Source organism: Marmota monax, unplaced genomic scaffold, assembly GCF_021218885.2.
Source record: "Marmota monax isolate L192 unplaced genomic scaffold, Marmota_monax_Labrador192_F-V1.1 WCK01_AAM20220418_F8-fsc00116, whole genome shotgun sequence".
In the NCBI taxonomy this organism is placed as follows: domain Eukaryota; kingdom Metazoa; phylum Chordata; class Mammalia; order Rodentia; family Sciuridae; genus Marmota; species Marmota monax.
This window is the reverse complement of record NW_026695220.1, coordinates 3,469,004-3,613,182: the sequence shown is the minus strand read 5'-3', so window position 1 is coordinate 3,613,182 and position 144,179 is coordinate 3,469,004.

Genomic DNA, 144,179 nt, shown 5'->3' with positions numbered 1-144,179 from the left:
TGGTTAATATCAGCATGGTTCAGTCCCGAACTTGTTGTGGGATCTGACCATAGAAATGACAAAAGTGAAGTAGACCTTCAGGTTTCTGTTACCCATGCAGTATAGGCAGAAGACTCATAAGCTGCCACAACTCCCCGTGAGGAGGATTATAGGAGAATAAGCATGCTACATGTTCTGATGCTTTAAGAATCTTTAACATTTTTATTTTCTATGGTGATCTGGTATTTTATATATGGCAGTTTACACAATTTCTCTTCCTGTTTAAATATTCAGTGTATTCAAAGTTTTTGATTCCAATTGAATTATCTATTAGAACTGGGTTTATTCTTTAAGATTGCTCATTTCTTTAGGTAATTGCTTATTCTTTTTTTTCTTACTTTGATGATTTTTTTAATTTGCTTATTCTTTTAAAAAATATATATATTTTTTGTATATCAGAGTCTGGAATCTATGAGGGGCAAATTTGTCCTTTAGTTGGAAGGGCAAGGGGAAGGCTTCTGATCTTGGCCTGGTAATTAGACACTCAGCAGTTTCTGCAAAAGTTTCTGGTTGATTTGGTTCTGCTTTTTGTACTGGTGAACACTGAGGTGTGACTCATATGAGTGATGACTTTGGGATTTTGGGAGAGGCTATTGGCACCCATATGGAAACTCTTCCCTTGAGCAGTAAATTCTCTCATTTGGTAGCCACTTGTCTTGATGGACATAAGGCCTCTGCTAATTCTCCTGTAATCCTCCTCACTGGTAGTTGTGACAGTTTATGGGTCTTCTGCTGACACTGCATGGCTGATGGAAACCTGAGGGGCTACTTCATTTGCGTCATTTCTATAGACATATCCCACAACCAGTACAGGACTGTACCATATTGATATTAACCACATAAGTATGTAAGGAGCTTTTCCCAGAGGATCTAAGCTGCCTAAGCATGACAGGAAGAGGACACCAGCAGTATCTGTCTTCTTCCCAATGCTTCTGGTCTCTCTAAACCTAATTTAATATATTTTATTATACTTTTGTTTTTAGAGCTCCAGTAGTAGATGAAACCAGGATATGTATTATACCTTGTCCCTTTTACATCCTTTTTTCTTTTTGTTTTTATTGATGTGTTTTAATTATACTGAGCAGTGAGTTTCATGTGGTCTTTTTATATGTACCCATAACATAATTTAATCAGTTTCATTCCCCAAACATCCCCTATCCCTCCCCTCCCCAATCCTGCTTATCTTAACCCTTCTCTACCCCAATATTCTCCTTCTAAGTTCATTATATATATATATATATATATATATATATATATATATTCTTTATTCCTTTTTTTCTCTCTGTCTTCCACATGTAAGAGAAAACACATAACACTTGTCTTTCTGAATCTGGCTTATTTTGTTCAATATGATGCTCTCCAAATTTATCCATTTACTGCAAATAGCATAATTTTATTCTTCTTTATGGCTAAATAAATTCCATTGTGTGTATATACCAAATTTTCTTTAGCCATTCATCTGGTGAAAAATACTCATTTGATTCCCTATCTTGACTATTGTGGATTGTGCTGTAATAACATGAGTATGCATGTATCTCTAAAGCATGCTGATTTTAATTCCTTATTAAAACTTATAGTGGTGTCATTTGGCCAAAGTTTTCGTATGTCCATCGGACCTGACTTATTGATTATATTCTGTAGCTATCTTCAATAGTATCAGTGCTCTATGGGAATTTGAAAAAGAAGGTGTATTCCTGTTTTTAGTTACCAAAATTATGTATTTCGATCAGATTAATCTTATTGATTATATTATTTGTTTTATAGATATATATTTTTCTCCAATTTAACATATAATGGAATAAAATCTTCTTCTTATTAACACTACCCTCTTATAGTTTTTTGCTCTTATTTGACAGTTACAACATTTGTAAGTGTACTAAGTTCATTGTAATGGGAACTTTCAATGTTTGAGAGTGTGCTTTTTTTTTTTTTTGTCTCCTTTAATACTTTTGGGTAGAAATCCATGTAGTTTAATAGTAAGATTGTGACATTAATTTTTTGTTTTTGTTTTCAATTGCCCATGCTTTTATTTCAAACCTTAAAGCATCACTTTATGTATGTGTCTGGTAAACATCCTAAGTTGGTATTTGCTTTATGATATAATCTAAATATTATTTTCATTAACAGGTGAATTAAACTCATTATATTAATGCTATGATGGAGATGTGGGGTTTAATTCTGTCATATGTGATATTTTCTCTTTATATGACTTTTAAAGGTGTTTTACTTGATGGTATATTTTTATTTATTTTTTATTTTTGTGATTATTTTGTTATTAAGTTTTCTATTTTTTTCTACCTCTCTCCTCTTTTTCTTCCATTATTCAATGGAAGACTATTTTAGTCATTGGTATGCTTTTCTTTAAAATATACTTTTTTTCTTTTTAACATGCTAATATCCTTATTACTTGACTTTATTTTAAGTGATGTTTTATTACCTTCGTCTGTTAAAAAGGTATTAAATAACAATCTTATTCTTTCCAAGTCTTTTCCTTTAAGTTTCAAAATTTTTTTAAAATATAATTTTTCCATAATATTGCTACAATATAATTTATCACTGCAATTTTTTCTCCCTATCAGTTGTGGCCTTACTTTTACAGTTCAATATTTTAAATGCTTTTTTTTGAGTCTTTTTGGTAAACTTCTATTAAATTAAATCAAGTTTAATTGGCTGATCTATCAATTAAAAAAAAGCCGTGAGAACAATATTACCAAAGTTATTATATGTTTAAAACTGGTTTTCTGTAGTGTTTATGACAGAGGTAAAATCTGGCTGGATATAATCTACTAGGTGCATACTTTTTAGTTTGGGTACCTTGTAAATGTTTTTCAATCGCCTTTTGATACTAAATGTTGCTACAGAGACTATGAAGTTCCCTTTACTTTTCCTTTCATGAATAGGACAATTTCATAGTATATCTTTTTGAATGAGACATTTTGTTAGGAAATAGAACAATAACTGCTTAGGACACTGAGACAATAGGTGTCTTCCAGGACTTGTCATGGCAAATAAGGCTGCCTGGATTTGTGGCTTGTTAGTGGCTTTCATTTAGGTCTGGCTAGCTTACTTTTCTCAGGGACCCAAACTGTCTGAGTGTTGGCTATCCCTTGACCATATGTATTTGATTATTTTATCACAAGCACTTTAAACATTTTTAAAATTTCGATTTTATATCCTTTTAATTATCTCTGTATCTTTCAGTACGTTTTACACATTCAGTTTTGTCTTGGTTTCTTATATGTGTCTGTGGTTTTTTGTTGTTGTGTATTTGTGCGTATGTGTGTGAGATCTGACAACTCATGTTTTATGTACACTTTTTGTCTTACTACTTCTTTGCCATTTTAAAAAAAAACAGCTAAAAACATGTCTTTATATTGCTTAAAAAATAAAAAGAAAAAGAAACCTTACTGAAAATAACACCATAGAGCTTAAATAAACATTGTATGAACTACTGGAGATATACAAACCAACTCGTAAAGACATACATACAGCAACCACATATCCATACATACATGGTAATAATCTGTTTTCTACTGGCAGAACTATGTTTAGTTTTAAGTTTCCACTCACTAAAGTTTACCATGTAATATAAAAGAGGAAAAGTTCAATAAGAACAATATACAGAATGATCCAGATATTTTTTGCTGACAATAATATAATAAACCAGAAATTAATAACTAAGCACAAAGTCTTGGCAATTAAAAACCTCTTGCCTAAATGACTCTTGGGTATAATAAAAAATTAAAATTGCCACTAAAAAATAAAGAATAACAATAATTAAAACATTCTATCAAAATTCATGTATGCTTCATGAATTTTAATTAACTGCTCATATAAAAATTTATAATCTTATTAACTCATATTATTAAATGAAAATAACCAGCAAAAATTTTATCACAAGAAGTTAGAAAAAGAGGAAGAAACTTATCTAAGGAGAGACCATAAAAGAAATAAATACACAAAATCAGAATCAGTATATTGGAATAGTAAAAGAAGAGAGTTGGTGAAATGCTAAGTTAATTCTTTAGAGAACTAAATAATTATCAAATAAATATTTGATAAGTTTTTTGTAAGTTGTGAGGTTTGGCCTCCAACTTGTGATCTTCCTGCCTCAGCCTCCTGAGTCACTGGGATTATAGGAGTATGTCATGATGCCTGGCCAGAATACATTCTTTTCAAAGGAAAGAAAATTCCTAGTCTTTAAAAATTGTTCTAGAACATCTCAAAATTGAAAGTGTCCCATTTTAAAAATATGATCAACTCATTTTTGTTTAATAATGAGACCTACCATAAATTCCCTTCTAAATACAAAGTCATTTTCCCAGGATTTTCTTTTTTTAAAATTAAATTTAGTATTTAATAATTTTTAAAATCAATGTAATAATTATACATATTAATGTGGTACAATATGCTATCTCAACACATGCACACAATAAGCTAATTAATAATTAGATTAATTAGCATTTCTTTAGGTTTGGAGCCCTCAAGCTCCTGTAGACCTTCATAATGTACATAACACATTGCTGTGAATTGTAGTCACTTCAGTGTTCTGCGGAATACCAGAACTTACTCCTTCTCTCTGTGTTTTAGAACACATTTTCCAAACTCCCTGTCAACTTTCAATTTTCTGCACATGGATATACTTTGCAGTTTCTAATAATCATTATTTCTACATTCAGATCAATATTTTAAGCCTCTGCATAAGAAAGAACATGTGATACTTTCCTTTCTGTTTCTGGCTTATTTAACTTAACATAATGTCCTCCAGTTCTACCCAGTTTGCTGCATATGGCAGGATGCCATTCTTCTTTGTGACTGAATAATACTGCATTGTGTTTGTACCACATTTACTTTATCCACCCATCCATCCATGGGTACCTGGATTGATTCCATATCTCAGCTATTGTGAAAAATGCTGCAATAACATGGACATGCACATATCTCTTTGATATGGTGATTTCATTTCCTTTGGGTACGTACCCAGGAGTGTGAAACCTGGATCCTATGGGACATCTATTTTTAGTTTTTTGAGGAACCTCCATACTGATTTCCATAATAGCTGTACTAATTTACATTCCCATCAACAGGGTGTAAGAGTCCATTTTCTCCACATCCTCACCAGTATCTGTTATTTTTTGTTGTTCTTGTCTTTTTTCTAATAGCCATTCTGACTAAGGTAAGATGATATCTCATTGTGGTTTTGAATTGCATTTCCCTGATAGCTGCTGATATTGAGCATATTTTTAATATTTTTTTTGCCCATTTGTATTTCTTTTTTTGAGAAATGTCTTCTCAGATCATTTGTCCATTTTTAAATAGGATTGCTTCTTTGTTGTTGTGTTTATTTATTATTTTTTTTGAGTTCCTCATATATTCTGTATATTCATCCTTTGTCAGGAAGATACTTTGAAAATGTTTTCTCCCATTCTGTAGGCTCTCTTTACTATGTTGATTGCTTCTTTTGTTGTACAGAAGCTTCTCAGTTTGATTAAGTCCCATTTGTCTATTTTTGCTTTTGTTTCCTGTGCTTTGGGAGTTATATCCAAAAAGTCATTTTTTATACCAACATTTTTCAATGTTTTCTTCCAGCAGTTTTATAGTTTTAGGTTTTACATTTAGGCCCATAATCCTTGGGAGCTGACTCTTGTTCAGGGTGTCAGATATAGCTCAACTTTTGATTTTCTGCATATGGATATCTATTTTCTCAGTACCATGTATTTGAGAAGATGTCTTTTCTCCATTGTATGTTTTTGAGAATAAAGTCACTCTATAGATGTGTGGGTTTTATTTCTGGGATCTCTATGCTATTATATAGGTCTATGTATCTGTTCTTATGTCACTGTCATGCTGTTTGGATATTATAGCTCTATACTATATCTTAAAATCAGGTACTACTATATTTTCAAAGTTGTTTGAAAATAAAAATAAAAAAATATAAAAAATCTTTTTGCTCAAGATTGCTTTGACAATTTTGGTTTTTTTGTGCTTTCATATGAATTTGGGGATTGTTTTTCTAGTTCTATGAATAATGTCATTGGAATTAAATGCATAGATTGCTTTGTATAGTATGGACATATTAGCAAAATTTATTCTTCCAATCGGTGAACATAAGCGTCTTTCCATTTCCCAAATTTTCATGTTCTCTTCAATTTATTTCATTAGTGTTTTGTAATTTTCATTGTAGACACTTTTCACTTCCTTAGGTAATTTTTTTCTGTTTTTTTAAGGTATTGTGAATGGAATTGCTTTAATGATTTCTTTATCAGCAAGTTTGTTATTAGTGTATAAAATCTACTGATATTTGAATGCTGATATTATATCCTGCTACTTTACTAAATTCATTTATCAGTTCTAATAGTCTCTTGATGGAGTCTTCAGATTTTTCCATATGTAGAATCTATAAACAAAGATAGTTTGACTTCCTTTCTTTGGATTTATGTCTTTTATTTCTTTCTCTTGCTTAATTACTCTGGCTAAACATCTTAATACTATACAGAATAAGAGCAGTCAGGTGGGCATCCTTGTCTTGTTTCAGATTTTAGAGGAAACACTTCCAGCTTTTCCCCATTTAGAATCATGTTGTCTTGTGGATTCATCATGCATAACCTTTCCTATGTTGAGGCACAATCCTTCTGTACCTAATTAGCTCAGAGTTTTCATTATGAAGAGGTGCTGAATTTTACCAAATGCTTTTTCTGTATCTATTGAGGAAATCAGTTATTTTAATCCTTCATTCTGTTGATGTGATATGTTGTTTATTGATTTGCATATGTTGAATCATCCTTGCATCCCTGGAATAAATCCAACTTGATCATGGTGAATGATCTTTGTGATGTTCTATTATATACAATTTGCTAATATTTGCTTAAGAATTTTTCTATGTTCACAGTTTTCTTTTTCAGTTGTGTCCTTATCTAGTTTTGGAATCAGGGTAATTCTGGCCTTATAAAATGAGTTTGGAAGGATTCTTTTTACTTTGAGAATCTTTGGCATTCAGCAGTGAAGCCATAAGGTCCCGGGCTTTCCGTTGTTAGGAGATTTTCTTTTTTTAATTACTGATTCATTCTCCTTGCTTGTAATTGGCCTGATAAAATTTTCTGTCTTCTTGGTCAATTTTGGTAGGTTATGTGTATTCAGAAATTTATCTACTTCTTTCAGGCCTACCAATTTTTTAGTATATTGTGATTCATAACAGAATACTCAAGCTTTTCTTGTTTCCCTTACTCTACTCTGTTTCCATAATACTTATCCACTTTTAATATATTATGTATTTATTTATAATTTTCACCATGTATTTTCCTTCTCTAACCCTTATGAAAACATAAAGTCTATGATAGCAGAGAATTTGTCTGGTTCACCAGAACAGTTCATGACATAGAGTAGGTACTAATTAAATACTAGCTGAATGAAAAATAGTAGTATTATTATAGTAACAATAATAGCAAAACAAATTTCACAGAAGGGAACAAAAATAAACTCTGTTATTTTTATTTCTTCATAATTTACAAGAAAACAGAGACAAGGAAGTAAAGTGGTTTCTTTAGCATTTCAGAGTCACACAAAGGATAAGAATTACAAATTTTTCTGCTCCTGGTCTACTTTTTGTTTCACTATATGGCCTTTTGTGTTCCAAAGCCAAATGATTGATCTCTAATTTTCATCACATTGGCACATCAGAGCCCAACTTTGTTCAAACGTAAGATAAAGATTCCTAAGCATAGGGAAGTCAGTATGTTAAAACACCATTTCACAGCCAGTTAGGGGTAGGACTACTGAACCCAATCGGAGTCACATCTCGGCCTCCTACTCTCATCATCCTCATAAAAGTATAACCAGAAAAGGAATTAACTAATTCTGGCTCATCTAGAGTTGTTTATACATTGGACTTTTAACATTTTAACTATAAAATATTTTTAAGGTACTAAGTGATAAATTCTTTCTCTAAATTTTCATCTCTAGCTTGGCCATTCACCTTCTAGGAGGTTTTCTCAGAAAGGCTCAAGTAAACAGTATTTCTGCACCTTGCTGTTCAAAATGGTTCATTGTGTTCTCCTTAAAGGACAGGAAAAATTACACTTTGTTTTTATGAATATTCTTGTGTTGCTTCTCTGTCTTCTGGCATCGAACATGTAATAAAAGTCTGATGCCAAACTGATTTTCATTTTCTTTATTTAATGAAAATTTCTTTGCATATACGAACAATAAGTTATTTATCCTTAAAATTCATTAAATTTATAGGAGGTGTGTTAGTGCTGCCTTGTGGGTGAATTTTCCCCTATAGATGGTGAGCCATTTACGTGAAACCAAGATTTCTTTTGTTTCAGGGATGTTTTCTTGAACCGGGTTTATTATTTCAATTTCAGTGTTTTTAATTTATTTTCAGAAGTCTCCACTTCCACTATGTTGGGCTGCCTGTAACATTCATGCATTTTTATTCTCCCACAGTTCTCTCAAGCTCTATTAAAATCTGCATTTCTTCTGTCTCTCACTGGAGGCTCTATAGGTTCTAATCTCTATTGAGTTACTTATCATTTTTATTTCCACTTCTGAAATGATTTTCATGTCTGTGTCTGTTTTGTCCCCAAATTATTGTGTCAGTTCCTCTTTGATAGCCTTTTGTGTGTGTGTGTGTGTGGAGATCATCCTATTAACTTGCACCATCATTTTAAAAAATTCTTTTTTCTGCACTACAATCTCCACTTATACCTATGATCTTTCACTAAAAGTATTGGGTTGCAATTTTCATCTGCTTTGTGGTAATAATTTCTTGTGAGTTTTTCTCATTCTTGGAAAGGTTTTGTCTCTTTTCCATACCTTTTCTTTTCGCATCATTTCATGGATGTGTGTTTATTTATTTGTTGTTGCTTATATTGAAATAAGTTACTTTTCCTGGACTATGAGTCACAGTTCACCCTAGGATGTAAAATGGGGCCAGAGCTCCCTATTCAAATGCTGCAGAGTTGGCATATTTCCTCTGATTCTGGATTCTTCTGCCTTCATTGCTGGACATTCTATGATGGTTCTGTATTTGGGATTAGCATCTCTCATGACTGCTAGGAAAGTTTCTGTGCAAAGGTACAGAATGCCTAGCTGCTATAGCAATGCCCTGCACAAGGATGCTCTGTGTTAGAGTCTTATCAGCCTAGAACTTGATCTCAGGCACATAGTTCCTGGCAATAGACAACCACAATGTTTCATTAAGCTCCACTTTGCTTGAACTTGTCCACATAACAGTAACTTTAAACAATGAACTTTCTTGAGAGCTACTCAAAACTCCTAACATTGCACATTGCAACTACAGTGTGTAACTGAAGAATAAGCTGCATATGTTGCTAACTGTGTAACCTGCCTAATGACACAATAATGTACTACTGATGCCAGTGACCTAATGTAACCTATTGATATAAATAAAGTTGGCAGCTTGGGCAAGAGGCTATTCTGCCTTCCTGCCATCCTGCCATTCTGAACCTTGCTTCTGTTTCCTTTTGATTTCTTTACACATTCCTAGTTTTTTTTTTTTCCAGCAGAGATGTTGGTCCTATTTTCTATTCAAAGGTTCATCTTCCTTCCTTGATTTGCCACCTATGTCCACACTCTCCTTCCATGCCTGCAAACTCTGCTTCTCCCAGCACTTAGGAACCATTCAAGGAAGCCTGCACAGAGACCTTCCTGTTCACTAGTAGAGGTATTGGGTATTTTGAGGCATGTGCGGGATGTGCCAATACCAGATACTTCATGATGTCTTCTTCACTAGAGTCTCCTAAGCATCTTCTCTGCTTCTCTCATTGGTTTAAATTGCCAATGGCTTATTTCATATGTAATTTGGAGCTTGTGAATTTTCTCATCTTCTGTGATTTAGTAAGAATATACTTCAGAAATTTATGTTTTTGTTTGTCTTCCCTATACATTTTCCAGTAGGACAATTCAAAATTAATCTGCTACCATTTTCCTAGTAAATGAAAATATCTCTTCCCAAAGTTTTATGTTTCTGTATTGTAGTACTCTTTCATATTAACTATAATCTACATATTAACTGAAATGTCATAGTCTATATTAATCATGCATGTGGAATGTTTGTAACAATTCCTATCTACTAGGCATCTAAGGGCATGTTTTACATATCTTCTACATCCCACTGCCAAAATAACCGTCCTCACGTTTTATTGATGGTATGTTGTCTTTTTATTTCTTGCAGTGGAAATGTTGTGTCTTTGTGGGAGAGCCATTTTCAGGACATTATTTTAGCTGGGGTGAAAAAGGTAGTTTTCAGACTTTGGAATTTCCTCTTTGCAACAAAGATATACTCTTCTTAGATATGGTGCCTGTCTGTATTTCTCTGGGCCACTTGGCCTCCTATATTTCTTCAAAACAAACTGCATCCAGAAGGCTCTCTGCTGCCAGTTGTCCTCAACATTCTCTCACTGGTGCCTGAAATGAATGCCCATGGTCTCTGTTCCAAGACAGGCTCCTCACTGTCAACAAGCAAATATTTGCCAGTGAATTCTAAGATATGCTGCTGCTGGCATCCATCCCCACCTTACCCCGAGGTCTCTGCTCAGCTTAATCTCAGCTCTTTTTGAACTCAGCCTTGCTCACAATAGATGCCACACTGTGATTGTAGTAGACACAAAGTATATTGTGCTTCATGTTTTGAATGAAACTGCAGCTGCCCAGGACCCTTGGCACTCCTGATGGCATTTATATATGGCTTTTGTCAGTTTCAGATTGCTCTGGGAGCTGTGTATGTATATTAGATTTGGTATATTTTTCTATTAATTTCCTTGAAAATGGTATTTGTGTGTGTGTACTCTTCTTTTTCCATGTTGCTTCGCATGATTTTTTCAGGAAGAGAAGGAAAAAAGTCTGGTACAAGTGGCCAGTAAGTCCATCTCAAATTGCAATCTTATATTCAATTTGTTCAAATCTCCTAGAATTCACATCTCTTCCTAGTTATTTTCTTGGTGATAAAAAAATGATTATGTTTTCAAAGCTGTTTCATTTAGGGCCTCTGCTAATATTTGCTATTATTCATATACAGAATAAATTTTCTTCCATTACAAAACACTTATTCTTGCTTATCTTTATATGCTTTATAATTAAGCTAACTCAATATTTATGCTTTCTCTGTAGAAGAAATCAGAGGCACCCCTGCATATCTGTTGTTTCCAATTAAACATTACATCTATAAAATATTGTGTTTCTAAGCTCAATTAATGGGAAAAAAGATATTTCATAGAATATATGTTGATGTGCTGTTCCTTACAGGCTTACTTATGTTGTGAAAGGGAATTGACTTTAGAAAGGCATTTGAATCTCATTTTTTTTTTTCTTCTTTTTAACAGAAAAATATCAAATTGGCCGAAATCATGAGTCCTTCATGGTGATCAGGATCTTTACATCAGACAGAGGTGTTCCTGTCAAGACAGGAAATTTAAAGAGACCCCTTGGGACTTACTCTAGTTTAGCAATTACACTTTCATCAGCAAGAGGCACCAGATTTTTGACTAAACCCCATCACTTTATAAAATCCCAAAGGTGGTGTCATGCTAGGTAGGAAAATTTTCCTAGTTGTCTGGTTTGGGGAGAAGTTATTTAATATTTTGGTTTTACTCTCCACATCTATAAAACAGGATTAATAACAATATGCCACATAGTATAATTTTTAAGATTAAAAAATAAACTATGCCTGTTGCAATATACATAGTAGATTTTTCAAAATCATAAATAGTATGTATCCTCTCTTGTCCCCATAGGAGTGGCCATATGAAGTGTATGCTGCAGTGTGCTGCCCAGATTCCCTTCCTATGCCTGACATACTCATTTCCCTGGCTGCCAGGGCTTTGGGCTGCTGAAGGATCACAGGTAAGATCAATGCTGGGTTGATGAGGGTTCATAGGCCCAGCCCCCTTGCCTCATTGTGGCATCTCTGAGAGGCTGTCCTGTTCTAGAGTTCCTATGGGTTGGCTGAGGGCTCAAGTTCTCCCTCTGCCCAACCCTGTCCTCTTCACTCTCTCAGAGAGGTGCTGCTTCTGAGAGTACTCCCTAATCAACTTCTTCAAACAGATCTGTCTCTGGGTTTGTCTTTAGGGCACACAGTCCAAGAGAGTGCAACTTGAGGACTGTTGAAATTTTCCCACACTAGCCTACTTGAAATACCAAGTGTTAGTGTTGATCACAAATTTTTTCAACATTGCTGTGATTTGAATGTTTGTTCCTTAGGATTGATGTGTTGGAAATTTAGTTTGAATGTGGGTCCTTTAGGAGCTGGTTGGGTCATGGGGCCTCTGCTTTCATGAATGGATCAATTCATTCAGAGATTAATGGAGTAATGCATTATCCAAGAAGTGGCTTGGTTACATGTCTTATCATGTGATGAGCTCTGCCATTCTATGATGCAGCAAAAAGGCCCTCACTAGATATCAACCAAATGCCAGTACGATCCTTTTGGACTTTCCAGCTTCTAAAAACATAAGAAATAAGTGACTTTTCTTTATAAATTATCTAGTCTCAGATATTACAGAAAATAGACAAAGACAAACACCTTTTTCTCTTTGCTGAGGATCTGTCACATGTCAAGCACCATGCATTATTTATCAGAGTTTTCTTAAATGTGTCTTTTCTAATAAGCATGAGCCATGGTCTTAAACAGAGGAAGGCATTCCTACATGTTGGTAGCACTATGATTTTCTGATTGCCTATTACCAATCTGTGCCAGTAAGTAGGGAACTTTCTGTCAGGTTGGCTAGAAAACATTCACTATGTAAAAGAAATATACATTTGATTTATATTGGGAAAGATAATGTAACAGCATGAATAAATTATGAAAATGTGCTATTATAACACAGGCGGTACATTAGAACAACAGATGCAAACTTGTTTTGTGAATTATGAGGTTATTCTCAAGTTTATGCGTGATTTTATTCTCAAGCTGTTCATTGCATCTTTTTTTCCTATTTCATTTGATTTGAAAGCATGTTTTTCTAAATGAGGACTGGTTTATGCTCTAAAATTAGAGGCAGCAGGGTGAATTGAAAAAGAACATGGGTTTCAGTGTAAAAATAATTTGGGGCCAAATTTCTTTGCCACTTTATAATTGTGACCTTGGGGAAATTACCTTGTTCTTTAAGGTTTGACTTTCTTGTAAGTTAGATGAGGATACTAATACCTATTCTGTAGAATTTTTAAAGGTATAAATGAGATAATAGATGTAAAAGGCACAAGTCACTTAAAACTCAATAAATGGTGAAAATTATTGCCATTATTATAGGATCTTGACCATATAAGACACATATCATTTGATGAACCTCATAATATAGTTACATTCATTACTAATACATAGGAATTCAGGATTTCCTAAGGTTGGTATTTGATCTGAGAGGTCAGATAACAGAAAACTGTTATCTAGAAACCCTACTTCAAGATTGTGAAGATTAAATAAGTTGATATAAGATCATTTTAAACAATCATCTTTTTGTAGTAGTTAATGAGCACATTCTTTAAATAATACTTTATTACACATGTGGGCAATAGATTTTTTGTTGAACTGAGTACGCATTTTGTTTCATTGTTAAAATTACGTATCTGTCTTAAGTTTCAATAGAATGAACCTTGCAAGTTTTATCCATTAGAAAGGAAAGCAAACTATTCTGAGAAATGTTCTAACCTGGTCACAGATAAGTGGAGCTATGAATGTGTCTGTATCTTGAATAGTTAAACTTCATAAAAATAAAGTAGAAAAATTATTGAGCATATCTTCTATAGAAATAAAACTTTAACAGAAATGTAGTTCATACATTTTTTTCCCTGACCTCTATGGCAACTGAGATTTTTGTTGAACTTTTACAGATAGAGAAAAGCTATCTTGAACTAAATTAGGTCCAGATCAAGTTCTTCAGCACAGACCAAAAATAGATATAGCTCATTTTGTATGCCAGATGAAAAAAATTATATATGTTTTTTTCTAGTGGTCTACCTTGGGTGTTTTAAGATATTTCTTAGAACATTGTTTCTAGCAAATATAGTCAGAACGAGACCTTGGCATATTCAATGTAGCCTATTTAGTCACAGATCTAAGTGAAGGATTTAAATATGGCTTCTTGCCAAAAGGGCCATCTTGAAAGATATAACAAATGCATTAGCTGGGAGCAACAAAGATTTCTATATCTTTATTTTCTAACTCTAACATTCTGCTATGGCTGTGAGTGATGTGGAAAGTAATGATTTGGTAGTGATTATAAATAAGAATGTATCACTTTATACGAATCACATTTGAAACAGTTCCCAAAGAAGAAAAACACCTTTATTGTTTATGCATAAATATGATGATGGCTTTATTTTCCATCCTTGAGAAATCACAATTTAGCTTAGGTTACAACAAAGCAGCAGCACCCTTAGTGGAGAAGATGTCCCACTCTACACTGTCTTAAGGGATGGAGGCATCTTATGGCAGTCAAGGGGCCTAAAAATGCCAGGGTTCTTGACATGAAATCCTAGGTACAAAATGACAGGGAGGCCCCCAACAGGAGTCCCTGGAAGTCACAGGATTTTCTCCCTGCGGCAATGGTTTCCTCCAGTTAGGTAAAATTCACAAAGAAGGAAAGCACACATGAATCTTGAAGGTTGTTATAAAGGCTGTATACTAGTTAGCTATGCTGAGAAAACTCCAAGAAACTCTGAAAAAATCTCGGAAACTCTGAAAAACTCTGAAAAAACTCTGAAAAAGCTGAGAAAACTCTGCTCCTCAGGGACAAAATATAAACCCCCAAACGTATACCCCCAGTGACCTACCTCCTCTAGCCACACTACCAGCCAACAGTTACCATTCAGTTAATCCATATCAGTGGATTAATTCACTGTTTAAGTTACAACTTTCATAATTTAATCATTTCACCTTGGAATGTTCTTGCATTGTCTCAACAATAGCTTTTGGGGGACACCACTTATCGAATCCATAATGGTGTTGAAAACCACAAAGTGCTACATAAACATAAGCTCTGACTATTATAGTTTAATTCATTTAGTAGCATTTAAATGTGAAAATATTGAAATATTTAAGTTTCATCTTCTACACTAACACAGTATTGAAAATACTCTTCCAAATATCAAGGACAGATGAGGATTCCTGTTTCCTTGCCTTTTTTTTTTTTTTTTTAAGAATAGCTTATGGAGATGCTGTCAGAGGGGTTATATGATTGTTTCAAAAGTTGTTTTCACAAAACTTTTCTAAGGAGACTGTTTTGGCAGTTGGAGAATGACCAAAATTCTACTTTAAAAAAATATTATTTTGCTTTCAAAGAGACATTCATAGAGCACAGACCTTTATTTATAGATATACTAGGGAGAAAAAAAATTTTTTCCCTCTCTTTGTTTGAAAAGGTCCATCAATGAAGTTGCGTTCTGTTTCACAGATTAATGGTGACTCATTTCACAGGTCTATCTTTTCCTTTCCTAAGGCAAGTGAGAGAATTTAGTCTCATGACTGCAAGCATATTGTTGAAATAAAATCATGCTGATAAAACACAAGATTAATTCAAAGTACTTCCAAAATCATGATCACTCCTTGGTCCTCTGTTCTGGGCTGCAGGAAGAAAGAACATTTCTGAGGTGGATATGTAGTGCTATTCTATGAGTATTAGTCCTCTCCAGTTTTGCTTAATTGAGCATGCTGAGGTTTGGAGAAAAAAGATCTTCTCTTTTCCCTCTAACAAAACTGCTAATTACATAGGAAATTGAAGATGTATTAATGGCACATGTAGCACATGCTGTTGCTTGCCTCACCATTCTCCAAATCCCTACTTACTGGCTGGCCAAAGAAAGCTCCAATCTCAGACTGAAAACAATCACTCTTTCATGGACTGCTTAAAATTAAGACATGAACATAGATTGAAACGTAATTATGTGAGCTGAAGCTAAGTTTCCTGGAATTTTCTAGGAAGCATTCCCTTCCTTAAAATAAAGAAGAATGTCCAAGGAGAAGTCTCTCTTTTCTTGTGTGGAACTATGTCAGATAGGACCCAAATGCTTGAAGCTTCTGCAGCCATCCTGTGATCATGAGGATAAAGCAAGAGAATCACTGGGAAGCTAAACCAAAGATTTACTTTGACAGAACAAATACCAGAATCACCTAGAATATTATTTCTGAGAAAGTATGTAACAAAGGATTGTTTGAATGCAAAAAGGGGGAAGAAGTTGATGATGGTCACACATTTTGTTGAAAGTTAGATAATTGGGAAAATGGTGAAGTTATTTGCAGAATGGCATTTTGCCTAGGTGAAGCCTAGGAGAAATAATAGGCAGAAGGTTGAAAATAATGAGTATTTTAGAGACCTCATGTACTGTGCTGAAAATAAGTGACTTGAGTAAGGACATGTGTGATGAATGTGTGCGCTTTTGCATTTTTCTCCTATGTAGCTCCAAGTATTAGAGTCCCATTGCCACCACCTTTTTAACACAGGGAATAAATTAGAAAATTCTTTCTAAATGAAACTGACTAGATTTAGAGTAATGACTTTTAAGGATATACCTACAAAAAGATAAGATTCCTTCTTTTGCTTTCCAATGTGTAGTGTACTACAAACACACACACACACACACACACACACACACACACAAGACCATTTAAGCTTCCAATGAACTTTAGCATTAATGTTCTCCTAAATATCACATTGTGACTAAAGATCACCTTGCATTTGGTCAAGTGTCTAACAACAACAAAACCAGAGGCAAAGCAGGCAACAAAAGGCATCATAGAATATAGGTCGAATGGATACAAGTATTAGAAGGAAATAAAAAAGACACTTATAATTAATGTCCTCTGAGTGAAAAAGTAGATATATTGTATTCAGGACATGAGAATAGGATACTGTTAAAATAAATAGTAACCAAGAAATATTTCATTTTAGAAGTAAAATTCTTAGGAACATTATGTCTAATAGTAAGAGCTATAATAAACGAAAAATTCATTGGAAAAACTTCCCCAAAGTAGAAAGGGATAAAATAAATAGCAAATAGGAGTGAGAAAAGATTAGAAAATTCTAGAATTAATGAAAGAAGTTTAAAATACAAGTGGTAAGATTACCAGAAAAACAACAGAAAATGAATGGGAGAGACTAATAAATGAAAAAAAAATTCAAAATTTTAAACAAACTCCTCAGAATGGCAGAACAGGAAGTTCTAGACTGAAATTCCAGGGAAATTCAGACCAATGAGTAAGAAAGAGCCAATGGCAAGTAGACTCCTATTACGAACTTACCTTGTGCTACCTCACATCACCTAAAGGCAGGGAATTCCTGTGCCATCCATCCCAAGATGACCATCAATCCAAATGATGGATTTAAGTGATATTAATAAATGTAAAAATTAGATTGCCATGTCATATTCCTTTATTTATTCCTCCTATTATTTTTGCAGAAGTAATAATTTTCTTCCTAGGCAAATGACAACACTTTTAAAAAAATCTCTGGAGAAACTATTTTCTATTTAATTTGACTTATATGCAACAGAAAATAGTTGGTATCAGAGCTACTTCTAACCTGTGATTGTTGAACTGACAATTTTGTGTTTGTTGTATCACAATCTGATAATTTATTGACATTTTTAGTTTAGCCCCACCATAGAAAAACATGTCTAGGCCTCAGTCCACTTATTTGAGTTCTTTTTTCTTTTTCTTTTCTTTTTTTTTTTATATAGTGTAAGGAAATTAGGGCATTCAATGAGTAGAGGCAGTCTAAGGGTGGTTAAAAATTTAGATGTGGATTTTTACTTATCTGAATTACAGTCTTGGCTCACCAAGATTCTACTGTGTATGGCCTCAAGAAAGTCTCTCAGTCTGTCCATTCTGTTTTCTTACTGCAAAATGAAGATAATTAAGGAGTAGCAACTATAGACACAACAATATTTTATTGCTTTGAGGATTGAATAAAATAAGCTATGCAAAAATACTTAGCCCAGAGTGTAGAGCATCCAAATACTCAAAAATATTATTATTGATAGAAGGATTTTTTTCTTTCATGTCAGTTGATTCTTCTCAATAGCTAGGTTTGAATATAATTTATAATATTTTTTGATGTAAGATATGTAAGCAAATAATTTCAATTATAATAAATTTAAAAATATATATTTATATTAGTATTATTTTTGTTACTTTATTAATATTCTGAATCAGATATTATTTTCTTTTTTCTCAAGCTTATAATTATATTACAAGTATAATCTATAACAACTCTGCACATTTGTCCTTACAACTCATAATTGTCACTGAGTTTCTAATCAATTTTCCTTCATACTTCATTAATATGTATCATAATTGATTAGTTGCCTTTGGGAAAGAAATGACATGTAATCCTATTGTGTTTGGCAATTTAACACATCCTTTCTGGTATGGGGGTGCTTTTGATTCCAATGTGGATGAGACAGTATTTGGAATAAAATTGTGTAACATCTTTCAAACCCTGAACCATCAATTTGAAGAGTGGTTGGCTCACACATTCGCATGACAGGCACTACTGGTTGACATCCTCCACTGCCATCCTCCTCCCTTTCCTTCTCAGTTACTTTCTAATGACTGTTTTAAAGTATTGATGCTAGCAAAAAATAAATAAGTTAAAGTGGACAGGAGTCTCTCCAGACAATTCCTGAGAAAAACTAGACAAGCTAAACTAGACAAGCTCCTTTAGCATGACCCTTTGGACTTTGTCTTTTTATTTTCTGTCTACCTATAAAATACTACAAAATGCCTAGTGGACAAAAGGACAAAATCTATATCACAAAGAGAATGAGTTGGGGTACTACAGTGGTACTAGTTCTGTGTTGTTTGCCTTATGAACTTCTTAAGTGAGAAAAAAAAACATGAAAGAAAGCAAACAAAGATCTTCTAGTGGACTCAAGTCTTTGTTAGGATCTTCATTGTTTGCTGCAGAGTACTGCCTAATACAACTAGACTGAATTTATAGTAATGTTTGGATTACTATGGTCCAAATATATTTTATTGAATGGACTAAACCACTAAAATCTGCTGTTTTCCTAGGGGGTTCATAAGAAGGGAAGGCAGTAAAGACTGAATTTGAAAGTGACTCTGTTTTAGGAAAGGGTGAGCTCATCCCAGCTGCTGAACCTTTAGGGCACTTGAAGCTCCAAGTTCATGCATAGTAGCTATGGGACACTTTATTTGTTAATTAATTCAAAATATATTCATACATAAGTTTTAAAATTTGTTTATTTGGATTTTAGAGACCAGGGATAACAATGGTTTAAACAAGGTTTTTAGTACTCTAACACAGAACAAGTACAGATGTAGGCCTTTGGAAGTTGAAGAGGCAGGGACTCTACCTCCTTCAGGATTTCTGGTTTCATATAATTAGAATATAATTTCAACCTGAAGTTGCTTCATAACTCAAAATACTTTCTAAAAATTCAGCCATCACAACTGAGTTCAAGAGAGAAAGAACAAAGAAGAGGGAGGGCAAAAGGGAGACCTCATCTCATAAATTCCCCTTACATTTCTTTGGCCATCAATATTTACAAGGGCAGCTGGGAAATGTAATTTTCCAGCCAAACACATTACTCAAACTCTGTTAGTAATAAAGGGAAAGATGGTAATTGAGTAGGCAATTCTCAGAGATCTCACTAAATATGCAGAAATTTTGTGTAGGTATTGTCACATAGTCTAAGGAGAAATCTTTTGGAAAAAAGATTCAAAATATTTTACTTCTTGTTCTTTAATTTGAAAAAAAAAATTAAGCATGTCCAAGAGTGAATAACAAAAGTTTATTCTGCTGAACACTATTAGAACATTCCAGCACAATTAAAGTGGCAATTGTAGTTTGGAAACCAAAATGTTATTCTATTTCTTTTGTTTTTTATAGCTAGCAATAAAAATTTGATATTTTTCTTTATTACAGAGATGGCTATATCTTAGTCTTTGTTGTTTATTTCCAGCTGTGCATTCTCTACATGATGATTTCATTTTTCTTGTAAATGTTAAGAAAAAATTGAAGTTCCATTAGCAATACCAATACAAGATCTCAGGGCAAGGAAGTGAAATATGGTTATCCTATGCTGATTGAAATAAAATATCATAAAGTAAAATTAAGTAATTAGAAATATTTATCAATGTGCAGTTGCTATGTTTCTAATCAACTGGTAGATTGATGCTACTGAATATAATTTATAATATTTTATGCTACTGAATATAATATTATATACACATACACAGAGGCCAAATTCTTAATTCATTTTTATAAAATCAAGTAATATAGATTAGACAAATTCTTATTGAAACTAAACCTTATCCTGTGTCTCCCTTGAATAGTCTGTAGCACTGTGCCAAAGCATTTTATTCTCCATGAGACAAGAGCAAGATGAAGAGTATCTTGTTATGGTTTCTTAAACCGACTAAGTAAATATACTTACCATAATTGTTCTAAGTGGTCTTAAAAATTTTTCTAATACATTTTGTTAGACAGCTTTCTGTCACTGTGATAAAATACTTGAGAAAATCAACTTATAAGGAAGAAGGATTTATTTTGGCCAGAGGTTTCAGTTCATGGTCACTTGGCCCCATTGCTTTGGACCTATGATGAGGCTGAGCATCACTGTGGGGAGCACATGACAGTGTAAATCTGCTCACCTACTGGAAGCCAGGAAGTAAAAAGAGAGGAGGGGGCCTGGGTCCCACTAGCCTCTGAGTTCATGCCTCCAATGACCTGCTTCCTCCAGCTAGACCTCACCTCCTAAAGTTTCCACAACTTCCCAACTGTGCCATCAGCTGGAGACAAGTCTTCAACAAGTGAGATTTTGGGGGACATTTAAGATCTAAATCATAACATGTATTTATGCTGAAAATTCCTTATATCCAGTGTTATTTTATTTATTTTCTTTCTTTTAAAAAATTTATTTCTTACATACATGACAAAAGTGGAATGCATTACATTCATAATTATCTATTCACAGCACAATTTTTTGTAACTCTGTATATAAAGTATGTTCACACCAAATTATGCCATTATACATGAGCTCTCTTATTTTTTTTGCATACAATTCTTAATACGCCTTTATACCACCATTTATCATATCTCTGTATATAAGGTATGTTGATACCAAATTCACATCTTCATACATGTATTTTATATAATGATGATCCCCCCTTCCACCATCCTAGCTATTCCCCTTCTCCTTCCCTTTTCTTCCCACCCCTATTCCCTATCTAGAGGTAATTTTCCTCCCATGCTCTCCCTCCCTACCCCATTTTGAGTCAACCCCCTTAAATCAGAGAAAACATTTGGCATTTGTTTTTTGGGGATTGGCTAACTTCACTTAGCATAATCTTCTCTAATGCCATCCATTTCCCTGCAAATGCCATGATCTTATTCTTTTTTAGTGCCGAGTAATATTTTATTGTGTATAAATGCCACATTTTTTTTTTTTATCCATTCATCCACTGAAGGACATCTAGGTTGGCTCCACAGTTTAGCTATTGTGAATTGTGCTGCTATAAACATTGATGTGGCTGTGTCCCTGTAGTATGCTGTTTTTAGGTCCTTTGAGTATAGTCCGAGAAGAGGAATAGCTGGGTCAAATGGTGGTTCCATTCCCAGCTTTCCAAGGAATCTCCATACTGCTTTCCAAATTGGCTGTACTAATTTGCAGTCCTACCAGCAGTGTATGAGTGTACCTTATACTCTGGTTTCTCTTCAGATTGTATAAATCTTTCCAGTGTTATTTTAAATATGTTCTAAAACACAATTTTAACCTTGTGATTTAAGCATATTTCTATAATGAATTTCTTATATTATCTATAGCAATTTATGGTATCACACACATGCACATAGATACATATTGCATGAATATTTTTTCATTCTGTTTCTGTCAATTAATAGCTGTTCATCTTTCAGTAATCTCTGTAGCTCTGCTATTGCATTGCTAAAGTAAATACAATATAGTTCCGAACTTTGGAGTCTATGATAAATAAACACCTTCTGAAAATGTCTGGTTTACAGTAAATGAGTTTTTTGCCATTATTCCAATGATTAATATGATGACTATCACACATATTGATTTAATCCTTAACTCATGATGGTATGTAGGAGTCTAAATTTGTATTTAATTCTTGTACCATATCTCCACCAAGTAGATAATTAACATAGGATAATATCACCAACATTTCCTGTGTTTTATTTTATCATCTCTAAAGTGAGACTAGACTGCTGTAAGTATTTGTAGTATGATAGAACTTTCCAAAACTATGGATCCATTCCATGCCTGCATGTCTATGCACATTTACCAGTAATATGAGGAACTGAATTTTAAATCTAATTGCTCTGGTGGCTGAAGGCTGCTGTGTCAGTACATATTTATCGCATTCAAGGACTTTAAATTTTCCTATATTCATTAATGTAACAGGACTGTAACTGAAAAAATTAGTCATTAGACCCACAATACTTGTTTGTCCCAGAAATGGTCTGCTTTTAGGGGCTTTGCAAGGTGCTGAGTTTGTGTTGAGATAGTCTTACTTCTTTTCACTTATACATAAGTCAACTTATTTTTCCCTTATAATTGCATATTTTCATGATTAGTAGCCACTTTTGTAGTAAGATCTATGTTTGTGGTTTTACTTTAGATATTTAAGGTATTTTAAAATCTGGTTATTACACCTGTTTACTCACAAAAGTTCAGAGAAAGAATAAGCCTGTTAGTAGTGAACAAAAACGTAGACTTAAATTTTCTACACTGCATACACATTAAAATAACTGGGGGTGAGGGTAGGGGAGGGGTGGGGCAGCATCTAAAAATTTTAATATTTGAATTCCATTCCCAAAGATTCTAATGAACTTGGTCTAAGATATGGCCATGCATTGGTATGTTTGTAGGTGATTCAAATAGGCATCCAGGGTGAGGACAATTTGCTAAAGCATTTGGGGAAGAATAAAATGACATTAATTCTCACTGCATTCTAGGAATTAGGGACATGTATTGTTGTTCACATTTCAGAGTCATATTTGTCAAATTTCACTATGCATAGAATTCCCTTAGGGGTTTAGAGAATCTTCATTTTGACAGGCACACCAGTAATTTTGATGCAGAAATAGCGTGGATTTCATGTTGAGAAACACTGCTTTGGAGAACAGTCAGAATTTATGCCAAATTGTTAAGCTCATGATGAGACATGAAATAAATATATGGAAAAAAACCCTTTATTATAAAATGCTATTAAAATGTGAAATATCTCATATTTGTTAGATTTTAAATTCTTGGGTGAGTAGATTTGAATTGAGTGAGGTGTCAGATGAGATGATAGTGATAATGTAGTTTGGAGGAGCAGGGGTAGCACACTTAAACAGATGTGCTCAGAGGGAAATAATGGGCCTCATTTATTTGCCTCTTTTGTATTAATGGATGGTGATATTATCACTTTTTCAGCCATTTCTATAGAAATTTAGACAAAAAAAGGAAGCTTTAGTTTATAGCCCACAGCAGTGTAGAATTTGGCTGTCAGTTATCTCCTGAAAGATATTCTTGAGTGCCACTTATTTTCATGGTAAATTTAAAATGGCCCCATTGTGGTTCCCAGTGTTTGAAGACCTGGAAATCCATTTTGTGTAAAATCATATGAAATCATAAAGTGTTATGTTTTTATTAATAAAATTAGCTCAACTGATATAAACAAAATATGCCAATTTATCAATTCATAATGAGAAATCATTACAATATGCAGCATAGTATATCTCATTGATTAATGCGTTTTACTTCTATAGATTCATGTATATGAATCTATAATAATAGATTATATTATATATTACATATTATATAACAAACAGAAACATAATCTAAGGTTGCTCATTAACATGAAATAAGAATAAATAGAGTATTAAGATTATTGAACTGTAATGCCATTAGAGTTAGGCATCCATACCACATGGAGATGGTCTTAAAATGGCCCAAAACATTTGCAGTGCATGAGCTAGTTTCCCTCTCACCTGGGCAGTCTAGGATGCACACTGTCAACATTTCCTTAGTAATATTTTCCCATTATGTTTTCATGACTAAATAGCATTCCCCCTTTATAGGCAAAATATTTTTCTAGATATGACAATGCATTCATTGGGTTTTAGTCTTCTGTTGGTGCCGGCTCATTGAGATTGCAAAAAACAGGCATTCTCAGATTTACAGAGGTGATAACAAATGCAGGTAAATTATAAGCATTCAAGGAAAGAATAATTTTGTAGCTGATATCAATCAACTGTTAGGAATTTGAATATTTTGGAATAACAGCAATAGAGACCTTCTGTGGCACAAGGAGTCTAGCAGTGACACTGATGACTAGTTAATTATGTGAATGGTTCCTCACAAGTGGTCTGAGAACTTCTAAATGCAGTTGTAAGCCAGCTTTTCTTCATATTTCTTGTTTTTGCCTTCATTTCTCTGAGTGTCTTACAACCAGCATACCTTAGAGAGGGTATGATTTTCCTACATTTTTTAGCAACAGCAAACACCCATATTGGGTAGGATTCCCAGGCCATCACTCTACAAACTATTTGTCTCCTCTTTGTTCAGTTTATTGATGGCTGCCTTTCTTAGAAATCTGTGTGGACTCAATACAAGAGGCATGGACATTTAGGACCAGATTTCTCTGCCTTCCTTGAAGAACCTATGGACCATCAGGCCCTCTGTCCTCACTCCCTTCTCAGTGATGATGCTTCATGGTGCTTTTCTCTGATTAATTATGTATTAATTTTAAAGTTCAAATCTTGGAGAGAAATTTTATTTTCTTTATTAATAAGTTCTTGAGGGAATGTCTTCTCAATACTGCAGCAGAGATTAAATTAGACCAGCTTGTTTTAAACAGAATTGATAGATCTAGCAAGAAAGATCAGATTTAAAATCAGCTCAAAGTAATTAGGACTGAGATAATGAAAATGTGTCCAACTGTATTTTACATTACTGTTATTATTTAGATGAGTTTCTTATGAAAATAATGTAAGCCAGGTTTATATATCACAGAACAAAGAATTACTATTTGTAAAATAGGAAAATATGCCATATTATTCATTAAAAGAAATTAATAGATTTCTATTATGAGATAAATTATCCTTCCTGTTGTTTATTAAAATATATAAATTGTAAGTAAACTAGGATATAAACGTAAAATTGGTATATGTTCTATATTTCATAATTACTAAATTCTGAATGTAATATCAGTGCTACATGTAATAATAATGGAATGTATGTAAATTAATTTTAAGGGAGATAATACTAATATCATAATATTAATATCATGTATTCACTACCATTTAAATGTTTCTCAAATCACTTATTAATTATCCTTTCTTATAGATTTAATTTTTATGCAGTGTGTCTTATAAAACTTATATCATGTTGGACAGAAAAATATATTTACGTTTAAAGGTAGATGGTCCCAGATATTTGTAACTTTGATATTGTCATAATTGAAAGGAATTCCAGTAGCTTATTTTATTATTAGAAATATCAAAGGGGAAATAAGAAATAAATTCCAAGTTAAACTTAATTGGCAATGCTTTGTGCTATTCTATTATGCAGGTATAAAAGTCAGTACAGGTAAATACTCAAGAATGTGGATCTAAATTTGGTTTCTATTTGAAAAATAGGAAAATTATGGAGGCTATGAAGGCATTGAAATAAATGACTTAAAAATAGGAACAAAAGAGTTTTTTCTTTCTAGAAAGGAACAGCAACAACAAAATTTCTGTCAATGATTTACTGATTTCTCTTTTTATCAAGAAAACTAAAAATGAGCAAGATCTATAACTTTTACAATGATTTGGTATTTACAACATTATGCAAAATACTCTGCTACATAAGTACATTAAGTATACTATTTTGTGTAAGGATATTTTACTGTTCTCTATTTATATCTATAAGACAACTCTTTAAAGTAAGGAGTAAGGAAAACCTTGACCCACATACCTTGTATCTTGCACGTTAGAGTTAAAGGAAATGAAATTTAGAGGATCTTCAAAGTCTTGGTCAAAGTCACATATTTGATGAGTAGATGAACCAGGAAAGCTTATAATACTGCAAATCAAGGGTTCTTTCCCTTACCCTGAAGCTGTCACACTGTTGAATTAAAAATAATATTTTATATGGGTTTCTATAGAAGTCTAATTCTAAGGTTGTTTCTTTATCTAGAGAAGTCAATTTCTTAACATTTACTAAAGCATGTATAAATTACTTTCCCCAGACCCTTGGGTGTTGAAGAAAAGAAGGACAGGGAGGTGAGTCTATGCTTTAAGAGTCTGACCTCTATTCTACACGGGTGGGTGGAGGATTTGAAATGCTCAATATCATCCCAGAAGTCTTTTCGAAGTGTAAAAGAGGGAGTTACAAAACCTTTCTTTAAAATGCCCTTGTGGCTGGGGATTTAGGTAGACTATTAGCAAAAATATTGAATTCACCTGGTTGATCTTTAATGTGAAAGGATTTTAAAATCTCACCCATATGATTCCAAAACTTTTTCACAAATATCTCAGTGGTTTAGCTTAATGAATGTGAAATAGAGAAAGGAGTAAGGCAGTTTCAATTTTCACAACTTCAAACACACATGACTTGATACTTCAGTTATTTGAAACTCTGTTATTAGAAGCATACATATTTATAATTATTAGGTTTTTCTAATTTGATGAAATTTTATCCCTATGAAATATACTTGTTTGTTTGTGATTGTACTCTGTGACTTGAAGTCTACTTGATTTGATATAAATATAGCTTCTCCAGTTTTTAGTAAAGTTTTATGGTAAAGGTAAAACAGCATGGAACATCTCTTTTCATCACTTTACTTGCAACCTATTTTTGTTTCTTTGTTTTAAATCCATTTTGATAATCTGTGTTTTTTAAATTGGAATGCTTAGTCAATTAGAACTTAATTATTGATTTGGTTATATATTTTCTATAAACTAGAACACATTCAATGCTGTTTCAAAGAGACCCTGGTTAGGCATACTATTTTGTTTATATTTTCTCACTTTAAACATAATGTTTGCAATGAAAAATAGTCTAAAGAATGAGAAAATAACATTTCTATATATACTTAATTTAAAAAGTAAGTCCCAAAGTCAATTTTTGGACACATCTCTATAGCAATTTGTAATTACGCATCTTTAAAAATAAATCACAGGATCTTTTTTTTTATCTTAACTTACAAATGCAGAGTAACTTCACCTTTTTGTAAATGATAAAATAAAATTAGTCAAAGTATCACCTAATAAGTTTAATGCACTTCAAAATTGCAAATGCTTTCTCTCCTTACTCTTCATCTTCTATTTTTTTCTGTAGTTTTCTTTTGATGCTGTTAAATTTCATTTAAATTATTCATTCATTTGTCTTAACTTATTCTTTTTGTGGCCTCTTTTGAAAGCTCTGAAAAAGGATTCATGTCTGACTGATCTACGCATCCTTGTAGCTACTTCACCACCTAAAAATTCCATGAATTTAGAAAGCGTCAGCATTTTTTTATTTTTTGATGTGTAAGGGAGTTATTCTTTCATATATTTTTTTTTTAATGAGGAAAGAACAAGTTATCATCCTGCTTATACTGAGGTATAAATACAGGATATCATTATGGTCTCCTTTTGGTAAGAGAGACAGTATTCATGTGAAATGTATTTAAGTGTAGATACAATGTATGTTTGGACATAGATATATCCTTGTGAGGAAGTGCATTAGAGCCCATCTGGTACAATTTAGTGAGACTTGGTCATGAAGATATTTTAATTCAGTAGTTGTTTGAAGCAAAATGAAAGCAGTCAAGCTGATAAATTCTTATCAATAAATTAACTAATGGAAGATAATCTCATATTATTGATAGGAGATTGAATTATGAAGCAGTGAAGGTGAGATAGGATTTTGATTTAAAGATGAATAGAAACAGACACCTTGGGCATCATGAAGGCTGGAGGTGAGGGGAGATCTTATGTGAATAATAGAATTCTGAGATCCAGTATTGTTGCCAAGACCTTGGAGAGGATCTGGAAGTCAATTAGCTGGTTCAAAAAGAGACATTAATGCCACTTCAGTGGGCATTGACATCTACATTAAGTGGACAATGACCCACAGTGAGAATGTCCTGCCCTGGGAGAGTGTTATTGGGAACTTGGTGCCATTTGTACTTTTGCCGTAGCTAGTATGAAGTGCTCAGGTTGGTCATGTCACTGGGGACTAAAATAGGTAATTCTTACCTGGTTAATGTACAAGTTGTCTGCTGTTTTAAAATGAACAGATGCACAGATAAATGTAAATTTTAACATTAAATAATTTCTGCAAATCATGATATAAAGATAAATTTAAGAAGTTGTATTACTTATGATTCTTTGGACTAAAAGGAAAAGCAATATTTACTTTTGACTAAAAGTAATAGAAATATTTATTTCACATATTTTGGGATCTGCTTTTCAGCAATGCTAGTAAGAAAAAAATGATAACTTAAAAAAAAGAATTAGCTGTTCAGTTGAACAAAAATATGTTCAAAGAACAAATGACTTTTTAAAAATGCCATGGAAATTAATCACTATGTTTTTTAAAGTATGTCATAAAAAACTAAAAGTTTGACAATCTTTATTTTGACAATTTTCCTACAATTATTCTTTTAAGATGTATAGCACATATGTCCAGATTCAGAAAATTTGCAATAAGAAAATATATACCAAGTCAAATGTATAACTTATCCAAGAAGATTGATATATTTCAAATAATACTTTTAAAAATGGAACTATTTTAAGTAGCTTACTTTGTTGGGAACTCTTAAATTACCATAGAGCTCCCTCTGGGGTGAAAAAATATTGGAATTTTTTATAATTAGCACTTTCACCTTAAGTGCCTTTTTATGAGTTAGGGGCTGTAAAACACTTAAACTAAATTGGCTCTTCTGTCCCACTCCTTTTGGTACATCACAGTTCAAAATTTGCACCTTATACATTTGCAGGTATAAATATGGCAAAATATATTTAGCTGTTTTTAGTACTCTTGTAGAAGTTGTTACTGATTTGTCTTAACCAGTCAGCAACCCAGGCAATTGACCAGGCAGTTTTCTGTGTTTCTGGTAGGAGAAATGCAGCACAAATCTGCCTGACCGTCTTAGAAAAAGTATGGATAATTTTCCTTAAAAATATTATAGAAAGTTTTCTTAAAGTAAACATGACCTGATTTAATGTTTAATTCTTGCTTGAACTAGGAACTTATTCTAAGTTGCAAACCACTGTCTATGGTAGTGACTTACAGTTACTAGAAAGCTGGAGGTAAAATTGACTCTCAAAAGGGAGCAAGGATTTTATTTCATCATTTAGTAAACATTCATCTGATGTTTGTTAAGAAATTTAATATATAGCAGGTGTGCAGCAATGATTCTATGATAATCTCCATTTTTTGAAATGCCTCTAAAACATCTGTAGCTTCTAATACTCAAAGGGAAATGAGTTGATCAATAATGGATAACAACAGACAATCTTAAATATGTCTTTTTAGGCTCACATAGCATTTTAGAAAGGTTAGTAACAAAAATTTACTCATAAGGATGTCAAAGAATACTTATTTATTTGAGTATCAAGGAATTTGAAACTGAACTAGAGTAATTGAAGTTAAATTAATGGTTATTTTTCTTGTACTATGAACTAAAATTATTAAGGAATTAAAGTGGGCAGCAATTTATTTTGTACTGGGGACTTCATAAGAAATACTTTATAAACATGAAGTTTGAGAAAGATGAATAACAAAAGGCTAGTTGAATTTATACGATTTAAATAAGTTAGCAAAACAGATTGTCCTCATTGACATAAGTCAGATATTTTATAGTAGTGAAAATAGATCCTATCAACTACCTATAAGTAGTTGACATATGAGGAGGCCTTTAAACTAATGGGATTTGTTTTTAGCAGAATAATTGGTGTTTCATATTTTAAAGACATAGTTTTATTTAATTCTAAAACTTAGAGATAAAATGGGAAATATTTTAACTACTTTGTGAAAAGCATACCCCATTATAACTTCATCAACTACTTTATTAGTCTTATTCATTATTGAAAAAAGAATAATTTATTATGTTATCTAGAAAGCTTTACTGTTTTGGTTTACAAGTTAGTTGGACGAAGAGTCTGATTTTTTAATTTTAAGTATGTTAAAAAAATTAAAAAGTTAAAATCTAAATTAAACTAAACAGCAAACAGAAATCCTTGTAGAATAATTTGTGGGTCTTTCTCATGAAACTTATTAGAAAAGAAGGTGGCATGGTCAGTATACTTCTTTCCATATAAATATACATGGATCTAATGTTTGTATATTTAACATGTACACAATTTTAATATGTTAAGTACAATCATATGCTGTATGTATTTCTCTCAATGACAGACTACATAGAGGAGGGTGGTTCCTAAGATCATACCTCTAGAGAAACTGTAGCTATGTTAGTATATAAGTACACTGTATGATTTTTTTCACAATGAGAAATTGCCTAACCATACATTTCTCAGAGTTTATACTCATTGCTAATGGACATATGATTATACTATACTAATATACAGTTTTAATAATAAATTATATATTATACTTAATATATATTTTAAACTATTTCTTCAAATTGAACAACTATATATTTTTTCATATTCTAGAGATTCAAAAGTTATGAATAAACAAACAAAACCAATCCTGCTGAAATTTTCTCAATAATCAGCACCCAATGCAAATGTTTTTTGAAAGATTAATTTGGAAAAGTAAATGTCTGTTTCTGAATTTGTAGGTGTTATTTCCTGTGATATAAAAACAAATACAAATATTTAAAATAAGTTCTTTAAAACCAGATTTATACTCAATGTTCTTTTGGGTGGAAATTCTATTGATAATTGGAATAGAAAATATGTAACTTCTTTCTTAAAGAGATTTTTTTCCTTTTGTCCCAAAATATATGTAATACTAATCTGCTTGACTTATAAGATGTTGAGTTTTCAATATACATAGGTGAATAAAAATTCCTAGGAGTATTGATGTGCTTATAGTAAAAAAAGAAAAAGTCACAACTAATTGCAAAAAGAACAAGTAAAGGGAAAAAAAAAAACATATCCAGCAGAACTTCAGCAAAAACAATGGTATAATGTTCTTCAGGTGACCTTTGGAGTTCTTTATGCTGGTCCTGGGCAGCATTCACAATGCCTCTGTAAAGGGAATGATGGTAACATGTAACAAGTACTCATATGTACAAGTGTTTTCTATATTCTACACTGAAAATAGATATGGCTAGAGATACAGCTTTTGCCAAATTCAGAATATACAAGATGTCATTGGATATAGTTTACCTTTAAGAAAAAATATGAGATTGGAACTTCTGATTTAATTTGAAAATTATTTCTTGGTTTTGATCAGTAAGTTACATGAGATAATTTTTTTGAGAATGTGAGGATGACGTGGGAAAAATATATTTAAAAATGTTTTGTGGTTAATATTATTGAGCAAAAACTGAACACAAAGTATTGTATTATTGGAAAACCTCAACTTTTGTGACTCCCTGAAAGTCTTGCTACATTCTGTTTCCACCACTTAATCACAAAGAGAAAGCAGATCTACATTATAAGGCTACTTCTTCATTCAGTAAACATTTATGGATCACATATACAGAATGCCTGTCGTATGCTTACCATTGTGCAAACAATTTACAATGTAACTTGGAATCAAACACACACAGATGAATCTAAAATGTCCTTCCCTGGAAATGATAATTGGAATTGTTAAAAATAAGTTTTCTTTTGTCAAAACTTCCTTGTGGCTTTTTTTTTTTTAACTACTGGTGATGTTTAGTAGCCTTCATTTCCTTAGTGAGTAGACAAGAGTTATACAATTTAAATCAGGTAAGCCAGATATAGTGGCTTTACCTGAAGTCCTAGCTACTCCAGAGGCTAAGACAGAAGGTTCAATTAAGCTCAGGAGTTCAGAGCTAGCCTAGGCAACACAGCAAGACCCTGTATCTGAAATAAAACAAAACAGAACACCAAAAACAAAAACAAAGAAAACCTAAATTAATTCAGATGAAGAGCTATATCACAGTTATTTGTCCCTCCTAACATGGTAACAGTGGTGTTTTCTTAAGGACCTAAGCAACATCTGAACCCTACTCAGATTATTTTGGATCTTCTCCAAAGCTTGCTACTTTGTTAAGGGAAAGTTGTTGTTGTTTTTCTTAAACTTTGGACTATTGCATATACAAAATGAGCTGGCTTCATACTTTTCTACATGCTCTGATTAAAGAAATTCATAATCATTCATTATTCCAGGCTGCAACCCTGCTGTTGCTGTGGCCGAGGAATGAGGAAGAGTCTTTGGACCAGTAAGAAAACTGGAGTTGAGAAAAGAGGACTTTTGAGATAAAAATCCTTAAATATTTTTCCATTGAATAAAATTGAAAATCTCTCTTTCCCATCTTTAGTTTTTCTTGCTGATTAGAAACACTTGGATATGGAGCTGAAGTAGGCTTTGGAAGAATATTCAAGTATGGACATAAAATACGGTAAAGTGAATCATTTGGATTAGAAAATAAGAATTTCCTAGATTCTGGCTCTTTGATGAAAATGCAGAGCTGCTCTAACTGGACATTTTGCTTTATAGCTGAGAGGCTGAAACTCAGGCTGGCTACGGGAAACACAGATAAGGGGCGTCTACATTGAACTAAAGTTAGTTTCCCTGACATTCCTTCCTTTAATACATAATCCTCCAATTTCACATGAAGAAACTGAGAGAATGAATAATAAGCTGATTTTACTCTCTTCCCGTTCTCCATTTGTCTTTGGGGCTCCCTATTGGCCGAATGCAACGAGGAGGGCAGTGAAGCTTTTAAGATGCAGTCCACATAGTTCAGAAACAGGAAGGGGGTGAGAGTGGAGATTAAAGCTGGAAGGGAAGCAGACAGCCAGCATGCCAGTTTTTTCTTTGATCCTAGAAGGTCTTCATGTGAGTTGAATGTGATTAAAAACATTTTTTTTCAATGTTGTATTTTGATCACTCTTTTCTTTTACATTTGTGTCACATTTTAAGATACAGGGAGAACAGATATGTATTTCCTTAGAAAACCAGTATAACTAGTTTTCCCCACTATGATTCTTATCTAATTTAAATGGTGTAAGACAAGGATCTTAGAAATAACTGAGATAGGGTGACAGCAATGAAGTAGAGAAGAGGCAGGTTTAACTCACCACGCTGATGAAAGCGACCTTACATCTAATTTAGTTCATTTACAGTGTGTACAAAGTAATTCTATGAGTTCATATCAGAGTCATGGCACCATTTTAAAGATCCTGATTGAATATTGGCAAAAAGTACACTTTATTTTCCCAATATGAGTGTCTCCTCCATATTCTGTAATGCACCACTTGTGTTATCTATAGAGTTTTCATGCTTGGAAAAATGTAGCCCTTCCACATCACATACACAAAAATCAAATGCAGACTACAAAGGCAAAAGAAAACTGCTTCTGACCCATGTAGGTGAGTGGTTTGCATATTGGATATAATGTTTTATTGCCCATATCATTGCCCCAGGTTAAAAATACTTATAGATGGTAATAAAATGATCTCTCTTTTAAAATTTTCAACCTGTGGCATATATGTTGCTGACATCCAGAAGAAGGTTTTACCCTGGTTGACTATTCAAATAATGAATGACTTCTTATTGGCTTGAAATTTACCTCATTCTAGTTTTACTAAATTTTTCACAATTTCATATCACAAAAAAATTTGAGACTTCAACCAATATTCAATGTATCCTTCAAAATAATTCCCAATCAAATGTATTTTTTCTTTTTCAGACAACTAAACTTAATGGATGTACCATTTATACACAGAAAAACAGAAAAACTAATGTCTAAGTGTTAGTTAATATCAGATTAATTTTACCACTTGGCATCTTTACCCTTTCTAGAAAAAAAAAATCTTCAAGTAAGATCTTATCATCAAATTGAAATAACAGACTATGTCTGAAAAATTATAATAAAACTATTTGGCAGTCTAAATTTTTTTTAGGTTCATAATCTCATGAAGGTGAAAAGTCTATATAGTAAAAAGAATACAAACACTACTGTGTTTAATTTGTACATATGTACTATTTTAGCCTTCATCTTTTAGAAATCAAAGCATGAGGCAAGGATTGAACTGTGGCTATTCTATGGGAAGTGCAAGTCCAGGTTGTTGAAAGTGAAGGAAAAGGAAGAGAAATAATGAAAGCAACAATTCGCAATTAGCAAAGTAAATGACTTTTCTCAGCAGGTTCAGTTTTTTTTTTCCATGTTGGACTTTCTTTTGTAATAACTACAAGAAGAAATCACACTATAGAGTATTAAGAAAATAAAAAGAGAAAGAATTGCATTTGTCTCTGTTGCTTACAAGCATCTCATTTCTCATTGATGAAGGAACATGGAATGAAATTTCTTGAATTCTGGATTGTGTCTTCTTTCCACTTGAAAACCCCTAAGGAAGCTACTGGCCATGCTCAGAAAAGTAGCATTTCCTCTAAGTGTGGAAATGGCAGGCAATGAGGGACCCAGTGATTACAAAGCTCCAAGGTGGGACCTGACGACCAGATAGGCTGAAATATAAAGGATACCAGCTAGCTAGATGAACTTGTGAAAGGGAAGCTTCCATGCAAAGGAGTTAAAGGAAAGACTGAGAGGGCACAAGAAGTTTGTACACAGGAAAAATAAATTAGCCAAAATGGTTTGAATTTGATAATGGCTTATGAGGATACATTTGAGAAATAATCAATATTTATTGATTATCATTTCATATTAGGCTTACATTCATTCTTGCTTCTCATATTGTATTGTGATATTGTGAATATTTGGACAGGATTTTGAACAATGTATTTTTATAATCATCCTATGCTTAAGCTTTATAATTGAAACACACACACACACACACACACACACACTTTAGTTACCAAGTTATTTCAAATAGCAGAACACATCTGCAAGTGAGCATCTGTAGTCCTTACCTACTTGGAGGCTGAGGCAGGAGGATACCTTGACCCAAGGATTTAAGACAATCTGGGAAACATGGGAAGAACCCATCTCAAAAATACCTGGGAACTTATATGAGTGTGTGATCTTTAAAAATCATACTTTAGGGGTGATACAATGATGTTGTTTGGTTAAAAGTTTAGTTTAAATATGTAAAAAACTTCCTCAGAATAGAAATTGAAAATTAAAGGTAGTAAATAAAAGAGAAGAGGTACCATTAATTATCTCATTTTAAAGATCTTGGTTGAATATTGGAAAAAGTATACTTTATTTTATTCATTAAAAATTTACTCCACAATGCTCAGGAAATATCTTCTATATTTTATATCCTGTACGGGCACTCAAGACTTTAAAATGAGGAAGACTATTATTTTTTCCAGTAACTTATATACTACTGAAGGAGAGAGACATGTTAACAAGTCATTATTCATTACACCAGAATTTAAGAAGTGCTTTAACACGTAAATAATGAACAAAAAAATTGCATAAGCCAGTTTTTTACAGCTTCATAATTGCTCTGGACCAACACCTAAAATTGAACAGTGGCAAAGTGAGAGTCAAAATGATCCAGAACATTTTACAGCACCTCCAATATACATATTGAAATAAGCAGAATGAAAATATTGGGAAAGATATGATGTGTAATGTTAGTGTTGCATAATTATAATTTAACACACAGATCTTCTATCCTATTCTATTGGAAAAATATAAAATTTCCAACCTTGGTAGAACTACAAATGTTAGTAGGTTATTCATTAAAGGAAAAATAAACTTTTATTTTTATAAGTTTTAATATCATGAGGTCTGAAGTTTCTTGAAAGATTATTTCTTCCTATATATTTTCGTGACTTTTAAAATTTGTTCTTTTTAGATATACAGGATAGTAGAGTGTATTTTGACATATTATACATATATGGAGTATAACTTATTCTAATTAGGATCCCATACATACATGGAGTATAACTTCCCATTCTTGTGATTGTACTTGATGTAGTAACAGGGTCTGTCTCATTGGGGGGTTCTTCTTCCTGCCAAGGAGGGTGTAAGCCACCTGGAAACTTAAAGTCTCAAATAATTAGTGAAGAAAAAACACAAATAGTCAGAAATATATTTACAAAAAGCAGAGCCCCTGATAGATCTAGTCCACATGGGTGCTGGAACTAGACAAAGGAAAGATGGCTCCTGTGGTTTATTTAACGGGGTACATCAAAGGCAGGGATAAGGTTTCAAGGTTGGAGTCTTGCTTTGTGATGTCTTGCAGTAAGCAAGTTCATGGGCATCTTGGCATGTCACACCTATCTCAGGTGCTGTGTGGGATCTTTGGCAGAACTTGAGGGGGAAGTTCACCTGTATCAGATGGTCAGTCCCTGTGGGGGCGGCATGGGAGGTTCCCAATGCCAGAATTAACCCCTCATTAGGCTACGATGCACCATACACAGCCCATGGATGGCTCTCAACAAGGTGGAGTTTCACTGGTCATTTATTCATATATGAACGTAAGAAAGCTACATCCTATCCATTCTATTGTCTTTCTTATTCCTATCCCCCTACTCTTCGCTTTATTCTACTTTGTCTAATTTAATGAACTTCTATTCCCCCTCATTTTTGTATGTTATTATCTACACATGAGAGAGAATATTCAGCCTTTGGTGTTTTTGGATTGGCTTATTTCACATAGCATGATAGTTTCCAGTTCCATCCATTTACTGGCAAATGCCATAATTTCATTCTTCTTTATGGTTGAGTAATATTCCATTATCTATGTACCACATTTTCTTTATCCATTCATTTATTGAAGGGCACCTAGATTGTTTCAATTTTAGGTATTGTTAATTTAACTATTGTAAACATTTGATGTGGCTATGTCACGATAGTATACTGACTTTTAAGTCCATTGGGTATATACTGAGGAGTGGAATAACTGGGTCCAATGGTGTTTCCATTCCAAGTTTTCTGAGGAATCTCCATATTGTTTTCCAGAGTGGTTGCACCAATTTGCAGTTCCACCAGCAGTGTATGTGTGTACCTTTTCCCCCACATTCTTGCCAACATTTACTGTTACTTGTATTCTTGATAATTGCCATTCTGACTCAAGTGAGATGGAATCTCAATTTGCATTTCTCTAATTGATAGATAAGTTGAATTTTTAAAATATATTTGTTGATCGTTCATATTTCTTCTTCTGTAAAGTACCTGTTCATTTTCTTTGCCCATTTATTGATTGGGCTATTTGCTTTTCTGGTGGTTTTTTTTTTTTTTTTTTTTGAGTTCTTTATATATCCTGGAAATTAATGCTCTGAGGTGCAGGTAGCAAAGATTTTGTAGGTTCTATCTTCACATTCTTGTTGTTTCCTTTGCTATGAGGAAGCTTTTTAATTTGATACCATCCTATTTACTGATTCTTGATTTTACTTCTTGCACTTTAGGTGTCTTGTTAAGGAACTCAGTTCCTATGCTGACATGCTAGAGAGTTGGGCCTACATTTTCTTCAAGTAGATGCAGGCTCTCTGTTCTAGTGTCTAAATCTGATACACTTTGAGTTGAGTTTTGTGCAGGGTGAAAGAGGCCTAATTTTAGTTTGCTACATATGGATTTCCAGTTTTCCCAGCACCATTTGTTGAAATGGCTATCTTCTCTCCAATATATTCTTATGGCAACTTTGGTATGAAATCACTGTATACATGAGGGTTTGTTTCTGTATCTTCTATTCTGTTCCATTGTCTTCAGGTCTGTTTTTGTGCCAATACCATGCTGTTTTTGTTACTAGAGCTCTGTAGTTTAATTTAAAGTCTGGTATTGTGATACCTCCTGCTTCACTGTTCTTGCTGATAATTGTTTTGTTTTGTTTTGTTTGGCTATTCTGGGCCATTTATTTTTCCAAATGAATTTCACGGCTGCTTTTCCTATTTCTATGAAGAACACCATCAGAATCTTAATGAGAATTGCATTAAATTGGTATAGTGCTTTTGGTAGTATGGGCATTTTGACAATATTAATTCTGCCTATCGAAAAACACAGGAGATCTTGGCATCTTCTAAGATCTCCTTCAATTTCTTACTTTAGTTTTCATTGTAGAGTTCTTTCACCTTTTTTGTTAGATTGATTTCCAAGTATTTTTTGAGGCTATTGTAAATGCTTTTTCATATTGTTTGTATGTCTACCCATCTATCTGGATGGATCTGAAGCTGTGGAGTTTCTACCGTAAGAGTTTATAGTGTTCCTCTATGTTACTTTTACCTCACAGATTGGGTGTGGGGAGCCTAATGTTAGCAGTAATCTATGCAAACAATATATAGCAGTAGACCAGGTACTTCGTTCCTATTTCGATATCTACAGTATTATTTGGTACATTATATAGAAATAGTAGAATCAGCAATTTTCATCAGTAAAAATAATAAATATTTACGAATTGTGTTTAGCTTAAAATCGAACTATAGGTTTTTTCTATCACTTCCACCGTATTAATTATTGCTGTGACATTGTTGGTAGGGCCAGATATTGGATACATCAGTTTGCACTAAGGGGTGTTAAGGAGAGAGTTTAGAATGAGGAAAGAAGAACAGATAGATGGGTAGAAAAGTCCTTGCAATTTCAAAGGATGAATAAGGCATATGCAGTGGTAACTTAGGAGATATTATTAATGAGAGAGGGGAAGAAAAAATAGAAGAATAGAAAGGAGGAGAGAGAGAGAATGGAATTTGGCTCTCAGCAATAAAGAGAAAGGGAGATAAGGGAGATATGGTGGCAAAGACTATATAAAACAAAGTCAAAATGTGCTGATCAAATATACTAACCCTCAAAATATACAGCAGGGGAAAATAAATAACACCTTCAGAAAAAAAAAGATAGAAGAACTGCTAGAAATGAGGAGAAAGAAACAAATATGTACCTGCATAGGAGTCCTTGAATCAATCAGTACACATTGAAATAAAGCAAAAACCCAATATAGAAAACCAAAAACAACACAACAGCAATAAATAAATAAAAGGGAAAATCTTGGTGAAATGTTAAGAAATTAAGAAGTTGTTTCCACTAGGGTGGACATAATAGTCAGTGAGCACACATGTTCACTGTCTGTGACTGACTCATTCTCTTTTCATTTCTTCTGGAAGTATGAACTAAGCATGGAAGTATGGGCAGTGGGCTGTTGGATCCTTCCCTTTTATTGTGTTGCTTACCAATTTGAAGGTTGGGGTTTAACACTTCCCAGTTTTCCTTCTTGGAAGATTAGTGTAGTGAAGCAACTGGCTGGAGCAAGTGGTACAGGGGCCTGACAGGTGGCCCAGTTGGCCAGAGCCAGGCAGGCCAAGCATTGAGCTGGGCAGGTTGGGTGGTGAAGTAGCTGGCTGGGTCAGATGGGCCTGGTGGCAACTGGTATCCTAAACCAGCTGGCCTGTGGCTGGGTGGCAAAGCAGATGATGACTTCTGGCGGGCCTAGTTGGCCTGAGCCAGGTGGATCAGGATGGGGTGATGAGTCCTGTCAGCGGCAACAAAACTGTGTCAGTCCCATCAGGCCAGGCAGTGAAGCATTGGCCTGGCAGACTGGTGTATGGGCAGGTGGTGAAGTTGCAGGCCTAGTAGGCAGAGCAGTGGGCCAGGCACAGTCACAGGGGGTGGGGATTGGGGAGCTGGAGAATAGGGGCTGCTGGGCTACTGCTGCATCCAACAGGCTCTGGGGACCTAGGAACCGGTGGGTGAAAGACTAAGGAGGGAGTTGGAGACCAGGCTGGGGCTACACCCAGTCAGTGCCAGTCTAGGTGGGCTCTGGGAACATTATAGGTGCCAGACTGGCTGGTTGGGCAAGCTTAGAGCCAACTGCCCTCACACCCACCCTTCCAACCTCCCAACCTGGTATAGCCAGCACTGTCAGCCCCCAGGAGCCAGCAGGGCTCACAGGGGTGGGCATTGCTGGGCTCTCTCCAGCCTCTCCAACCTGTGTTACCCCAGTGAGGGAATGTCCCAGATTCCTGACTTTCCATGGGTTTTCTAGGTCCAGCCATACAGGCTCAGACAGACCCATGTGGACCTAACTGCTAAGGCACAAATCTGGATTTCTAGTTCCCATTGGCTCTACTGCACTGCAGTCCCAAGGTGGCTCCTGGATTGTCTCTCCATGGACAATTGATAAATTCAGGGAATTTTTTTTTTTTTTTGGATCCATTTAATGAGTCAAACAGTCTCTGGTTGGGCTAGCGCAGACTGCCCCAACCAGTTTCAGGATTTTTTACTTTAAGCCTGGGAGAAATAGTATTCCCACTGCTTGAGTTCTGGGTAGCTAAGCTAGGAGAAATGCTGTCTCACTTTAACCTGCCATCTTTCTCCCCTTTATTCTATATTTTGATTCTTATGTCTGAGAGCAAGCGCAGGCCCTGGAGCATGGAGAAATTATAATTTGGATAATGTGAGTTTAAAATATTAATGTAGAATATAATTATATTTCTTCTTTGTTTTATAAACAAAGTTTTAAAGCATATTATAAACTAAGAAGAACAAAAGTAATAGGACTCAGGTATGTGGCTCGCTGATGATCTATCTTTTTCTGGGATAGATTTTGAATGATCTAAAGAATGAATAAATTGCAAATCCTTCCTGCTATATTGCTGGAATAACGAATTGAATATCCATTAACTCCGTTTCTCTCTACTGAGCTTTTGAAAGCTTTCTATTTAGTGACAGAGCTTTTGAAGTTATATCCTTGACAGGTAGTTGGAGTTCTTATATTCTTTATAAAATAAGTACACCACTGTGTGTTTTTAATAGTCAACCTTGACTGCATCTGGCACCAGCCTGGTCTCCAACTCCCTCCTTAGTCTGGCACCCACCAGGTTCCCAGGTCCCCAGAGCCTGCTGGCTCTAGCAGTAGTCAGCAACCCCCAGCCCCCAGTCCCTCAATCCCCTGACTCTGCCTGGCCCACTGTTCTGCCTACTAGGCCCACAACTTCACTGTCTGCCCATAGGGTGTATGTGTGTGTTGGTGGGGGTTGGGGGATAAGATAAAAATTGAAGACTCCAATAAAAATGGGAGGAGACAGTATTTCTAGTGGCTTCCAAGACCTTCTGGAATTGAGCACAAAGAGTTCCACTTGGAGATACATTTTTGTGTTGGGTAGTTTTTGTTTTAATGGATTTCCAAAGCAGATAGAGAAACAGTTATTTTAATCATAATAATAAAAAAGCCAAGACAAACACCTGCTTATACATGCAGTCACAAACATGTACTCACATTACAGTAAAACATTCAGGGAACACTGAGGTTTGTACATGGGATGATTAATTGAAGTGATTTTCATAATTATCTAGTATTTTATTAGTTTCATTTGCTACATTTAAAAAACAGATTTTAAATGTGCTTACTCAAATAGCTTTGATAATATGTAATCAATAATTTCAGTAATATTTCTGTAGTTTTAGTTTTGGGTAATAAGTAGAAGAAAGCAGTTACATACTTACTATAATGTGCCTAATTTATGGTAATAACCCTGTTTTATTTCTATAAACCATGAAAAATATAATATACATAATATAATACACATAAAAATATAATACACAGAAAGGGCAAAGAGTTTACATCTGATTGGCTGACCTGGAATCAAAATAAAAGAAGCAAATTTCAAAGTATGACTCAGTCTCTATTCCTTTCTTCAGTATAATAATGTGACAGTATTTTTGAAATATTGAATTTTTAAAGAAAAATTTGTTTATTGAAGTTGAGGCATTCTTTGTTTTGGGAAAAAAGGATATAACCATAGGAAGGGAACAAAGGAGTTATAGGTTGTTTGGTTTTCAAATACAGTTCTTAATATCCATAAACAAAAGTAGTTTGAAGGTGAAGATTTCTTTTTCAAAAGTTAGAATTTTGAAAGAATAAAAGTTTGTGGTCCTTTAAGCCAGAGTAAGGAGAATGGAGAAAATTACCTAAGGAAAATTTCCTGGCATGTAGCAAAGATGATGGCTTCTTTTTAAGTGGCAGGAGATGAACTGAAAGAAATGAGCCATGGAGAGAGAAGACACAGATCTAGGGGGTGGGGGGAGACAGAGCTCATTCCATCCTGGAATTGGAAATCAGACTTTGCCTATTTTCTGAAGTCCTTAATAGAGGAGTTCTACATAATGATTTAATGTTGGCCTGTGGGCCATGGAATGAAGGCATCAGCCACTGGGAAAGGGGATTATACAGCACAGCAACATCCAAATCAGAGCATGGATAAGAATAGCATGGATTCCAGAATAGCGCTGCCTACAGAGAAAACAACTGAGATGGAAAGTATGCCTGTTTGAGGGCCTGGGTTAGGTCAGGGATGGGGGTGGCTGGCAACATGAATGCTATATGGTGCATTTGATTGTTCTGAAGGTATATGCCACTTACATCACCTACCACAATAGCTAAATAGCAGGCGCTGTGAGGACAGATTCTATTGACAATGTAAAGCATCATATAGTTATCCCTTATTAGAAATTATCAGATTCAAGTGAATCTATCACATTGACTTGTTGTAAATTTATTGCAGGTTCAGTATGAGCATGTGTAGCCACAGATCTATAATGAGCTCATAGAGGTTAGGACATAACTGATTTCTGTCTACAGTGTCAGAAAAAGAAAAAAAGGAAGTCAATGAGAGCTGCTAACAATTCTACATTATTCACAGCAGATTTCTTTAAAAGGCTATAATGTAATATAAGAGTGACCTTTAGTATTTACATTTAAGGACCTGCTACTACTCCTGTAATCCATTGGTTTGAAAGATTGGCATTTTAATAAAAGCAAACATTTCTATATTTTACCATTTACTTCAATATTCTTATTTGCCTAATTTTTGAATAGAGGATACAGACACAAACTTTAAAAAGTTAAGTCATTTGGCTTTTCTCTCCAAAGACAGTACTATTCCCAAGTTTGTGTCTCTTTCTAAGTATTTGCCTTTTAAACCCAATTTAATATAATTTTTTGGCTCCATCACTCTATAGAAAAAAAATCTTGCTTTTATCACTAAGTCACTAACTCCAATACATGTTTAAAATATTATTCTTCCTGGATTTTTTTCAATAGCAATAAATCATCTTGATTCTTGGTGGTTTTGGCAAACTCATTTTTCCTCTCTTTGGATAAGATTCAAAATCTTGAAGTCTCAGTCTTAGAACTTTTTTCTCAGGTAAAATCATTGATATCTGCAATTTAGTCACCACCAGGCAAGTGATTTACATTTTTAACTCATGCCCAGATTCTCTGGTCACTTATCTTCACTGGTCACTGGATATTCTCTTGAGTAGTATAAGAGAAATTATGTTATCTTTAAATTGTCATGCACAAAACTGAACACACTTTCTCCTCTAAACTTTTTCCATTCTTCCTACCTCAGTAACAGCATCACATTTTAAAATTGTTAGGGGAATCTTTGATCCTCATTTGCCTTCTCCTTATCTCTTTATATCCAGTGACCTTTCTTCTGTATTCCTTAATAATGGTATGTCTACTTTTCTACATTCAATTACAATTACACTGTCCATATGCCTTCCTCTTCCACCTGGATTACAACAGTACATTAAGTGCTCTATTCATACATACAATTAACTCTGCATATATTTGATACACGTTTCAAGGTGTTAATTTTTTTGAATTACAAACCTGATCATGTCACCCACTTCATTAAAAATTTCAGGTATTGCCTTTGTCATTAGGATGAAGTCAACAATCCCTAAGATGGTTTATGAGGCTCTACATGATCTAGTTCCTGTGTTCAAAAACATTTCCAAGTTTACTGAGGATTCTCCACACCGTTTTCTATAATGGTTGCACCAATTTGCAGTCCCACTAGCAATGTATGAATGTACCCTTTCTCCCACATTCTTGTCAACATTTATTGTTGCTTATATTCTTGATAATTGCCATTCTGACTCAAGTGAGATGAAATCTTAGAGTAGTTTTGATTTGTATTTCTCTCATTGCTAGAGATGTTGAACATTTTTTCACATATTTGTTGACTGTATATCATCTTCTGAGAAGTATCTGTTCAATTCATGTCATGTATAACTAATTAGAACAAATTTTTTAAAAGATGTAAAAACAAAAATCAAAAAAAACTTATTTCCTGCCAATATAGGAAGTTTGTGAAGATCAGAGCGCTGTACCTCTTCTAGAAGATACACACCTCTGAGATCTTCTAAGGTTCAAGATAGAATTTTTGCTTGTTTCTTATTCACTGTTAACATACTATTGAGCAACATCTGAAGCAGAGAACTCTCTTCCATTACTGGCTTTATGCAAAAATGTCTGTGGATTCAATTCATTCCCAAGGGGAAACAAAATCCCAGAATCTCATGTATGTATAGAATTGCAATTTACTTATGATTACTAAGGTAAAGATTTGACTTATGCTTCAAATTTGGATGCCCTCTTATTTTTGATACTTGGAAGTTTAATGTAATTTTCCTTCAAGAAATCAGCTACATGTTTAAAATATTTATTAACGTTTACATGACATTCATACAATATGCTTCCTTTGTCTTGTCAGTTAGCACTGCATTGATAGATTTTAATGGGGGAACTTTCATGCTTTTTTGAATTAATCCAGCTTGGACGTGATTTATTATTTACTTAATACATGTTTGGACTTAGTTTTGAAGCATTTCATTTAATATATTTGCACCTAAATAAAGAGTTGTGATTGGTCATTATATTTAGTCTTTTTTAATACATTTTATGGATCCATAGTATGTTTATGTTTTGTGTGGGGTATGTTTCTCTTGTAGAATTGGTTACTCAGGTTCTTTTTTATTTCCATGCTTAAGCATAATTTGTTTAAGTTAGAGTATTGTTTCTTGAGCTGAAGAATGTTTTGTGTAATTATGAGGTGGATATCTTTTTTTTCCAAAATTTTAGTAAAGCAATTTAGGTTTTCACATTTAGTTTATATAGATATTTGACTCCTGTTTCAATATATGCTGAGGTTATGATTTATTAATGTTACTTTCATGTTCAGAGGAAGTATTAAGGGCTGGATTTCGTCTTCAGCCTGAAACCATTAAAAAACTTAAAATAGGCAAAGTAGTGGATTTTAGGTATCAATCAGGCTATGAAGGACAATGATCATAAGAGATGAGACATAAATGAAGAAAACTTGCCACAATTTTCTACCTGGAGTAGATTTCCTGGACCTGGAACATTGAGAGGGAGCCCAAGGAGGGTGGAGGGGTCAATCTGAATTGAGGAGACAGGATTCAGGGCCCAGGGAGACAAGGGTGGCTGAAGTTCACAGCAGAGAGTCCTAGAGAGGAGAGAGTGGCAGAGAGAGGTGGCATCACTACAGATTCTACATAAGTATAGTGTGAGAATATCATGAATGATTTTAGACCATCATATACAACGGAGATAAAATGGGCATATTCCCTAAGCAACAAAATATAGAATCACACTTAAAAAAAGAGGTACTCTGATTGGCCCTGTAGCTATAAATGAAATTTAATTTATAACTTTAAAAGTTCCCATAAAAATCCTAGCCATATATGATTTCATTATAGAAACATTATTTCTTATATTTATTTTTTAGTTATAGTTGGACACAATACCTTTATTTCACTTATTTCTTTTTATGTGGTGCTGAGGATCGAACCCAGAGTCTCGCATGTGTGAGGCAAGCACTCTACTGCTCAGTCACAACCCCAGCCCAGAAATATTATTTTTAAAAGACTCAAGAATGTCACTTGAAAAATATACTTAACTTTATATACAAGTAATTGCTTTTAGAAACTTATGTTACAACTCCATTTTTTTCTAAATGTGCAACATTTTAAAAGTTAAATTTTTTTTTCTGGAAGAAAATTCTGTTGCCTAAAATTATTTATAGCCTGTACTTTGGGTTGAAATATTAATTGAGATTTCCAAAAATGAGTTATGAAGAAGGAAAAACAAAAAGAAATACAAACAGAAAGCTATTTAGAGTATGAAAGTCATGATATTGCAAAATTTAAATGCTTTAGAAATTATAAGTGGATTTTCTCAAGAAAATAAAAAAAATAATGAAGTACAGATAAATGGCTATGTTTTAATTATAATTCTAGTGTTCTATCTATATATCAACAAAGTAACGTTGATTAAAATTTAGATAAATAATTTCAATAAAAGTTACATATCTAGTCGAACACAAGGCTGAGGCAGAAAGATTGCAGATTTGATGCCAGCCTCAGCAACTTAGCAAGCCCCTATGTCAAAATAAAATATATAAATGAAAAGGTCTGGGGATGTAGTAGAGTGGGAAAGTATACCTTGGTTCATTTCCCAGTACAACAATAAATAAGTAGATAAATAAATAAATAAATACTACTACTATTACTAAAAATTAAAAAAAATAAAAATTATATAATTACTTTTATACAATGGGTAAATACAATTAAAATTGACTATTTGCATTGTAAAATTATTAGTACTCATATAAATCTGAAGAAAAATACAACATAAAATGTCTAAAATATCTGATTATCATGATGCTATGAGGTAAATTGGATAAATCAAAACCTTATCTTAAAATATTATTTTAAAAACTGCCAATCATTAAAAATGTAACAAGTTATATATCATCTTTTCTTTCTCCCATTTAAAATAATTGTAAATAAAAATGTTATGTATTTGTGGTGTACAATATAATGATTAAATCAAGATAATTAACATATGCATTAACTCACATACTTATCATTTTTTGGTGGTGAGAACATTTAAAATCTACTTTCTTAATTTTGAAGTAGCCAATACATTGTTTTCAACTTAGTTACTATGTTGTATAGTAAGATGCTTGAATTTGTTTTTTTCAATCTGAAATTTCATATCTTTTATTTATTTTTTTAATTTTTTATTGTTGGTTGTTCAAAACATTACATAGTTCTTGACATATCATATTTCACACTTTGATTCAAGTGGGTTATGAACTCCCATTTTTACCCCGTATACAGATTGCAGAATCATATCAGTTACACATCCATTGATTTACATGTTTGCCATACTAGTGTCTGTTGTATTCTGCTGCCTTTCCTATCCTCTACTATCCCCCCTCCCCTCCCCTCCCCTCCCCTCTTCTCTCTCTCTACCCCCTCTACTGTCATTCATTTCTCCCCCTTGTATTATTTTTCCCTTTCCCCTCACTTCCTCTTGTATGTAATTTTGTATAACCCTGAGGGTCTCCTTCCATTTCCATGCAATTTCCCTTCTCTCTCCCTTTCCCTCCCACCTCTCATCCCTGTTTAATGTTAATCTTCTTCTCATGCTCTTCCTCCCTACTCTGTTCCCAGTTACTCTCCTTATATCAAAGAAGACATTTGGCATTTGTTTTTTAGGGATTGGCTAGCTTCACTTAGCATAATCTGCTCTAATGCCATCCATTTCCCTGCAAATTCTATGATTTTGTCATTTTTTAATGCAGAGTAATACTCCATTGTGTATAAATGCCACATTTTTTTTATCCATTCGTCTATTGAAGGGCACCTAGGTTGGTACCACAGTCTTGCTATTGTGAACTGTGCTGCTATGAACATCGATGTAGCAGTGTCCCTGTAGCATGCTCTTATTAGGTCTTTAGGGAATAGACCAAGAAGGGGAATAGCTGGGTCAAATGGTGGTTCCACTCCCAGCTTTCCAAGAAATCTCCATACTGCTTTCCAAATTGGCTGCACCAATTTGCAGTCCTACTAGCAATGTACAAGTGTACCCTTTTCCTCACATCCTCGCCAGCACTTGTTGTTGTTTGACTTCATAATGGCTGCCAATCTTACTGGAGTGAGATGGTATCTTAGGGTGGTTTTGATTTGCATTTCTCTGACTGCTAGAGATGGTGAGCATTTTTTCATGTACTTGTTGATTGATTGTATGTCCTCCTCTGAGAAGTGTCTGTTCAGGTCCTTGGCCCATTTGTTGATTGGGTTATTTGTTATCTTACTGTCTAATTTTTTGAGTTCTTTGTATACTCTGGATATTAGGGCTCTATCTGAAGTGTGAGGAGTAAAGATTTGTTCCCAGGATGTAGGCTCCCTATTTACCTCTCTTATTGTTTCTTTTGCTGAGAAAAAAACTTTTTAGTTTGAGTAAGTCCCATTTGTTGATTCTAGTTATTAACTTTTGTGCTATGGGTGTCCTATTGAGGAATTTGGAGCCCGACCCACAGTATGTAGATCGTAGCCAACTTTTTCTTCTATCAGACGGCGTGTCTCTGATTTGATATCAAGCTTCTTGATCCATTTTGAATTAACTTTTGTGCATGGTGAGAGAAAGGGATTCAGTTTCATTTTGTTGCATATGGATTTCCAGTTTTCCCAGCACCATTGTTGAAGATGCTATCCTTCCTCCATTGCATGCTTTTAGCCCCTTTATCAAATATAAGATAGTTGTAGTTTTGTGGATTGGTTTCTGTGTCCTCTATTCTGTACTATTGGTCCACCCGCCTGTTTTGGTACCAGTACCATGCTGTTTTTGTTACTATTGCTCTGTAGTATAGTTCGAAATCTGGTATCGCTATACCGCCTGACTCACACTTCCTGCTTAGAATTGCTTTTGCTATTCTGGGACTTTTGTTTTTCCATATGAATTTCATTATTGCTTTATCTATTTCTACAAGAAATGCCTTTGGGATTTTGATTGGCACTGCATTAAACCTATAGAGAACTTTTGGTAATATCGCCATTTTGATGATGTTATTTCTGCCTATCCATGAACAGGGTATATTTTTCCATCTTCTAAGATCTTCTTCTATTTCTCTCTTTAGGGTTCTGTAGTTTTCATTGTATAAGTCTTTCACCTCTTTTGTTAGGTTGATTCCCAAGTATTTTATTTTTTTTTGAGGATATTGTGAATGGAGTGGTTGTCCTCATTTCCATTTCAGAGGATTTGTCGCTGATATACAGGAATGCCTTTGATTTATGCATGTTGATTTTATATCCTGCCACTTTGCTGAATTCATTTATTAGCTCTAATAGTTTCTTTGTAGACCCTTTTGGGTCTTCTAGGTATAGAATCATCTGAAGCATGTATATCCTGAATTCTTTATCTGACATTCCATCTGCTGCAGCTGTTACCTCTTGTAAAGTTGAGTTCACCTGCATTGCTTGTGGTCCTTTCTTTCCTTGTCTTTTCGTATTGCTTGCGTTTCTTTCTGCTTGGTGAAACTGTTGTGTTTTTGAAAACTTTTTCCCCCTATATATTTATATTGCTCTTGTATAGTTGAAAAGTCTCCCTTGCAGGGTCGGACGGCGGTCTGCCTACCTTGCAGGCACGGGCGGCAGCTCTGCTCTGCCCCTCCTCCAATTGGTGTGATGTGTCTACCACGCCCGCGGAACCCTGGGCCTGTTCTGCCGGTCGGTCGCAGGTCTGCCTACCTTGCAGGTGTGGGCAGCGGCTCTGCTCTTCCCTTACTCCAATTGGGGTGACGTGACTACCGCGCCGTCGGGCCGCTGGGCCTGTCCCGGGTGCGGGCGAAAGCTCTGCTCTGCCTGTACTCCAATTGGGGTGATGTGTGTACCATGCTGGCAGGCCACCGGGCCTGATCCGCTGGTAGGTTGCAGGTCTGCCTACCTTGCAGGCGTGGGCGGCGGCTCTGCTCTGCCCCTCCTCCAATTGGTGTGACTTGTCTACCACACCCGCGGACCCCTGGGCCTGTTCCGGGCATGGGCGAAGGCTCTGCTCTGCTCCTACTCCAATTGGGGTGACGTGCCTACCACCCCGGCAGGCCGCTGGGCCTGTTCCACCGGTCGGTCGCAGGTCTGCCTACCTTGCGGGAATGGGCAGCGGCTCTGCTCTGCCCTTTCTCCAAATGGGGTGATATGTCTGTCGTGCCGGCAGGCCACTAGGCCTGTTCCGCTGGTCGGTCACAGATCTGCCTACATTTCGGGCGCGAGTGGCGGCTCTGTTCTGCCCCTACTCCAATTGGGGTGTCATGACTACCACGCCAGCAGGTCGCTGGGCCTGTTCCGGGCACGGGCGGCGGCTCTGCTCTGCCCCTACTCCAATTGGGGTGACGTGTGTACTACACTGGCAGGCCCCTGGGCCTGATCCGCGGGTCTGTCGCAGGCCTGCCTACCTTGCAGGCGTGGGTGGCAGCTCTTCCCTGCCCCTCCTACCACGCCCGCGGACCACTGGTCCTCTTCTGCCAGTCGGTCGCAGGTCTGCCTACCTTGCGGGCGCGGGTGGCGGCTCTGCTCTGCCCATACTCCAATTGGGGTCACGCTGGCGGGCCGCTGGTCCTGTTCCGGGCGCGGGCGGCAGCTCTGCTCTGCCCCTCTGGCTTGATGATAAAGTGAGAGAGACTCGGGTATTTGTGACTCACTTTCTTTACCAGGAGACCAACTGTTTCTGTCGCCGCTGGTATCGATGAAGTTCGTTCCTCCGCTGCTTTCTGATGACATCAGATCTCTGCCATGTTGGTATCCCATGCGAATGGCAGCATTTCGTTCCCTCCACAGTATTCAGCAGGACCCGGTCCGAGAAGCAGTTTCCTCGGATTCTTTAGCCCTGGGCCAGAGCAGTTCCGGGAGCCGGAATTCGGCCGCTCCGTGCTCGGTGTATGTTCTGATAGGAGCAGGCTCCAAGAAGCAGTTTCCGCGGGTTAATTAGCACTGAGCCTGAGTAAGTTGTCTGCGAGCCGCAGGCGAATGGCAGCCTGAAATTACCTTTTCTATGGCTGAATGAGCTGCAATCAGTCGAAAACAGGGATGGTGACGTCAGCTCTCCAAGATGGTGGCCACTGGCTTCCTCTGTGGTCTGACTGGTGTGGAGAACCGAATTGGACCACTTCCTTCCCCCATCTCAAACCCAGAATTCAGCACTTAGTACAGTGATTGCACAGCTAGCAGAAGCCCGCGGAAACTGCAGTGCTGTATCTTTGCGTTGCTATTTCCTCGTTTCCCAGCGCGCGCCGCAGACTCTAGCCACGGGGCGATTTGCTGAATCTGAAATTTTATATCTTTTAACCAATACCTTCCCAATCTCTCCAAACCTACCATTTAATGCTTGGAGGTCATTGTTCTACTCTCTGCTCCTATGAGCACATATTTTTTAGATTCTACACATAAAAGGATCATGCCATATTTGTATTTCTATGCCTGACTTATTTCACTTAATATAATATAGCCCAGGTTCACTCACATTGTTATGAGGGACACAATTTCTTTCTTTTGTTTTTATTTATTTTTTCTTTTTCTTTTTGGTACCAGGGATTGAACCCAGGGCACTTAACCACTGAGCCACATCCCTAGCCCTTTTGTATATTTTATTTAGAGGCAGGGTCTCACTGAGTTGATAAGTGCCTCATTCATCTCCTGAGGCTGGCTTTGAACTCGCAGTTCTCCAACCTCAGCCTCCCAAATTGCTGGGATTACAGGTGTGCACCACCATGTCCAGCTCTTTCTTCTATTTTTAAGGCTGAATAGCATTCTATGGTGTGTGTGTACCATGTTTTCTTTACCCATTCATCCATTGTTGATCATTGAAGTTGATTCCACATCTTGGCTGTTGTGAGTAATTCTGCAATGAAATGAGGATGCAGACATGCTTTGACATATGGATTTCATATCCCTTGGATACATGCTCAGTATTGGAATCCAGTGATCGCAGTATGATCCAATGGTCATATTGTAGTTCTATGTTTAACTATTTTGAAGAACTTTCGTACTATTATTTCTAATGGCTAACTAGTTCACATTTCCATCAATAGCATGAAAAGTTTCCTTTTTCTTCACATCTTCACCAACACTTGTATCTTTATATTTTTTTCCCACATTTTTATTATAGTTTTACATAATTATGGGAATTATTGTTACAAATTTGTACATGCACAGAAGATAACAATATAATTTGGCCAGTATTCTTTTGTCTTTTTGATAAATGCTATTATTACTGAAGTGAGCTGACATTTCATATCTCATTGTGTTTTTAATTTGCATTTCCCTGATAATTAGTGATGAGAAATTTTTTTTCATATCTCTGTTGGTCATTTATTTTTCTCCTTTCCTTTCTTTCTTTCTTTCCTTCTCTTCTCTGTCTTTCTTTTTTCTTTCCTTCTATTTTTGATACCAGGGATTGAACCCAGAGGCACTTTACCATTGAGCTCCATCCCTAGCAATTTAATTTTAATTTTTTAAAAAATTTGAGACAGGGTCTCACTAAATTTCTTACGGCCTCAATAAATCGCTGAGGCTGGCTTTGAATTTGCAGTCCTCCTGGCTCAGCCTCCTGAGTCTTTGGTATTACAGGTATGTGCCACCATGCCCAGTTATATATCTTATTTTGATACCTCATTATCTCACTCATGTGAAATCTAAACAAGATGATCTCATATAATTAGGTTGTATAATGGTGGTTACCAGAAGCTGGAGTAGTTAGAGGACAGGGGAGGATGGGGATACATTAGTCAAACTATATATGATTATAGGTTGATAGGAGGAATAAATTTCACAAGATCTATTATAGCTGGATGACAATAGTTGATGTATTATATTCTTGCAAAAAGGAAAGTGGATGTTGTCTGCTCTCACTACAAAAATATACTACAAAAATGATAATTATGTGAAATAATGCATCTGTAAATTAAATAGATTTACCCACTCCACATAATGTATACATAGTTCTAAACATCGTTCTGTACATGATAAAAGCATGTACTGCTATCTATCAATTAGAAAAAAAAATCAGTGTTTCAGTGGGAAACTGGCATTACTAGATAGATAATGACAGCTCCCAAAAGGGGCCATTTGTATGTGAAGTGGATCAATATAGATTAATTGCATTTTGAAACTAAAATAAATGAAATGGCAGATTAACAAATGTAAGTATAACATTTTGAAAATGAAAAAGTTTATTTTAATGACTGAGTCAGAAGATTTCATTAACAAAATGCACATTTAATTATGTATTTTCAAACAGTATTATGCATAAAATGGAAAAATTGTAAGACTCATTACTAGTCTACAGATGTTTTGTGTAATTTTTAAACTGTACACAGAAATTGATGATGCTTCTTTGTGTATAAGCCATCTGTTATAGTTTATTAAGACATCTGTCAATTCTTTTAAGAAAAATATAGTGAAGTTAGAATGTATTTAACCTACATACAAATTATAAAAATTGAGTTTTTAGTTATTCAAAGAAAAAACAATAAAATATATACATTTTCTCTATTGTCAATGTACCTCAGGAACAGCACAAAAAAATGTAAATTTTCAACCTGGAATACAATTCTTCTTATTCATCTTACCATAACTTTTCTTGCTCTGATCCTAGCTTGTTTTTAACTGTTTATATTATGTTGTCTCTGAAGAATCAAAGCTATTGAATCACTCTGTTTTTGAATTTTAACATAATCAGCTGGTTAGCAATTCCTAAAAACATGAATGATCTACCTGAAGTTAAAAACTTTTTTAAATATAGTAGCTTATTGAATAGAAGCATTGTATGCTGCTTACAAAAAGACAGCTGGCAGATCCTCCTGTCACTTTCATTTCTCATTAGAGATCTAGAATATGGATCCTCCCATATCCTGGAAGGCATGTGATATTGAAACCCAAGGCTTGTGAGACTCATAGTTGGTTTTCCACTGCCCCAATGGTGGCCTTACCCAGAATGATCTCTGGCTTGATGTCTCAGCTGCTGGCTTTATCCCTTGATAACTTTTGTTGGTTTCTGGGCTGTCCAAGGGATTCCTTTCCACAGCCTCCTAACAATACGTGTCCTTTAGACTCTGAGTCACGGCACACCTTTGCTTTTACCCAGAAAATGGTCAGAACTAAGTCTCTGAGTTAATCACTTCATCACTCTCTCTGTACTGCTGACCTCTTGAATGGTTCATGACATTCTCTAGGCTCCAGTGTCCATCTAAGACCTTTCTTGTGGTATCTGTACAAAAAATTTTTGTATTCCAACTTTTTCTATGATGACCTTGCCAATTGACTCTTGGAAAATTAAATATTGATTTATGTTTGCTATTAATTTGTCTTACCATTAGGCCACTTCCTCACTACTGACTGATTGGCATTATATTGGGCACAGAGCTTCTCTAGGGTACCTTAAAGTTTTCCTAATCTGTGCTGCACAAATACAGAAACAAAATCCTCTGTCCACATGTATTCTAAATATCTATACTTGTTTCTTATATTTTCCTCACCACATTGTAGTTTTGGCTTAGAGTAAAGACAAAAAGTATAGTATTTGACCCTCATCATCCCCTCTCTTTCCTCCAGAAACCTTTGGAAATAAAGGTTTCATGCCTGGTGATGCTTTTCTTCTTTTTCTCTGTGTCCCTTAGAGTGGAAATAAATTGCTTTATCCAGAAGAAAAATATCTCAATGTATAGATAAAAATATTTTCCCTGTTAAAATATAATTATTTTTAAAGCCTGTTTGTGCAATTTGTTTTTCTTTTTTCCCATTTAAATCACCTTTATGAAAAAAATGTATCTGTCTCATCTTCTTCTACTTTCTCAATGCCAACAAAGCTGGTCCCATGGAAGTTTCTTGGGAAGTATTTATGAAGAGTTATGAATGAATACAATAAAATGAAAGAGAAATTAGGCAGCAATCCTGTGGTCTCTAAAATGACTTTCATTGACCTTGCTTCCTGATATTCATGTCCCTATACATTTCACTGCCCTTGTTTGTGGGCTGGACCTACCTACTGGACGGAATCTAACAAATAAAATCTGGCAATCATGATGGGCCATCACTTCCAATATAAGGTTATAAAGGACATTGACTGGCTTGTCTGCTATGTCTCTCTCTCCTCTCCCTCTAGGGGAAGGAAGTTGCCATGTTGCAAGTAGCCTTATGTAGAGGCTTCACTGGCAAGGAAGGAATGTTTCTAGCCAAGAGCTAGGGAAGACCTAATGCCTATTTATAGCCCTATGAGTGAACTTGGAGGTGGATCCTCCTTCAGTCTAGCCTTGAGATTTACGTCCTAGATGGCACCTTAATGACATCTGTGAGAAAAGCTGAGCCAAAGAACCCAGCTAAACATTTATTATCTTACAGTCTAACCCACAGATATGAGATAATAAGTGCTTACTGTTTGAAGTCACTAAATTTTTGTAACTTTTGTGCAGCAATGGATAACTAATACAAATCTGTAAAGTTTTAAGCATTTAGGGATTCTTATCTTCCATACAGGTCCTGTTGCTAATTATATTAGTATATTTTTATTGACTGGGATTATAAGAATTTTAATGGTAAGTACATTCTAGTAATGTGATATATAGTCCCATATATATATATATATATATATATATATATATATATATTCCAACCATTTAATGCAAATAGTGTGCTTGTCCCAAAGTTCTTGCTAGACACACTAGAGGATGTAGCTATCTTGTATGCGTGACAGCAATTAAAGACAGTTTAGATATCTTTGGCAAAATGATGAAACTATATTTGTTTAAAAATATGAGAAACAAATAAAATTCTGAAGATACAAAGCAAATAATATATTGGCTGAGTAATCTGTGTTTGAAGGCAAAAAGCCTGTGCCACAAAAGGCAGGAAATATCTCTGTGGTGAGGACCTTCAGGGCATCTCAAAGGACAAGCAAGGTCTAATTCTGCTATTGAGTTTGTCCTCTGGAAAGAGGCCAGGCCATAGCTGCTTCAGTCCAAGAATAACTCACTGCACATTATCTCAGGAAGTTGCCCTCAGAAGCCCATGTGGTTCTGTTATTAAGAAAGTTTCTCTACCTGTGACTGAGGGTTGTGGGAAGGAAACAGGTAGCTTAGATGTTTTCTATTATTGGCTAACACATATCAAGCAGTAGTTCTATCGTTTAAGAAATTATACTTTAAGTTTATCACTAGTGAGGTTAGGAAAATATAATGATACAGAGAAAAGTAGATTTTTTTGTGATTAGTTATTTTATTAACTTGGAAAGCATTCATTAACTAAAGTGAATTAACTAAAGCAGCTGAAGATGTTGACCCTTCACCAATGGGCCAGTACAGGGGCCGCATTAATGGTCTTTATCCTCATCTAATCAAATAAAAATAAAATTTCAAATAGAATCTTCAAGTAAAAATATCTAGGCATTTATAGAGAAATCATTATCTCAGTTTTGGGATGGATAATTAAGATGGGGGAATGGATGACTGGATCCAGATAGTGTGTCTAAACCTAACCCAAAACATCTGGGATTCAGACTAGAGGTGATATCCTCCATCAGGAAACTGGACTGATGTGAGGAAACTAAGTTCACCTTTATCATCAAGGTGCATAATTGTAGCATTAGGAAAAAAGTATTGCTGATAACTGATAAGGCTGCTGGTTACTGTCCCTATAGGAATAAATTTCACTTCAGAACCCCTTTAATTCATAACACATTTCCAGGTGTGGTCAAACTCTGGTGACAGTGATCCTACAAACATGAGGTCTGGTAATCAGGAAGGACTAGATGATGAAGACTTGATGCCTGACATTTTCTACTGTCTTTGAAAACTTCAATTTTTAAACCCATTTATACTAACATCAAATATAATTTGAGATTGTGAAATGTTCTGATATTCCAAGAGCATTTATAACAACATAAATATTTACTGACATCAGCTTTAGCTTTTTTATTGCTCAAGGATTGTCTGTGACCAAGCTAAATAAATACCTAAAACATTTATAATTTAGTTTTTAGTAAGAATTTAAAAGATAATATCTATATCTATCTCAGGAGTTATTTGATGAGTTTTAATACCTGAGTTGTATATGGACAATACCAGTCCTTTTAAAAGTTTTTCTTCCTGGCTTTCCTATGGATTGTTTCTTGCCATGGGCACTTCTTGTGTTTTGAAACCTGACTGCATGTCTCTCATACTTAATAGTTTTTACTGAAACACACAAAAATTACTGATGTCCTGTGAAGTGGTACTAATGATTGATGTTAAAGGAAAAAATGATTAATGACACTCTTTAACTCTTTAAAGAAATAAGGCAGACTTTATTCAAGCGAGGTCATAGTGATGGTATAAAGAGCATTGTGGTAGGATCTTATAATTGGGGAGAAGGACTAAGCTTGATATGAACTTCACAGAAAAGTGGGGATTTATAACCAAGGAGCAGGTTGGGGTGATTTAATATAAAATTATTAAGAGGAAACATTGATGGTAAGGAAGATTCTTGCTAGAACAACTCAACTGAATTCTTGCTATAAGCAGTTCAAGGTAATAAGATATCCAGAGTGGTTAGATGACAAGGATAAGGAATTTTTGCTAAATTGACTTAGTATTCATATTTAGACTGAATTCTTCAAGGGCAGAGAGAGAAACTCAAGAAAAACACCTAGTCATAAAGGACTCAGAAGAGCTTGATTCCTTTTGGTCAAAGGAGAGAGTCTTTTCAATGGCCAAATGTAGGGTTAGCTTTTCCCAATTCTTTTCTATAACACACACTTTCTTACTACCTACTATGTGTCAGACACGATGTACAATGACAGAAATATAAGTAAATATAAAATAACCACACAATCTAGTAAAAGAACTGGGCAAGCATTCAAGCAGAGTAAAGAGCCTAAACACTCAGGGCAAACATGGTATATTAGGAACGTTCACTGCTCTTTTCCCTGCATTGCCCTTATGTATCTTCGGGAGGAAGTAGGTGTATCTTAAAATGTTCTCCCAAATATATGACATCTAAGCCAAAAGTTAAAACAATGTGTAATTTCTTCAGGTAAGGGAGAGACAGTAGACTGTAAGATCATTTCAAGAGAATAGTACCCATTAGTACCTGCTAGTCTGAAAGCATAGCTTATTTAGGAATTGATGCATATTTCAGTAGGCTGGAAAATAGTATAAGGATACTGGTATAGGGAAGTATAGAGGCCCATTTCAGGATTTGTCAAGTCAAAATATAAAGCACAGCATAGTTGGAACTCCTTATTTATAGTCAGTAGAGGTTGGAGGAGTACTGTTGCCCGCAGAAGGCTTATCTGTAAAATGTGTGGCCCACCTGCCTGATAAACTTCCCACTTCAGTCCTGGTTGCCGCTCTTCTGCTCCTCCGGGAGACACAAACTTTTCCTCACTTCTATTGGGATTGCCTCCCCTTGGACCCCTGGCACCTCCTGATTTTCACATTTCTCTACATTTGTTGGACACTCTTCAGCATTGTTTCTCCTGGACCTCTCTGAGAGTTAATTTACTCCCTCATGATCATCTCAGATAGAGATATATACCGGAGTTAGACTAGAGAAGCCATCACACTTCTTTGTGAGGAATGTGAAAGATGAGTGTCCTATGATCAAATATTCTGGGAAATACTGCATGGGAACAGCTGTGCCAGGATGTCCTGGCAAACTGAGGCAGATCCACACTGACCACCCAGGTGTGGGCTTTTAATTAGTTTTTCTGAGTCTTACCAGAGTTGCCTGTCATCTTCTTAGAAGACGATTGGAGAGGACCACATGGCCAGCCCCTCTCCCCTGGGAAGCTGCCATGAGTCATGTTTCATTAGCTTTCATGTTCCAATGAAATGTGGGACCTGTTTCTCTACCCGCCTCAGAATAGAGTTACAGAATAAAAACCCACTTAGTTGGAGTCTAGACCTTGCTTCCTGGCCAGGGGGCAAATTACAATACTCTGTAGTCATGGTTTTTTTTATTTCAGAGGCTTTTGTTTTGCCTTTCTTTATTTTGTTGATGTTTGAGTCAAAGACTCTGTAGCTGTTTGTATCTTAACCAATAAAATCAGTCAAACCTTGGCCTTGTATCATTTTGCCCTTATGCTTAACCTATTGTACTCAGTTTGTACCTTTTGGAAACTCGTAGGGTAGAGTAACATATCGTTGAATCCAAGCAGTCCAATAGTAAAGACGTTAATTTATCTTTTTGTTTCCCTCTTTACTTAAATTCAAGGTTTTCTTCCTCCTACAAAATCCCTGATGAAACCACATGGAACATACTCTAGGGATCAGTAAACAAAACTATACTTTGAGGTGTGTTATTTCTTCTTTGGAGGGGTTCTTCTGTCCAGCCTGTCTCCTCTACCACCCTTCTGTGGCTTCTGCTAGTCACAACCTCCTTCCAACACAAAGCTCAATCACTTCTCATTTCCTCCCTTCTTCATTTCACCCTGTATCACATACACCTGCTGAACATTAATTTCTTCTTTCATTTAATTATAGGAAGAATTATGTGTTCCCTCATTTCATATCGCTTTCATCATTCAGAGCTTAATTATTTTCACTTCAGAAATTTCCTTTTTCCCTGTTAATTATACATATCAATTTCAGCTTACTTTCTCCCCTGCTCTCTCTTCAAATTCTTAAGCCGAGTTAGTTCAGCTTTTCATCACTGTGACTAAATATCTAAGAAAATCAACTTAGAGTAAATAAATCAACTTTACTTTAGCTCCTGGTTTCAGAGGTTTCAGTCTATGGTCAGCTGGCTCCATTGCTGTTGGGCTGTAGAGAGGCAGAACATCAGGGCAGAAGGGTGTGGCAGAGGAAAGCTGCTTATCTCATGGCAGCCAGAAAACAGCAAGAAAGGGGTTGGGGACAAGATATAGTCCCCAAAGGCATGGCCCCCAAGAACCCATTCCCTCCAATTAGGTTCAACCTCTTGTAGTTGCCCCCACCTACCAATAATCCTTTCAGCTATGAATCCCTCAATAAATAAATTAATTGATTAGGTCATGATTCAATCACTTTCCAAAAGCCCCATCTCTGAACATTGTTGCATTGAGAAACAAAACTTCAACATATGAGTCTTTGGTGGGCAGTCGATATCCAAACCACAACACTTGCTTTTTTTAGCAAGAAAATATTTATGAACTTTCACAGATGAATTTAGATATTATATTAATTAAAAACAATAATTCTAAAAGCAATGGTAGTAGCTCTTCCTCTTTCTTCTCCTCTTCTCTTTCCCTTCCTGAACAGTCAAATCTAAACCCTTCAGAGGAGGCTGAGCAAAACATCTGATTTGGGGGAAATCCTTCTGACCCAGAGAGGATTTTTAGAACTTGACTAGGTTGAACAGGGAATACAAATAGGAAGGGAGATCCTGTAAGAAGAGATAAAGACTGTGCACTGTGAGGAAGATTTTGTGCATGAAGCAGTGTCAGTACCTGGGGAGAGGTAAAAGGCTTTGGTGTTAGACTGTGAGATCTGTGTATTGTCTGGCATGAGACTGGTGGTGTTGGGCTAGAATTGGAAATACTGGGATGAAATCATGGCTCTAACTAATTACTGATGAATAATTGATACAGAGAAAGAGGGAGTTACTTCATTCTTTTCTTTTTTTTTTTAATTTGTTCTTTTTAGATATATGGGACAGTGGAGTGTATTTTGGTATATTATACATACATGGAGTATAACTTATTCTAATTTGGATCCCACTCTTGTGGTTGTACATGATATCGAGTTTCCCTGGTGGTGTATCCATATATAAACATAGGAAAGTTATATCTGATTCATTCTACTGTCTTTCCTATTCCCATTCCCACTCGCTTCCCTTCATTTTCCTTTGTCTAATCCACTGAACTTCTTTTTGTACTCAGTTTGTACCTTTTGGAAATTTATTCTTACCTTCCCTGCCTTGCGATATTTTAAAAATACACATTCTTACAATGAATATCTGAGCATAGTTTCTCAAGCATCTTCACATTCATACAAGTGAAATCTCAAGGATAAGAAGGCAATATCTATGGCCTCTTCTATTCATTCTTTAGGATAGATGGAAATTTCGAAAGGGTACAGTGTGTGAGAATTAACACTGGAAAAATACATATGAAACTTTTTTAACTGGCTGCACTTAGGACAAGGTACAACACAATAAATATAGAACTGCATAATATTTTTAAAAGATTGCTGAAATTTTAACACAGCCTTACTAAAGAAATACTATCAGTGACTAATTTGGAATTCTACAACATGTATGTGAAAAGAATAAAATGGATTTAAATTTTTAAAAAATACACGTTCTTAGGTCTTGATATCACAAGGCATACATGATTCTTGTGTGTAGCTCATGCTATTGGAATTGAGGTACTTGCTCTTTCCACACAAGTAATATTTCTTACAGATAGTCTTACCAAATGGTGCTTTTGTACCCTTTTTGTTATTTTTTAAATGTTAGGCCAGCTCAAGGAAGTAGAACTATTGTTATTATTAAAACATATAGCTTCAAACTTTGACATTTTTCTATTACATAATTTTAAAACAACAATGTGTATTTAATAATCTATATTTTTGAAAAGCAAATTATCTTACTTTTCAACTGGTGGGGGCTCAGTTGCATTTGAGAATTTCAAGGGATAATTTTGGGTAACAAGTGATGTCATAACTAATAATGAAAAACAGTACCTGGAAATATTTTCATTAATTAATATATGCATAAATGAAAGTTAAATATCAAAAGAGAGTCTATAGGATTCACACAGTGACACAAGGAAAACTAAATACTTAATCTCATCATATTAGGTTTGTATGTTGTTTTAGATGAATAATAAAATAGACACAAATAAAATTTCAACAACTGATATAGTCTAGTGAGTGGATTTTTACAAATGGTGCATTGATATTTTACTCACTGACCAGATTACTAAAGACTTCTGATTAGCATCTTACTGGTGTGAGGATATAAGTCAATATAAAGTTATGCATTAATAAACATATAGAATAAAATCAAAGGCACATATTTTAATTAGCTGTTAAATATCTAATAATTTAATCAGTTTATGATTTAACTGATATTGAGGATAAAAGCCTAGGTTTTAAAAGTGGACATATATATCTATATATCTCTCTATATAAATATAGATAGAATATATATCTCCACAGTGTTCATTTTATGCATATATATATTTGTAAAATTTTATATATTCATTATATATACATATATATCTGTCTATTTAGCTATACATATGAGGATTCAAAGTTCTCAATAGCTAATCAAGTTTGATATCAAATGAAGTCTGTAAAGTACTTACTAGGTAAGAAAGTTGTTGAAATAATAGATGATTTTAACATATTGGTAGTTAGTTGTAATAGGTGCTTTTGGGTAGCATAAAACCATTTAAGATTTTAATATAGCCAATAATAAAATGTTTCATATTTCAAAATAGCTAAGAGTAAATTTCAAATGCCTCACCACAAACAAGTAAGGGAGGAAATGGTTATGTTAATCAGCTTGAGGTAATCATTCCACATTGTGTTCTTAATATCAAAACTTCTTGTAACTATTATAAATAAAACATAAGCTAAAAATTTGAGAAATTATAATATTTCTAGTCACTAGTTATCCACCAGCCCCCTCAACAAGAATACATTTTCAAATATAAGCACAAGAACCTTTACAGCTAAACAAATGTGCAAGCTGCCTTAATCAGTAACACAGCCAATTGAAAGTGGAGAAACAACCATGCGTGCACCAGTTCCACTCTAGGGAGGATGCAGCGGGTATGCTTTCCTTAAGTTCCAGGGATATGGTTGACAGGTGTGGAAACAATGAAGGACTGAGTGTAACAGGAACACATACGTATAGGGAGGCAAATCAAATCAGCTGATTTAAGGAAAAACTTATATTGTTGAACAGTTGCAAAAAATGTTGATGAGCTGTGGATAACTTTATATGGAATAAGACATTAGCATTTTAAAGGTTTATTTTACTATAATAGCAAAAGAAAAAAGACAATCTTCTGAAGAGGGCAAAAGCAGTGTGCTTCCAGCAACTTGATAGAGGAGTTAGAAAATACATGTCTTTGAATCTCTAATGTCCAACACACGAATGCTCAATTTGGTGACTTGAAGAAAACTAGTAGCTATTAATTTAAAGGAGCATTATAGAGCATAGAAGTAAATATTCAGAGTCATGGTTTGAGTTTAAATGTGTGTTCACAACTTAGTAACTGTGTGAATTTGTATATTTTTCCCATTTATAGAAAGGAAATGATAGAATTACCAAGATTAAATTAGTTAAATATGTGGTAAGGTGCTTAACACTGTGCTGGCATATCAAGAACTATATTGTTTTATATGTCTTTTGTTTTTGCAAATTAAGTGGTTATTTCTATAAAAATCTAAAAGAACTTAGCAAAGAAAACTAGGAGAGTGATTCATTTTTTTTCTCTTGGAGTATTTCATTAAATCTGATTGAAGTTGGAGTTATCAAGAGCCTAGAGATCAAATATGGAACTTAATGCATAGAAAAATATGTTAATTATTTCTAAAACTTCTTGTGCAGAAGGCCAAAAAGAGCATCCACCATTGACTTAAAGGTGTTCTTATCAGATATATATGGAGAGAGAGAGAGAAGTTATATATAGAAGATATGAATATGTATAGAAGTTGTATGATTATATAACTAATTCTAACCTTCAGTCATAGTTTCATAAACCTAAGAAGTATGAGATTGCTTGATCCTATTACTTCATTTTCCAGACAACAAAATACAGAGTCAATAAAGGCAATCCATATTTCAAGGACAAATAGTCAAAATCTAAGTAAGTTCTGGATCTTAGTTCAATGTGTTTTTTCATGTTGTCATTCAGTCACAAACTCATTGCTTATCTAGCATGTGTCCCTCTTGGAGAAAAACAGGATTTTAATAAACATTCCTGTTTTAAGTCCTGTAAATATTAGTTTCTAACATCTTAATAGACTAATTTCATTAGTCATATAATATTATAATGCATTTTATAATGTTCAAGCAATATAGAAAAGTACAAGAAAATGTCCTTCCATCAATTGAAACACTATACTCAAAAGTAATCACTAATGGAAAATTGATACTCAGATACCATTATTAGAATAAATACATACAGAAAATCCAATAATAACATACAAGACATTGTTTTATATAAATACTATGCTACTTACATATGTTAGTATGTAGTTAATATGTATTTTTAAAGTAAGTTACAAATGTATTTAAATTTAATTTAAATTTAAGTTACAAATTCAACTATTTTTAAAAGTAAAGGAATGATTGAATTGTAGCATTGTTTTTGAAAACTTAAATTCTTAGTTTTGGTTGACTGAATTTTATTATTGCATATTGAGATCTCTTGACTGGAAATATAGAAACTGGGCAACATAGGATAACATAAATTTATTCTAAGTGTATTCAGTGATTCACATAATTTACAGAATTGTCATAGGACCAGATTCAGGTGGGAATCTAGGGAGGCAAGGCATGGACAAGATGCTAATGCACCAGCAGTCTCCTCAGTGTTTAGCCATTTTCCAGTTGGACACTTGCTGTTGTTTTGATCGTTGACATGATTAGACACACCTTGCAATGCTGTTAGACCTTGTTACCCCTTTTTATGGTTTGAATTTGGAATGTTCTTCCTTAAAGCTCATGTGTTGAAATCATTGTTCTCAATGAGCAATGCTCAGAGTTGAGACTTGTAAGCAATGATTGCTCTGGATTCATTGATAGTTAGATGGACTACTGAGAGATGGGACCTTATTGGAGGAAAAAGATGACTGTGGCATGTCTTAGAAGGATTTTTCTTTTGCTTGGTTCCTTCTTCCCTCTCGCTCTCTGTTTCTTCGCTGTCATTAGCTGAGCAGCTTTCCTCTGTCATGCTCTTCTGCCATGATGTTCTGTCTTACCTCTGACCTAGAGAAATAGAGCTGACTGACCATGGACCAAGACCTCTGACACTGAGCCCAAATGAACTTTTCCTCCTCTAAGTTGTTCTTGTCAGATATTTTGGTCACAGCAGTAAAAAACTGACTAAAATGCCCCTGAATATTTATTTCCACACTTCTGCTAATGTATTGCCCGATAACAATACATCTCTCCTACCTTGATATTCATCAAAAAAATTCTAAATGCTCCTCTACCAGACATCACATTCAATACTCATAGTTGCCAATGAGAGCACTTTGGTGTATATGTCCGTGTTCTAGCTGGCAGGGGATGGGGCAAAGGAGTTACTAATATTTTTTATATACTATAGAAGAGACCATGAACAGATCTCACCATCTAAGGTTTCTTTAAGGAGAAAGAGGGTTCAGATGCCAGACATTCAAATTGACTGTTACCCAACAAAATAGTCAATTTCTGAGGTTCTATAATACCTCATTTTAGATGTATAGTAAAACATTGCCCAAGAATTTTGTCTTCCTCCAGTTAAGTTCCTGGGAGGTACGAATAGATTTAAAAGCTTCTACATTCTGTTTCTTTTTAAAAAACACTTCCGTTGTTCATAAGTTAGTATGAAGAAGTTTCATCTATTGTCATATACAGTTCTTGAAGATAAATTTCAAACTTATTTGCTTCTCACTCTCTTTGAATTCCATCAAGTGATTGAAAAGTAAAACTTGTGATTTATTTTCACACTGCTATTTTCATTAGGAATGTAGTTTTTTCAATAATTATATGGAAATAATATTCCATTAAAAATAACAAGTTAAAAAAAAATGAATTGAGTCAGCCATGGTGGTGAGCGCCTATAATCCCAGCGGCTTGGGAGGCTGAGACAGTAGGATCATGAGTTCAATGCCAGCCTCAGCAATTTAGCGAGGTGCTAAGCAATTCAGTGAGACCCTGACTCTAAATAAAATACAAAAAAAAAAAAAAAAAGGGCTTGGTCTGTGGCTCAATGGTTACGTGCCCCTGAGTTCAATCCCCAGTAACAAAACTAAAAAAGAATTGTTTGTGAGCTTGTATGCTGCATTAATTTTAGTATAACAAATATAAATTATTTTTTTTCTATTTTCAATGCTTTATTCACTTAAATCACTCAATACAATTTCACTCTATAGGTAATTTTTTCTTTCAGTATTTAATTATAATTGTACTTTGACACAATACATTTATTGAATTTTATTTTTATGTGGTGCTGAGGATTGCACCCAGTATCTCAAACGTGCTAGGCGAGCCCTCTACCGCTGAGCGACAACTCTTGCCCTTGTACAGGTTCATGATCAAGAAAATGACAATCTTTAATGCTGGGCACTTCAATAGACATAATCAACTCAAAACAAACAATTCCAAGTCAAGTCTAAGCACTGCAAACATACTTAATCATGACAGGCTTATTACAGACATTCCCTCTGGTTGCTAAGCTCAAGTTCCAGATCTAGAGTCTCCAGTCTTGGGCCTTAAGTCCAGCAGATTCACACTTACTCAAACCCTAGTGATCAGGTCAGGAATCGACGGTAAATTAATTTTTATATGCAAAGAGTCTAATATTCATAGTCTTGATAGGGTTAATAACCAGGTCTTGACTTTTTACCATTTTGTAACAGATTACAAGTGTGAAGTTTATATGTAAGTACTGGACTTTCCTTTTGGGACGGTATGCAAAGGAATACTTTTTGGAATGTGTTCTAAAAACCAGGATACCATTTATTACTTTCTCTTGCACATGAAAAATGTAGACCACACACTGTTTTTTGGGCCTATTCTGACCTGGCATATCTTCATAGGTAGATTTGGTATATGTTTAACCATGTTTCCACCATTTGTTGAAGATCCTTAGTATTTATTTAAAAACTTCTTCATTATTGGATTTAAAGAGGATAGGAAGGGCAGCAGAATACAACAGACACTAGTATGGCAGTATGTAAAAAAGTGGATGTGTAACCGATGTGAATCTGCATTATGTATACGGGGTAAAAATGGGAGTTCATAATCTGCTTGAATCAAATGTATGAAATATGATATGTCAAGAGCTTTGTAATGTTTTGAACAACTAATAATAAAAAAATTTTAAAAATAAATAAATAAATAAAATAAAAAAAAATAAAGATGGTCTTAATTGTTGGTTTTTCTTTTTTTCTTTTTTTCTTTTTTTTTTTAGTCTGATTCCCTTTCTATAATCTGAAAATGCTTGCTATCTACTGACTGCTCTAAGAAAGACTTTATCAGCTTGGAACTTCAGCTTTCAGTGAAAACATTCTCTTGCATTCTATTGACCTACAAATTCCCCTGTCAAATGCTTTTTGGACTTTCAACGAACAGTTTTTATGTTAACAGTAGGTCAAAAAAATGTCATCTTGATTATTTATCCTAACAAAGGTTGTGAATGTGAAGGACATTTTAAAACTACTTTACTATGAAAATTAACTGTATTTTGGGGTTTTCAATTTCACTTGTTTGAAAGCTGAATTATATTTATTGTGATGGCTTCTTTGATGTGTTAGCCTGACTAGTTTACAGCCCCCAATTCTTCAATCAAAAATAAATCTAAGGATTTCTGTGACAGGAATTTGCAGATATAATTAAAATTCCTACTTAGTTAACTTTATTTAATGAAGATGGAAGAAAGATTATCCCTGTATGTTCTGGGTGGGTCTGATTAATCAGGTAAATTTTAACAAGATACAAATAGAAGAGAGAGAAAGGAGATAGGGCATCAGGTCTTTGCTGCCTGTGGATAATGCTATGGTCTGTGCCTGAGGTGCTGCATTCTTCTTGTGAAGGGCCTTAACTTTCTGGATGCCTATTTTCTGGGTTTGGATCTGCTTAGCTGACTCCCAACATTTCATTAGCTAATTCTTATCATTAATATCCAGATATCTCTCTTACTAGGTCTGCTTTCATGGTTAATTCCTGGCTATACAATTATGGTTTCTTTTGAGGTTTTGCGATAATGTTTCATGGTCAAGCAAACTATGCACTAATATTCCAGCAAAAAGAAAACACTAAAGTCACAGAATGTTATTTTTAAAGCAGCACTTCAAGAGCTATATGGCCTAATTGTGAAATGAAGTAGTAATTAAAAAAAAACTATTTCCAAAATAATAGTACTGCATATATTTTAAGAATTATAGAACTTAGAGGAAACATCTTGATTACATAATTCACTGATGTAAAGCTATTGGCTGGAAAATCACTCATCTGTTTTAACAACTTCATGTATGTATGTGTATGCTCTGTTTGTGTGTGTGTGTGTGTGTGTGTGGTGTGTGTGTACATGTGCGTGTGTGTATGCAACTTTAGGCTAAAAAAATTTAACTGCCTGACCCAACCATCACATTTAGTAGAAGTAGAATTATAACCATATATCCTGATTATAAGTTAGGAGTACAGTTCATTCATTCTTTAATGCTACTAAAAATTATAAGAATAAATTTCTTAACAACGGATTCATGTGATCTTCTTTATATATGTACATTAGAGATTTTAAATTTGATTATAAAGGATAAAAGAGACATAGATCCAAAATAGTATGTGAATAGTACCATAGATAATGCAGGAAATAGATACTATTAAACTTCAGAAGAAAAAAATGGTATAGGGTGCAAAGTTCCATGGACAAGACTGAATTGTTCTGCGTCTTAAAGTTTTGCTATCATTGTAATATGCAGTAGTTGAGAGAAAATTATTCACAGAGAATATAAGATAGTGGGAGAAAATTAGGGTTTTCCTATAGTAAAGGCTAACTGAACTACTTCTAATTCCAGGTACTATTCATGGCAGGGAGCACACATTGATGATGATTGAAAGAAAAATCCTTGCCATGAGAAGCTTACATTCTGAATATTCTGAAGATGTCATTGTTAACTGTATTGCCAAACTAGTTGATTTGGAAGGTTGGAATTAAGGAATAAAGGGAGTAAAGATAGATAAATGGGGTAGACTTAGGTTGCAAAGGGTCTGTAATGCTGGGTTGTAGCAACTGAAATGTTACCCTGACAATGAGGTGGCAAAAGTAATTTCAGTCTTGTGAAGGGGAAATTATCATTAAACAAGTGGGACAATTGCATATTTGTTTTCTCCTGCTGCTGTAATGAATTTTCATAAACTTAGTGTGTTAAAGCAGCAAAGATTTATTACATCAGAGTTTTGTAGATCATGAGTCACACAGCATAGTAATCAAGAGTTGGGCTGCCTTTCTTTCTGGATATCTTAGGCAAAAATCTGTTTCCTTATCTTTGCTAACTTCTAGAAGACAACCAGGATCAAGGATTTTTCCCCACAGGCATCATCTTTTCCATGCATTTGGAATTTATGCAATTCCCAAGCCAGATGCCCGTACATCAGTGTCATAGAAAGCCAACGATAAGAAATAAGCAGAAAGGGAAGGTCTGATGCAAGGCACTTTGTGATTGCACCTGTGTGAATTTAGTAGCTGCCTATAAGAAACAGGTTGCTAAAGAAGTGACTAGATTAATAGGCAGGGCAAGATAATTGATTTTGAAATGATCATAGATGGTGATACAGGTCATATAGGGTTCCATTCATTTGTGCCCTTGGTTAGATTTAGTCTATTGTATAGAGTCTCATTCCTGGTATGTTATTTGCAATGGTATTTGCAAATACTTAATAAAAGAAGATTAGTAAAAAAAGTGCTGGTATCCATTATTGCAGTTGTTCTGAGACTGTTAACTGCTTTTAATTACCTGCTACTTCCATCACCAATTCTGGATATTCCTTACCTTCACATAGTATGAGGTTTTGCGATAATGTTGCATGGTCAAGCAAACTATGCACTAATATTCAAGCAATAAGAAAATACTAAATAATAAGCTTTTTTTGCTGCCATGACTAAAAAATCTGAACAGAATAATTTTAGAGGACAAAACGTTTATTTAAGGGCTTACAATTTCAGAGGTCTCAGTCCATAGCAGTCCAGCACCATTCCTTAGGGTTCCAGATGAGGCTGAATATCATGGAGGAAGAGTGTGGCAGAGGGAAGCATCTCACATCATCAGGAAGCAGAGAGAGACTCCACTTGCCAGATACAAATATGTACCCCAAAGCCACACACCACTTCCTACCTCCTCTAGCCACACCCTACCATTCCAGTTACCACTCAGTTTATCCCTATCAGGGAATTAACTCACTGATTGGGTTAAGACTCTGAAAACACAATAATTTCTTCTCTGAACCTTCTTGCCTTGTCTCACACATGAGCTTTTGGGAGACACTGAACATCAAACCATGACACCTGAATACTCAACACTTAAGACTATTGTCCAACATAAGAACAGCCTTATGGGACACATCCCTTAAATTTGGAGTCTGTTGTTTACTCTGGGAAATTAGTGTCAGACCTGAGTTGAACAGTGAGAAATCCAGTTGGTAATGGAGAATTGGGGAATTAGTTGTAAACATTTGGTTTCATAAGTATTGTGAGTAAAAATAACTCATATTACTTTTAAATACAAAGTATTGCCTCTTTGACTTCTACCCTTATAGAATTTCATAATTCTTCTTGATACTATGGAGTGTATCATATGGTCATATTTCCCCCAGTTAATCCTGGTTTATGGAAGACAGAAACAACTGATTTTCCAAAAGTTATTTGGCCTCCCTATATTAATGGATATTATATTGTATTAGTTAAGAAGTTATCATACAAATTGCTCTGAAAATCATAAATAGTGAATGGCTCTGTTCTTGTATAATAATAATATCTAATATTTTTACCTATTTGCATCTTCTGCCTTCTTGTCAACACACGATTAATGAGGGTCTAGTATCACCACAACATTTATGATAGGCTATGTCTCAAGAAGCCATTTCAGCCTTGTGTTAGTCTTCTTGGGGTGCTATAAAAGAATATCACAGATTGAGTGTGTTAGTCAGCTTTTCATCACTGTGACCACAAATATTTGACATGAACAACTTAAAAGAAGAAAGATTTATTTTGGTTCACATTTATGGAGTGTTCAATCCATGGTCAACTGTCTGTATTGCTTTGAGCTTATGGTAAGGCAGATATCATGGTGGAAGGGTATGGTGACATCCAAGAAATAGGGAAAGATGGAGAAGGGGCTGGGAACAAGAAATACAAGCCATGCCCCCAGTGACCTACTTCCTCCAAGTAGACCCCACCTCTTAAAGTTTTACTACCTCCCTTTAATACTATCAAATTATTAATACATCAATGGATTAATCTACTTATGAGGTCAGAGCACTCATGATTCAATCACACCCTTAAAACCCACCTCTTGAACATTTTTGCCTTGGGAGACAAGCCTTCAACACATGAGTCTTTGTTGGGTGTATACTTCCCATCCAAACCCTACCACTGGGTGACTTAAATAGCAGAAAATATCATTGTGTGCTCATATGACTTTTTTTCTGTGCAAGTATAGAAAAGAAAGAGAAAATTTATTTAACCTGATTACCTCTCTAAAGACCCTATTTACAAGTTTAGTCACATTGGGGGTTAGGATTTCAACATACAAATTTTGTTGAAATATAATTCAGTCCAAAACAAGTTTTCATATTAGGACTAGATCTAGATGTCCTTTTCAGTACTTTGGATTTCAAGTCAAAGGCAAGTGCCTTAAAGCCAATATATTATCTTCAACTTGACTTTTTATACATTACCCCCACATCCTTCAAAATGAATACTTCAAATATCTATTCCTACCTTTCCCACCCAGTAAATATATCTTGGTAATCAGAGACAGAATAGGTGAAAATAATGCTGAATAATCACAAAAAAACCTCTACCCCCAAAGCAATAAGACAAAAAACTTATAGAACTTTTGTATATTTGGGAGTGATTTTCAAATGATCAATAAGAAGTTTTAGCAATGGTTTTGAGCCGCAATAAAAAATAGTACCAAATAAGACTAAATCCAAGAATGAATGGAAAATAAAAATGAAAACCCAAAATATGCAACATTTGGATTTATTAAGTCCTTTAAGTCTTTTTAAGTTAAAAAAAAGCCAAACAATTGCCATTGTAAAAACCTTACCAACAGAGAGCTTTAAAGAGACTGTTAGAGTTTATACTTCCTTGCCCCTTCCAATCTACTGCTTTGAAAAATTACATTAACATTTTGATTGATAATATCCTTAATCCTTCACTCAATTCATGAAACATTTAAGTAAACACGTGTATTTGTATATACTTAATCAAATCTTCCCTTCTTTTAACAAATAAGAATCAGTGCACAGCAACATAGTTTACCTATTTTACTATGTCACTACTTACACATGTAACTTATGCTTTTAAAAGAGTTCTAAGATATTATAGGTATTTGATGTACTAGATAACTTTTAAGTTGTTATTGTTAAAAATAAACCATAACTCCAGTGAACTTTTTTTTACGTGTATTCTAATACACTGATGCTTTAATTTCTAAGGGGCATATTTCTAGAAGTGGGATTGTTAGCTAAAAGTAATGAACATTTTAAATTTTAATAGAGACTGTCAAATCATATCATTAGAAAGATTATTATAATTTACATTTCTGAGTAACAATAAATAATTATAACAGATAAAATTAATAACTAAAATAAAAATTAAGAAGCAATAAAATTATCTATTTCTACACACCATTGCCTGCCATGTGTACAATCTATGAGTATTGGGTTGACATAAAAATAATCATTTCCAATTTGAATTTCATATTTAAAAATGATTCATAATAAAATGCTTTTCATCCAATCAAAATTTGTTAAAGTTTGGTTTCAGAGTGAAAGAAAGAGGATTAGATTTTGCTAACAGACTTGATATTCTTATATAATGATATTTTCAAAAGACTGTAAAACTAACACATTACTCATCAGAAGTGCCATTTTTATAGCTAAATGTTAGTAAATAAAATTTTTAAACATCAAAAATAAACAACTATGATTTTTTGATTATTCTTTGCATAAAAATTGCTGGGTCTGCATACTATCAAAATGTTTAGTAGAAGCGCTTAAAGTTGTGATATATATCTCATTCCTTAACTATGTATATCAAATGTAGATATATAGATTATGCTTATTGAAAAATATAGTTCAACACATGAACTATTCTGCTCAATTTTACACTTACATTTTTGTACATTTCAAATCATTTTGCTCTATTAAAACATATACTACTTATACATAGATTCGTGATAAATTATATGTCCTGGTAGTGTGATCATTTAAGGTACCAGGAGTTAAAGCTGTGACACAAAAAATCAAATATATGAAAAAAACAATAATTAATAACCCCAAATTAAGTCACAGTTCATAGCCATGGGAAAATATTTTACTGAATGAAATCAGAATGGATAAAGTGTTGCTGAAACTTAGTCAAGGAACTTAGCGTATAAACTTCAGAAGGCATTATTAAAATACAATTGATGTACGAGGAAGACATAATCCAATCCGTGTTATTTTAGCATTTTGAAAAAGAAATAAAAATATGAAAATGAAGGTAGAAGTTTAATATGGAGTCCACAAAAATGATAATAAAAGAGCAAGAATGCATAAAAGTAATTTCAGGGCCATACAAAGAGAAGGACATATCTCTGATGGCTGCCTCAGACTGTCATAACCTGATAACACTAACCATTATGATAATCTTCCTAATTGCCCTTGCTCACCAAGCAATATTCTGACACCTGCCTCCCATAAAGACTTTATTACTGTGATGGGGATGTACTGACCAGCTGACAAGAATATGCCTGACCTTTGAAAGTTCTGTTTCATTTGAATTAATGAATTAGCAATCTGTTTTATAGGTTAGTCTTTCACAAGCCTGATTAATGTGAGGTCGTCATTGAGCCTGATACAATCTAGGTATCCTGAAAAAAATAAATTTCCTTTGAAATTGATAACAGGAACTTAGAACAAGGAGCTATCTCTACAGTCCTGATTTTAGGAATCTTTGTCTCTGTAGCCAGATAGCTATCCATTTAGACTTCTGTCTTCTCTTGAATGTAATACTCTATGGACACAATTTATCTTTCATTCTAGTGCTCATAATGGGAAATAAAAATCTTGGGAACTATGGAGGATGATTACATTTATTTAAGAAAAAAAAATATTGAGCATTACTGCAAATCTGAATGATGCTAGTCATTGGAAGTACAGCAGAAAGAAACGACAATTGTTCCTTTGTCACCAGATCTTGGAACATGACCAATGTTCCAGACTTGAGTTTTATTAAACTTAAAATGTTCATTCAGCACTAGATTAATTCTGTGAATAAATGAAGCATCTATGTGAAGAATCCAGCTTGGTCCCTGGCAGACAGAGTACTCAGTATTGATCAGTTTCCTTCCTTTTCTTTTTTGTATTTCCTTTCCTTACTTTGCAAAAGATAAAATTTGGGGAGTGAAATACAGTTGTTTGTCCATATGAAAGAACATAAAACAATATGTTGCATTCTTATTGTATGACATTTTTTAAAAAATGAATAATTTTGTAGTAATATACAAGATACTATTTAGTATATTTTGGCTAGCATTTTCACTATCTGAGGATAATCTAGATGTGTAATAACAATGAATTTAATTTATCTTCACCTAAATACATAATTACTAATTTTCTCCATATAGTTGTAAATCTATATGAAGGCTGATAATATTTATTAAAATGATAATTCTTTACTTCAAAAATATGTTCAACTTGTTAACTATTTTAAATACAGCAAGAGATCCAAGCAGTAAACCAATAATATTACCATTATGGTACTTGAAAATTATTTTTGATAGCATTAAAATTATTTTTCGTTTTATTATACCTTAGTAATTTATTAGCCACTTGTAACAAAAAAACTAAAAGTTGTTTTTTAGAAAAAAATTAAAATACATTTGGTAAATCAGAGGACATTAAATATTGCTACTATATTTTCTTTGAAAAGTCTTACTGTCTATACGTGGGCGTATTTCTGGACTTCCTTTAATACTCTATCAGTCTCACTATGTATCTGTGCATCCATACCTTATTGTCTTGATTAATAATGCTTAAAATAATCCTTGAAATAAGGGTTAATAATTCTCAAAATGAGGTAATGTGAGTCCTTCAATTTTGTTGTTATTTTCAAAGCTGTTTGGCTATTCAAGGTCTTGTGCACTTCCACAGAAATTTTTAAAAATTCCACTTAGCAGTCATTTTATTGAAGTTAAAGATTCATCTGAAGAAAGTTGACCTGATGAGTATAGTATACTTCTACATTTATTTGTCTTTTGTCAAAATAACTTTGTGATTTTCAGTTTATTAAAAACTGCATATATTTTATCAAATATATACTTAATACATTTAAAATTCTTGAATGCTATTTTAATGGCATTTTTAGTTTAAATATCCAATATTATCATTATTAGCATGACCAAAGTTTGCATATTGCTATTTTCTTAAATGCCTTTATTAATTATTAATGTATGGACTTTTTTTTTGCAGATTCCATAGTCTTTTTTAAATGAACAACCAATGCATTTATGAATAAAGTCAGTTTTCTTTCTTCCTGTCCTATCTGGGCATATTTTAATATTTTGCATTACTCTTTTGCCTCTCATAATTTTTCTGTATAATACTGAGTAAAAATGCTAAGAGTAAATCCTTGACTTGATCTGGATGCCAGGGTGAGAGGTTTTCATCATTAAATATGATGTCTAGTTCAGGGAATTTAAGATGCCCTTTATGAAGTTGAGAACATTTTCTTCTACTCTAGTGTGATTATAGTGCTTATCAGGAATATACATTGAGATTTTTCAGATATACTTTTCTGACTTTATTGAGTTGACCATTTGTTACTATTTGCCATCTGTTAATAGTGTTAACATTGATTTAAGTTTTCAAATCTTAAACTAGTCTTGCATTTCTTGGATAATCTCCCACTTGGTCAGAATATATGATTGTGCTTTCTATATAACATTGAATCAATTTTCAAAAATTTGTTAAAATTATTTTGTTTATATTGGTTGTGGTTTGGATAGAAGGTATCCCCCAAATCTATTAGTACAGAGACACTTAGAGGTAAAATGATTAGACTATGAGAGCTATAACCTAATCCATCTATCCTAGTTGGTGATAACTGTAGACAGTTGGGGTGTGGGTGGAGGAGGTGGGTCACTGGGGTGTGTTCTAGAAGGGTGCCTCAGCCCTGCAAACCCCTCCTGTCCTCACTCTTTGCTTCCTGAGCTGAGTAGCTTTCCTCCACTAGTCCCTTCCTCTGTAATGTGCTGTCTCACCTTGGGCCGGGAGGAATGGAGTCAGCTGACTATGGACTGAGACCTCTGAAACCATGAGCCCTAAATAAACAGTCCCTCCTGTTATGATTTAGATGTGAAGTGTTTCCCAAAAGCTCATGTGTGAGTCAATACAAAGGGGTTTAGAGGTGAAATTATTGGGTTATGAGAGCCTTAACCTAATCAGTGTCTTAGTCTACCGATAGGGATTAACGGGTGGTAATGATAGGCAGAGAGGGCGTGGCTGGAGGAAGTGGGCCCTGGAGATATGCCCTTATCCTTCTTGAGCAGAGCTGTCTTTATCTCTCTGCTTCCTAGATGCCATGCTCCCAGCTGCTTTCCTCAGTCACAATCTTCCTCCATGATGTTCTGCCTCATTTTGCACCCCAAGGAATGAAGCTGGCTGACTTTGGACTGAGACTTCTAAAACCATTAGCCAAATAAATTTTTATTTTTTCTAAATTTGTTATTGTGCAGTCTTTTGGTCACAGCAGTGAAAAAGCTGACTAAAATACCTCCTCTGAATTGTTCTTGTTGGGTATTTGGTCACAGCAACACAAAAGCTGACTGAAACAAAATCTATATGAGGAATTTTGGTCTGCAATTTTCTTTTTTCAAAAGTATTCATATTGGTTTGGTGTTAGTTTAATACTGGCTCATAAAATGATCTGACGATAAAATTACTCCCATCATTTTTTTCTGGAAAAGTTGTGAAGAATTGATGTTATGTCTTTCTGAAATACTTGGTAAATTTTGTAGTGAAGCTATCTGGTCCTCAATAAATAAACTTCAAATTTATTTTTAATAAACTTCAAATTTATTTAAAAAAATAAGAATTGAATTATTCAGATGATCTACTTGAGGGAATTATTTTTTTTTCTTTTGAAAAGCCTATTCATTTCATCTAAGTTGGTCCTGCAGTGTGTGTTTATTTGGCATGTATTTCAAGACAAACTTGGGTTTGTCTGGAGGCTTCCTCAGCTTCAGACCACCACTCTGTGGCTGCAAAACGTTTCTTTCCTTTGTCTTCCACACCTGGGCTGGAGAGATGGCAGCTTCTTTCCTGCAGAAGGATATCGTGTAACACACCTTTCAGTTTGGTTGGGTAATGTTGTTGGATCTCTAAATGCTCCATACCCATATCCATATGCCTCAGGCCTCCTAAAAACACAGGTTCCTTTAATTACGTTATCCCTCTACTTTGCTTGTAGACGGACTACTTTGGGTTGGTACTTCCAGACTGGCTGTGACAGTGGCTATGCCACCAGGGATTTCTTCCTTAATTTATTATATCTAACCTTCTAAGTCCCTGATCTTCTCTGAATGTCCAGTTTCAGATTCCAGTAAAGTTTTTTCCCCCTTTTTCTTGTTCACCCACCTTTCTGAGACGTTGCCTGTCTGCTTTCTTGGTTTTATGCCATGGAGCCTCTAGGAAAACAGCCTCCTCTATTTCAACATCTTGAAAATCCATCCCCTTGCATTAAGGTTTATACTATACATCTTTAACATCCAAGAATACTCTCAAGGGTCCAGGAATAGCTTTGAGATATAAATCTTTCTTTAGTGTACTTATATTTCTTCCTCTTCTGTCATTTTGCTACTTTGTCATATATATTACATAAAAACTTGATATAAAAACCATAATAATGTATTATTACTTTTACTTCAATCATATTTTAAAGGAATATGAAAAATAATAATACTCCTACATTTTAATCACTTTTAATTTTTTTCATCCTTTTATTGAGATGTAGATTTGGTATCATTTAGTATCATTTCCCTTTTCCTTAACAATGTTATTAATGTTTCTTGCAATAAAGGTTGTAGGGTTCTGTGTGAGAAGCCTGTTGTCTTTGTGTCCTTGATCCTGTATATGTAATGTTTCCCCATTCTCTGGATGCTTTTAAGATTTTTCTCTTCATCATTGATTTTGAGAAGTTTTATTATGAGGTCCTTTGGTGTACTTTTCTTCATGTTTCTTTTGCTTAGGTTTTGTTGGGATTCTTGGATTTGTGGGTTTAAGTTGTCATCATATTTGGAAAATATTTTCCACTATTTTTTTCAAACACTTTTTTCTCTTCCCTGTTTCTAATATGTGCGTCATATTTCATTGATGCTCTGTTTGTTATTTATTCAGTCTCTTTTTTTTTCCTTGCTGTATTTCTTTGGATAGTTTCCGTAGCTAAGTCTTCAGATAAATTGACATTATCTTCTGTTGAGCTAAGAAGATAAGTTAACATTATAGTGTAATGTTTTATTATACTAGTAATAAAACATCTCAAAATGTTTAAAATAAACATTTCTATTCTCAAGAATTCAATTTGAGTCTTTTTATATTTTATATATGTCTTCCTAGTCTTAGTCTTTTATTATATTTTAAAATACATGAAGCATAATTATAACTTTTCAATGTCCTTGACATTATCATCTATGTCATTTCAAAATATAATTCTAATGACTGACATATTATTTTTATAGAAAACAGTTCCTTTGCTTTTCTTTGTGTCTGATACTTTTTTATTGGATGCCAAATTTTGTGCATTTTATAGTGCTATTTAATAGTTATTTTTGAATTTTGTATATATTCTTGTGTTGTGTTCTGATATGCTTTTAAAGTTGCTTAGAAATGGTTTGATCAAATTTAATATTTAAAACCTTTTTTTGGAATGGAAAGAAATAGCCTTTAAACTGGAACTAAATTTCCCCTAGTAATGAGGCAATATCTTTTTGAGTACTCTGGATAATGCCCCTAGATTTATGTGGGTTTCCCATTATGCCCTGTGTAAGCTCTGAGGACAGCTTGCAGTCTTAGATAGTTTATTCGAATACCTATGCTGGTTAGTAAGTAGCTAGCTACTATGGTTTGGATATGGTTTGAGTGTGTCTGCCAAAGTTTATGTGTTCCAAGTGTGGTTCTGAGTGCAGCAATGTTGGGAGGTAATAGAACCTTTAAGTGGAACCTAGTAGAAGGTGATTAGATCATTGTGAGTACTTCCCTCAGAAGGAATTGATGCACTTTTTCTGAGATCCCAGTTAGTTTTTGCAAAAAGGTTTCTGTAAAACAGGAAGTCTGGCCCCTGAATTTTCCTCTGGAATCGGTCTTACCCAACCTCAGGTATTTTATTTTAGCAGTTAAAAGCGACTTAATATACCAGCTGAAGTGTCAATGGGTTTACTCACTGGGGAATCTAGTTACCTGAGACTCCCAGGACTTCAAGATTCCTCCCCTCAAATTACAAAGAATCCTGGTCTCCACTTGCATTTCAATGCCTGCATTGTAATTGGAAACTCTCTCCAGGAGTTAGCTGGTGTTACAAGTGTGTGTGTGTGTGTGTGTGTGTGTGTGTGTGTGTGTGTGTGTGTATTCATGATACTTGTTAAAGGAGATAAGGTAGACATCATTCAGGGGAACTATTACAATAGGTATAGGAACCATCAAATGGGATTTTGTAGTAGGAGACAAAGATTGCTCTCAATACTGAATATAAAAGGAAAAGAGGAAATTTAGAACTTAGGAGCAGAGTAGGGGTTCGGAAAATGACTACAATGAAACATCAGGGTAAGGATGATTCTGTGTAAACCAACATAAGAGGATTCTTGCTAAAGACTAGGGTAGTCCAACATCACTTGAAGGATGGTGGCTGATGAAGAACCCAATCAAATACTGAGGATTGGGCATTCTGGCAGAGCTGACTTAGGATTCTTATTAAAACTGGACCATGCAGATACAAATATGGAAGTCCAAATGCCAGAGCTGAATTGAAAATAAAATTCTGAGGAGCTGTGCAGAATTTAGTCAAGGAGAGAAACTTTGCCACTGGAAAGTCATAGGGCTCTTTGTTTTCTATCCCTTGGAAAACACTACCCTGCTCTTCTGGCTATCCAAAGCAGAAACTCATTATTTTGTATATTTTGTTCTGTTTTTTAGTTATTTGAGGTTAAGAGTAAAGTTTTGAATGTAAGACTAAATCTTTGCTTTACTTTTTAAGGAACATAATAAATAAGAAAATAATTGAATTATGGCATAGAATTAAATAAATGCTTATTTTTTTCTAGTTTCAAAACCTGAAGCTAAAGATCAGAATTCTATGCTGATTATTTAAATAAATTTTCTTTGTGCATGATAACCATCAAAAACCAAAATAGTACTTAATAAAAATTTAACTTCATAGTAAAAATAGTACTCAGCAGGTATAATTTTGTGTGACTCTTAGGAAATTAGAAGTAGCTTGAGCATAACTTTAAGTAGTTCTCTCAATAGAAAGTTATTAATTTGCTAATTATTCATTCTTTCTCTTCGAGTTGATGTAAGCAACTTGATACAGACTTCTGTTTCAGAAATATACTATTTCCAGCAAAGCCAGATGGGGGTAGTGATGATTCACATTGAAGAGTCAAGGTGTGTGTGAGAAAAATTCCCCAGTTGGCATAAGCAATTGCCTACTTGAATATTCAAACACAGTCCTTAAGCTTATGCAATTTTTATGATCATGGCTTAAGAAACAACCTTGGAAGTACTGGGCCAATGTTCTTAAAAGAAATTGTATTTGTAAATTCTGGTCAAAGCTGAAAGTAGTAATTACACTGTCTTTGGTGGATATAGCAAGAATCATATGAAAAATGCCCACATTTTCTCTACATATTAGTGTTTTGATATCAATGAAAAATTTCCCTTATTCACATTAACATTTTTTCAATATTATATCTAATGTTTGAAATGAACATTATTATGTGTATTACATTAAATCATTTAGTTCAATTGAATTAAGAAACATTTTTTTATGAAAGTGTTATTGAACTTTAATAATTTGCATTAGTGCTTGGAAGCCATATTTTGTCTAAATTTTTCTTTCCTTTTAATTTTAAAACATGTGCCCAAACTGTCCCTTTTAATATTTTGAGAAAATTTTAAATAAAACATCTTTGATAGACACTGTGGGTTCCTCCTAGCAACCATTTCCTCTTCACTTTTTAAGACAGGCCAGTTGAATCAGTGACTTGTATTTGTCTGTCGAGGCTAAGAGTACACAAGATCAGCACCATGAGTATTGAGAAAGCCTTCTTATCTACACTTCTGAAGCCTTAGGAAGACAAGTTCTCCATTTCCTGGATCAATTAATTTTCATCGTAAGCATGTAGTAGAAAAAAATTATTGTAGGAACTTATTAAATGAAACACAAAATACTGAGCAATATCTTCAGTTGGGTAGAACCCAAGATATTAAATTTCTAATGAGGTATGTTATTGATGATAACAGTCTCAGGACTACATTTTTAGAATTACTGCTCTGATAATTGGTTCTCAACTCTTGTCATCAATTTTGAGATACCTGTGGAATTTGTACAGTCATCTCCCAGTATCTTTGGGGATTGGTGTCAGGATGCTTTCGAGTGGGTAGGTCAAATCCTTTATATAAAATGGCATTATGACATATGCACATCTTCTCAGTTACTTTATATCATATCCATAGTACTTATGAGACCTAACACCATGTAAATGTTAAGAAAATAGTTATTATGCAGAATTTTTCAGAGAATAATGATAAAATGCCTATATGCATTCGGTTCAGATGAAATTTTTAAAAACATTTTTCATCCATTTTTGAATTCATAGATGTGAAAACCATAGATAAAGAGGACTGACCATACTGTTAGTTTGAGTGTTGCATGGTAGTGCAGGATTGCAGAAATGACCATGCAACCTGAAACCATGCAAAATGATCTTAATAATCAATTATTCGGAAAATTTCTATTGCACCTGGCCCTTTATACATTTTGTCAAAATATCTACAATTCTTTTATTATCTTTTTAATGAAAAATTTTAAAGTTGAACTAACAATACTAATTGAAAGCACTACAAATTTTAACAAAACTGTACTTTCTTTTTTAAAATTTTTATTAGTTGCTCAAAACATTACAATGATCTTGACATATCATACATTTGATTCAAATGGGGTATGTAATTTAATCTTATTTTTCCACGTGTACAGATTGCAGGATCACATTGGTTATACAGCCACATTTATACATAGGGCCATACTAGTGTCTATTGTATTGTGTTGCCCTTCTATCCCCCCTCCCCTCCCCTCCCCTCTTTCTACCCAATCTACTGTGACACATTTCTCTCTCTTTTTTCTTTCCCCTCACACCATCTTCTATGTAATTTTGCATAACAATGAGGGTCTCCTACCATCTTCCATGCAATTCCCCTTCTCTCTCCCATTCCCATGCACCTCTCGTCCCTATTTAATGGTAATCTTCTTCTCATGCTCTTCCTCCCTGCTCTGTTTTGAGTCACCCCCCTTATATCAAAGAAGTCATTCTGCATTTGTTTTTTAGGGATTGGCTAGCTTCACTTAGCATAATCTGCTCTAATGCCATCCATTTCCCTGCAAATGCCATGATTTTTTTTTTTTTAGTGCTGAATAATATTCCATTGTGTATAAATGCTACATTTTAAAATCCATTCATTTATTGAAGGGCATCTGGGTTGGTTCCACAGTCTAGCTATTGTGAATTGTGCTGCTATGAACATTGATGCAGCTGTGTCCCTGTTGTATGCTCTTTTTAGGTCTTTTGGGTATAGTCCGAGAAGGGGAATAGCTGGGTCAAATAGTAACAAAAACAGCATGGTACTGGTACCAAAACAGGCAGGTAGACCAATGTTACAGAATAGAGGACACAGAAACCAATCCACAAAATTACAACTACCTTATATTAGACAAAGGTGCCAAAAGCATGCAATGGAGAAAGGATAGCATCTTCAACAAATGGTGCTGGGAGAACTGGAAATCTATATGCAACAAAATGAAATTGAATCCCTTTCTCTCACCTTGCACAAAAGTTAACTCAAAATGGATCAAGGAGCTAGGAATCAAACCAGAAACTTTGTGTCTAATAGAAGAAAAAGTTAGCCCTAATCTCCATCTCGTGGGGTCGGACTCCAAATTCCTTAATAGGACACCTATAGCACAAGATTTAAAATCAAGAATCAACAAATGCGACATACTCAAACTAAAAAGTTTTTTCTCAGCAAGAGAAACAATAAGAGAGGTAAATAGGGAGCCTACATCCTGGGAACAAATATTTACCCCTCACACTTCAGATAGAGCTCTAATCTTGAGTATACAAAGAATGCAAAAAATTAAACAACAAGAAAACACAAATAACCCAATCAACAAATGGGCCAAGGATCTGAACAGACACTTCTCAGAGGAGGATATACAATCAATCAACAAATACACGAAAAAATGCTCACCATCTCTAGCAATCAGAGAAAGGCAAATTAAAACCACTCTAAGATACCATCTCACTCCAGTAAGAATGGCAGCCATTATGAAGTCAAACAATAACAAGTGCTGGCGAGGATGTGGGGAAAAGGGTACACTTGTACATTGCTGGTGGGACTGCAAATTGGTCCAGCCAATTTGGAAAGCAGTATGGAGATTCCTTGGAAAGCTGGGAATGGAACCACCAAAACTGTACTTTCTTTATAGAAAAATTATCAAAAATAATTTGAATAGTGCTTGCCTTCTTTTATAATTTATGATACTGAGGGAGAATCTTTTCTGTTTTGACAAGTTGTCATTTTCCTTTCAGAGTTTGTTAGCTTCTAACATCTGTCCTTTGTGCTTTTAGTGTCATGAAATATCCCAGATTTCCTTAAATGAAATTTTTGCTGATGTCACTTATTCCATGACGTTTTCATCCTTTTCTTCAAAAGCACTTTCCTCTTTTGTGCTGATAACTTCACCTTTACTAAATTGATCTCTTTGTATCTGGAGTTGATCTGATGGAATAGTGAATGTCAAAATTCCCATGGGGAGTTATTTCATATATAATACCATTTGCATTTGATTTTCATTCCCCACCCAGCATTATCATTTTTCCTTCTTTTCTTGCCCTCTTCTCTTTAGGAGCCAATTTCTTTTTTGGTCATTAATGTTTACATGTCACATCTAACAAGAAGAAAAGATATGTACTGACCAATTACAGACATTTAAAAAAAAAGTGATGTAATCGGTCACTAATCTCCATGGGCATGTTATTTCATAGATATTTGGGAACTGAAGAACTAGTAGTGAAGTTTCCACTTTATACTGTTTCTCACAGTTATAGCATTTCAACTGAAATTTTAGTGGTGTTGGAGGAACTGGGGTTACTTAGCTTAAACATGATAACTGAAATCTGCAAAGCAAGGGCTGCCAGTAATAATACTGTCTTATCTCGTCATTATACCAGAAGAGCTAGAATCTCTGAGATAGGACTTAGGCTATGATATTATTTTAAAATCTTCCTCAGGTAATGCTAATGTGCAACCAGGCTTAAAACCACTCTATGAAGCAGTGCTTCTCAAAATTCAAAGTTCATAAAAATCACTTACAGGACTTTATAACATATTTTCTTAGCCTCATCCCAGAAATTCTTATTCAGAGATTTGATACATTAACAAACTACCTGTCCTAAACATCTAAAATTTGTATTTTTCCTGAGCTTCCAGATCATGCTTATATTGCTGTTCCGTGGACCACACTAATGACAGTATTGCATATGAATGTAAAACCTGTAACTGCAGTGACTACTTTTGTTATATTGTAGAGGGCCATTTAATAGATATGTGAAGAAGAACAAACCTCAGAGAATCATTGTGAACTCACTCAAGCTAGAAATTTGATGAATCAGTGAACCTCAGGGTGAAACTACATATAAGTTTTCCCTTCCTTAGATTTTCAGTGACTTTATGTTTTTATTGATTTATTTAATAAATTCTCATGAATTTAAGGCTATTTTCAGTTAGATCTTAATCAAGAACTCTACTTCATAAAAGATATGAATCTCTATTGTGAAAATTTTCCCTTCATTTTATCAGTTCTGTGTTGTCATTAGATAGTTTATAAATTGGTGAAAGATCTTTAGGTAAGTGAAAGTAAGAACTAAAAGGAGACCATTTGTTTTTTTGTTTGTTTGTTTGTTTGTTTCAGTATGATAAACCTCTCACGTTAAGCTTTTATATTTTAGGATATGATATTCAATGTCAAGTATTAAAAAAACTCTCCAAAAATTGGTCCATAATGTCACTGAATTATTTGATTTTGAGTGATAATAATTTATTTTTGTCTGTGAGGTTGATATCAGTACTTTTATTAATAAAAAATTAATGCACATATTAATACAATTCATTGAAAATAGCTAACAGTCAACTCAGCAAAAATAAATAAATAAACATAAAGTTCCACTATTTTTCTTTTTAATTTCATTTAATTTTCTTCCCCCTATAAATTTAATAAGAACTCTTCATTGATGCCTTCTCATAATTAAACACACCAATTAAATGGATACTTAATGATCTTTCCAGTGTGAAGTGTATTAGTTTGGTTGGGTTGACATAACATAGTACCACAGGCTAGGTGTGTTTTAAACAAAAGAAATTAATTTTCTCACAGTTCTGGAGGCTATAAGGCTGAGATCAGAGTGTTAGCAGATTTGGTTTCTTCTGAGACTCCAGACCTTGGCTTGTAGATGGCCATATTCTCCCTTTTGTTTCCATGTGTTCTTTCTCCTATGTGTTTATATATTAACTTTCTTATATGAAAAAAAGTCATATTGAATTAGGGCCCTCTCTAATGACCTCATTTTAATTTGTTTATGACTTTAAAGACCTATTGCCAAATAAAGTTATATTCTTAGTTACTGGTACATATGAATTGGGGAAGGCATAATTTAGCTCAAATACCCAGGTAACTTTAACTTCCTAATCTATCATTTTGGCTCTATTTGAAAAACATCTCTCCCCCTTCCTCTCTCTTATTGCTGCTGCCTTCTTTTCTTTGCACTATAAATTGTCTTTAGTGTCTATGTTGCTTCATAATAGGTGGAAATGGATAATGGGTATGATAGTTTAATGCCCAATGATGAGGATGGTGCTGTGCAAATTATAAGAATATTTACTTTTTTACAAATGGCTCCGGGCTTGGTAAGGTTCCAGTCAAGGTTAAAAATGTATCATGTCATATAATCAGACCTCCAAAATCATTTTCTTTTTCCTCAGAGGAATGACAAATTACCTGTTCATAAAATAAAGGTAAATTTATAACAAGGCTTCTTGCAAAGTTTCCAAAGGTGATGTGGGGATATGCGATTTGACCTTGGCTGAATGTGAACTTATTATAGTAAGGTGTGCTTGTGGTGGACATAAAATGACTTATTTCTGTTCTTGGCAAATAAGTATTTCCTGTGCTTGGTGTTTTATTCTACTTTTAAAATATAGTTCTTGAAAATGAAGTTGTAATATATCACTAAATGATCATTTGGACTGAGTTTGCCAGGTGACAAAAAGTTTAAATTTAGTTAACTCCATATGAACAATATATATAAGGTAATGCATATTAGATTAATTAGTTTATATGCATACTGAAATCCATCATAAGAAAGACACTGACAGTTATTTCCTGATAATGAAAAAATTATAGTTAAGACAATAACAACACCTTGTGCTTTTCTATTTTTATTGAAAAGTAATAGAAAAAACTTTTGATATATACATTTTGCATTTTGAACAAATATATTCATATTTAAACATTTCTCTTTCAAAGGAGATTTCCAATCAGTCTATGTCCTGTGAATTCTTTTTCTTATTTTCCTCTTTTTTTATCACAGAATTTTTATTTTACCTTTAAGCGATTCTTGCAGTAGCAACAATAAAATATTTTGTTCTGACTATTCTCTGATATAAAAACCCAACCAATAAGCAGTTAATACATTTGAAAAGATAGAATTTCAAAACAGTTTGTAACTTTTTTTAAAGGAACAGTTTTCTTGGTACATATGGTCCCTGGAGTCAGTGGTTTCCAAACATTTTAAATAACAGAACTCTTATTAATGGCTCTAAAATGTAAGATATAAAAAGGCACTTACTCTTGGTAAGTCTGGGTTGGAGATCCTCTTGACTGAAGAAACTCTTGAGAAACTGGGTTCTTGATGACATGAGTTTCAGGCCATTAGTTTATGACTGTCACATATCCTAGGATATTTTCTAAGCATTACTTACAATATTTGCTTAATGGGAGATCAAATCTTACTTCAATTCTAATGTAAATTATGGGTAATATTTGATTCATACAAAGTTAAGTAACAACTATAATACATAAAGATTATAGGATATAACTAAAATTCTCACCAGATATTAATCTTACTAGATGAAAATACACAGTTGCACAGAAAAAAGAAAGCTGAGATAGAATTGGTAGGAGAGTCCTGGCACCAAAGCATGTACCCTCAACTGCCTCTTTTCTAACTGAGATCTTCTCTGAATCAAATTCAACTCTGTGGAGCCATTGATATTTCTCCTTTGACTATTATTGCTTTGTATTCTAGTGCAATCATCCTTATAGTGGTAGTAGAGCTCCATTTTCTTTCTGAATATCCACTAGAGTTGCCATCTATGGATAGAAGTTGCTTGCTTTGCCCACCCTGTGTCCTCCCTGAAGTGATTTCCTGAGCTACTCCCTGACAGGCTCATGCACTCTATAGCGGCAGCTGATGCTGAAATTGTCTATTCGTTATTTCATGGTTGTTTACACAGATCTTCTACTTGACACAAATGAAGAAGAAAATAAGCCAAGTTAAAATTTATTCTGATAAACAGATACCTTCCTTGAAACATTATTAACTTTAAACTTATCAGATAATATAACAGTTCAGTCGCTTGTTAAAATCTTAGCAGTTGGATATTTTGAGTTACAGTCAACTAAATAATGATTACTAAATAATGATTCATCTTTAGAAGCCTTATTTATAATGAGAGTTGTGACAGAATCGTTTAAGAAAGGACAGGCAGCACCTACTCTGATGATCATAGAGGATATTTTACTCTATCCAATAATTTTCATTAAGGGATATTTTCATACAGTTTAGGCTATAAATAGTTTAGTCAGTTAGTGGCTTAGTTGATATAAGAGATTGTGCTATTAAAATGGGAAAATTTATGTAGAGTCAGTAACTAGGAATACAGCCATTTTACAGAACATTTATCTATCAATAGGCTGAGACCCAGTGCTTGAATGATCTTTGTGTGAGGGGGAAAAAAGGTTATGGAACTTAAAAATCTAATCAAACATTATTGTAAACATACAATCATGGCAAACTGGATTTTTCACAGTCTACAACAACTGGTTCAGGGAAGCCAACTATAAAGTGTGAACTGCAGTGCAGAGCTCCTGTGACTAGGATTTTAGAGAACTGTGTCACATTTCAGGATGAGATTAATAATTGGATTAGATGAAATTTTGGTTTTATTTCTGTATCAATAAAATATTGGATTAAGGACAAGATAGAGTTCAAATTCAATGTTCAACAATTTCTACACTCTGATCCTTAATAACCTTAATAACCTATAAGTGTTTTAGATAATTCTACTTTTTGGGTCAAATATCTGATTATCTCTGACTGTAGCTCAACTCTCTCCTGTATTATTTACTTTATGTTTTTATGCATTCATTAAGGTTACAATGAAGTGTCAAATAGCTTATGCCAAGCTGTTCTCAGTTATGACCTAGAAATCATCAGTAGCAATCACAACTTGAGCTTGACACAGGACAGAGACCAGTAGACGCCAAATGAAAAGGCTTGGGTTGTGGTCTCTGGATCTACAAATCAAAGGTCATATAACTTAGATTAATCCCTTAATAACAAGTCAATTATTTTATGTGTGTAAAATTGAAACAATAAGTTTATCTGTACCATAGGCATGTGTATTCAAAAATAAATAGAAATATGTTTTATTACATGCTTAGAAAAGCAAAGGATTATTATTTATACCTATAGTCTATTTTGACTTAATTTAGACATTTGAAGCAGGAACTTACCAAATAATTCTTCATGTAATAAACACAACTTTCAGAGAACCAAGTTTATATTTTGCTATTAAGAAAATGAAATATTTTAATGTGTCCTATAGAAAGAAGGAGAATAGTCACCATTTATCTCTTTTGGATGTCTGAGATGAGAAATTCAATGCCAAGTTCTTGTGACATAATTGACTCTTGATAAATATTATAATAAAATAGTAATAATTAATTTAGAGAATAGAAAGTAGCTAATTATAAAACTTCCAAGAATGCAAGCATAATACAATGGAAGTGAGAAAAATGAATTCAGAGTGTGTTCAGTGAGCTATTCTAAACATTTTTAAAAATGCATATTAACATACATGACAGCTGAAGTTCTCTCCATCTGTATTCCACAGGATTCAAAATATACTGATTTGCTAAATGTCATGTTGGTCTCACTTTAGAATCATTTATGGAGATATTTGGATCTAATTGGAGGATAGACACAAGCTGAAAATTTTGTAAAAAGAGAAAAATCCTTTTTTTCCTTATACATCTGCAGTTTAGTGCATTTTCAAGTGGATACTTGAGAAAATATACCAAAAACATGTTGGAATTGAACATAGCTTCATAGCTAAAATGCTGTTTTCATCCTCTTATGCCATTAAGATAATGAAAAGAAATTGACACCTCACTGCATGAAAGGCAGCTATCCCATTGCTTGTTTTAGGCAGAGACCACTAAACACATTTAATATGCAATTTTATTAAGAACATTAGTCACTTCCTTACGTTCTAAGATTTGCCAGATGTCATCTTCACCTCTGGACCATTCAGCTTGCATGATTTCTCAAAAATGATTTCTTATAATCCATCATGATTTCTTACAATCAATCCTCATGTTCATTTTATAAACTTTTTAAAAAATTTTGTTTTCATCATTTTTTTTTCTAGATAGAATTTGAGGTGAGCTATTTCAGTAGTCATCTGTTATGGAAAGCCTAGTTAATTGCCATCAAACATCAGGTGCATGCATAATGTGTGCAAGCTTGTTAAAATGCAGATTTCTGTCCCTATTCCCAAAGATCTTTCCATAATTGGAGCTCATGAATCTGTTTTCTTCACCAACAGATTGAGGCAGATGATCTCTAGATACATTGAAAAACTGTGAACTTGATGCATATGAACACAGGTGAGAGGAATTTGGGATTTGGTATCTCTGAGAAACTTAAAAACTTGTCTCAAGGGAAGGAAGAAAGGAGTGTTTTGTTAATTGGGTGTGGGCAGTCTTCCTGCTGAGTGCTTTAGGTATGATGTTTTAATTAATCTTACCAACATCTTCTGAAAGGTGGACATTATTATAATAATTTTAATGTCATAAATTGTGAGGTCCTGGAGCTATTCAATTTATTTTTTTTTTAGCTTTAATGCTCAATGAGATTCAACTTTTTACTATAATACTCTAAAATTCCTCATACCCTAAAAAACTTACAAGTAATATTAAGTATACTATCATATAAATCTATAAATAATTAGGCAGTCGAACTCAAAAAAAGACTTTTATGGGAACTACTTCTTAAGAGGTCTTATGAGTTATATCCAGAGAATTAAGGAGAATTAAGGAGGTGCAAATTGTTTTAATCATTAGGGAGTGGGTTAAAAACAATAAAGGACTGCAGGATTGCTCAATAATGTCTTAATTTGCAGAAGAATGTGTCCTGTTATCAAAAAAAATGGGAATAAGATATGCACAGAAAATTGAAATTGATTAGGATTATGAAAGGGAAAAAGTTAAAATACAATTGAAATTCAAAGATTGGGTACTGAGAAATGAACCTGAATATTTATTTGGTATTAATACCATCCAACATATCTGATACTACTTGACACAATGATACTGTGTGTCTGTGTGTATGTGTATGTGTGTGTGTCTGTGTGTGTGTGTGTATCTCTCTCTCTATATATATATTTATGTTTAATTTTGGTGGTTATTCCCAGACTCAAGACATAACTTTCCTTCTCTGATTGAGTTTCACTACATTGCCCAGTGAGGTTCCCTCCCACCTTTACTTTATCTCTGGTATTTCCAATTTATAAGCTCTTCAATGATTTCTTCATTGCTTAGCAAAGTATATCATAGCTTCTCCGTGAACCACAATCACCCTCCTCATGTTTCTGGATGATTTCTCTTGCTTATGTACATAATGCAACCTGATTTCTTTGTAAATCTGGAGTCCAGCTCCCACAAATTCTCTACATTCATTCCATCAACTCGGACTATTAGATATTTTCCAGAGCTCTAAATCATGGTTGACATATTCTATACTAACTTAACAAACAATTCTGAAGCTCATTGCTCTGTAAATCATCTTCCAAAATTAATTCAAGAACATGGCTCTCTCCCATAGATTCAGGTATTCAAGTTTCTTTAGGCCATCCCCAATCATGATTATTCACCTTCAAGACCATCTTAATTATAAAGCTAGCTTACCTTCCTTTCTTAATTCGGAGTGAAAGCAAAACACACAAATGAAATAAAAAATGAAGAGAAAATTATAATTGGAACATAATCTAACAAGTTTAATTTTTTCAGACAATTAGGGTGTGAGTAGAAAATAGAGACATAACTTTATTAATATTAGTAAGAGTTTAAAAGAAATTCATGTTTTACTTTTTAAGATTAATCAGCAGTTATATGGAAAATTTGCATCACTGAGCCAACGTGTTAATCACCTAAAACTATTACACACTTGAAAGGATAAAATTTTGTAAAACAGTTTACAATGTCATGTTGCTTGTTAAAGTAACATGCTTTTTCTTCATCAATTATTTCCTATATAGTTCACATATAGTATAGTATACTTTATATGTAATATATATTTCATTTATATACATACATATATGTGTATATATAGTAATCACAGTGTGCTTTGTTGAACGCCTGTGATCCATTTTCTATTCATTTGTGTATCAGCCAAGGAAAATGGAGGCCATTCTAAGTATTTTTAAGTAGGAGGGGATTAAATACAGAGATTTAGAGGTTTAATTCAGGGTATACAAGGTATACAAGGTATACAAGGCTGGGAAAAGCTAGTGTTAGGAATTGAGTACAGAGATTACAGGATAGGTTCACTTCCATCAATGCGGTTAGCAATTCGTAGAATGGACATAGGGGATTGCTTCTCCAGATGACAGCCAAATCCCTGGTGACATCAGAAAGCAGCTGCCAATGAGCTCAGCTACCCACAACAATGAAAGCAAGGGCAGAATTCCAGATCCAGCACTGCTGTTGTCAGAGAGACATGCTTTCTAAATACAACATGCACTCCTGATGTCATCATCTAATGAGCAACTGGGTAGAAGGGAGATTTTTGAGGTTGGGGATTATAATGTATGTAAACAAACCACATCTGAAACAATGAAACAAAAATAGGTGGTCATTCATTTACATTGTTTTCTGAAAATGTTCAGTAATGACTGTTTCATAAACTCTAAGATTTTTCTTTCTTTATTTCTTTCCTCTCTTTCTTTTTTTTTTTTTTTTTTGGTAGCTCTAATTACTAGAAAATTTACCTTAGTTTAAGTAAAGCTGATATTTTCTTTAAAAATTTACATCCTTTCGGGCTCAATATTCTAGCTGTGTTATAAATTCCTCACAGCAAGTATTGAAAGTACAATATATTTCAATATTTTGCATTCTCATTACAGAATGTACCCCTAAAAACTCTATATTTTTAAATAAACAATTGTCCCTTATTCATAATTTCAAACATTATTTTGAGTTTAAGTGTAGGATGCTTCGTGAATCTCTATTCCATTCTATCTTGACCATTTTTATTCTCTTATCTATCAAGGCTTTTTTAAGACTATAAATTAATTTTTAATGAGTGCATTCAATGGATAAAATCTTTTAAAGAGAAAGAATAACTTAATGATATGTACACATGCTTATATATTTCATTTTTCTTCCTGGAAACCTGTTCTCTTGGAGGAATTCTTTCATTTGTGTGTTTCCTTCTTTTCTACTTTCTGACTCCATCTGTTACTCTCAATGCCTCTGTCTCAAACTTAGTCTTTCAAACATTTGAGCTCCAAACCCTTCTCTGGCATGGTTAAAAAGTACCCTGGAGAAGATAGACACATTAAAGGACTATTTAACAAAATATAGTAGCTAAACACAAGGATAGGAGTAAAGCTAAAGAATGAAATAGGACATGAAAATGTTCTTTGCTAATGCATACAAAATCCTTACATTTTCCATCTATATGTAAGAGAGTTCAATTAAAATTCAGTTATTAAAAATAAGTTATTCTAGAATGACAAAACTGCAAAGATAAAAATAATGAGTATGTGTCACTTAATGTCTTCTCTCTATAATAAAGGGATTTTTATCTATAGGAAGTGACAACTTTATTCTTTAGATTATAATTGAAATACAACTAGAGAAAAAAACATGTATTTTGAGAGGTAAACATTTTCTATATAATGCCATTCTATTGTATTATTTAATTGCAGGAAAATAACTTTATTTTCTTAAAATATTTTCAAAATCTCTGAGGCCAAACAACCATTCACTTATCTTTCTGAGGCTTAATAAATAAAATCAGTTTAATGACCTCCTCTAATTTCTGATAATACTTTTAAAAATGTTTTTTTGTTGTTGTTGTTGTTTATTTTGTTTTGTTTTTAAAGATAGGAACTCACTAAGTTGCTCAGGATCTCATTTGCTGAGGCTATCATTATAATGATTGAAATGTCAAACTTGTTAATTATGTATTGTTAGTGTTGAAAACATATGTGTGAATTGAAAAAAAATTTCCTGTGTGTAGTAGAATTGCATTTTTAAGTGCAAGTGATATTTGCAAAAAAAAATAATAATGATAAAGTGAATATCTCAGATATTATATATTTGCATGGTTAGAATTCAATTGGTTATTGGAACAGGGGGGTAGAAATGACTTGAATGGTAAGAAAGTGCTGAGGATGAATTAATGTTGGAATGAGTAGCTTAAGCACCTCACATAAGCACTTCCATATTTAACATTGCTCCTTAAAGAATAGAATAACTTTGGTGTTTATTTATTTATTATTTTTTGTAAACTGAGTTTCCAATTATAGTTTCATTGTTTGTAAAATTTCTTAATGAGAGGAAACAATAGATAAAAGATATTTTGGTTCTGTTAACTTATTTAAACTAATTGACAGAAGATAAGACTAATTTTTCTTATGTAATTATGACATAAATGGCTATTGTGTATGTGGAATTTCATTGAATGGATATTTTTCTATTTTTGCAGATAGAGAAGCTGAGGCTCTGATTGGCTAAGTGACTTTCTAAACTTATGCAAATTATTAGTGTCAGAATCCCAAATTTAAACATTCTTTTTGTTTGTGTTCTTCTTTAGACAGGGCCTCACTAAGCTGCTCAGAGCCTAAATTGCTAAGGCTGGTCTTGAACTTGTGATCCTTCTGTTTCAGCCTCCCAAATTGCTGGGATTACAGGTTTGTGCCACCCCACCTGGCTCTGATAATCTTTGAACTACAGTGTTGAGGGCATGCTAACCAGGGGTTGGTTCCAAAATTTCTAAAATGAAAGGTTGTAACAACCCCTGGTACATGAAGATAAAAAGAGTGATTATTTTAAAACTCTACAATTATCAGGAGAAGAGTTCCTAATCTGTTTTCTGAGTTGCTAGAGAAGGATTAAGGAGATAGCATAATGTTCAAGGAAGAAAACCATGCTTTGTGAATTTAATAGGAGAAAACTAACAGAAATAATAAAATTGTTTCCTGTGTTAAGTATTGTATTAGTGATTTTCATAGATTTTTACATCAATTTTTCTCTCTGTAAACTTTGAAAAGGGAAATGAAGGGTTTGAAAAATTGCATAATTTCTGAACTGGCCTACCAGTCAATAATGAGGACAAAATTTAAACTCATTATTCCAATTTCAAAACTGATGCTCTTTACTTCTTGGTTAATATGCATGCAACATTGTGGTTGAAAGATGATCAGAGCCAGGCATGGTGGCGCAAGCCTGCAATTCCACCAATTTTGGAGGCTGAGACAGGATTGCAAATTCAGTATCAGCCTCAGCAACTTAGGTCCTGAGCAACTTAGTGAGACCCTGTCTTCAAAAACAAACAAACAAAACATTTTTAAAAGTATTATCAGAAATTGGAGCAGGTCATTAAACTGGTTTCATTTATTGAGTACTTATTGTGGGTCAGACCATGTTTAGAGATTCCAGAATCAGCACTTATCTTTACAGTGATCTTTTGATATAGACCTACTCCTTATCCTGTTTTACAGACGCAGGGACTCAGATTCAGGGAAACAAATATTGATGTAGAAAGTGGGAAGAGTTTCGCTCAAACTCAAATTCATCTCCAAACAGATGCTCTTGAATATTAAAGTACAATGCATAATAGAGTTCCTTAGAATAAAGTTTCAAAAAAATCAATTAGGAGTCAATGAAATCTTATGATTCTAATGCAGACATTTAAATAATCATGATAAAAACAAGTAATCATTTAAAGAGATACTTTATTATGTTTTTTTTAAAAAGGAAAAAATTATTATATACCTAATTTCAACCATATAAAAATCAACATTCTTGTAAGAAAATAGTAGACGATTTTAAAAACTTGATTATTTGATAGGGTTGTGATATAAATTATTTTTGTCTAGAACTTTACTTCTTATATGGTTATAGTTTGTATTTTATTTTTAGAATAATAGAGAAAAGATGAAGACTGATTTTTAAATTTTATGTTGGTTTAAGTCAACTTAAAATGCATATCAGTAAATATATTTTTGCTACAAAGAAAAGTAAATTGTATTTAAATGCAAGCATGAGAGCATAAAGAAATTTTTTAACTTACACTAATTTCTTTGTCTCTAATTTTTGTGCATATTAATTTTAAAGCTCTTGCATAAACTTAATTTTATATTGTTTTGTTTTAAATGTCTTATATACTAGTTGATGGTATTTATATGATGAGAATGAAGCATTTCAAGCCCAATCATACTAATTTTCATTAGAATTTGCATTCTCTTTTTTAGAATTTATGTGTAGAATTTGAAGGCTCAGTTTTTGAAAATGGCTAATATCTACCCAGTGTTTTTTATTCTCTAGTCCTGGTGAATCTATGTAGTAGAATTTGTTTTCCTATGCTTCTAGTAATAGACCTATGCTTCCAATTATCATAGATTAGACATTTTGAACAACTTTCTGGTTGAGAAAAGATGAGCAACATTTACCCAAATGCATAAAAAGTCAACACAGTAATGAACAATGAGAAGGCTAGGGGAAACTCTGGAAGAAGAGAGGGATAACCAAATTTTAGGACTGCTTTTGTTCTAAGAGTTCTTTGTTCTAGATTTCATACTAGCTAACCCAGTGGCTGAGAAACTAAATGGGACCTTTGAAAATATTATAAAGCTGGAGAGGGAAAATCAAGTTTATTCACTCTGAAAGTGGACTGTTGCATAACCCACATTAAGCTGGGGTCCTTGAGGGTTGGAGCAATGTTGCAATCAAAGTAAGTTAACCTTGAACAAGTTGAAACCCAGCTTTGAACTCTGTTAAACCTTCACATTGAATGAAGGTCCTCCCAGAATGCTAGAATCTCTAGTAATTTATCAAAGTTAAATCTAAATCCTATTGAGGATCACACACTGAAGCCACATATTATTTCTACAATTTTAGATTTACAGTGCTTGAAACCTGTAAAAATTAACACAAAGAAAAGTAATTAATACAACAAACACAAACAAAATAAAAGCAATAGACAATAGAAACACTGTTGGAACTTCTGGCAAAGAACTTATCAGACATAGACTTTGAAATAACCATGGTTAAAGACGAAAAAAAAATGAGATTGCAGAATTTAGGAGAGCATTGCAAACTAAAATTCAAATGGAAATTCTAGAATTGAAATAAATACAGTATTTTAAATTGAGCAATCAATAAGTTTAACAGAAAATTGGACATAGTTAAGAGGGAATTAGGGAAGAGAAGATGGCACATTAGCAGGAAATGGCTTTTCTCATAGCTTTGTGACTCAGGACTCCTACAGGAAGAAAAGCAATTTTTGTGAGGTGAGTGAAAAAAGTACTCCACTGATACTCAGTACGGGAAAGAGAGCCTTGAAGACTGGAAAACTGGGGCAACATCAGACAAGGATAAGGAACAGAATTGGAGCTGAGCACCTGGTGGGAGTGGGGAAAATTAGTTCACAAGACTGAAAGGTGCTGGGAAAGTCTTGGCATGGAGAATCCCATGATCCAAGGCACAGCCTGACCTGTGTTGACCCAGAGGCTATTTGGGTTATTAAACTGGTGCATGAAAGTCACTTAGCTCCACCTACTGCCCACTTGGAGCCCAAGCTGGAGAAATTTTGGTACTTCCCTGCAGCATTGGTGCCAACTCAAATCAGGAACTTAGATCCATTATCCCAATATATGAATCTATCGGATGCCAACCGTGAGATCTTAACTGAGTCTAGCAAATCAGGAGAATCTCTGGCACAGAGAATTTCTGGAATAGAGACCATTTTGCCTGAGGATAATACAGATCAGAGAGGCTGGAGAAAGCCCACCCTCTCCCCTCCTTGAACACAGCAGGCACAGAACCAGTGGCAGGCAGAGGTTAGAGAATATGAACAGGCAGAGTGACTGAGCTCAGAGCTCAGAGACAGTCCTTGGGAGACCAGAAAGGGCAGTATCCCTGAACAACAGAAATGGTGAAGGACTGACTCCCCTTTCCTATGAGTGTGTGTCCTGGGGAGAGTAGTGGGGTATAGTCCCAGAAGTGTGTTGGTCATTAATACCAGATATTTCCTCACACAGTAAACACCTGGGGCAACACTAGACCTAATCCACACCCATGGGAGCTTCACTTGCAGAAACTCATGTTTTAGAACCCAGCTGCAACTATATCCTGGAAGTGAAGCTGAAAGAATCTTCTGTAGTTCCCTACACTATCGGCTGAGAAGGGAAGCTGAGAAATAGACAGTTTGGCCCAGACAATATGCATATACTCTACTTGACTATTCTGTTATTTTGCTTTTGCTTTTGAATGTGTAGTGATTGATACATGATTGACATTTATACATTTGGACACATACCTATTTGTTTCTACCTTTTCATTTCTAGCATTTCTTGGAAGTAGTTATTTTTCTGTGCTCTGGTTTTTGAGAGTTTGGATTTTTCATTAGTATATTTTAGATGGATTTTCTATTGTCTGTTTCACAACTCTGTGTCCCTTTGTTACTATTTTTCCCTTTTTTGTTGCTAAAAGCCAAACTCTATTTTCTCTTTCATTCATCCTTTAATTCTTTTACTTCTATTTTTCTTCTCCCTGCTCATAAACACATTCTATGTCACCTCTGCATTTTCCTTATTCACCTCTTGAATCTACAAACCCTTTTTTTATCCCCCCATCTCCTTTTCTCTCCTAAACACTATCTTTAGCTGGGCATTTATACATATTTGTATCTGTGTCTTTTTTCCTCAATTCTAGCATTTTTGAAGGCAGTTACTTTTCATGAATCAGTATTTTCAGGATTGAGATGTTTGATTTGTATATCTTGGTTTCATTCTTGTATTCTTTTATTTCTGTTTTTATTTTTAAAATTTTTTGTTTTATACATTTTTTCTCTTACTTATGTGTTTCCTTGACTCTCTTTCTCTCTTTTCCTCTGCTAACAGCCAATCTCTATTAATCTCTCTTTCACTCTTCCTTTAATTTTTTACTTGTATTTTCTCTCCTCTTCTGTCATAATAATTATATTGTACATCACTTCTGTTCTATCCCTGTTTACCACTTGAAATTGTCAACCTTTTTATAAATTTCCTGTATTTTATCATGGACATTAACTAATTGTGTCATTTCTGATCATTGTGACAATTAACATTACAGATGTCATAGCAGGAACATTTGGTTTAATGCTGTAAATTGTTTGCAATTGTTGTTGATATTTTATATCTCCCCCTAAAATGTGAGGTACTGGAAAACTTCAGAACCTTCAGGAACACTATAAGTCTACAAAGCAGAAACGCTACTGCCTCACAACCAACTGTTAGATGGGAAGACACAAAAACAACATGAACAAGGACCTCAGATGGAACATTAATCTCCATACAAAAAACTCTAAAGCTTAACACCTGCCCCCTGTCCCAAAAAATAGAAAATCCAATCAGCAAATTGGCAAAGGAACTGAACAGACACTTCACAGAAGAAGAAATATGAATGGTCAATAAATGTATAAAACGATGTTCAACATCTCAAGCAATTAGAGAAATACATTGAGATTCTATCTCACTCCAGTCAGAATGGCAATTATCAAGAATACAAGTAACAATAAATGTTGACAAGGATGTGGGGGAAAAGTTTCAATCATATACTGCTGGTGGGACTGCAAATTGGTTCAACCACTCTGGAAAGCAATCTGGAGATTCCTCGGAAAACATGGAATGGAACCACACCTCAGTTGATATCCAAAGGACTTAAAATCAGCATAATACACTGACTATCCAAATCAGTGTTTATGGTGGCTCAATTCACAATAGCTAATCTATGGAACCAATCTAGACGTCCTTCAACAGATGAGTGGATAAAGAAAATGTGGTACCTATACACAATAGGATGTTACCCAGCCATAAAGAAGACTGAAATTATGGCATTTGCTGGTTAATGGATGGAACTGGAAACTATCAAGCTAGGTGAAGTAGGCCAATCCCCCAAATCCAAAGACCGAATGTTCTCTCTGATATGTGGATACTAGCATACAATAAGGGGTGGAGAGAAGAATAGATGTTCATTAAGTTAAACAAAGCATAATGAAGGGAAGGGTGGGGGTATAGGAATAGGAAAGATAATAGAATGGATAGGACATAGCTTACCTATGTTTATATATGAATACATGACTGAGAAAACTTCATATCATAAACAATTGCAAGGAGAGGATCCTAATTTGAATAAGAGAATTTTTCCTTTAAGATTGAAAATTAAGGAAATTTGGGTGTAATAACAAAAAATTTCTAAAATTAATAATAAAGTATTGTATTTTAATGAAAAGAAACAAATTCCAAGTGGAAGGCCGATGATGAAAGGAAAAAATTTAAAAATAGTAAAGTTACAACTACACAGGGAAAATATATATGTATTTATTGAAAAAAAGTAGCAGTAACAATCATTTCTAGAATTTAAGTATAGCTAAAATGAAGAAGTGACAAAAACCCAAACTGTAGGAATTAGATGAAAGGAGATTAGTATTTCTAGTATTCTGACAACAGGGTTAATGTACAAATTAAGCTCATCCCCACCCCAGAATGCTTTTCTCTTTTCTTTCTAAGTTTTTTTGCATAGCAAATGTCTATAAGCAGACGTCTGTCTGTGTGTGTTAGTTACTCAGACTTACTTCCTCTACTTCATTCATTATGTTAGTGATACTTGGCATCAACAACTAGAATGGTTATGTGTTAGGCAGATGTATGTTGAGTCATTTAATATTAAATGTAAAATATTTGCAAAATTACTCCTTTTTATAATATAGTAATATACAAATAATTGCTCATAAATATGAAGTACTGTTAGAAATAATAAGTCTTAAAGAGGACATTTGGAAAAGACATGTCTGTCTTGCTTTTTAGGTTATGACTTACTAAAATCAGTTTGTTGGTAGTGTCATATACTGACATAATCAAATTAGAATCCTCTCCTTGCAATTGTTTATGATATGAAGTTTTCTCATATGAAGTCAACATGGCATTATAATAACAGGCAATATGTGAATAAAAAACAAGTAGATCATAGTGTCATGGCAAAAATGATTAATGATTATCTTTATAAATGTTAATGCATCTTATTCTAATAGCAATTTTTATGTCACTTTACATACATTTATATTTCAATTAACATGTATATTTGCAAATTGATCTAAATATTGAAGGGGGAGACTATCATCTATATACATAAAAATACTTTATTGGTATTTTAATATGATAATAAGATTTTTTTAAAGAGAGAGAGAGAGAGAAAGAGAGAGAGAGAGAGAGAATTTTAATATTTATTTTTAGTTTATGGCGGACACAACATCTTTGTTTGTATGTGGTGCTGAGGACTGAACCTGGGCAGCACGCATGCCAGGCGTGCGCACTACCGCTTGAGCCACATCCCCAGCCCAATAGTAAGACTTTTTAATAGACTTAGAATTTTCTTTCTATACTAAAGAGAAAATTGAAAAAAAGGTGTTTTATTCATCTCTTTTAACAGATTTGTTTGTTAAAAGAATATATTTTTATCAAAAATATTGGGGGAAAGTATAGAATGGAAAATAAACATAAATATGAATTATTTTGCCAATTGTTTTATAACCATACAAACTAATCCAAAGAATGATCTATACCAAACACAAAGATAAATGTGTTTTCTTAACAAAGCTGAAGATTTCAGTCTCTGGTATTTGAAATTTAGGCTAAAGTCCCTGTTTTTTTTGTCAAGATATTTTGAATGATCATAAAATAGGAAGTCATAATATTTAAAGTGAATAAAGTTATCATGTGAACAAAACTTTTTCAGAGTATTTTCCTATAGCCATATTAAAACCCATGTAAATAGGTTTTTTTTAAATATCTTTAATTATTTATTTTTATGTGGTGCTGAGGATCGGACCCAGGGCCTCACACATGGGAGGCAGACGCTCTACCACTGAGCTACGGCCCCAGCCCCAATAGGTTTTTTTAATGTGACTCCTAATTATTTATGTTGAAGTTTGGGGAGAGTAAATAGATGTTAAAGCAAAAAGCAGAATGTTAGGTAGGATAGTAAGCCATGAACAGGTGAGTAGAGGAAAGGAAAATGATGGTCAATTATCAGACATATGTTTTAGGAAATCCCTGAGACAAAATTGAGACCACAAGGAATCTGATCAGGTAGGCAAGCATTTGAGAATTGAGGCTGGAGTGTTCAACCTCTCCCAATTAGATAGTTATATCCCTTAAGGGAACTACTACTTACCAATAAGGGAAACTTGTTGAAGCAGTCAAGCTTCAGGAAAATGGGGACTGGTAGGTGAAAGCTTCCCACAGCCATAGTTAAACATATCTCTTAAGGAAGCTATTGCTACAGACCAAGTCATCACTGTCCTTGTGCCAAGGTCACCACTACCCTCCCTTATCACCAAAACTGTCACAACTGCCCAACCAGCCCTTGTGACCATGACATTGAGACCCTCACAAAGAAAGCTTTCTGAGGGCCATTTAAAGAATAATACACTGATTGAGAGAGTTTGAAAAATTGAGGCAAGAACAAGGAGACACAGAGCCCCTAAAACACTGACTTTGTCAGGGCCATTCTGACCTCTTGGAAGCCTCCTGTTTAGTTTGTCCAGAAGTCTTTAGCCTCCATCTTTCCTAAGAAACTCCTGTGTGTTACTCTGTGTGATTAATTTGAAATTCTTCTTGTGAGACTCTAAGAACCAGGAGCTCAGAGAGGAGTAGAAAAAGATATTTTAAAATTGTTAAAGAAGCAAATGGAGAGTAATAATAAGAAAAAGTAACAAATTTTATCATGTTCATCTCTACAGAAATACTAAGTAAACTACACAGGAATTATTTTTTGGCTGAAAATTCAAAACATTATTTTCTTTGTTATTTTTCATATTATTTTATGTTTCAGATGAAGAAAACTATATTTGGAAAAGCAAAATTCATTCATCCATTCCTTTTGTAATACAGTTCTCGTTTTACAAGTAAGTCTCATAGCACTTCATTGGTCTAAAAGCAAGAAAAGCTTATTAATGGTCTCAATTTCAAAGTGCCTTTGATTAACTAGTGCCAAGAACATTGAGAGGCAAACTACTTTTCATTAATGATTCTTTTTATTGTTTCTATTATAAAATGACTCTAATTTACAGCACATATTTTCCAAACAGTCTGTATTATTAGATTAGAAACCGAGCACTGTTCATATCTGGGTACATGAGCAAAAAATAATTAAATTTAATAATAATGAAAAGAACCCAGAGTAATCCATCATGCCACTCCTGTAGCATGAGAGTGAAGTTGAATTGGTGCCAAATTAGAAAATCAATCTATAAAAATATGCCAATTATTGTAACCATAATAAAATTCCTGTCCCAATTCAAGTGAATGTGAACCATCATCATCACCTTGAATTTAGCCCTGTAAGACTCCATTGTGTCTCAATTTTAAATGCTTTCCTAATGTCCATTAGATGCAAAAAATATGAAAGCTTAATGAGAAGACACACTTTTAAAGTAATGCAAACCACTTTTTGGTTTGAAACTTATTCCTATATCTGAATATCCAGGACCAACACATGCGTGACTTATTTTGTATATGATTCAGTATGATCACTTAGAATCTTAGTTTGAATGTGGATCATACACAATTCATTGTATTTTCACTATGATATACTCCAGATAGGCAGATATGGGGTTATTATAATTTAATTTGGTAACATGCTTAAAGTAACCTTTGAATTAAAAATTCTCTCACCTCAATTTCATATTTTAGGAGAAAGCTTTTCTCCCTCCAATTCTTGGATTCCAGAGGTGTGTGTTGTATGTTAATCAAAATGCATTGAGAATTTAACTCATATTTTCCTGTATTTTTGTAGTCACAGTATGAAATGAACTTAATAGTCAAGTTCTACTTCTGCATAGGAATGTTGGGGGGCTTGGGGAAGGAGAAGAGAATCTAATTGTGCACTGATTTCATGGGCCTCAAAGTTTGTAGTGCATGTTGCTGGTCTCTGTAAGCACTTGTCCATTATACCCTTGTGGAAGTTTTTCTCAAAGAAAAGTACTAAATTACTCTTGAATAATTCTCTGTTTAATGCTGAATAAAATATATAATTCAAATATGGACTCAAATCTGTAAGTGGTGGAAAAAAATCTGAGAATTTAAAACTGGAAAAACTTCAGGTCTAAAATTAGAACTATGTTTGCATTCTTGATAAGAGGGACATAGAGGTAGAACATTGATTCAAGTGCTTGGATTCCCAGGAATAATTGTTTACCTCCAGATACAGCTTTCTTACTCACTGAGTTATAGTGTAAGTATGTTATGAATGTTGTGTTACCAGAGGACAATTGAAAAGAAACGGGGGAAGAAAACTCACAAAGGAGTTAGACATATCACTCTTAAAGAAGAGGAATCTCACTGGTCTATCAAAGTTTATTTTTATAATTTATTTTTATAATTTCTACTAGGACAGGCCTACATATGTCTCAAAATTTTAGTAGCAGTCAAATCACCAAATAGGATCATTCAGAAATAGGGCAGATTCACTGACAAATTGAGTTTTTAAAATTAATTAATGCATTATTTGTTCTTGCTAAATATGTCATTCACAATTCTGTATATTATGCTTTATTTCTTAAAAGTAGAGGAATAAAAGAATGAAGAGGATTTTAAGAAATAAAATCTCGTTGGCTGTCATGTTGTGACATAGGTGTTTTCCTCTTATGTTTGTACTTGGGTTAGTAATAATTTAAGAGAATTTGTTACTGAAAAGGTAATTTAAAGAATTACCTTTTATTTAAAAACTTATCTGATCTACATTCTTCCCATTTTATTTTCTACTTAATGTAGCAAATTTTCTGCTTTGTTTTCCTAAAACCTTTAACCTCAGAGTGGAGACAGGATAGATTACAATAATAAAGTGAGATAAATTAGACTGTGAAACTTGGTCTGGGTTCCAAATCTGAGGAGAATAATGACTAAGACTTGTGTGAGGTTACTTTCAGTTTGGTTTACTGCTAGTTCAGGACAAACATTTAGTGATAAGAGCAAACTCAAGATTAGGACATAAAGGTAAAAGTCTCTATCCAAGGATGCCTACTTTCACATTAAAGTGTTCCTGAGATGTTATTACCTCCATGGCAGGAAAACTCTACCAGATAAGAGGAACTCAGAATCCTGTACTCCTTTCCTCAATCCTATTATTGCACTTCATGTGGGAATGGGCACTCCAATCCCCACACACTGTTGTTACCAGGGGATTCTTACTTGGCCATAATCATGTACTTTTTTTTTTTTTTTTTAAGAGAGAGAAGAGAGAGGAGAGAGAGAGAGATAATTTTTTAATATTTATTTTTCAGTTTTCGGAGGACACAATATCTTTACTTTTTTAAAATTTTTATATGGTGCTGAGGATGGAACGCAGCGTCCCACTCATGCCAGGCAAGCGTGGTTACCTTGAGCCACATCCCCAGCTCAATAATCATGTACTTTTGAGTTCTTTTTCTTACTACTTTATCAGGCCTACTTGAAAATTTGATTCAGAAGATCGAGCATTGGCTAATTATATAAGACTACAAAGGATATTTCTGCTCCCTCAACCCAACCCCCTGGGGAGGGAAAGAAAGAGGGAGAGATAAATCTGTATGTTCTAGGCTTCCTATCAGGGAAGTTCACCAGAAAAGTAATCTGACCCAGAGAAAAATGGTCAAAAATAAAGTTAATAGAGATAGAGTAGGGATTGTCTCACTAAAAGAGCCCAAGCTGGCTAGATGATTGGAATACCAGCGCTACTAGATAAACTTATGTGATCTGGGAAAAATGGCTTTTGCACAGTATGAGTCCAGGCAGAGACAGAGTGCAGAACCAAGAAGGGCAGCACTAACTGACTCAAAATTAAGTCATAGAAAATAAAACTATATTTTCTTAACAAAAATTTATATTTCCTGATCTTGCGAACAGTTTCATGTCTCTGATAAAGTTAATAGGTTTTGATGATTATAATCAGCCCCACCTTATACTTAATTTTCTTCATTTCCCCTTTCTTGATTCTTCGGGGTATTTTAAAAAATCTTCATGGTATTTAAAAAAATTTCCCAAACCTATGCTATTGTACCCTCTTTGTTGTAATCCACCAGGTTGCTAGGAACTGAATGTTTGTATATTCTCAAAATTCTTACACTAAAGTCTAATTTCCAATGTGTTAGTACTTGAGATGGGCACTTGGGAACAGTGCCCTCAAGAACTAGAGAAACCCCAGGATCTTCTGCCAAGTGAGGATACAATGAGATAGCAGCCTGCATCCAGAGGAAAGCTCTCCATAGAACCCACCCTGCAGACACCCTGATCTTGGACTTCCAGCTTCCAGAGCTGTAAGGAATAACTGTTTGCTATCTAAGCTACCCAATCTATGGTAATTTTTTTATAACAGCTTAAACTGACTAAGGTGCAGGCCAACCATAGGCCTTATTCATTTAGACCCACAATAATGTAAGAAAACGTGGGAAGGAAAGGGAAGAGGCAGGAGACTAGCAAGGATGGTGGAATGTGATGGACATCATTATCCAAAGTACGTGTATGAAGACACGAATTGGGTGTCAACCTACTTTATATACAGAGATATGAAAAATTGTGGTATATATGTGTAATAAGAATTGTAATGCATTTGCTGTCGTGTATTTAAATAAGTAAAATCAATTAAATAAAAAAAATGTAAGGAAATACATGACTGTTACTCATTTCTTTGAATGAATAAAACTTAAAACGTTGTATGAAATTTTTCATTTTTGTTTCTTTTATAAGATCACATTTGCTCATTTATATGCTAAATTTCCTTAGGAAAAACAACTTAGTGCTATGGATATTGGGTCATTTTAAACTTAATCACTTATTGTTTTCAAAGAATAAGAAGAAAAACAAAGTGGAGAAGTTGGAGAATTAGGCCTTTTCAGTCATATTTTATAATGGTATGGAAAAACTTTTTTTTTCTCAAGAGAAAATGGATTGTTAACGTTTTACTGGAAAGAACAGTATTATGTAAATGTCATCTTAAGAATACATTGCATACATCAATGTCAATTCTGTACTATTTTGTTCCATATGGGAGAGAATAAGCCTCATAAGAGATACTTCATTATAGATTCTCAACGATGACTTGCAGCTGTCCACATGAACCTTTGAAACCTTAGCACAACTAAACATGAATTATTTTAAATACCTTTTTGACAATTATACTGTAAAATCCTTGCCTTGATTTTTAGTGATTGCTTTATAAGCCATTTGGAAATGTTTATTTTTTTAGAGACAATACAAAAACCCTCAAAAATTGATCTATAATTTTAAAGGCATGTAAATATATTATAAAGACCTATATATACAGTTAAGTATTAGAAATTTTTTAACAATCCAATGAATCTAAATATTTTAATATTATGTAAATATACACAAGCATATATATTTGTAATGTATATACATACCCATACTCCACATGCATCCATACTTACATATAAATGTAAATTATATATATAAATAAATTTGTATATAAAGCATATGCAAGCGAGATGTATTATATATATATATATATAAATTTTAAAGAAAATATACTATTAGAATTATACCAGGAATTATTTACTTTTATATTTAAAATACTGTGATAATTATGTTTATATTTAACATTAAATATGTGATCCATTTTATGTACTGTACATGTTTTAAAAAGTACTTTCTTGGCCAGGAGCAGTGGCACATGCCTATAATCCCAGCAGCTTGGGAGGCTGAGGCAGGAGGATCAAGAGTTCAAAGCCAGCCTCAGCAAAAGTGAGATGCTAAGCAACTCAGTGAGACCCTGTTTCTAAATAAAATACAAAATAGGGCTGGGATGTGGCTCAGTGGTCAAGTGCCCCTGAGTTCAATCTCCAGTACTGCCCCCCCACCCCCAAAAAAGAAAAAAAGTACTTTTTTCACACTCCTATTGAATAAAATACAACACTAAAGACTATGCACATAATATGAGTGATTGGAAAGAAAAAAATTAAATGTGAAATCTCCATGGAGAATAATTTCAAATTTTTAATCATAAAGTTAGTAATCTGCTATATCTAAACACAATATTGAAATATTTAGATTCTTCAGATCATAAGAAAAATAATTCCTAACTGTGTTTTTCAGATGATTTAAAAAAAACATGTAAATCAATTTGGTTTAAATGGAAGCTACAGACAATGCATAGATATCTCTATATTGAATAAACTTAGAAAATTAGTATTGGTCAGTGGCAATCGCTACTGAGGAAGAATGAGGTGGCTATGCTTTAACCAAGGATATATTTGTGTGTTTGCATGAGTGTCTCAACTTGTTTCCAGGATTGCTCCATTTAAAAATATTATCTCCCTTTGTGCCCACAAGTTTATTCATACCTGTCAACCAATTTATCTCAATTTTTGGTTTTAGACAAATGTGCACCACAGGCATACAACCTCTAGGTAAAATTTTGAGCCATCCTTTCTCCTATTATTGCACAACTGGTTAATACCTAGCATACCAATTAGGTCCCAGACATTCCCAAAGTGAGGATTGTCACAGAAAAGAGACATGAGGTCAAATAAACATTTGATACTAGGGTCATGAGCACATGCTGTGCACCATAGAGCAGAGAATCAATCACTGTGTTGCAAACATGAATCTGGATCTAAACCAAACCCGGGTCAACTAAGATCTCATATAGAGCGACATTTCAGGATGATGTTAATCCAAGAGCATTTATAAGTAAGCATACAATTTGTGTTTTGATTTTTAAGTAGAACAATTTTAGCAACACATTTCAAAACAGTACAATGGCAATACAGTGTTTTTGTCACTTTGAAAAATAGTCTTAACAATGAACACAAATTTCCAGGTAACAAAGCCCACTTGAGATAAAGCTAATGAGGCATTTTCGGAAGGAGAATATGTGAAAATTATAAGGAGCTTGAAAGAAAAGCACTTTTATTTTTATGGTTAGGATACCCAGAGTGATATGCAATACTGTAAGGATTAGTTTCCTAAGTGTCTTCTATTATCATCATCTCCTATTGTGCGTGTGCCTCCTCTTTCACATAGCATGCACTGCAGAGGGAATTATTGGTGGAAGAGTAGAAACAAACAAATGGGACATAACACTCTACTTTGCAAAGTGATATCGAGAATCCACACACAGACTCTTAGAAAATACATTTCACTCAAACATAAAAGGTATTCTGAAAATCGTTAAAAGAAATGCTTATAGTCACTAAGAAACTTTCAGTTTCTGCTAAGCATGGTCTGTGGATCTTTAATAATGATGGTATTTTGCTTTTCCAAGTAGCACTTTAAATTGCAGAGCCATTTTATATATGTCTGAAAATAATTGGAATCATCTTCATTTAAGCATCATATTCAAAGGGGGAAAAACTGCTTGTGTACACATGTGAAATGCTATTAAACAAAGATATCCTAAAAACTAGAGATGGTAAAAATAAAGTTTGGAACACACAGTGCCCCTGCCTCGGAGCCAAGCACCAGCGCTGAGCTGGCTGCACAGACTAATGAAAATAAACCTACTGTTTGAGAAAACAGTCTGAAATAATATAAATTCTCAATCTTTCCTCAGAGCAAGAGTCACTAAAGCAGTGAAATGTTCAGTTGTGTAGGACATGTACTCATTTTGGATTTGTTGCATAAAAAAATGACAGGATTTCCTGAGATGGTAAAATAAAGCATTTATATAGCTTTAAACTTCAGAAGGACTAAAAATGAATCAATGACTATGTACATTTAAAGGCCAGATTTGTAAAACTTAATATCCTTGCCAACTACATTGAAGAGAAAAGAGAAAAGGTGACTGCTTCATTGTTTTTATGTTTGTCACTTTTAGTTTTTTCAAAAAACCCTAGATTATTTTTTATCTGTTTACACTGTGTCATGATGAATGTTTCAATAACAAAAGCGAAGGACAGCAAATCTTAATGTTTTGAGGTATAGTTTCTATCCAGGACTATTAAAGAGCTTTTATATTGAGATGTGGTTTACTGATGAAGAATTGATTACTAATGATATAGCAAAAAAAAAAAAAAAACAGTCTTAATACTTTAGGAAATGACTCACATAATGCACAGAGCAGTCCATTTAATAAAAAATTTAATTTTATAAAGAACATTGTTATTGCAAAGTTATGGGTATGAATCAAATGAAATTAACTTAAATGTCAATTAACTTCCAATCATAATAAATAGCGGTCTGATATGAAAAGTACTTAGACAAATATTGTTAATAACTAAACAATTTTAGGTGAAAAATCCATATCAATAAAATCTAAAAATTTTCCACCATTACTTGTTTGTTAGAAGATTGATCAACAGTACCCTGCATTTATATATTCAGTGTAATTTTCTCAAAGTCCTTAAAAAATCCTTTGAAATGTAGATTATAATTCATGTTTTCTGGATTAAAGGTTTTCAGTTTCTCAAAAGCTGCATAGTCTCTGCAGAATCAGTCAAAGAAAATAGTATGTAACAACTTGTATAAAAAGATGTTTTAGGCCAGTCACACAGATTCAAGAAAGAGAAAGACTATTTACAGATGTCTCACTATCGGTGAATAAAATAGATGGCCTACACACAGTTCCAGGCTATTCATGATATTTTTTTTAAGTGAAGACAACTTATTCATTTCTATGTCAGCTCTGGCCTTTAATATCTTAAACTGAATGTAAGTCCTACAACGGTGGGCTCATTCCAGACATATCATGCTCCTGATGATTCCTCAAACCAGTCAGGCCTTCATGCCCCTGATATTTCTTCTGCCTTAGACTCTGTTGTCCAGGTATTTACAGAGCTGACTTCATGATTCCTGCATGTCTCCCTTAACCTTCCCTTCCACCAATATAACATGAAACCCTATTCATGCCTATCCCGCATCTATTTTCTATTCTACAAATCACCTCATAATTCCTCCACATATATATTTACAGGTAACTTTTATAAGCTGATTGTCTGCTTCTTTTCCTAAAAAACTGTTGGTTATATTTCCTGAGTCTAGAAGGCTCTGTTTCACAGTGGGAGTTAAAAAACAAAGTTTTAATACATAGATGAATTTTAAAGGTTATTTCTTAATGTTCATACCTATCTAGGATAATGGTGATTAAAAAGACTGCTAATTTTTCCACATTAAGGAAATTCTGTGTTTAACCAAGAGAACTGAGAAAGACTGCCAAGAGGTGGTTTAGGGAAGGTACATAAGACACTTTCATTTCTTCAGGAAAAGAAATGGCTCAGTAGTCAGGAGTTTCCCCACCCATAGTCCTCAGCTGAAGTGTTAATTTCCCTGTCTTTGTATTTTTTTAATCTGGTTTTCCCAGATCACATATGAGTAAAACAACAACAACAAAAAAAGAGTTTTATTATTTACAGCAGTGATAAAATTGTTCCCTTCTTAAAACAAGAGGTTAAATAGTTTGAAAAATTAAGCATGACTATTCTATCAAAAAGTATAATGATTAAATTACATTCTAAACCTTAAAAGTGAACAGGAGACCTGGCATACATGAGGCCCTGGATTGTTCCCCAGGACCATGTATGTATATGTATGTATGTATGTATGTATGTATATATACACACACACACATACACGCACACACACTGAAGAAGAGTAGAACTTGATCCATTATAAATTACAAAAATGTGAAATAGTTCATTTTAATGAAGACATCTTTGCATAGTCTTGTCAAATACCCTGGTTAATTAAATAAATTTAATTGGGGGACATGTCTTTGAGCAGAAGATATTGTGCCTGGCTCTGCCACTGAACTACTCCTCCAGCCCAGCATTGGGTTTTATAACAAGTATTGTTTTGTTTAAAATATTTTCTAACTTAACCTTAACTGCTCTAAGGGAATATTGTTCATTGAACAAACCGAAAATTCTGTATAATTACAATGTGAACTCAATGTCCTCTGCGTATAAGAGGGTTTTCACCCTTTCTGCTGTGCACTCAATAGTAAGTCCTTGCACTAGATGAGTTTCCAACATGGGATTTTATGGTTCATTATGTTGGCTATATTTCTGGATATCTCCCATTACCAAATGAGGAGAGAAACAAACCCATCCAGAGATTTGAGTTATTTTTCTCTCAGTTTCCTCCTTCCGATCACCAAGGTAATTTAAAATTTGTCCACAAAAGTAATTTAAAGTTTGTTTCCAAAGGGGAGGGAGGGGAGATATCCTGTCTTCATCTCTGCATTGCCCTTACCTGTATCATGTCTAGCATTCAATAAATGTGTTTTGAATGAGTGAGTAGATAGAGTGATCTGTTTTTCAGCCTTCATGCTGCCTATTTATTTATTGGATGATATGATTTGGTTTGATGATACACTTTCATATGTTAAGAGGAAGATGTACTTGAAGAATAAAATGAGGATCTAACCATGAACTTCCTAAATGATGGAAAAGTTTATTGAACAGAAGTCTTAGTGACTTTAAATTATGCCATGATGAGCATTTAACTAAATAGGCTGTGTGTTAGTTTTTCCCAAGACAACTATAATCCTTAAAATGAGATTATTATCTATTTCAACACAGAAAAAATTCTTGTCTACACAGAAAAAATTATTTTTAGATAGATTTATTTCCACATGGCAGATTTCCTCTTCCTGTTTCTATTATATTGTGCAAAAAAGGGAAAAAAAACAAAACCTTAAATTATTTCCATTAACATTTAGTTTTTTTTTTTCTCATTTGGGAGAAATAACATAAGCTGGAAAAGCCATATTAATCATTTGCAGAGTTTAATGGAATAGAACTTATAAAGGGAAAAAAGAGATCTAACTTAAAATATTATAAATTAGTAAAGATTTTAGTGTTAAATTTAGGAATATCACATAATGTTCAAGAGCATGAGCTCTGCAATAGATTTCAGCCCATATTTCAAATTAAATTCCTGCCTTTGCTACCAACTAGAAGTATGAATCAATACAATTTTAGTAGTGTTATGACTAAAATAATTATATATTGGAGTTGAACTATTTAGCTTTTAGGTGGAGAAGAGGTATGTCTTTTTAACTACACAATGACTAATTTTTAAACTATGACCAAAGACAATGATAAAAGCACATGAAAAGTAGAATGTGAACTAGGGGTGACTTTGATTTGTAGAAGGGGAATGCTCTCAAAATGTGGAGTCAGGAACTGAAAATATCCAAAAAGTAAGGATCTATCAGAACAGATTCCTGAAACTACAAACCTCATATACTTTTGGTGGAGGTTATTGTAGTAACTTCAGCCAAAGCCTATGATCCTTCAACCTTAGATTATAAAAGTTTTGTTTAAAGGGGTCTTCTATCTCCAGATTCTTTTCATTTACACATATTCATCAATCAATTTGCAAAATAATTTTCAGAAATCACTGCTTTCGTTGTGTCCATTTCAGATCCAAAGACTTCATTGATTTCTCTATTACAAACAGGAATAAAGTTCAAGTTCATTTACTCTCAGTCTCTACTTATTCTCGTTCTGCATTTCTAAATGTCTTTATTTATTATTCTGACACAGATCTCCTTTGCAGCCAATATGATATTCTCTAGGAAACTTGTCACTGCATTGCACCCTATACCATGCTACATACAAACCTTCTAATGTAGTCATTGAGCTGATGACATATAACCTTCTTGATTTGATAATATATTTGGTATAAATTTGAATCCCATAAGACACTTGATAGAATGCTTTATGTGAAATCATGCTCAGTCAATATTTTTATACAATAATGAGTTCTGTATTAGCTTCAGGTTGGGAGGTCCCTGAAACAGAGATCACAGCCAGTTTAGGCAAAAATGAGCCTTCCTCCACTGTTGGTGGGAATGTAAATTAGCCCAGTCATCATGGAAATCAGTATAGATGGGAGAAAAACTCAAATACAGCTATATGTACAAAAGAAATGAAGTCAGCATATCAAAAACAAAACAAAACAAAACAAAAAACACCTCCATACCCATGTTTATCATAGCACTATTCACAATAGCTAAGTCATGCAATCAGCCTAGGTGATTGTCAACAAAGGAACAAATAAGAAAATGTGGCATACATACATAACGGAGCATTATTCAGCCATAAGAACAAAATCATGTAATTTGTGGGAAAATGAATAGAGTTGGCGATCATAATGTTAAATGAAGTGCCAGACTCAGAAAGAGAAGTATTGCATGTTTTCCCTTATATGTGGAAACTAGAGGAACAAAGACAACATGAAAGTAACAAGAAGATTCTTAGAGAAGAGGAAGGGAGCCAGAGAAAGGGGGAAAAGGGAAAGTAGTGGGGATGAACATGATCAACATATGCTGTTGGCACATACAAATTTGCTGCAGTGAAACCCATTATTCTGTTTAATTACATGCATTAATAAAAAATAAAGTAGGATATATTTGAAATTTACAAGAAGGTATGTTTGGCATATGATTCCTAATTTTGACAATGAATGTTTCCATTGTGTTTCAGACAAGTGGAGAATATCTTTAAAATTATGTTATTACATTAAACATTTATATATCCCCCATGGTTTGATTATCATAAGCTAATTCTACCCAGGGAATATTGTTCAGGCATTATGCAAATGTGTGATATTCTAATTATTATTATATCATAGTCTATCATCATCTATGCCTTTTAGGTAAATTACAACAAGTATTCTAGAAGTATTATCACATGTAAATTCCTCAGGAAAATTATACTCACAAAGGAGAAAAAAATGTTAGAACTCATCTAAGATTGTTTCACAAAGTTCTTCAACCATGAAAAACATACCTATTATTTTATATATTCAACCCATCCCAAGAAGTAAGAATAAAATTTACACATTCATTGAAAAAGCCACCCCTCACTCTTCTCCATTTCTATGATCATTGTAATTATTTTTCGAAAAATCTCTCTTAATATCTGTTTTGCCTTTTTCCCCTATTCCATTGGTCTACCAAATCTCCCATTCTGACTTGTCTGGATTACTGCAAGGGAGTTTGAACTGGTTTCCCTACTTCCACACAGTCTGCTATAGTGCATATTGTTCACTGCTTCTGAATAAATTGTCCCCAAGCTGTACTCTGAGAGTATTCTGCAGTGGTTTCTCATTGCATGCAGCACAGAATTTAAACTCTTTCACCAAACATCCAAAGTTCATAAGTTCAGACTTTCATCTACCTTAACCTAGATTTTACATTCTGTTTTCTACTCAACAAACTACAGTATTTGCATTTTCGCAATAATATAGTTTGTAATGAGTATACTATGGCAGACCCTGGTGTGACCTCAATAATTTTTAACTTCAAGTGGCCATACCTTTGAATATCCCTTTCCTCACAGTGTGCGTGATACCTGTGATTTGCTTCTAATTAAAAAATATGCTGTAGGTGATAGGATGAAACTCTTCTGATGGGGTTACCTTATATGGCAAAGGTGAAGGAAGTTTTGCAAATGTAACTATGTTCTCATATCAGTTGATCTTGAATTAATAAAAAGGGGGATTTTTCCAGGTAACCAGTACATACTCAGCCAAAAGTCCTTGGGAGTCTTTCTCTTAGAGGTAAACAGCTATGTTTGCAATGCCCATGGACAGAGGCTTATGGAAAGGATATGTGAGTGACTTCCAGAGCCTAAGAGCAGTGCTTCTGACAAAAGTTTGTAACAAACAAGGATAACAGCTCTATAAACACAAGGAAATTAATTCTCTCAAAAATGAGATGAACCACCAGATAGAATGCAAATCAAGCTAACACATTGACTGCAGGCATGTGAGATCCTGAGTAGAAGACTCAGTTAAGCATGCCCAGATTCCTGACATATGAAAATTATGAGATGTTAAGTGTTTTTAAACCACTAAGTTGGTAGTAGTGTACTTTGTTATATAGCAACTAATAAATCAAATAGTGTCTTTGCCTGCAAGATGTTTGCACCACACTTTCTACTGCTTTTATGTCCTACTAAAATAGCTATTTAGCAATTAACCTAAATATTACCTCCTGCATGAATCATTTTCTTATTCATTATCTTTGTTTAATTATACCTGCTATGGTACTGAGAGTATCTTTTATATATCCTAGTTAGCATCAATCATATCATATTGAAATTTGATGTTACATGTTTATTTCTCTCTATAAATAATGATATGAGAGGAGACAAAGAAAGCACTCAATAAATGCATTGAATACATAAAATAAAGAATAAATGTTAAATTTGATGATCTGGTTTCATTAAACACATTTATCAGCAATATTTTATTGATTTTTATTGTATTTTGAAGTATCTTCTCAACGTCACAGTTTTTGCTTTAAAAACAAAAACAAAACCAGAAAAAGAATTATTGAAAAAGGAAAGACCAGAAAAGTTGGGAAAACAGTACCATTTGGGGAAAAGAGACATAATTTCATCTTATAAGGATTATTTTTCATAAAGGATAGTTGATGTGAACAAACCAGTTTTAAAAAGTGACTTGAATTTGATGACTTCAACATTCTACTGTTATTCTGAAAGACAAATAAAATGAGATGAATTAAAATGAAACAATGGAGAAGAAAATAGTTGCTTGTATCTTGATTTCTGACACAGTATGAATGATGATGGCTTCATAGTTCTCTGGTCTATGACATATGAAATAGAGCTTCTCACCCCACATAACAGATGGTTAGATTAAAAGAGAGATAATGTATGCAGAAATCCTAAGCTAAGCATATGAAGCCTGATAGACAAATGTTTAGAAGGGTATGACATATCCACTATACCACAGAGAAAAAGGGCAAATATTTGGCCTTTTTCACCACTGGCAAGGTTTTCAGTGATGGTGGTAAGTTTTAATGATCCACTTAATAAAATATGTCATTAATGCAAAGAGTTTCCTTTAATCAAAGGAAGATTTTGTCCTATCTCTTAATAGAGTCAGCCATGTAAAATGTCATAAAATATCCATAACTGATGGAATGCTGGTAGAGTTATCCATCATGGTGCTGTCATATGGCCTATTAAGTGATTTTTCCTTGACTCAAGGATCATATTTTATTAATAGGAAGAGAATACAAAAACACCTTTAGCAACATCATATTCAAGGACTTTTACTCCTTATTTCTGGCTATAGAAATTCACTTCCATATAGACTATTTTGATAGACATAAAACTAACTTAGATGACTTATTAATACACATATTTGTCAGAGAGATGATTTTTGTCCATGATTGGACAAATAAAAAGTGATAAAGCTGCACCCACTTCTCCATACTGGGTTCTGAGATCTTTTACTTAACTGCCGTTGACAACATGTCAATCAACTAACATGCCATCCCATTTTCACCTTTCATATGAGTTAGGAAGAACAACTGCATAATCTCCTATTATTTCTGTTTTCATAATTTTATGGTGCTGCCTTGGATTTAAAATCAGGAAGAGAAAGTGACAGAAAGAAGTAGAGTACTATATTCATATTATTAATATTCCTAATATCAAATAAAAATGGTGAAAGTTTAATATCTCTATCTGAAAAATTTGACTGGTTGGCCACTTGCCTGGTATCAGGGAAGTTGGAATATATATATAGCTGGGAGATTCTGTCAAACAAAGGGCTTAACTTCACACAGAATCTTTGGGAGGAGTGTCAGGCAATTTTTCAACTCTTAAGGTCTAAAAAAGTGTCTTCTAAGATGATCTGAGAAAAAAGTGGAAGTATCCTTATATTAAGGGATTTCTTGGCTTGCCACAATTAGCTTCAAAACTGTATGTGACTTATAAATCTTAAGTGTCTCTTTCCTCATTTGTAAAATTTGCTTAATTATTTTTGCTCTGTCTAGAAAATAGAAATTTAAAAAATAGAATGGATTAATATGGGTGAAACTTATTTGGAAATACAATGTTTTAAAAGTCTATACTATAATTTTCTACTATATATTTCTAAATATTTGAGTTGATTACACAGTGAAATGCCTTGAGTTATGCAAAGAAAGAAGATTATTGAAAACACTTTCTTGCATTCACTAACATAGACCATTCTGTTTTATGCTTAATAAAATATTAATTTTATTTATCCTTGAAAGGATCCAAATTAATCAATACCAGAAAAAAATTAAGTGCGTGGCTGTATATCTATATACCTGAAGCCAGATATCCCACACTCAGCTGAATGATCAAGTGCAGACTTCAAAAAAATTCTTTCAGTATTTTAAAATTAAAATATAATTAATATATATATATATATATATAATATATATATATATATATATATATATATATATATATAAATTAAACACACACATACATGAGGAGGGGATGGATGACATTTGTAGCTCCAGAACAATCCAAGAAAGATTTTTTCCAAGATTGTGTCATCTATGCTTATCTGAAAATTTCAATCAATGTCATGGCTCTATCAACATCTTGATCTCAGACATCTAGCCTCTAGAACTGTGAGACAACAAATTTCTGTTGTTTAAGATGCCTAGTTAGTTTGTGGTACAGCAGCCCCCCCAAATCAATACAGTGAGAATGTGGCAACCTAAATTTGTTATTATTGGTTAAGTTTTCTATTCCTTGATACATTCTTAACCTATTTGTTCTATTTCTTACTGACAGAAGGATTGAAGTCTCTCACTATAACTGTGAATTATCTTTTAAACTATATAGAACATTGAAGACAAAATACCAATGAAATTCTTCACAGAACTAGAAAAAAAACAGCTCTAAAATTTATTTGGAAGAATTAAAAACCTAGAATAACCAAAACAATTCTAAACCAAAAAAAGCAATGCTGGAGGCATCACAATACCTAAATTCAAATTATACTGCAGAGCAATAGAAACAAAAACTTCATGAAACTGGCATAGAAACAAAACATAGACTGTTAGGGTCTATAAACAAGTCAAGATGGTGCCTGGCATTTTGCCAGAGGGAGTGGTTTGTGAAGTAATGCCAGCGAGCCATTAAGTGTGGAGATTCCTTATTGGTTGACTGCTTATCTAGTTTATGTTAATTAAGATAAGCTGTGTGTAATGTATATATACCCCTCCTGTCCTACAATAAACGGTTCCCACTCCTGCTGTATCAATGTACACAAGTTGTTCGTCACCTCCCGGTTAGTTTGCCCAGCCAGCCAGGCTGCGGCAATAGACCAATGGTAAAGAATAGAAGACAAAGAGATAAACCCACACATCTACAGCCATCTGATCCTTGACAAAGTTGCCAAAAACATACTTTGGAGAAAAAGAGAATCTTCTTAACAAATGATAATAGTAAAACCGGTTACCCACATGTACAAGAATGAAACTAGACCCTTATCTCTTATCCTGAACACACACACACACACACACACACACACACACATATACACACAAAATCAACTCAAAATGGATCAAAGACAGAGGAATTAGACCTGAATCTATGAAACTCCTAGGAAAAAAGCATAAGGTCAACATTCCAGCATTCAGGAAACAACTTTATCAATAGGACCTAAAGCTCAGGAAATAATGCTGAGAGTTAATAAATGGGATGGCATCAAATTAAAAAGCTTCTTTACAGAAAAGGATACAAGGATGTGAAGAGAGAACATACAGAATGTGAGAAAATCTTTGCTAGCTACTCTTCTGTCAGAGGATTAATATCCAGAATATATAAAGAACTCAAAAAACTCAACACCAGATTTAGGTGCATACAGATTTTAAATTGTTCTATTTCTCTGATAAATTGACCTTTTTATAATAAGGGCTTTTTTTTTCTTTTTATAATAAGGGTCCTTTCCTCCAATAATCTAGTTCACATTGATATTAGCATATCTGCGTGAGCTTTATTTTATTTTTTGTACCACTTTCATAGTATATTGTTGTTGTGTTTTTTCATCTTGAACAACTGTCCTGGAAGTAGTGAGCAAAACAGCACACAGAAGACTGTGTTTGGAAGTAGGGAAGCCAGTTAGTACTCCCTTGTAATGCTCCAGACAAAAAAGTAAGGGCTTTAGTAAGACCAGTAGAATAGAAAAAGAGAGAGAAGTCAGATACAAAGTGAATACATAATCCAAAGTATATTAAGAAATCTTCCAAATACATAGAAAAAGGTACTTAAATAGGAAAAAATGGGGAAGGATCTTGAACAGGAAATTCACAGGTAAAGAAGTCAAATTGCCAATGGAAGCACAAAGATTCTCAACTTCATTGATCATTAGGCAAATGTTAATGAAAATCACTATGAGGTATCATTATAAACCCTTCAGAATAGATAAGATGAAAATGTATTACTAATAGCAAATACTGGGAAGATTGTAATAATGGAGAGAATTTTCTAGATGCTCTCAGGAGTACAATGCTCAGTGTAATTGGATATATTTGAACTGAGTAACTCAGAAATCCAGCTCCCTGATACACACAATTAGAAAACATGAAATGGAATCTGAATAGCAGCATTGTTTACTTAAAGAGCCACACTATCTGTCAAAAGATAAATAAATGAGATAAATAAATTAGATAAGTGGATGGAGAATATTCTTAGAGTGGCATATTGTATAGCAGTGAAATAGAATAAACTTCTGTGTGTATCCACATGGCCTCACAAACATGAGATTTAGTGAAGTAAGCTTAACAGAAATGAACACTCATAATTCCCTTTGAATACCCTGTAAAATCCATCCTAAGGGTTAGAAGTCAAAAGACTAGTTGAATTTTGAGTGCCAGGGAGAACAAAGGCTGATACTGGGCTTCAAAGAGTTCTATTTATTGACTTCTGAGTTTGTTACATTGGTAACTTTACTTTGTAGTAAATAATTAAACTGTATTATGGCTTATGTACTCTTCTGTACCTATGCTATAATTCAATACAATTTTAAAGTTAACTTTACATTATGAAAGTATGACTTAAGTTGTGCAAAAACAATGAGCTAGCCTGAGAATATATAGCATTATTTTTGAAGAACCTTTGGAAACCAACCTTCTGGGGCTCTGCTTTGCTTTTAGAATATCTATAATATGTTATTTGGACTTATAAAATGGAAAAAAAGGTTAATTATTTAGATGAGTGATCTGGTTAAAAAGTCAACATAAACCTATAATAGTTAATTTCAGCCTATAATCCTGGAAAATTAGTTTTATAATTAAAAAATTTAAATGTTATAATAGAAATGGACTACTACAAGTGATTTTGGTTTGGGAATCTTTTTGAATACATTTTAATAAAGTTGAATGAATTTGGTAGGAAACTATCACATTTCAAAATTAGCAGCCCTCCATTTCACATATTGTTAATTATAAACATGAATTATCTGAGAAGTCTTCTCTTATCTATATACTCTGAGTAATGAAATCCACATTAATATGAATGCATTATAAATAATTACTTTCTGAAATAGTTCTGAGGTTAGACATTTATTTACTATGAAAAAAGAAAACAAAACTACTGAAGTTGCTTCAGTAGAATGAAATTAGTGACAATACTTTTGTTTTGGATTCTATACCATGGTTTGCATGCTGAAGAATCAAGTGAATCTAAATATAAGACTCTGAAATATTGCCACCCTATAAATAAAGCATGTGGTAATTTCTTGCCATTATCAAAGTTCTTGAAACTGTCAGGGAAAAAAATAATGTATCAAGGGGATACTCAGAAGAAATTTATAATGTTCACTGCATTGATCTTCTTTACAACAGTTAATTTACTAAGGATTTATTAGGGAATTAATTCATAGGTAATTATATTTTTATATATTTGATTGTAATTATGAACTCCGTTTGAACAACCAGCTAATATCAACATAATTTACATCAAAGATCTCAATCTTATCAATATTTCTTATTCCTGATCATTATATGTACACACACCTGCACACTCACACAAACACACGTTTTGTATTTTCTCTTTGGATCTCAGCAATCTTACAGACTGGATAAAGAGCAGTGATACGAAAAGGGTGTGGAATAAACATTGTATTTATAAGGACAAAATGAGGAAGTAATGAACAATCTTTCATCTATTATAGACAGAACAACTAATCCAGACTATACACATTTGCAGTCTTTGAAATTTTAACAACAGGTATTTAGAAAGAAAACTAGCAATTCACCAGAACAGCTTTCTAAATAACAACTTATAGTGCGTAAGGCTCTTTCATATGTCTGGTCTCAGTGTATTCTTATAACAATCTCATGAAGTTGTCAGGAATAGTTACTAAAACCCACCAAGAACAATTATAATAAAACCAAAAAGCAGATTTGCATTTTTTGCTCCAAAGTATATAATGTACCCTTATGTCTTTAGTAAGCAATAGCTTGGAATTATTTGGTTTGGATCTTTATGTTCATTTCAAAACTCTTCAGCATTGTGTTTAGGGCTTCCAGTTTCATAGATAGACAACACACTGGAAATCTGACCTTAGAAATCCTCTTAATCCATTTGAACTTAGTATGGAAAAACTAATTAAATAGCTTGTAGATAGTTTAGATAAAAATTTGAAAAATATGATTAGTTGAGAAAATGAGAAATACAGATTTTGGCTATTAAAATATTAGTACAAAAAATCTCAAAAATCAGAATAGCAAGTTATTTCTCCTATGAAGAGGATCATTTGTTTAAAACATGTGTATGTACAGATTTGAAATGAAAAAAATATTTTAAACATATACAGTGATTCTATGAAAAATATTTTAAACATATGCAACGATCACAGGTAGAGAAATTCAATTCATAAATTGCTATTCAGTAGAGCCTCCGTTTCATAAAGAAGGGTAAACCACACAACAATGTCTAGGTTTTGGCTTCTCAAGGACATTAGTGGTGCTCTTCCAAAGCCAAATGGTACTTGAAATTGGAATTGGATCTGGACCTGAGATAACACCTCTTCCTCAGTTAATGATCCCTAAACACATTATCCTATGGAGGATGACCACTACTGTTTCTTTATAGTGCAGTCTAGATAAATGGGTTAGCCATGTAAGCCTGTGAATTTGGGCAAGTTTATAAAATTCAGAATATGTTTCCCCATCTATAAAATGGGAATTATACCCATTTTAAAAGGAGGTTGGGAAAAATAAATGCAAGGAAATACATTCTCACAGAATTTGTCACATAGTTAATTGTTGATATATAATAGCTATTTTTCCTGTCATTATTTTATTTTTTTAAAGAGAGAGTGAGAGAGAGGGAGAGAGAGAGAGAATTTTTAATATTTATTTTTTAGTATTTGGCAGACACAACATCTTTGTTTGTATGTGGTGCTGAGGATGGAACTCGGGCCGCACGCATGCCAGGTGAGCGCGCTACTGCTTGAGCCACATCCCCATTGTTAATATTATTTCTGTCTCTTTTAGTTCTCTAATGTAACAAGGGCAGAACAACAATCTCACATCCTTCAGAGTTATACTGTAATTTTCTTTTTTGCCTTTCTGGCAAGCTTAGTAATCTATGAGAATACTAGTTGGTTTTTTATTATCAACCTTTCTTATATTTCTCATTAGTGAGGAGGGACATAAACCAACTAGACTTTTCATATCTGGGGACACAAGTGTCTCTTGACAAAAACGGAGCAGTTTTTGCAGATTGGTTTTCAATAGGTTGCTATCTCCACTGTAATTTACTTAATAAACTCTGGGGAAATAAAAGTTCTCAATCATACCTCACATTGTTGTATTTTGCATGTTGGAAAAGAGTAAAGAGGTTTTTCTTGTTTGAAAATTATTATTTTTTCTTTGTTTTGGAGAGTTGTAGGAAATGCAAATTAGAATTAAAACAGTGAGACCAGATTTGAAGGAGTGTTGATTTAGGACATTAAGCTGAAGAATTCAAATCAATTACAACACATTTGTTTAATCTTTTTGGTATACTCTGACAGATGACTGGAAGCTTTCAAATTTTCTGAGTTAAAAAAAGATTGTGAGTTCATCTATTCTTCCCATGCTCCCCCTCCCTACCCCACTATGAGTCAGTCACCTTATATCAGAGAAAACATTCAGCATTTGTGTTTTTGGGATTGGCTGACTTTACTTAGCATTATCTTCTCCAACTCCATCCATTTACCTGCAAATGCCATGATTTTATTCTCTTTTATTGCTGAGTAATATTCCATTGTGTATATATGAAACATTTTTTAAATCTATTCATCTACTGAAGGGCATCTGGGTTTGTTCCACAGTTTAGCTATTGTGAATTTTGCTGCTATAAACATTGATGTGGCTGTGTCCCTGTAGTATGATGTTTTTAAGTCTTTTGGGTATAGACTGAGGAGAGGGATAGCTGGTTCAAATGGTGGTTCCATTCCCAGCTTTCCATGAAATCTCCACACTGCTTTCCATATTGGCTGCACCAATTTGCATCCCACTAGCAATGTATGAGTGTACCTTTTTCCCCACATCCTCACCAACCCTTATTGTTTGTCTTCATAATAGCTGCCATTCTGACTGGAGTGAGATGATATCTTAGAGTAGTTTTGATTTGCATTTCTCTAATTGCTAGAGATGATGAACATTTTTTTCATATATTTGTTGATTGATTGTATATCCTCTTCTGAGAAGTGTCTGTTCAGGTCCTTGGCCCATTTGTTGATTGGGTTGTTTGTTTTTTTTTGGTTCTTAGCTTTTTGAGTTCTTTATATACCCTAGAGATTAGTGCTCTATCTGATGTGTGAGGGGTAAAGATTTGCTCCCAAGATAAAAAAAAAAAAAGATTGTAACTATTTTGTATCTTTGAGAAAATTTAGCTAAAAAATTTTAATTTTTCCTTGATATATGGATAAATAATCAATTGTCTAAAATACTAGGCTAGGTTAACAGTTGGAAGTAGGAGTCAGAAAAATCTCAGGTTGCAACTTCTTTGAGGAAGATTGTTATAGCAGTTATGTAGGGAAATCTGGGGGACAAGGCTGAATCAGAGACTAAGAAGCTACTAAACTAAATTGAACATATTCTGCACAGCTCTTTAATTATTCTAGGATATGCACTTCATGACTATCTGCTGAAAAGATTTCTAACTCATGGAAGTATCTAAAACCAACCTGCATTTTTAAAGGTTGGCACTACAAAGTAATTTATAAGTCAAGACAGATTGTTATGATATATTAATATTGCACTCTGAAATCTTCAGGTTCTTTCATGATACATGCTTACCATTTGCAGCACAAGTTCCTGTGCATGTCTCTCACATTCAGAGCTGAAGGTTGATGAAAACTATACCATGTGGAAGACCAGGTTGAAGAGAGAAGTCTCCCATTGCCAAACACAAGCTCTCACCTGAAAGGGACATTTCCTACCAGGATCACTGATCAGACCAGTCACATTACCCTGTCCCCATGAGGGAGTTGTGATTAGTGAATAAAAATCCTTCCCTGTGCTGGCAGTGAGGATGAAGCAGATATGGTGAGCATTAGAAATATTTTTACTATAGTATCACAGAAAAAATGTCTAACATAAAGTAATGGGAAAAGCCAATATTTCTGTTCCCTATTAGAAAAACTACTAGTGGTAATAATGATTCATAACCTTATCTGAGGTTGTTACATACCATCCTTTTGTCATGATTTGATCTTGTAAAAAACTCTATTTGGGTGTTAGCATCAGTGATTTATTAATTGATGAATTGAAATGGAACCTGGGCCTCAGAAAGTTTAAGGATTTAAATCTAGTTGTATGGTCAGTAAGTAAAGCCATTGGTATCCTTTATCCAAATCCAATAATTTTTTAAAATTTAGTTAGTGTTTCTCTACTTTTCATGCCCATACAATTAAGTTGCACTTCTTATAAAAAAGAAGATTCTGAAGCAACACTTTCACAGTGGGCCTGGGATTCCACGGCTGTAGCAAGCTCCTAGGCAATGCCAATACTCTGTACCATACATTGAGTATCAAGACTATGGGAGAATCACACATCATTCCCTGTAACTTACACAACACAGCCTACATTTCCTGAATGCCACTGTTCCATATCTGAAGGCCCTTTAAGGCAGAGCATGTTACATTGCACAGATGTTCTTTTGAAATTCGTAAAACTTTTAGTAAAACTTTCCAAAACTTATAGATGATGAAAGAAAACATTATCTTTTGAGACTCTATCATTTAATTCACCCTTGAATCACAATAAAAGTCAGCTGATGTGTGTACTGGTGATGAGCAGTCTGCCTTCCTCAGCAGCAAGTCCAAATTCATGGAGGTGAGAGCTAAGGAGAGAAGGTAATCGAGCACTGACTCAGTACCAATTGTAAATTTCATTGTGTTTATAACACACTGCTAGCTATTAAAACTGGTGTTTTGTGAAAATTACATTTATTACTTTCTTACTTAAGTCTCCACAGAGAAATCACTTTTTGCCACTTGACTACACATTTGACATTTTGAAAGGTAAATGTAGCTCTCTATCATAAATAACATCTCGAGGTCACTGCATGCTATTCAATTCAAAGCAGAGGGGCTGAAACAAAAAAAAATCATTTTACTTCAAGGACAAAATAAAAGACAATTGACTGAAAGAATCTTTTTGGGTATGGTTAGTCAGAGGGTCGTTGGGGAAAATTTGTCTGAGACTTTGGCGATCAAGTCACCTGCCATAATCTGAGGGACGCATCAATCAGATTTGACACACTGCTGATTGCACCATTGAATCACCATCATGGACTTGATTTGTCTTATCAGGTCAAGTGAAAAACAATGATGGTAAGCTCTTTTTCAAATTTTCTATTGAAGCTTCTCCAAATAAATCTATATTTTGTATTGAGCTAAGCTAATCAACCATGAAGTTCTATCCTTAATAACAAGATATTTAAACTAGGTTCCATGCTTCTTTAAGCAGGGAGGGTCAAATAACTATTTTTAGCAAGCTGAGGAAACATTCATGTTGTTAATTCCCCAGAAAGATATTTGATGGACTTCAGGTCATTTTGACTTTCACTGTATAAGAAAAGGGGAAAAGTTAGAGGTTATCATAGGTTGTTGTGTAAAACGATCAATTGTCTATAAATCTACACTTGAGTTGATGACTTAACACTATGGAAAGGTGTTAAGCTAATTTGGGGCTTACATTATATTCAAAATTAAACCATCTAAGATATTGAAAACTTATTACAATTAGAAACATAGGCATGCAAATATAATTTTAATATTATGATATTGTAGGCTATTTTAAGAATTCATATACAATAATTCATTTATTAAGGGATTAAAACCCCTGAGATCCTACTCCATTCAAACACTAAAATAGATATGAAAATAACATTGACAGTATGTTATAATGTGGATCTTCACTATATGATAATTATTTTTCCTTTAGGATCTTAGCTGTATTCAAAAAACTTCTCAATATGTATGAAATGGAAAGGTACCAATTTATGTGCTCACCATTTATGGTAGTCCTTGAACTGCAAATTATCAGTACTGTTACCATTACATAATCTTTCCTGAGGAAAGGTGGTGAATTCGATTTGGAGTTTTTGTCCTATATGTTTTAAATTTTTTATTTTTTGAGTTGTTTGTTTTTTTTTTCAACAGCAATTTTCACTGTTTTTTATTTAGAAATTTTTCAACGTTAAGAATCTGACATTTTACCATATTTGCGTAATGCCAATATGTTAATTGTTATGAAAAATATATATGAGCTTTCAACAACCAGTTAAGAGCAACTAACAGGCTGCATTTACAGTTTACAGCTGTGCTTTCAGATGAAATAGTAATTTATCTATAAAACTATTTACTATGAGCAGGTTTTAGAAGTGTGCTCTCTAAACATTTTTAGTAAAATTATTTCCATTCTTATAGAAATTCTTTCAGATAATAGAAAAGAGGAAAATTTCCCCAACTTTTTAAATGCAGCCAGTACAATTATTTCTGGAGAAACATTTTCCAGAAATAAAAGGTCTATGTAAAATTAAAGAATGATAAGTAAAACTGGTTACACAAAAATGACATTTGATAAAAATCATTGATCAATGGCATTTGATAAAAATCAATGACTATCATAAAAATATCTTCAAAAAAGGTATCATCCTCAACTTGTTGAAATTGGTTGAAAGATATCTATTAAATGTTTATGATTTAACCTGTAATCAGTGGTAAAACGTCAGGAACATTTTGTTAAAATCTAAAAATATATAAGGATGTTTAATTCCTTGATTACATTGGATGTTATTTCAGAATTTCCCAACAAATGTAGTAGCGTAAGAAAAAAATAACAACATAAAGAAGAAGCATCATAATTTGTAGGAGATACAGTTCTTTATGTATGAGATACAAAAGAATATTCAAACCTATCTGCTATGGTTTGGATGTGAGGTATCCCCCCAAACCTCATGTGTGAGACAATGCAAGAAAGTTTAGAGGAGAAATGATTGGGTTACAAGAGTCTTAACACAATCAGTGAATTAATCCCCTGATGGAGATCAACTGAGTGGTAACTGTAGGCAGGTAGGGTGTGGCTGGGGGAGGTGGGCATTGGGGGGGGGCGTGGCTTTGGGTATATATTTTGTATCTGAGTAGTAGAGTCTCTCTCTGCTTCCTAATCATCACATGAGCTGCTTCCTTTGGTCAAACTCTTTCCCTAGGATTTTCAGCTTTTCCTGGATCCATGAGGAATGGAGTTATTTGTCTATGGACTGAGACCTCTGAAACTGTGAGCACCCAAATAAACTTTTCCTCCTTTATAATTGCTCTGGTTGGGTCTTTTAGTCAAAGCAGTGAAAAAAGATGACCAAAACATTATCTTTCCAATTTTAATTAACTTTATATATCAATATTTAATAATCCATTATATTTTATAAAATTATTTAGAATCTAATTTTTAGAAGGTCAAAGAATTAAAAATATGCCAATTTTTAAAATTGAAGGAAGTTGAAAATTAATGAAAAGGTATAAATGGTATTAGACCCTGAGAAGACATATTGACCAACCAAGAAGTAGAGAAACAAGAAAAATACCCTTATATGTACAGAATATTATATGTGGCAAGACAGTCCTAGATAAGAGGAAAGAAATGTCTCTGGTAATCAATATTTTCCTATGAATTTGACTTTTTATACTCCACATAATTGAGATCATATGGTATCTGTTTTCTGTGCCCAGCTTACTTCACTTAAAATAATACCCTCCAGGTTTATTCAAGTCACAAATGACAGAATTTCCTTTGTAAAAAAAGACTGAATAGCATTCTATTTTGTTTATGCAACACATTTTCTTTACTCATTTATTTGTTGGTGGACACTTGGGTTAATTCCATGTTCTGGTTATTTGAAAAATGTTATAAATAAAATGAGAATGCAAGTATTTCTTCAAAACACTGAGTTTATTTCCTTGGGATATAATGCCCAGTAATGAGATTGCTAGACTATATGATAGTTGTGTTTATGATGTTTTGAGAACCTGCATACTGTTTTCCATAAAGACTGTACTAATATGTATTCCCACCAACAGTGTGCAAAGTCTTGCTTTTCTTTACATGCTCTCTGACATTTGTTGTCTTTCCTCTTGTTGATAATAGCCATTCTAACAGGTATTAAGTAACACCTTATTATGGTCTTAATTTGCATTCTCTGATGATTATTGATGTTGAGTATTTTTTTCACAATCTGTTGGCTATTTGGATGTCTTTTGAAAATATCTATTCATTTATTTGTCTATTTTTAAATCAGGTTATTTATTTTCTTATTATGGAGTTGCCTAGGATAGTTATATATATTTGGATAATAACCTCTTTTAAGACGTATGGTTTGCAGATATATTCTACAATTCTATAGGTTATCTTTTGACTCATAAGTTTTTCCTTTGCTGTGTAGAAACTTTTTTACTATGATAAAATCCCATCTTCTTTGATGTAGGTTTGTATTGCTGTAAATTTCTTTCTTAATATTTGCTTTTGATGTATGTCCTAAATGATGTGTGTTGTGTTGTTCATTTTCACTTGTCTCTTGATGCTTCTTATTTTACTTTTAATTACCTTTTTAATTCCTTCTTAAACACATTTATTTTTCTGATATTATATGGTATTTGTTTTCTGTGCCCATATGGGCACAGTTGTTCTCATACACATATTTTCAGACTTTCTGAAATTGTTTCTCTTATTGATTACTAGTTTCATACTGTTATGATCAGAAAAGATACTTGATATTATTTAAATATTCTGAAATGTGTTAAGACGCCTTTTGTGGCCTACCATATGATATACCTTAGAAAATGGTCTGTATGTCCTTGAGAACACTGGGATACTGCCTTTTTTGGATGGAGTATTCTGTATATGTCTCTTAACTCTGTTTGTTCTAAAGTATAGGTCAAGTCCAATGTTTGCTTATTTTTTATCTGGATCATCTGTTCATTATTGAAAGGTGATATTGAATTCCCCTACTATTATTGTATTGCTGTTAATCTGCTTATATTATTTAGGTGCTCCTATGATAAGTAAATATATATTTACAATTGTTATAACTTCTTGATGAATTAACCCCATTATTTTTACATAGTGGACTTTTTCTCAGTTTACTACTTTTTATTTAAAGCTTATTATATCTAAAATAGCTACACTTGCTCTCCTTTTGTTTCCACTTGCATGGAATGTATTTTTCTGTCCTTCAACTTTCAATGTATGTGTTTCTGGAAAAATGAAGGGAGCCTCTTGCAGACAGCCTGTACTTGGGTCTTGAGTTTTTTCCATTCAGCCACTCTAGGTTTTTTTTAATTGTAGAATTTAATTTATTTAAATTCAGGAAATTGTTGATGTGTAATAATCAGTTCTTGCATTTTGTTGTTATCTGGTTGGTTTGTAGAACTTATTCTCCTCCTTTATTTCTCTCTTGCTGTTTTCCTTTGTGCTTTACTGGCTTTCTATGGTTTGCTCTGATTCCTTACTTTGTGGATCTACTATAGATTTTTTTTTTTTTAATGGTTACCATCAGGCTTACATAAAACTCTTATACCAGGCTATTTTAAGATGGTAAAATAGCATAAAATAACTATACTTTTAATTTCATTCATTTTTTTAGCTTCAGAATTTGCTTGAATTTTTATATATAATTTCAATCTTTGTTACATTATTTATTTTATTTTCATTGTTTTGTTTTTCTGTATTTTCCTTAAGTTCTTTGAGCTTCCTTAATATAATGATGAATTTTGAATTTTTGAATATAATGATGAAATTTGAATTTTTCAGGTAGTTCATAAACCTCCACTTATTTGAGGTGAGTTTCTTGGAGATCATTTTGTTCTTTTGGTAGTATCATGTCATCTTGATTTTTCATGTTTGTTGTTGCCTTAGGTTAATGTTTGTGCATCAGCTTCCTGTGGACTTTCACTGGCTAGTTTTACTGTGGCAGAGGGTGCTTGCTGAGTGGGGTACAGTGGTGCTGGCACTAGTGAGGGTGCCAGCTGTGTAGTTAATGTGCATGTCCATCAGCTGAGATCAATGCTTGTGAAGATTATCAGCCAATGCTGTGTATTTCTGTATTTATGCAGTGGCAGTGAAGTTTGTTGGGGATCTGTGATAGTAATGGCTTCTGAGGTCTCTTGATCCCTTTTTCTCCCACTGGTGAAATTGTAGATCAGAGGATCCCTCTTGACACAGTGTCTTGCTTGCAATGGTGCTGCATTTGTGTCTGATGAATATTATGGACTAGGCATGGAAATGAGGTCTGAAGCATGGAGGGATTGCAGCTGTGTTGTCTACAGTAGAAATGGTACTGGCACCTGGGAAGTGATATTGATACTGCATTATCAGTAACAGAATTTGAGGGATGGGTGCTTATGAAGCATGGGAGGAGCTGAGAATGTAGTTCTGGTGACTATCATTAGAGCATCTTCTGGGTCAGGGCAGCATCTCACTGTCTGTGACAGCTAAGCTAGTGTCTGGAGTTGGGTATGTACAGTGAAAACTTGGTTCTGGATCTAGAGAATGAGCTACCTCTCTTGGGCAATGGATCTGTTGATTAAGACGTGGGCTTTTATGGTGTAGTATTGGAACTAGTATCCAAACATAGGCATGTCTTGGCATCAAAGACTGTTATCAGGGTCATATTAATTGTCTATAGTGGCTGAGTTCACACCTAGAGAATGGACTTGCACAGTAAAGAGTTTGGTTCTGGGGTCACAAATGCCACCTAGTTGTTACAATGATGACTCCAGAGTCTGAGGTGTAGATGGGCCTACTGTGGTCACAAAACCCAGATCTGCTTGTGGGTACTCTCAGAGTGCTCAGGTTTTTGTGGTCAGGGAATTCATGGAATTGGGAATGATAGTACCTCATTTTCCCAAGTGGCCCAACAGTGGTTGCTCCTTAGGTGGAGAAGAGGTATGGGACCATGTCTCTGTCTCTGTGGTTCCGCATTGGGAAAGGCTGTTGGCTACTTCAGCTACTTCAGTGGCAAGAGATGTCTATGTCCAGTGAGAAGCAAGTCACTTGGGATCACAGTTGTTACTACCATATGACAAATATTAATAGCTTCCATCTTTCTTGTGTGCACCAAGCATTCTTATAAGATGCTTGTCTGGCAGTCTTACCAGTGATTTTTTTTCTATGTAGATAATCTTCAATATTTTGCTCTGTTGTTGCTGCATATTCTTTTCTGAGCCCTTGAGCCCTCTCTAGGCTATTTGCATTTACGAATTACTGTGTGCATGTGTGTTTATGTGTGTGTGTGTGTGTGTGTGTGTGTGTGTGTGTATGTATTTAAAGGAATGGAGGCTGGAATCTCCCCCTACATATCTTGGTAATGTCCCTTATAATATTATAAATAAGACTTTACTAAATTTGGCAAGTTATGCATTTTAAAATCTGCTTTAAGGGCTTAGAGTTTATGAACATGTTTAATTTTTACCTTATTTTCAAATATTCGTATCAAGGTGATGATAGTCATTTTTCCATGTTTTTTTTTCTGTTAATCCAAGAATTTAGCCCTCATATCAGTATACTATTTTTAAGTTGTTTAAGCAGAATATGACATAAACAATTGACAATATAGTAGCTGAATTTATCATCAACTTTCAAATGGATTATAAATATAATCAGAAGACTGGATTAAAGGTGTTAAATTCGTACTGTATGAACATTTTCTCATTCATATTCATACAGTTGCTTATGAAGAAGCAAAAATGTACTTGTTAAATGTTTTCTTCTTGAATATAATCTGTAATGATGGTACCTTCGCAAAATGATTCCTCACAATAGAAATTTCACATCTGAAAATGTACTTGTTTCTATTACTTTAAATATTTTATAGTAAAAGTTCAAGAGTTTAGAGCATATTTTTTTTCATGTGTGAAATTTTTATGACTAGCAACTTTGAATACAAATGAAATTTTGATGTTAATATAGCATGGAGAGTACTAGGCAACGTGACAAAAAATAATAAACAATCCCAGTATTCCACAGCAGTAATTTTTTCACCAATTATTCTGTACAAAGGAATAATGGTAAATGAGCAAAATATTAATTACTGAGTGTTTTCAGTGATTCTACCATTTAAAAAGCCAACAAAGAAATTGTAACAATCTGAATTTTCATTCTTTTTTTTTCATAAAGTTAACCTTTCAAAATTTTAGTACATAATTTAATTTCTGGTGTTTAGCACATGCCTTTCATGGTCATTGACATAAATAAATCTTTGAAATAATGAAATAGTTTATGATAGAGATAACAGTGGTATTACTTTGGACCAGATGATCAAATATTTTACCTTTAATCCTTTAAATTGTGTTTCATGCCATTTACACCAATTTTGACAAGGTCTTAAAAGTGTAAATATCTATATACTTCATGTTAATTTTGAATATCACTGAAGACTACAGAATGTTCAATAGTGTTGTGCATAATAGCAAAAGTCCCAATATTTGTGAGTTTCCAAAAATATGTAAGTAGCATCTAACATAAATGCCCATTTGCAGGAAGGAAGAATCTATATGCCAGGTATTAAAAGTCCTACTTTTTTTTTTTTGATGGTACTGCAGATTGAACTCAGGGGTGCTATGCTACTGAAATACATCTCCAGATTTTTTTTTTTTTTTTTTGGAAAATTTAAGGACAGTCTTGCTAAATTGCCCAGCACAGGCTGGCCTCAACCTTGCAATCTTCTTGCCTCCTGCATAGTTGAGGTTGCAGGCATGGTCCCCATACCTAGAAAATCTTAAAGATCTTGTTGAAACCTGTGAAATGAGCAAAAACAATTTTTTTTCCTGAGTTCTTGCCATATGACAAACATTTTCCTGGGCACTGAATTTATAACAGACTTAGCATGCAAAATCCCTGCCTTCACTAGGCTGATTGTAAATGGGACATTCAAATGATTGAAATATGGTCAGATGAGAGTTAAGTAACTGAATGGTTTCTTTCATAACTTATTTTAAAGTGTAAAAACCAAAGTAAATGAATTCTAACAGGTTTGTTGTTGAGGAATGGTTGCTATTGCATAATCATTCAAAGGTGCTACTTTGCCCAAGCCTACATGAAATATTCATTAACTAATTTTAATAATTGAAACGATGTTTATTAATTTGAGAATACTTATTAGAACCGTTGAGTCTGGTTTTCAATGAAAAAAATCACAAGTTAACTATTTAAGCTTTTATTTTGGCATATTTCCACTAGGGGGCACTACCCACATTTAATGTAAAAATTAAAACCCATTCTAAGTTTCTAATGGTTTTGATAAATATTTGCTTCTAAATAATTTACTTGTAAGTCTAATGGTTACAGTTTGGGTAAAATGGAAGTGTTGTACTTCCAACACATTTACTATAATAATTAGTAGCAAAGCTAGAAAGATTCATTTTATTCAAATCATCCACTAAAATCCATTTATGGCCAGCAGAAATTAATTCATTGCACTCTGATATCAAAAACAAGTTATCTTAATTGTAGTTTGTGGATAACATTTAAGTACTTGTTACAGGAAAAGTCATAAATGCTAATTAAATATATAAAAATAATATAGGGATTTTATTGAGATAGATAACATAAGAAAAAGAAACAATAGTCTTTCTGTAGTCTATTTGTCAGGACCTAGATTGTCTAGTGCTATTAATATTAAAATTCTGATACTTTTAATTTTGATTCATTTCTATGATTACAGTAACGAAATACTTTACCATGTAGACATATGTTAAGTGTTAGTATCTATAACTTTTAGATTAAAAATATTAACTGTGTTTGTAAAAAGTCGATTTTTAGCTTGTACTTGGTTTTCTATTTTTATATCTATAAGAAAGATATATGCAATTATGTGTATTTGAATAACCTATCTAGACATTATTAGAATTTTAAAAAATAAAAGTTCTCTGTAGTTTTAGTAAAGGATTATCATGGTATTTTAAAAAAAGTAACACAAATAGCAGCAGATATTTATTCACAGTCTAAGGTGTGAATATTTGCTTACTTAAAAATTCTTTTGAAAATAATAGGTAGGAGTAGAAGAGTTTATAGCTTAGATCAAGCAAAAGTACCCATAAAATCTTAATTTCTTAAATGCTTAAAATCTCCATCTCTTTTAAAAGACAAATCAGTTCCAGAATTTTCTGTGAAACAGTAGACTGATAACTCTTTTGATTTTTAAAATTTTAGTAATATTGCTGTATCTGTTGGTTTTATATTAACATGGCTTTGCAGGTTTCAAAATGTAATCAATGGAAAAACAATGTATTTATAAAAGGCTCAGGAAATTTCACTGTGACAGAATTTGAACCTAAATCTGCTTCCAGTCATGCCCTACTCTCCAATATCTATTGGGCATACACATATCAGCTTTATTTTTAATATGTTAGAAAAAGTCACTTATTTATTCACCAACAATTATTAATTTTGAGGAAGCATGAATGTATGTTCATTTCCTGTGTTTCATTTGTACAAGAAAAGACTTGGAGAAAGAAGGTGGAATGTGCTGTAAATCACTCTAATTTCAGAGCACATTTTCTATGCGTATGCCCATATGTTTGAAGTTTACTGTAATAAGTACCAGGCAATGTAAAATTTTATCTCCATTACATGTGCCTGTGTTTAAGGGAAGTGTTAGAAGAGTACTTGGGAGAGAGAATGATGAATTTGCCTGTTTAAAAGTGAATATCCCACTTGTCAAGGAGAAATGTGTGTATGTTGAGAAGAATATGTGCTGACTACTTGGAGTACCACCTTTGGGTTTCGTGATTCTAGTCCTGTACATTGTCTTCAAGTTTTTTCTCAACTCTGTGAATTGTAGGTAAATGATTGGTAGGCAGATTTTGTTCTCATGGTAGAAGTTCAAATGCCTTCCTACTCCCAGTCTTCCTACCTTCATGAGAAAAAACAACAACGACGACATTTTGGTCTCTACTTGCCCATTTATTTCAATGTAGTTTTGTGCTACAAAAATTTGTTTATCTGTTAGTTCTTGTTCTCTTATGAATGAACTAAGATATTTGGGAGGGTGGTACCAGGGATTAAACTCAGAAGCACTCAACCACTGAAGCCCTTTTTTGTATTTTATTTAGAGACAAGTTCTCACTGAGTTGCTTAGCAGCTCACTTTTGCTGAGGCTGGCTTTGAACTCACAATCCTTCTGACTCAGCCTCTGAGCCAGATTGGAATTACAGGCATGCACTAGCGTGCAAGCCATAATAAAATCTTTAATGTGGATTAATTTTTATATTTGTTTGAGAGTCATAATTTTATTATTTTTTGAAAGTTATCTTTAACCCAATATGTAGTTGGATCGGATATGAGACTTTGGATGTAAAAAATTCACGTAGGTACCTGAATTCATAAGAGCAAATGAGATCTCTGGGGGAAAGTAGAAACAAGGTTTAATAATCAAATCAAGATTTGAAAGGATTTCTTTTTATATTTTTTTTCTGATTTAAATTCTACTAAAAGAAAATGAATTTCATTTCTCAATTTGGGTTAAGGGTTGTGGAGTAGAAATACATAAAATACATTATTATGATAATTTAAAATGCCAGATTTAAAAAGAAAAATTTGTGCCTAGTATGCACAAGGTCCTAGACTCAATCCACAGTTTCACTCCTTACGCCTAAAACACCCAACAGAACAAAAAGATATTAAAAGCAGAAGTTGTAAGCCAAAGCATGTCTAGTACAGCAGTTTTTGACCTCCACTTCACATTAAAATAATCTGTGAGACTTTAAAATACCTATGTCCTGATTCTATTCCAAGAGATTTTGATTTAGCCAGTTCAGAGGGTCTGGGGTCTGGGAATTTTAAAGGGTCCCAAGAGTAATTCTAATGTGCAGAGCATGTTGAGAAGCCTTGGGATTAGGATGTTCAGGATGCTAAGAGCTATGAAAGTGATAATTAGGAACATTAAACGCAGATAGTTTAGGCTTACACTAAAGAAGAAACTTCACAACATCTTAAAGGTATTAAACAGTATATTTCTTTGAAAAATAGCAAATCATCATTTATGCAGTTAACGATGTCTAACATAGTTATTTCACTATGATAAATTTGCCCAAATTAGTCATTTCCTCCAAACCCAAAGATTGACTCCATTTAATAGAACTATAAAAATTAGTTGAAATATCCCACAGAATATGTTCATTATTTGGTGAATTTACTACAAACCTCATATTCTCAACTCTAATCATGATAAAGTTAGTGCCATCAATTTTTTTCTTTGTCAAGGTCAAGATGTGGTTATTTCCATGAAATACAAATGTCTCAAACTCTTGTAACCAGTTTGAAGAAGGACTGTAGGGAGTGATTTGCTAGATGCCTTGATGTATAAAAGTAGAAAAGTAGAAAGCCACGGAGCAGAATATCCAAAAATTTTCTATAATGAATGAGGAATGTTGAGATCATGTATGGTAAAGAGATACCCACATTGGTTTTTTTTTCCCTGTTGTTCTGTGATAATCTCTAATAGTGTAACAAGAAGACTAATGATTTGAAAGTGGCTTTCAGAAATCTGAACAGATAATGAAGGTGAGGGGGGGGGGATGCATTGGTATTGACGCAATTCTAAGGACAATGATAAAAATCCCTCCTGTTGTTACATGTTCCATAAGGGCACAAAGTAGAAAGGCCTGTTGATTTATAGAACAGCTCCTCAGTCACATCTGCTTCTCAAATCCCAATCATTTATTAGTAGTCCTCTTCCAAAATAAAAGTCTGCACAACCTTGATATTTCTTACAAAAATAATTTGCTTTCTTGTCTTTCCATTTATTGTAAGCTATCAATCTCTTAAGTATCTGCTTTATTATATAAAGAAGAATTTTGCATTTTTACTTTTCCTTCATAATTTGTTTCTGAATTTGTATTTCTATAAATACTTTGGAGATTAATTTGCCTGAATACACAACCACCCTTTGGATGTTATTTGACTCTATTTTCACTAGTCTCTTAATTGGATATTGTGGTTATTTTCTTCACAAAATCAACTTTCATAGCTAAATGCTGCTGCTTATTGAACTTTGTTCAGTTGAGAGTGACAAACAAAATTTATACTCAGTGCAGAGTAAAATCTCCTAGACCAGCACTCTAATCTCAGTATGCATTTACATTAAAAAAATTGTAAATTGAATTCTTTTCACAGATTTTGGCAAGGAAGACAAATAAAACTATTGCATTTAATTTTTTAAATTAAATGAATGGCATAATTAATACAAAAATATTTAAATTGTTGCTTTAGTGAGAACACTGTTAGACTGGGCATGGCCTGTAATCGCAGCAACTCAGGAGACTGAGGTAGGAGGATTGCAAGTTCCAGGCTGGGCTCAGCAACTTAGGAAGGCCCTAAGCAACTGAGTGAGACCCCAATACATTCACTGGAGAAAAGACAGCCTCTTCAAAAAGTGGTGCTGGGAAAATTGAAATCCATGTGTAACAAAATAAAATTAAACCCTTATTTCCCACCCTGAACAAAACTCAACTCAAAGTGGAACAAAGATTTAGGCACTAGAACAGAGACCCTGCACCTAATAGAAGAAAAGGTAGGCCCAAATCTTCACCAGGACAGCTTAGGAACTGCCTTTCTTAATAAGATTCCTAAAGCACAAAAGTAAAATCAAGGATCAATAAATGGGATGGATTTAAACTAAAAAGCTTCTCAGCACAGGAAATAATCAAGAATGTGAAGAGAGAGCCTACAGAATGGGAAAAAAAAAATCTTTACCACATGCACCTCACATAGAGTATTAATCTCCAGAATGTATAAAGAACTCAAAAAACTCAACACCAGAAAAACAAATAATGCAATCAATAAGTGGACTAAGAAACTGAACAGACACTTCATAGAAGAAGAAATCCAATCAAGCAACAAATATATTAAAACATGTTCAACATTTCTGGCAATTAGAGAAATGAAATCAAAACTACTCTAAGATTTCATATCACTCCAGTCAGAATGGCAGCTATCAAGAATACAACAATAAGTGTTGGCGAGAATGTGGGGAAAAAGATACAGTCATACATTGCTAGTGGGAATGCAAATTGGTGCAACTGTTATGGAAAGCAGTATGGAGGTTCCTCAGAAAACTGGAAATGGAACTACCATTTGACCCAGCTATCCACTCCTCAGGGCCTTAAAATACTCAAAGGCCTTAATATCAATATACTATAGAGATGCAGCCACATAAATGTTTATAGCAGCTCAATTCACAATAGTTAAACTGTGAAAACAACCTAGATGCCCTTCAATAGATGAATGGATAAAGAAACTGTGGTATATGTACACAATGGAATATTACTCAGCATTGAAAGAGAATAAAATTATGGCATTTGCAGGTAAATGGATGACACTGGAGAATACCATACTAAGTGAAATAAGCCAATCACAAAGTACCAAAGGCCAAATATTTTCTCTAGTTTGCAGATGTTAATTCACAATAAGCTAGGGCTGGAGAAAAAAAAGAGGTACTTTGGATTAGACAAAGTACCTTTAATGTGTGGTGTGTCAAAAAAAAGTTCTACTGTAATATATATATATATATATATATATATATATATATATATATATATATATATATATTATTTGGTAAAATTTAATCAACAGAAATGGTTATAAATGTAAAATGAAATATTTCTTCTTCGAACAGTCCCTCCCTTCCTTCCTCCTTTCTTATCTTCTTTTTTTTGAATTTTCCTATGTGCTCATTTCTTTTACTACTTCATTCCCTAATTCTCTCATTTCTCTGCAGTTTCTACCTCTTCTTCTTTTATATTTTTGGTTTGATTTAGATCATCTTTGCAAAAGGAGCTTTCTCATTTTGGAGGTGACTTTTCCTTAATGGAAATATATTCATCAGTTAAAAAAACGAGACACATTTATACTATGAATAACTCCTTTCTGAACTATTATGTTCCTTGTCTCCACTTACCTTGACATTTTTATAATATAGGTTATTATATCTACCATTTTAAAACTTTCTCTACTTTTAAATTTCCAATATGCTTATTCATATCAACCTAGTTTGAATGCCTTTTTAACTTCATTTTTGGCTTCCTATCCTCCTCCATATTTCTGTACCTTCTTACTTCCCTACCTAGAACTCTCTTTTTCTATTTTTATTCTCTCAAATAAACTCAAAAATTCAATTTTCATTCTAGCCATCTAGTCCAGAATTTCTCATATTGTGGTAATTTGTATCCAGGTCAGGCTTATATTTTCAATTGCTCACCAGCTGCCTTATTTTGCATAACCCCTTTTCTTCCCTTTTTCATGGAGAAGCGATCAAGTCACTAATCTCTTTAAGACTGTTTCTTCATTAATAAATATGAAGGTTTACTATTACCTGCATGATAAGATTGCTGAAGGTAAGATAATCCAGCCAGGCACAGTGGCACACATGTAAAATCCCAGTGACTCTGGAGCCTGAGGCAGGAGGGTTGCAAATTCCAGGCCAGCCTTGGCAGTTTAGGGAGACCCTATCTCAAAAAATAAAGAGAGCTGGAAGGTGGATAGCTCAATCATAGACCACCTTTGGATTCAATCCCCAGTACTACCAAAATAATAATAATAATAATAATTCCTAGCACTTTTAATAGTGCCTAGCACTATGTGGATGCTTAAGAAACCAAGTCTGAAGCCATCTTTGTGGTTGTGATGTACCATTTTAACATAGATATCTCATTACCTTGTCCTGAGATTATGAAATATATTCCAATTAGATTCCTTATTTGAAGGTTCTTTTCTAATTTATTAGGTATTGTATTTAAAAATATAGAGAACATTGATAAGTGAAATAAGCCAGATACAGAAAGATAAGTTCCACATATTCTCTCTCATATGTGGAAGCTAAAAGTATATTTTTTTCACTATAGTCTGGGAAAGATGTGTGTGGGAGGTTGGAAAAGGGAGGTTGGAATTGATCAGTATGCACTGTGTATGTGTATGGAAATACCAAACTGAACCTCATTAATGTATACAATTGATAAATATTGATTTTTAAAAATAAGAAACAAAAATTAAAAATATTCTTCCACTAATTCTATTTTTATAATTATAGTTCACTCTGTAAAAAGCTCAAATGGGTCCTCATTACTAATCTTCTCAAGTGTCAATACCAATATAACATTCTTTTTCTACCACATTGACTTCTTGAATTTTAGTGTCTTATCATGAGAAATTCTAAGATATGCATATTTGATCTTTGTGAATTTTCCATATTTTCAAATTGTATGTCATAATAAACTAATTCTAAGTCACTTCCATTGAGAATAATTGTCTAAAAGAGAAACTACATGGTAGAAAAATGGGAGATATGACTCCTAGCATATATTTGTATTCATTTGCAAAAAAAAGGTCATTAAAGAAATTAAGAAAGTTAGAATAATGTGAATGAGATACAATTTTAAATATTTCAGCAGAGATACAGACCTAATCAAGAATAGCTGATTGGAATATATTCTGATAAATTTTCTCACTAATTGTCTTGGATGTACTTAAAACTATAAAAAAGAGTAATTGGAATGGAAAAATAAAACTAATAAATTACAACAACAGATCTTTCACTTAAATTGGAGAGAATAAATTGAATACTATATGTTTTAAAATTCAAGGCTGGCTAGATTGTGAGAAGCATCGTTTTTTAGAATAAAACACACCCTTCAGTTAAACTATGAAGTAAATGTGTTTTTGTAGCACTTAGAAAAAAATTGTTTATTTAAAATTATCTTTTAATTATCATAAATTTTATTTTATACTGTTGTGTGTACATCAAAAGGAAAATAAGCAGCTAAATTCTTTAAAGTGCTACTCAGTTTTAAAATTTTGGAGTCTAAATAATTTTGCACCTAATGGACAATATTTATGATTCTTTTACACCATATAGTCTGCTCTGTTGTGACATAATTGGCAACGCACCAGTTCTTCAAAAATTTCATTAAAGAATTAAACTTACAAGTATGTGTTCTTATTCAAGTTTTGAACTTATGTAGAGCTGGTCTGCTTGTGATTCATAGTAAAGCAGTGTTAATGAACATTTTCATTCACATTTCTCATATGTTCCTTATCTTAAGGGTCAACAGATTATTTCATTATCATTTCTTGCATTATTTACAGGTTGAAACTAATTAGGCAACATTCGATATTGGAATATCTAATACTTGAGTATGCTCAAGTATTGAAAAATTCATGAGATTGTTGTCTGTCCAGTGGTTTCTGTGAAACATCTTTGATTTTTATTTTGGGAAGTTTTCAAAGTCAAAAGGCTGGCATTTTTTTGTTTTTAACTACATCCATAAATTTAGCAAGAATATACCCTGGCTATTATACTTTTATGTTTGCTGTTTCAAACCTCTGGTTTATGCTTCAGGTTGAGTGTCCCTTATCTGAAATGCTTGGGACCAGATGCATATCAGACTTCAGATTTCTCTCAGATTTAAGGATATATAAATAATGAGATATATTGGGGATTGGAACCAAGTCTAAACATTAAATTCAGTTATGTTTCATGTATACTTGTACACATCAGATGGATAATTTAATAGAATATTTTAATATGCCTATGGCTTTTAACACATGGATTATTATATTAGTGGGATTCCCAGTGATATCTGTATGTGTACAGTGTGCACTAATCAAATGCAATTTCCCTTTATCTATCTTCCCATCATCCTCAATTTTAAGATGTCATTGATTGAAAGATACAGTCCAATTTTAGCAGAATACAACAGACACTAGTATGGCAATACATAAAAACGTGGATGTGTAACCGATGTGATTCTGCAATCTGTATTTGGGGTAAAAAATGGGAGTTCACAACCCACTTGAGTCTAATGTATGAAATATGATATGTCAAGAGCTTTGTAATGTTTTGAACAACCAATAAAAAAAAAGAACTTAAAAAAAGAAAAAGATAAAGTTGAAAGACATTGTGTCTAGTGTCTCTGAAATTTGGTAAATTTCTGCCATGTGAACATGTGAAGACAGTTGTCAAGATAAATAAACAAAAAGCACTGAATACATTTATGGAGGATCAGCAAGCAAGAAAGTTACTTTTTAAAAAAAAAGCTTCTGTGAGTGCATATTATCTACAATAAAGCAAATAAATAAGTTGAAACTGTTAGCAAGAACTGGATGAGTGTCAAGAACACTAGGATTAGAAGTGAAAACTGAGTGAGGAAGGTTAGCAGGGGTAGGGAAAGGATACAAAGGAGAAAGAGAATTTGTTTACCAGCTACTACATTCCAGATATTCTAGATTATTTTGCTCTTTTAATCCTCACAAAATTCCTGTGAGAAAAGTATCACATGCACTTTATGGGTAATAATACTGAATCTTGTATAAATTGAGTCATCATGCTTGTAGATAACACAGGAATATGTAGAGGCATCAATGCCAGACTCTAAATTCCCAGATTTTCATATTGCAGGCTCTGGCCTAGAATATTGCAGCCCCCCCACTCTTTTAATGAATAATTATCAATTATTTCTACAACATTTTTCTAACCTGAACTTCTATTATTACACCAATTCACAAATGATGAAGTGAAGAAGAGACAGAGTAGACTAGACAATTTCCTGTCAATGGATCTGCAAAGTACACCAATCCCTTCCTTTGAGAATTGTTAACAAATATTTAACATATTTCAACAAAGATAATGAATCTATAATAAAGGAAGAGGTAATTATAAGACTGTTAAAAAGTGTTTTAAAATGTTAGTTTCATGAGACTTATAGACAATCTATTGTATTAGTAATTAAAAATGAACAATTATCAAAGGTAAATGAGAGAAAAGCAAGTTCATAGAAGACGCAAATGGATACCATACTGTTCCAGACCAGAACATACCTGTGATTGACAAACCTTTCATTGACTTGTTTGGAATCAGCCAGAAATGGAAAATCCATAATGGATCAGTCCCTGACCTGCATGGGCATCTGAACTTAAGATCACTCTTGTGAATTTGCAGGGATACCAAATAAAACACAGACACACTTTACCTTTAAAAAAGCTTCCAGGATGGTTTCTCCACTTTGGGCCTCAGGCTCCCTAAAAGGGAGAGCAAGGGAAGTCATGAGAGGCTGTTGAGAGAGAGCAAGGACTCTTGTTCTTTAGAAAAATCTATCCAAAAAAGTCCAGAAAGGGCAGGATTACAAGGGACACTTGAGTGTAGCTCAACCCTTGTGCCTACACCTGAAGACATGCCCTTGCTATCTGAGCTGGGACCATGACCAAGTCACTACAAATGTAGTGATTGTCAGAGCCTCTTGCTTTAGGACTGGAAGGGCATTGAGTCTTTCAGAGTGGCTCCCCACAAGCTAGTAGAAAATAATAATGATGACTAACATTCCTGTCTTTATAATTACACTAATTATGTGCCAAGTCCTATGCTAT